Source organism: Lingula anatina, chromosome 8, assembly GCF_051362555.1.
Source record: "Lingula anatina isolate TDL-2025a chromosome 8, LinAna3.0, whole genome shotgun sequence".
Taxonomy (NCBI): Eukaryota; Metazoa; Brachiopoda; class Lingulata; order Lingulida; family Lingulidae; genus Lingula; species Lingula anatina.
In genome coordinates this window covers 16,842,818-16,968,226 of record NC_141774.1, presented here as the reverse complement: position 1 = coordinate 16,968,226, position 125,409 = coordinate 16,842,818, and the positions used below count along the sequence as shown (strand labels likewise).

The 125,409-nt window shown below is 38.0% G+C and overlaps 8 protein-coding genes across 9 annotated transcripts; 6 read left to right on the top strand and 2 right to left on the bottom strand.

Annotated features, from left to right (window-relative positions):
• Window positions 1-4,776: 4,776 nt before the first annotated feature.
• Window positions 4,777-55,427, bottom strand: LOC106159946 (ficolin-1). Of its 2 annotated transcripts, none has more exons than XM_086994327.1 (4): window positions 55,318-55,427; window positions 8,924-9,066; window positions 5,849-5,945; window positions 4,777-5,699 (listed from the first exon to the last, which is right to left on the bottom strand). In XM_086994327.1, the coding sequence occupies exons 2-4, from the start codon at window positions 8,948-8,950 to the stop codon at window positions 5,284-5,286; spliced, it is 540 nt and encodes a 179-aa protein (XP_086850453.1). In that variant the 5' UTR covers window positions 8,951-9,066; window positions 55,318-55,427; the 3' UTR covers window positions 4,777-5,283. The 2 variants fall into 2 exon arrangements, with proteins under 2 accessions (XP_086850453.1, XP_013391856.2); XM_013536402.2 differs by lacking the exon at window positions 55,318-55,427 and adding an exon at window positions 10,321-10,519.
• Window positions 11,200-19,253, bottom strand: LOC147760488 (uncharacterized). The gene is made up of 3 exons (XM_087018745.1): window positions 14,433-19,253; window positions 14,159-14,224; window positions 11,200-13,787 (listed from the first exon to the last, which is right to left on the bottom strand). Exons 1-3 carry the CDS (start codon window positions 19,229-19,231, stop codon window positions 12,806-12,808), a joined length of 5,847 nt encoding a protein of 1,948 aa, XP_086874871.1. The 5' UTR covers window positions 19,232-19,253; the 3' UTR covers window positions 11,200-12,805.
• A 4,646-nt stretch (window positions 55,428-60,073) lies between the features above and the next one.
• LOC106176132 (fibrinogen C domain-containing protein 1) lies at window positions 60,074-62,303 on the top strand. Its single transcript, XM_013558371.2, has 4 exons — window positions 60,074-60,267; window positions 60,898-61,040; window positions 61,331-61,427; window positions 61,653-62,303. The coding sequence occupies exons 1-4, from the start codon at window positions 60,177-60,179 to the stop codon at window positions 62,066-62,068; spliced, it is 747 nt and encodes a 248-aa protein (XP_013413825.2). The 5' UTR covers window positions 60,074-60,176; the 3' UTR covers window positions 62,069-62,303.
• A 981-nt stretch (window positions 62,304-63,284) lies between these two features.
• Window positions 63,285-69,577, top strand: LOC112041562 (uncharacterized). Its single transcript, XM_087018794.1, has 7 exons — window positions 63,285-63,306; window positions 65,849-65,923; window positions 66,393-66,451; window positions 66,760-66,880; window positions 67,225-67,354; window positions 68,751-68,942; window positions 69,511-69,577. The coding sequence occupies exons 1-7, from the start codon at window positions 63,285-63,287 to the stop codon at window positions 69,575-69,577; spliced, it is 666 nt and encodes a 221-aa protein (XP_086874920.1).
• A 5,706-nt stretch (window positions 69,578-75,283) lies between these two features.
• LOC147760487 (acid-sensing ion channel 1C-like) lies at window positions 75,284-87,119 on the top strand. The gene is made up of 6 exons (XM_086994755.1): window positions 75,284-76,346; window positions 83,073-83,157; window positions 83,700-83,806; window positions 84,388-84,483; window positions 85,216-85,310; window positions 85,766-87,119. Exons 1-6 carry the CDS (start codon window positions 75,843-75,845, stop codon window positions 86,238-86,240), a joined length of 1,362 nt encoding a protein of 453 aa, XP_086850881.1. The 5' UTR covers window positions 75,284-75,842; the 3' UTR covers window positions 86,241-87,119.
• A 375-nt stretch (window positions 87,120-87,494) lies between these two features.
• LOC147760486 (pancreatic secretory granule membrane major glycoprotein GP2-like) lies at window positions 87,495-89,530 on the top strand. Its single transcript, XM_086994301.1, has 4 exons — window positions 87,495-87,567; window positions 87,912-88,009; window positions 88,663-88,838; window positions 89,133-89,530. The coding sequence occupies exons 2-4, from the start codon at window positions 87,931-87,933 to the stop codon at window positions 89,358-89,360; spliced, it is 483 nt and encodes a 160-aa protein (XP_086850427.1). The 5' UTR covers window positions 87,495-87,567; window positions 87,912-87,930; the 3' UTR covers window positions 89,361-89,530.
• Window positions 89,531-114,513: 24,983 nt separating this feature from the next.
• Window positions 114,514-120,687, top strand: LOC147760485 (acid-sensing ion channel 1C-like). Its single transcript, XM_087018793.1, has 6 exons — window positions 114,514-115,017; window positions 116,324-116,408; window positions 116,898-117,010; window positions 118,419-118,514; window positions 119,245-119,339; window positions 119,778-120,687. Exons 1-6 carry the CDS (start codon window positions 114,514-114,516, stop codon window positions 120,250-120,252), a joined length of 1,368 nt encoding a protein of 455 aa, XP_086874919.1. The 3' UTR covers window positions 120,253-120,687.
• Window positions 120,688-121,942: 1,255 nt separating this feature from the next.
• Window positions 121,943-124,229, top strand: LOC106178109 (pancreatic secretory granule membrane major glycoprotein GP2). The gene is made up of 4 exons (XM_087018849.1): window positions 121,943-122,082; window positions 122,416-122,513; window positions 123,312-123,487; window positions 123,761-124,229. The coding sequence occupies exons 2-4, from the start codon at window positions 122,435-122,437 to the stop codon at window positions 123,986-123,988; spliced, it is 483 nt and encodes a 160-aa protein (XP_086874975.1). The 5' UTR covers window positions 121,943-122,082; window positions 122,416-122,434; the 3' UTR covers window positions 123,989-124,229.
• Window positions 124,230-125,409: the final 1,180 nt, after the last annotated feature.

Sequence of the window (125,409 nt, the reverse complement as noted above, 5' to 3'; positions counted from 1 at the left end):
AGTTAAACTAATCAATAAACTTCAAAAACAAACTTTGTTTGTGTTTTGGCTGATTTTTTATTGTTGATAAACGATCGTTCTCGGCCGAAAGAGGCCATGAAACGTCATGTCTTGTGAAACTTTTGGAATTTTACACCTCCTTTTCTTGAAGAGTTTCTCATGAGCGTCGACTACGGTAAGCACTCCAAGCTAAGACGTTAGATTCTTTGTGAAACACTCCTAGTCGACTGCAGCGTAGTCGACCTAGCTAGGTCATCCAGCTCGAGCTAGTCAACTACGGATTTAAGATTTTGTGAAACGGGTCATTGTTAATGATATATTGACATTTTATTATCGATGTATTTCCCAGTCCATGTCATTCCCTCCAAAAATTAAAGCTATCTATCCTTGCAACGTGAAAGATGTCGATACCCTTACCCCAACCATATTTATTTCTGATCACTATGTTTAAACAAATATATCTCTTTTTCTAACAAAAAAAAAAAAGACTTAACAGCTATTTCCAACAGACCCCTGTACCACATTTTCCTCTTCCTTTTATTTCCTTTTATTCGGTACCCCTTCATAAAGATAATACCCTGATCAGTGTTCTTGGAAGAGTGGTATAATCAAACCTATCGCTCTTCGCATATACTACATGTAGCTGTATTTTTTTTCAAAAGTATAATTTGACATCGCATGGTGCTAAAAGATCCCTGTCTAGTTCAGTTGATTGTAGTTTTCATGTAAGACTTCGGAGGTTCTACAGTAGATCTTCCTGTTGCAACAATCCTCAGACCATTTAAAATCTGCTTCTCCCCCCCCCCCCCCACCCCCAGTGTTCTTTCAGTGGAAGTGTGTTGCCAACCTTATTGCGCAATTTTTCACTGTCGCTGGAGAAACAGCCGTCAGCTCGATAACAGCTAAAAAATAACCCCGTGACACATCAGACCCACAACAAAGCAGTTGAGTAAATACCTGCAGCTCGATTCTATTTTTCCTTTGCAGAATACATAGAAACGAGCATGTTTTGCGCTTACGTTAACACCATTTGTATCCATAGATACCCAGTCTAACAAAAAGCGCCCCTCTGCAGTTTCTTTTCATACAGCGGTTGTCGCGCTTAATAGATCTCACAAGGAGCAGCTTATAACAATAATGGTGAAATAGAAATGGGACTGGTCGTGCATCTTTTTTTTTTTTCAATCAATAATTCACAATCACAGTGTGTAAACACGGTAGATACACTCATTTTCGCTGAGCTTATCACGTCCCAAACTTTATCGACAGTGAGTTTACGCATGTTCAGAACACTGTGGATTAGAATGTAATAAGTAGATTTGATTTAAAATGAGGTCGTGATTATGTACACGGTATATTGTTTTCAGTATCATTCACAAAGACGCAAAAGTGTATTACTTATTGCACAAGTCACGCGCTGTATTTTGATCCTTGTTAGTACTAGAGGGATTTTTTTCTAGTTCATAGTAAAAAGAGCATTAAAAAGATTTTAAATGTAATTGATCTCATAAGAAAAGCAAATGCAGATTGTACTTAAGACCAGAAAATATTCAAAAATATATATATATTCGAAATTAAATTGGTCTCCTAGCAAAATTAAATGCAGATCGTACTTAAAGAAAAATAAGAAAATAAAATATACATGTACAAGCACATAAATGTAATTAAAGAAATTCTGGCAAGATATTTATCAATGTAATGGCTTATCTCGCGGTTCACAACGCCATGACTGAAATCTCGATATGCAATAACAAATAGTATGATATCAAATCTAAACTGCAGTTGATGTCATATCCTTGTTCAATGTGCACTCTTTTTTCTCAACCTGACCTCCATGGGTCAGTGCGGTAGTTGTGCCGTCCACTGATTTACAATGCTGCCGATTGTGATAGGTGAGATGCATACTGATTCACCTTGTAATCAATTTCGTAGAACTTCATAGCAATCAATCCAATAAAATGAATACATGTGTACATTGGTTAAATTTAAAGTGCACAAGAAAGATTGTACTGTAATAGAAACGATGACCATGGGGACGGAGGGGGCCCGCACAAAAATGCAGTAGTATCGAAGTAGCAAAGAAGCATTAACGCAGTAGTGGTGTGGAGCATATTTGCAGTAGAAATGCAGTATAGCCTACTGCAATTCTACTTCAAAAATTACATAGGGTTGTACAGAGGAGGAGCATTAATGCAGTAGATTAGCAGCATGATAGAAGCATGTTTCAAATATGCTAATTAGCTCCCACATCGAAGCAGATTTGAAGCATGTTTGCAGTATGATTGCAGTAGTCTACTGCGCTGGAGTATCTACTTCGTTTTCGTGCGGGGGATAACTTTGTTTTGCTTGTTACACTGGTTTAATTGGGAGGGAAAATGAGTAGGAAAAGTGGGTGTTTGAATACATTGATATTTACCAATCATATATGAGGTTATAATCTCACTAATATTTGGATTATCTATTGGCTTGTGTACATGATTATAGCTACTCGCCCCTCCGTTTTCAATCAGTCATCAACGCATTGAATTATTTTGTCATTTACCAACATTTGTAACAGGATATTGTTTCATTGTGCGACCTTAAATTTAATTTATAAAGGCTGATTTAATTTAAAATTACTGGCCAGTCATTATAACCATCAACCATCTTAAACTCCTACTGAAATATTAACATCAGGTACGCTTCAAAATATATTCCATGTGTTAAATCGCTTTCAAGATGTATGCAAGGTTTTATTATAAGCTGTGGATGGCAAAAAAATTAGCATTTGGGGGAATTTTCAAATGCATGGGGTGCACCTTTACTCATATTACACTCGCGCTGTAGTGTGCTATGCACCTGTACATACCAGTACTTGCACATATACACTTTATATGTAAGTGCGGTATGGGGCAGTAATTGTATCTATCACCAAAATCATCAAGATCTCCCCGGCCGCCCCCCTGTGGCGCTAGATTGAGGGTGGTGTGAAAAGCTGCATGTTTAGTAGGTAGTTAGTAGGCGCACTGCATACATGGCCGACTACATTATTACTGAATGACGTTGTGGTATTACAGGTATGTTTAACAATGGAATGCTACTGAACGGTATGACGAGATGGACTACGCACAGTGACACAGTGTCCATCTTCACCTGCACCAAATGTCACTGTAGTGTTGTGTTTAAAACCACTGCTGGGATTGAGGTCTTTATTTTGCTGTGGAGGGGAGAGTGGTAAAAAGAGGTTGTCAAAAGGATGATAAGAATTTGATACCGCAGACATGGACAATTTTAATTTTTTTTTAATTCAGCGAGCACGGTTTACGGGTGTACATGTACGTGATGACGTACCGGGTCAGCTACATGTACTAACATAATTTAATTCAAGCGTGATGGATAGGTTGTATTGTCGAAATTAAAAGGGTTTATTTACTTTTTAATATCTATTTTATGTTAAGTTTCTTGATTAATGTATGAGAATTTTCATATATCAGGATTTCCTATAATGATCAGCAATGCGTTATTTTCAAAACGATGCAACGCCAGTCTCCAAATGTGATCTATCAATTAACGATGAAGTTCAAGACGTACATTGTATACGAGGCTTTGTTTTATATAAGCCTACACATTAAGTATTAAGAAAGGCACTACTTCCAGCATGCAGGCCTGTAGCCGGGGGGAGGGGGAATGGGGAGGGGGGTTCGCAAAAAAACTCCCCTTTTCGCTGGGAAAGGTCCCCTCTACGTAAAATTATATCTAGGTACACAAAGGTTTCATGGAAAAAGGCACACTTTTTCAAATAAAATACCCCCCCTTTTGAAATTGTTGGTTACAGATCTGACGACGGATGTTTTTATTATCATTACACCGAGATTAAGTTTAGAAGAGCAAATGGTGAGATTCATTGCAGTTTACACCTGGGTGGTTTTAATTTTGAGTAGCCTTTGCTACCACGAGCTATGGGCACCAAATGAGTATATGAAGTCTTCATAAGCAGGATCCCAAGAGGAGGATACCGTTAAAACGCAACAAGATGAATGAAAACGGGGGTGCTTTCCGTCTAGAAAAGTAACAGCGTTGACGTGACTGTTGAGAATTTTCATTATTTATTTATTTATTTATTCTGCAGATGGCTTTTTATGCGGAATGCAGTTTATGTGTAGTAAATTCATTCAAATTTGATTGTTAGTTTCAAGTGTGAACGACCAGGAAAATGTATCTAATATATAATGTATCTAGTGTGAGCAGTGTGCGAGTAGTATGGAAGTGTGAGCACGTTCAACATTAAGCAACCCATCAACATTTTTGCATTCCCTCTCCAATCTAACACTGGCTGCTGATTCATTTTATCCACACAATTTAAATGTTTTAAGGAAGTAACAGAATAGATTAAGATCCGCCGCTCCACCCCTCTCAATAAATAAATAAATAAAGAAAACTTGTCGGCTACAATTCCAACATTCTTCGCTAGGCCCTTTGTTTAATATCTGTGTCGTAGACACATGAAGTCGAAGTTTTTAAGACCTTATTTACTTTTCTAGACCACTTTGTCGTCTGCAGGGTAGTTCACCTTATTTAGAAAACATTTAAAGACACAAAAGTGCCTTATTTTTCAAATCAGAGATAGATTCAATCTGAAGTTGACATAAGATAGGGGGGCCTACTATCTCTTTTCTCTTTTTGTAACCCTATCAATGAGTTTCTGTAATTGCAGAAAATGTGCAGCAGCAACTAGTGCAGAGTGTTTGCAAGATGGAGATGGATTAAGCATGAAAGGAACACGAAGACCGGTGTAAATCATGTGCAATTCTTTACACAACTTTATTTCAAGAATAAAATAATAATATTTGTCTGGGTTAAAACAAATTTGAACTCCAAAAAAGGCCACAAAATCGTACCAGTATCTTGCTAGTATCTGACCAAATACCAAATCATTTTTGTAATTTTATCGTTAGGGATTCTGCAGAAGTGAAGAGACTGGACGCATACGGTACCGGTGTACTGGTACAAGTACTGTGGCTTACATAGGAGCTTTCAAGATATATCTTCTCCTCTGGTCGCAGTGATTCTTAAGCGCCACATGGTGTTGACATTCAGCTGACAGGCTGGGGATGGTTTTTAGCAGAATTTAATATAAAACAATATCAGGTTTGAAAACAACACAACTGGATATTTATGATAAACTATAGGCCTTAGGTCATTTTCCAGTACGGGACAGTGTGATCATGTTTCTGTTTATTGCTAAAACGTTTATTTAACTTCTCGTATTAAAAGTCACCAGTACAAACATGTAACATAATCTTTTTAAAAATCAACTGGGCGTATCTTCATCTCAGTGAATGGAAGCGAGTAATGGTATCCTCTAAACTGCTGATAATTCACACCATCAGCATAGGAGTCGTGCGGTCCGTTGTAGTAGCGCCCATTCAGGTTAGTAGCATGGCATTTTGTGTACCACCACGCTCCTTTGTACATCGTAGCACAGTTCCCAGCGTGATCGTCGTTGTCCCGGTCCTTCGTAGTGAAAGGTTTTCCGTTACCAGTCATGGGACCGCCGGCCGTTCCCGAGTAGTCCCCCAAAGTAAGCTTGTACTTCTCAGCCTCATCGCTGATTTTAAAGAGGGAGGACTTGGAGTAGGCTTCGGTGCCGTTACCGTCTCTCAAGTCTACTCTCAAAGCGTACAGCCTCTGTCCCGTCAAGCGGTGGAGGAACTCGTTCCCTGGAAATAACCATGGGTGACATGACCAAAATGTGCCTGTGTTAATAAAAAATTTATCAAGCTTTAAATTTTGCCTTGCACTCCCTAGTGCCATAATAAAGTAACCAAGAGTTCTCAAAGCCGATTCTATTTTGATCACAAAGCCTTACCAAGCCAGTGTTCACTATTGGGATATCCAAACCCTTCTTTGTATTCCTCCCAGCCACGGTAAAAATCAACGGAACCATCTTTGCGTCTCTGGAACACCTGTTGATAAGTAAACTCTCTTGCATAAACCCAATCTCTTTTTAGGTTTATGCTTTCAGATCGACAATATCCAAAAATGATGAGTTAATGATACATTGTACACTGTAAAAACAGTGTTTAGCATTTAAATACATACAACACACGTTCGGCACCTATACGCATTTAGAAATATGTGTAAAAGCTAAGCACGTAAAGTTTTTCAAGCGTTTCACAGAAGAAAAAACTAGACACGTTGGCAGTGTTACACGTTAAGCTATGTGTTTAACTTCACAGGTGTCACGTGTACGGTCCGTTCTGCGTGAACCATCCGTCCTGACCGATTGTACACGCAACAGCAGCGTGTATGAGCCGTTCCGTGAATGATCCGTTGTTATTCACCTGTACTGTTACAGGTATATTCGGCTAGTTCATTTCCTACCTCATTATACATTAACTATGATGGGGAAAAAATTCATGTTTTAATTGATAATTTTGATAGAGAATCAGCATCAAATTACATTTCGACGCATAGATGAAACTACCGTGGACGGGCCGTCGTTATTCAGCTGCTCGCTACTATTTTAGTATTGATTTTACTAGGCTAGTGTGTTGATATTGCCACCTGAGAGAAATAGCAGTAGAGGTGAACGTCTATAAGATATGAATACTTCTGAAGATTATGTTTGAATTTGCAGTATGTTCTCAACAGCGCGTGTTTATTAAAGGCTAAGAATGTATTGACGACTCTATAGAGACGGTCTGTACACGCCGGAACTCCCTCAGATTTGCCTGCGCTTAGTGCGCATGTGCAGAACGGATGGTTCACGCTCCCGGCGGTACACGCCACACCGGCATTCTATAACAAGTCTATCACAAGCTAAGCACATTGGCTAAGTACTTTCCCTGCTAGGCGCGTGAGGCTGCTAAACATATGGAGCTGCTATAGGTGTGGAACTCCTAAACGCGTGGAGCTGCTGAACAACACGTTTTTAGCTTTTCAAGCTTGTCACAGAAAAAAATTCTTCACAATCCCATGTATACGATCCCATAACAAGATTATTACAAGACTCAACAATTTGGCTTAACACTTCCCCTTGTAGACGTATGGAGCTGTAGGAGGCGTGGAGCAGCTTGCTCGAACGCGTTGTGTCCTTCCTTGCAGTAATGTGTGATTATTTAAAATAGGCATATTAAGTAATAATCCAATTAAGAAATCCACGACGTTATCAGCTGATTACATGACGGTGATGGTATAGAATAACGTTATGGTTACGTTATGGGTGTTTTTAACTCCATGCAAAATGATGCCCCTGCGGTTTTATAAGCGTTTTATAACATTCTGGAAAAACAATATTTAATGTTTTGAAAACCTTTTTTATAGATAACCAAAACACGTCTTATGCTGTACTAAGATCGTATTTATCCGTTTATTACATCTTGGTGCTGGATGAACTAGTTAGCGGTTTATTCTAAATTGGGCTTGGGGTTAGTAGGCGACTATAGCGGTGCGATTTGTTAAATATTCGGACTATCGTTACCAAAATAACCAGCATGCGATAAATGCTTTAATAAACCATTATTATGAATACCCCATCATCATCCAGGTGTTCTATTGTTCTATTGTCCGGAAAAAATAAATAGACATCAATACTGTAACGCATTTTATCAAAATATGAAAAAAATGTTTTAAAGTAAAAGTGTTAGCTTTTTTGTGTTTTTTAGTAAACTAGTGTTGTGAACCGTCTAAAATGACTTTAACTTTAATTTATAACTGTACTGAATTCCAGTGTATCAATTTCCATTAACGAATTAACTAATCTATGGGCTCCGACATGACTCCAGATTCGACTCAGTCTTTCACTTTACGTGCACAGAGAAGCATAACAGAACAACCTCACATCTTCAGTCTCAGATCAAAAGTCTTTATTATGGACAAGTTTCAAGTTATATACATATCATCTACAGGGAATCTATGCGTACATGTGGCTGCTTCTTATTTACATACGTGTACATGTGGCTGCTACTTATTTACATACTAATTGTTGTGCAATATTAACAGGTGATATGCATCTGTCTCAAGCATAGGCCTACCTATGGGCCTTTACAGAAAATAATATTTAAATGTATACAGGACAGACGCAAATTAGATAATAACATGTTGATTAACTATGACTACACAATGTGGAATTTATGCAGGATTCCACACTAGTGAATTTTCCTAACTTGATTTTCAGAAATCTATTCCAATAAACTTCCTCGCAAGATCAGCTAACACAAGGATGAATAAGTTCCGCTGCAAATGTGCAAATGTGTTAAGTGAGTGAACTATGCTGATAGTTCACCGTACCCTTTTATAGACAGAGATAACTATAGCAGTTACAGGTGACCGTAAATTCGAGTGTGTGTGTGTGCGCGCGCGCGTGTGACTAAAACAGTTGAAGCCCTTACCACCTAAAAGTTAAGGGCCCCTTTACACTGGACGGCGTCCTTTCTGCGTCCAGCAGTACGGCCCCATTTGAGAGTTAAAAATTATGATACTTTACGTGCCGACAACTGGCCGATCATTAAGCATTCATTCTGATACAAAATCAATGCTCGTGCCTCCTTATTAACACCACAACGATGCCAAATTTCATGGTCGCAGAAAGGACGCAGAAAGAACGCCGTCCAGTGTAAAGGGGGTATAAGCAAATACACCCTACATTTAAAAGGCGTCAAACACGTCAAAGCGTGTAACATGTAAAGGATCTTAACGTGCAAAGGAGCTAAACGCGTCGAAAAAATGAGACAAAACAGGCGCTTAGAAATGTGTTTACGTGCTAAACACTGTTTTTACAGTGTACTATAAAAGTTACATGTGTTAAAGGAGAAGACAATTTAAGATGAATACAAACTGTAGCAAATATCATAAGAAAAGTGAAATATATAATTTATTGTGCCAGCATGCGTGTGTGTGTGTGTGTGTGAGAGAGAGAGAGAGAGAGGGGGGAGATTCTTACCGTCCATCCGCCCCCGTCAGTCAACATGTCAGAATACGCCCAGAACCCTCCTTTGTTATCATACGGTCTGAGCCAGTAAACACCGCTCTGATGTACGCCCGACCGATAGATGGAGCCACAGTCTGGATGTGGACAACAGCAATCTGTGGAATATCAAGTACATGTATAGTGCAGAGCGTTTGTCGCCATGCACTTTTTTGTCTACAATATGCATGTATAATATTAGGATTACACTATCTTACAGCCTTGGATTTTCTTAAAAAGACTGAACACTATCCCATTTATAAATAACCCATTAATCTCACGTGTATAAATATGTAATGGAACTACAGTGTATGAAACCCGAATTGATAGGTTGTGAGTTGTGACCTGCACATCTGTCATGATAGATTCGGTATTCAGGAGGTGATTGCAATTTCATCTCAATCTGGGTCTGCTAATATAATATTACAGGTTAAACTCTATTTTACCTTGGCGATTATCCGCCCACTACCCCCCCCCCCCCCCCCTTTCACAACAATATCAAATAGGGTTCCCTGACTTAGAGCTTGGTTAACAACGTAAGTCCGTGAGTCACTAAGTCGCGTTTCACGAAAAATATAAAAGATCGCTCGCTTTTGGTTTTCTTAACTACTGGTCTACAAAGCTTAGCCTCTATGGGAGGTGCCTTAAGTCCAAGTTAGGCCCCATTCAGAATAGATGATCCAAGTACTAACTGATCCGCCCGACTAAATATGGCCGACCACACTTCAAAGAGATGTTCCTGACTCCTGATGGCTTCCCCGCCTCCACACGCGCCATTAAATGGATTAAATCTCGGTTCCGAGATTTATTGCTAGGCCCCTGCAGCGACGGCATCTCTTTTGAAATGTGGAATTTTCGAAAGTACATTCCTTCTTTAAGATATTGTGCTATAATATCTTTGAATTTTACTGAAATTTATTGACTTTTAAATAAAAAACAAAATGCAACATCACCCAGCTGACCGCAGTTTGTTTATACTGTTCACCGCTAGATGTCCGATTGGCAGCATTCTAAGACGAACTGACGTTTCACGTTTTTTTAATCATGTATTTAAGTTAAACTAATCAAAAAGTTTGAAAAAAAAAACATTGCTATATTTCGTCCGATTTTGTTGTTCATCAACTCATTCGGTCGTGGTGCCATGAAACGTCATGTCTTGTAAAAAAAAACTTTTGGATTTTCCACCTCCTATTGTGAATAGTTTCTCGACCGTTGACTATGAGCTAAGACAAGATTCTTTAGAACAGAAACACTTCGAGTTGGCTACAGGGTAGTCGACCCAGCTGGGTCACTTCTCCCAAGATTATTTGTGAAAAAGGGGCCCCTGACGATGATCTGCGGTCTTGGATTGTTTTCTAGTTATTTCATCTTACCTGCTCTTTCAACTTTTTGACATGTACATGTAACTGCCTCTTTTGTCACCGCTAACCAAACCAGAATTGGTATCCAAATATACGTTCTCATTTTACGCAGACTTGATGGTTATTCCCCTCTGGTAGAAGTAGAATATGGCCGTCGAAGGAAGCGCCTAGTCTTGTTGACTCTTTCAAGTCCTGTTTTTGAATGGATTGAAATGACAAATAGTAGAACTAAAAAGCCTCAGATCCTGGAAAGTTGATGTTTAAGTCATTCAATGTGCTTATATCTGGTGGGAAACAGAAGAAGAGGTGGTTAACCATCTACAGTGTGCTTATCTGTCGTAAAAAAATAAACCATCTGAATAAAGACAGATAAGAAACACCCTTAACAAGGCTGTCATTTTTAATAAAAAAGAAAAAAAATTAAAGATGACCCACAGAGTGCAAATGTACGAAACGAAGCGGCACAAGGACATAGCGTGGTTAAATATGACTGATGAGAAAAATAATCCATATGAGCACAGCCAGCTTAAAAATGCCACAAACAACGTTTTTGTGAAGATAAGAAAAAAATCTAAAGGTGTCCAAAATTCTTCGGTCTTTTAGAACATACGGGTAGTCTGGAAGTCAAGAGAATATCCCCGAATTTTTATTAGCTAAATTATTCTGGGTCTGAATTATGATAGGTGCCTATCTGTCGTGACTCACAGAATGGTAGTAAAATTTTGTAATTTCACCTTTGTCGATCATACAAACGTGGTTCGGTCTGTGTAAGTCCGAAACATTTTCTCTTTAACAAGATATTAGCCCATTTATCAAGTAATCCCTACAGTTATGACATAACGATCCACCAACTTCATAAGTCCAAATGCTCTGCGACTCACATCGCCAAAATATGAATGTCTTATTGAGAGGGAATGGAGAAAAATGTTTAAATCTTTATTACAATAGTAATTTAACAGTTCAAAAAAGGGAAAAGAAAGAAGGAAATAGAGACAGAAAAAACTTTATGTAATGTTTTAATTTTGTAGGCAAAGTACACATGTACATGTTTGATTCCTCAAATCTGAGAGACATTAATCTTTTAGCTAATAAGCATTTATTACCCAAATGAGCACTGATTTAAAGCGACAACACATCTTACATCTTGATTGGCAATCAAATATCGTTCCATTTAAGACAACTACTAAAACTTCGACGCATTCTATATCCAGATTGATTTTTGATAGATATTTATCCTCATATTTACTGGTATTGGCCTACAAATTAAATACGCATGTCAATTATCATAAAACCAGGTTTTACGTCAGTTTTTATTATATTTCCAGACCGCCCATTTTAGGTCTCCAAAATCCTGTCATGTCACCATAATATTATTTGTGGATATTTTTCCAAAGTTGCAATCTCAATCCAATCTAAGTGCCCGCAGCATAATAGCTATTCATGTATCTGTTCCAAAATTTATTGAAGTACAGTGTGATTTCATCAGGCGCATTTCGTGGACACACAAAATGTATTTACTTATGAAAATAATACTAAAAACAGCAATAACTTCAAAGAAATTATCACGTTAATACACGTCTGATAGCTCATACAACGTATAACATAGACGTCTTCTAGTGCTATACTGTTAACAAAGTGATCACGTTTAAATACACGTCACATAATCCATTCACTGGCACCCACACCCCCACTTTACAAATTAACACTTGTGATTTGTAAAATATGTCATCACCCGTGATTTGTAAAATACATCTTAGGATGATACTTTTAAAGATGTTTAATGTTTAAAGAAAAAGGCGTGTATACTGGTTTAGTAACATTAACCAAAGAAATGTTAAATTAAAGGTGGACTGCCATTTGTTAGTGTGTTATTTTAATTATCTAGATTTCATCTCTTTTAAAGATGGTTTTGATCAGCCTGATCACAGTCAATGCAACTTGTTGTCTACCTGAGTTTTTCACAGCTGATTGATTAAAATTTGCTTGATTAATGAAGATCACAAGGTTTACGTGGAAAAGTCTCATAATACAGGTATGTGCTTTGATCTAAGAAATCCCCTACACAATCCATACAAACTGGCAGCTTGACCAATTAATTTGATCAATTAACTTGCCCATTATACCGTTAACAATGCAAAGACACCATTAAAACTTGGCCCAGCCAGGACCTAATTAAGATGGGGTCAGGGCTTCTTAGGCATAGGAATATATATATATATATATATATATATATATATATATATATATATATATATATATATATATATATAACATTTTTCCAGTCAACTTTTCAAATTTATATAAAAATAAATTTTAATGGAAGGAAACATTTGTGAAACGGTAAGTACCCATTCAGCATGATACTCTATGCATGCCGATTTTCAGCTATATCAGTACACCTATTTCTGAGTTAATTAATCCTTTTTGTGCACATGTCCTCTGACTCTTGGATTGGTGGTTTCATCTGTGCCGGGACTTCATCATTTCCATTACTCCATTACGAATTTGCTGCTTCAAAAAGCGATCCCGATGCTGGGCATTCTCTATTCATGCCACATTCGAATGCCGTGGGGCTGAAAATTGACCACTGTCTATTTTCTCTTTTCGAAGCTGCCATTAACCCCTCGTAAATCGAAAACGAGGTTGTCAAACTTGGGCCACCCTTTATTAGTTTGGGGGGTTCACAGCGATTATCATAATAATCAAAATTTTGAAGTTCACCAGTAACCATAGAAGCCAAGTTTTCATTGTCTTTCAAATGTACAACAGATCCACTGTCACCTCCTCTTGAAAATCTCGTAGATGTGCACGCTGGATCTGGAAGGATTAAAATAAGTTTTTCGCTTGCTTCTTGTTCGTCCAATAAAAAGTAATCGGTACCAATGATTGTGCCGGTTGTTTTCTTCGTCGTAGCACCCACTTTAAACACTTCTTTACCAATGAGCGAATTAACGTCATGAATTGTTTGCAAGGCAGTCGCATCCTGCTGTTTCTTTTTGATGTCATTAAACTTTATAATCGACAGATCGATTTTGCTTCCTATAGGATCTCCAGGCTCGATAGGCAAAACGCACTTTCCTTTGATGCAATTTGCAGGTGCTGCAGCTGTTCCAGTGTCCTCTGGCCCATTAGTTGCCAAGTAAAATTCTTTGCAATTTTGTGTAACGTGCCAGCATGTCAAAACATAGCCACTTTTCAAATCATCCGAGGGACTGGCATAAGCTCCAAGAGTACCATATTTTGGGTGATCCATGCTGTTCCTGTGAATTTTAGATCCAGGGGCAGGGGCAGCGCTGAACAAAACATGTTGTGGTCGTTGGGATTGGCGGACGATTAGAATTTTGTCTTCACGAATCCTGTGTTTCTTTAATATCTTTACTAAATCGTCATCAGAAATAGTATTCTTTGGTGCACCGTCATCATGCACATGAATCTGCAAATAGTCACCCCATCTACCCACTGCTACTACGCCTTTTGTACTAAAATTGACAATTTTGACTTTAAGTTCGTTAATTTTTCATTTAGAAATAAATGCTATTAAGTTCAAAATGGTTGAAAAAATCACAAAGAACGTCTAAAGAAATAACGTTAAGTAAATATTGTCACCTTCTATGATTATCTGATTTTTTAGGTCAGTATTTACGTTGATTAACGACGGGAGCTCTAAAGTGCACCCGTCATAAAAACAAATAATTACTGGCCCAAATTGCGCCATTTGTACCTTATTTAATGAAAAACAAGATAAATTATTGTTCATTTTCTGTGGCAATGTTTGCGAATATTTTATTATTGATAATGTAAACATCTTTGATTCTAACCATTTAAACAAACTGAGTAAAAATTTAAGTACCTCTTCATTTCGTTTACAAGTTCTTTGGTTACATGGATTTTAGATTCGTCTTGCGTCTCTCGTGTACTGAAACAGAGTAGATATGTATGATAATGTGTATTTAATTATGTTATGCACCTCATATTAATTTTCATCTATACAATTAACATGCAAATCAGACATTGGGACTGTGAAACTTAAGATACACTTTAATGTCTTACTTTTATCATAACTTTGGAACTTACATCAAAGTTGGAAAATATTTTTAATAACCTTTTCTGAATTGCATACTTACTAATATAATTTCTCATTCAAAGCTGTTTTCAGGCCATCCACTGCATCGTCTACAGTGCCATCTTCTTCCATTGAATGTTCATTGGGAAGTTCATATGTCGTAGTTGTGCCACGACCCAGGTAGTGTTCCTTTATCCGTCGAGCACTTTGGGGTTTACGTGGTAAATGTGCGTGGCTTCCCTGTATAAATGAAGCACGTAGCAACTCAAATTTTGTGGCAACTGTTTGATAATTGGATTTTCCCAGTATCTTTTCCCTCATAGCCAGAGCTTTCTCGAGTACATTCACAGCATCGGTTGCTTCGCCTATCTCTATCTTTTCATGGCCTATGCCGTGAAGTGCAGATGCGGTACTTTGGCTTTCCCCCAGCACTTGTTCCATTATACGAAAAGCTCTCTGGTATTTGCTGAGGGCCTCCCTATGGTTCCCCTGTGCAGACTTGCAAAATGCCAGTTCATGTAACGTTTCTGCTGTGTCTTTATGATGTTCTCCGAGTATTTTCTCCTGCATAGCCAGGGCTCTTCTGAGAGCACCTTCAGCACTGTTTACATTGCTTAGCACCACCAATTCGTGACCTATGGAGTAAAGAGTAGACGCTGTAAGTTGACTTTCGCCAAGCACTCGTTCCCTTATTTCTAGAGCCCTTTGGAATGTTCTAAGGGCCTCTTTGTTGTGTCCCTGTGCTGACATGGCACGTGCCAACTCATGTATCGTTGTTGCTGTATCTTCATGACATTCTCCCTGTACCCTTTCTTTCATAGCCAGAGCTCTCTTGAGGTCTGCCACTGCGCCGTCTAAATCACCAAGATACATCTTTTCCTGACCTATACCGTGTAGTGTGGATGCGGTTTTTTGACTTTTTCCCAGCTCTTTTTCCCTTATACGTAGAGCTCTTTGGTATGTACTGAGGGCCTCTGGGTGATTTCCCTGCGCAGATAGAGCAGTAGCGAGCATATGTACTGTGACTGCTGTATTTCCGTGATACTCTCCAAATATCTTCTCCTTCATAGTAAGAGCTGCCCTAAGGACACCCACGGCACCGTCTAAATTGCCCATCTGTTTCAATCCATAACCTATGTTGTGTAGTCTCGTTGCCGTTTTTTCGCTGTTACCTAGTTCATTCTCCTTTATCCTTTGGGCTGGGCTGTGGGTATCTCCTTGGTTTCCCAGTGTAGAAATAGCACGAACCAGTTCACGTATTGTGGTAACTGTCTGTTCGTGATCTTCTCCCAATATCTTGTTTTCCATAGCCAAAGCCCTAATGAGGGCATCCACAGCACCAGCTGCATCACCCAACTCTATCATTTCATGCCCGATGCCATGAAGCGCACATGCTGTATTTTGACTTTCACCTAACTTTTGCTCAAATACACGGTGAGCCCTTCGGTATGTACTCAGGGCCTCGGTATGGTTTCCCTGTGCAGATATGCACAATGCAAGTTGATGTAATGTGGCTGCCGTCTGTTCATGATATTCCCCAAGCATCCTCTCTCTCATAAGCAGTGCTCTTCTAAACATGCCTTTAGCACCGTCTACATCTATCATTGCTATCAATTCCTGGCCTATGCAGTGTAGGGTACACGCCGTGCTTTCACTCTCACCAAGCACATGCTTCCTTATTTCTAGAGCCCTTTGATATGTTCTAAGGGCCTCTTTGTGGTGTCCCTGTGCTGACATGGCACGTGCCAACTCATGTATTGTTGTTGCTGTATCTTCATGACATTCTCCCTGTACCCTTTCCTTCATTGATAAAGCTCTCTTGAGTTCAGCTACTGCAACGTCTAAGTTACCAAGATACATTTTTTCCTGCCCTATACCGTGTAGTGTAGATGCTGTTCTTTGACTTTCTCCCAGCTCTATCTCCCTTATACGTAGAGCTCTTTGGTATGTACTGAGGGCCTCTGGGTGGTTTCCCTGCGCAGATAGAGCAGTAGCGAGCATATGTACTGTGACCGCTGTATTTTCGTGATACTCTCCAAATATCTTCTCCTTCATAGTAAGAGCTGCCCTAAGGACACCCACGGCACCATCTAAATTGCCCATCTGTTTCAATCCATAACCTATGTTGTGAAGTATCGTTGCCGTTTTTTCGCTGTTACCTAGTTCATTCTCCTTTATCCTTTGGGCTGGGCTGTGGGTATCTCCTTGGTTTCCCAGTGTAGAAATAGCACGAACCAGTTCACGTATTGTGGTAACTGTCTGTTCGTGATCTTCTCCCAATATCTTGTTTTCCATAGCCAAAGCCCTAATAAGGACATCCACAGCACCAGCTGCATCACCCAACTCTATCATTTCATACCCGATGCCGTGAAGCGCACATGCTGTATTTTGACTTTCACCTAACTTTTGCTCAAATACACGGTGAGCCCTTCGGTATGTACTCAGGGCCTCGGTATGGTTTCCCTGTGCAGATATGCACAATGCAAGTTGATGTAATGTGGCTGCCGTCTGTTCATGATATTCCCCAAGTATCTTCTCCTTCATATCCAGGGCCCTTCTGAGGATATCTTCAGCACCGCCTACATCTCTTAGCGCTATAATTTCACAGCCTATGCAGTACAATGTATCCGCCGTGCTTTGACTCGCGCCAAGTAAAAGTTCCCGTATTCCCAGAGCCCTTTGAAATGTGCCGAGGGCCTCTGCATGGTTTCCCTGTGCTGACATGGCACGTGCCAGCTCATGCATTGTTGTTGCTGTATCTTCATGGAATTCTCCCTGCACCTTTTCCTTCATGGAGAGGGCTGTCCTGAGTTTAGCTAGTGCTTCTTCTAAATTACCCAGATACATCTCTTCTTGGCCTATACCGTGCATTGTGCATGCTGTTTTTTGACTTTCTCCCAGCTCTATCTCCCTTATACGTAGAGCTCTTTGGTATGTACTGAGGGCTTGTTCATGGTTTCCCTGCGCAGATAGAGCAGTAGCGAGCATATGTACTGTGACTGCTGTGTTTTCGTGATACTCTCCAAATATCTTCTCCTTCATAGTAAGAGCTGCCCTAAGGACACCCACGGCACCGTCTAAATTGCCCATCTGTTTCAATCCATAACCTATGTTGTGAAGTCTCGTTGCCGTTTTTTCGCTGTTACCTAGTTCATTCTCCTTTATCCTTTGGGCTGGGCTGTGGGTATCTCCTTGGTTTCCCAGTGTAGAAATAGCACGAACCAGTTCACGTATTGTGGTAACTGTCTGTTCGTGATCTTCTCCCAATATCTTGCTTTCCATAGCCAAAGCCCTAATGAGGACATCCACAGCACCAGCTGCATCACCCAACTCTATCATTTCATGCCCGATGCCATGAAGCGCACATGCTGTATTTTTACTTTCACCTAACTTTTGCTCAAATACACGGAGAGCCCTTCGGTATGTACTCAGGGCCTCGGTATGGTTTCCCTGTGCAGAAATGCACAATGCAAGTTGATGTAATGTGGCTGCCGTCTGTTCATGATATTCCCCAAGTATCTTCTCTCTCATAGGCAGGGCTCTTCTAAACACAGCTTCAGCACCGTTGACATCTCTCAGCGCCATCAATTCTTTGCCTATGCAGTGTAGTGTAGACGCTGTATCACGACTTTCACCCAGCAGTTCTTTTCTTATCTGTAGAGCCCTTTGGAATGTATTGAGGGCCTCTGTGTGGTGTCCCTTTGCAGATAAAGCACATGCCAGCTCATGTAACGTGGCTGCTGTTTGTTCGTCATTTTCTGCGTGCATATTCTTCCGTAAAGTAAGGGCTCTGTTGAAGGTATCCACAGCAGCGTTTACTTTTCCCAGCTTTAACATTATGCCACCTATTTTGCCTAATGTTACTGCGTTGAATGAATGGTTGTTAAATACACTTAGAGCTCTTTGGAATGTAATGAGGGCGTCGGTGAACTTTCCCTGTTCAAAAAGGGCATTGGCTAGCTCATATATGGTTTTTGCTGTCTTTGTGTGGGATTCTCCCAATGTTTTCTCTTCTATGACTAGAGCTCTTCTGAAAACATTCTCCGCATTGTCTGCTTTACCCAGCAACATAATTTCTTGACCTATGCGGTTTAGTGCAGCAGCTTTGACTAGAGTTTCACCTGCATCTTTCTCCAGTATATGTAGAGCTAGTTGGTATGCACTGAAGGCCTCTGCGTGGTGTCCCTCTGCTGCTGTCTGTTGTGCTAGATCATACAGCAGGGCAGGTGTCTCTTTGCAGTATTCTCCCGGTGTATTTTTTATCATAACTACAGCTTTCTTTAAGGCATTCACAGCATTCTCTGCGTTGCCAAGCTCGATCATCTCATTACCTGTGCGTATTAGTGTTTTGGCTGTACTTCGGGACTCACCCAGCACTTGCTCCTTTATACTTAAAGCTCTCTGGAATATACTAAGGGCCTCAGAGTGGTTTCCCTGTGCAGATATGGCATCAGCTAATCGATGCATTGAGGCTGCTGTATGTTCATGGTAAAATCCCAGTGTATTTTCTCTCATTGCCACCGCTTTCCTGAGATATTTTATGGCACCATCTACATCACCGGTCTCCACCATGAAAGAACCTATCTTATCGAGGACAATAGCAGTTGTAGGGTGTTTTCCGTAGAAGTTTTCTGCTACAAAAACTGCCCGTCTATATAATGACAAAGCTTCCACCTTTTGGCCAATATGATTCAAAGCAATGGCCGCATCATTCAAAGCATCCATACCCACTCCGTTTTTCTTACCATCCATGTCTGGATCTGCCTTCAGTATATCATGCAAATCGGCCATAACGGCCTTCTCATCGTCTCCTTGTCTGGCTTTGATTTCTGCTATTCCGGCCATTGCAAGATATTGCATAGTTAAATCGTGATGAGCAACGGCTTTATCAAAACATTTTTTCAGTATTTGGAGACAGCGAGCATGGTTTTCTTTTGTTTCATTTAGCCTCAATGTTAGGTAATAACAGCATTTACAATAATCCTTGTAATTACAGTTATTCTCTTGTTTCTCATACTCCAATATTGCATAGGACAAATTTTCAACAGCAGCATCTGTATCACCAAGTTCACCTTGTAGATAACCTATGTTATAATAGAAAGTGGCTAGATCGGGATATTCATTTTGTTGTTCTTTTACGGTTTCTAATGCTAGCCTGAAGCATCTGAGAGAATCGGAGAACCTGCCTATTTGTCTAAGACTAAAAGCCAATTTTTGCGCTATGCTGTAGGTCGTTTTCTTTGAGCCTGGTTGCATTGACTCAAAAATACAGATAGACGCCAAAAGACTATTTTTGTCTTTTTCAAAGAGCGTGGATGCCTCGCAAACTTTTTCTGCTGAAGCCAGAGTGTATATGTGATCAATCTTATCCTCCATTAATGTCATGAACATCTCTTTGAAACGATTCTCATTTTTGTATGAAGTCTGATTATGTGCAAATGCCTGTATAACACCATGCATGGAATACGACTCACTTGCTGCATCATACTGCACAAACGAAGCTTCACAAAGTGTTTGTAGACAAGTGCTGCAATCAAACATACTCAGACTGCTTTGGTGCTTACTTAAGAGATAAAATGCATCCTCTGCATTAAAACTTGTTGGAAAAAGAGAAAGCATTTGGACTGCATCTTGCATTTCCTGGCCCAACCGTTCATAAGATAGGTTAATGCAAGCTGTGGCATTGAGACCTTTGGGCATTGATGGTGAAAGATTCAATCCAAATACTGTTTTTGAAGTTAGTTCGGTTATTATGTCTATTGCTCTGTGACCTTGCTGCAGTAACTTGCCAAGGATATGAAGCAGCAGAGCAACGAAGCCACATTTTTCAGCCAAGTGATTGCTGTTTTCACGGCTCACTCTTTGTGAGTAGGACTGCAACACAACAAAAGAGCTATCCTCTGTCAGAGCCCCAAGTTCGTGATTAAGCACCTCCTCGTTTGGAATCTGTATAGTTTGCCGAGTTGTACATAAAATATAGACATTGTTACTGGAAAGCAATTGTTTTAGTAAGGAATAGAAGTGGTTGTGTGTACTTTCCTTCAGAGCACTCTCACAATTGTCTAGAACAATGAGCTGCTTTTTGCCATATGAAGATACTTCTTGGCAAGCCTTTCTTATGAGACGAGCAGCGTTGGTTTGTCCACTGTTTAATCCTGGTGAACATTTCATAGCAAAAAGAAGGGACAAAGGAATGTCGTCGTCGAGTGACACCCCCTTCATGTCAGCCATGACCGAACGTATTCCCCATTTTGACACACAGGTGTGGCCTATTGCGGTTGCCAAAGTGGTCTTACCTTGCCCGCCAAAGGCTTTTATTACTGCGAGACGACGTCCTTCAGTGAATAATGTGTTGATTATCTTTTGGACATCATTTTTACGCCCAACAAAACACTTTGGTAGCTGTGGTAAAGAACAGTTTTCCAGAATGGAACCTGAAAATATAAATCAACCAGCTAATGAAATGTGGCAATGCAAAGTACTCATAGAGTGATATTTGGTTTGCAAAAATTGTGCAGCTAATTAGACTTAAATACATTGTTCAAGGGTTCTACTGCAAGGGTTCATTATGTTGACTTAACACTAAAGTAATCATTCCGTTAGCTATTATGCAATGTGTCTCTCCTTCTGCTGTTTTTTTTTTTTTTTTTTTTCATAATCAATATTAAGCATACAAAATCACCCTAGGTAGGCACTGCGTTGTTGAGATGTATACACCTGTTGCGGGAGATTTCAATTAATAGCTGACACTTGACAAAATGTTTTGCATGGCATTTACCTGTAAAGATCTCTAAGCTCTTGGTTCCTATAACTCTCCTATCCCTTTGTTTTATTTTACCAAAGGGAACTGAGCTACCTACATTTATCACAATGCATTGGAGTATTTGAGAAATTTAGGATATTTCTATGGTCTTGATTTTTCAAAATTTGATAAGGAACCACAAAGTACCATTTCCTTCGAGCTCTTTTGTTGAATGTTCAATTTGAATGTAACTGCAACGTATGCTAGTACAGAATACAGCAGCTTTACAATTGTTGTAACGATAGTTAAATGGAAGTATTATGGATTCTTATTCTATTCTCGTAAACCTGTGTAACTTCTTGATTATCTAAATGTAATATTCAGTGTACAACTGCTGACCTAATTCTGAAAAGAACTTCTATTCAGCCTTTGAAAAACCAAGATGGTGGCTTTCCATGAGGCATTAATTGAACTCAAAACAATAGTTTCAAATTTTGAACACCAATTTCTTATTAATGGTATGTGCAAACTATATGATTAGCTGATTCAAAAAAAGTATAAATATGAATTTCACAGAAGGATAATTGTTGTTGCTGAAGCTGTTAAATCCTTAATGATCACATTTCAATATAAATTTTCCTAGCAATCCCCATCGATTCCTACAGACTTTATATCTTATATCAAATAGTTTACGTTCAAGGGTATGCGTATGTAAAAATGCGATCTTTAAGAAAAACTAAGATTTCATATAAGATTTGTGAAAGGAGGAATATGTCGCCAGATGTGTCGCTACTAATAAACTGACTACCCAGCATGCATAGTCGCGTTAGATTAACGTTGAAAACAGGTTGATATGTTGAATTGCCGATGATCTACCTAAATTCAACGTAAAATTACCGTTGATCCAGCCACGTCAAAACACCGTCATAGATCGCATTCACAACGAGTTGAGCCAGGCTTTACAAATCCTGGAACTAAATATGGCGGACATACATGAAAGAAAAACCGCCTAATCTTGTAGTAGTCTCTCAGCCTCTCACACGCCTCCCCACGCGTCGTCCCTGCGGGGGTACAGTCATTAAATCTCGGCTCCATTCGCCATGCGGAAGCTACCTGAGAAATACTAAGTGCGCAAATTCATAGGGATCTAAATCGTGAAACCCCCCCCCCCTTCCGATAAATAAATTAACCGACGATAAGTTTTCACAACAGCATAAGATGGATGTGAAAAGCCATTCATTTGCGTTGGTAGGCCCTACTCCATAGTAAAATTTCACGTACAGTAATTGAATAGTGTATCTCCGTGCTTATCTCTGGTGACATTATCTCCGTAGATAGCTGCCAGGTCTACGGGCCAATTCATTCCTTTTTCGTCTCTGTTTTGTAATATAATGGCTTTTTTCCTTCGATCGCCTCCAGCCGCCATGCTTTCTTCACCTCGAGTTTAATTGATGAGCGTGCGCACCTAATATTTCTCAGGTAGCTTCCGCATGGCGAATGGAGCCGAGATTTAATGACTGTACCCCCGCAGGGACGACGCGTGGGGAGGCGTGTGAGAGACGGAGAGACTATTAACAGATTAGGCGGTTTTTCTTTCATGTACGTCCGCCATATTTAGTTCCAGGATTTGTAAAGCCTGGCTCAACTCGTTGTGAATGCGATCATAATGTGACGTTGACTGAATGTTGTATTTGGTCATTGACACAAACTTGCAGACATGGATTGTAATTTAAAATATTAATTATTGAAAACGTGATACTTTGTTTATCAATATTGTAACTAACTTTATCAAAATAATAAAAAAAAAGTGTTTTAAAGTAAAAGTGACAGTTGTATTGTGTATTTAGTGAACTAGTGAATTGTCTTGTTATTCATAAATATATTCCAATAAACTGAATTCCTTGCAAGGTCAGCTAACACTAGGATGAATAAGTTGCTGTAAATGTGATGGAGTGAAGTTAATAAAGTTGACAGTTCTCGGTACCCTGTTATAGATAAACAGGTTGAGGTGACTGTGACTCTGTTATGTATTATCCAATATGGTGGATAAGGCGGTCCATGCTAGTAAAAATGGTAGCGGGTCAGAACCGTGTCCCTGGACACTACCATAACGAAATGGCGTAAGCTGACAGACTTTGTAGCCGATCCGGTTGAAAACATCTCGCCTTGCTTAGACTATGGAAATAATGAAAAATACAATAACAGGCCTACCCAACTACCAGACTCGGCACCTACGGATCCAGAATAAACCGGTATATCAGACCACAATACCCGTTTTCAAGGTGTGTCAGATCGCATTACAGAGTACATTGTGTATCATACCCCATCACAAATTTTGTAGGCCTACCTGTCATCCGGGTATCACGCCTCGTTTTCGTCAAGTAGGAGTCGTATGAATACAACAACATGGCGACAGACGGTAGTCGGTGAAAAAATCGCATAATTTTATTTAACCCCCGACAGAATATGCTTCCGCTATCAAAATTAGGTATACTTTTCTAAATTAATATATAAGTTTGCAAGTTCTTATTTACAAAACATCATTGGCTATGTTTGAACCTAAATTTTATGTTTATAAATTGCGGTATTGTCAGATTTTTAGCATAAACAGGGAAAATTGCAGCAGCGCATGAATCTAGATGAGATGCACTACTTTCCAACCCCGCTTAGGATCATGGCTATCACATAGCGCACCAGGCAAAATCGGTGTGGTGGCTGATACTCTGTAATGCGATCTGACACACACCTTGAAAACGGGTAGTGTGGTCTGATATACTGCTTTACTCTGGATCAAAGTTCAGGTAGCAAAAGCTGAAAGAAAACCAACGTACAACGATAGACCTGGTGTTGTCATCGCCAGTTTTCACACAAACGAAGACAAAAAATGTGTTATGCAAGTAAAAAGCCGTTTGAAGGATTCTCGTGTATATTCAAATATCTCAATAAATCACGACAAGCCTAAGCATGTACGTGATATGGAAACAAGTATGCGGACCCTTGTTAATAGCATTCCTGGTGCGCGGGATCACGTAATATTTGCTGGTAACCGCATTGTGAATGCCCGCCATTATGATAGGTCCAGTAACCTCAGATCAGACGCTAATGATTGTTACCACAACGCTGGCTGGACTTCTGTTCATTCAGGACGGCGTGGAGGTATTCACAGGGAAGGGTCAGTTGACGCAGGAAATTGCTCTGCGGGGAGAAATCATCATGTCGCACTCGAAAACTTTCATGGAAACAAGCAATAGATGGGCGCAACTACTCATGCTGAATCTCACAGGCATGCATGAGATAAAGTGACCGGCAAATCTTTCTCCAAACTCTCTATGTTACAGCTGAATGCACGTAGCGTAAAAACTGTTGACAATTCTAAAAATAAGTTGGTTGATCTCCAAAGCATAGTTATATGTAATGATATTGACTGTGTAGCGGTGACTGAAACGTGGTTAACTTTGCAAATTACTGACGGTGAAATCTTACCTGATGGGTACGTTTTGTTTCGTAGGGACAGGCCAAACGACGATAGGGGAGGGGGTGTTTTATTGGCTTTGAAAAATGACATTCATTAGAACTCGACAGTCTCGAATGTGTTGTTGTCGAGGTAATGGGACACGGTAACCAAAACATGGCATAGTAGTGTGTTACCGTCCTCCTGCTTATGACGCTGTATCAACTCGTGGATTTATTAGTCAATTCAGAACTATTTTGAAAAACTGTGAGAGAACCTTCAATGATTTATGCGTTATGGGTGATTTTAACTTTCCAAGTATTGACTGGTCAATCATTTCATGTCAATCAAGTATTGACTGGTCAATCATTTCATGTCAATCAGTATACGATGTAGCACAAGAGTTCTGTGATCTATTTGTTAAGTTTAAATGTAGATTGCATTAGTTGCGCCCTGCAGAAACAATCTTGCTGACGAAACAGGGTCAAGGTCAAGGTCGCAAGGAAAATATGGCTGACTTACGATGCAACGTTGAATGTGTTTTTCACGACAAGGAACAAGTTTAAGGTTTTCAAAGAGAACTAACGAAGCGACACGTACAGAATCACGGTGGACACGCGACACCTCATATGTACATGTATAAAAAAAAGTAGAAAAAAGACAAAAGTCCACGTCAGCAGTCAAAGTTATTTATGTCATGTTTTACAAGTGTGCTGTATGAGACTGCAAGTTCATATTTTGTATTTATACTTTACCGCTTGGTGCAAACCTTAAACATTTTCGTTAAACATTTATACTTTACCGCTTGGTGCAAACCTTAAACGTTTTCATGAGACGGGTTATCACATTTATGCTGATGACACTCAGCTTTTCACATCCTGCAATATTAGAAACCCTGAATCATCAATTACTAAAATAGGCAACTCTATTTCTGATATAAGGGGGTGGATGATCAGAAACAAACTCAAGATCAACGACGAGAAAACTGAATTCCTAGTAATATCACAACCACACAATAAGAACATTGCCCGCAGTCTTAGCATGTCAATAGGTGCCAGCGTGGTACAAGTCTCATCTCACGCCAAAAATCTGGGAGTTTATTTTGACAGTACATTGTCCATGAACAGGCAAATTTCTAACGTATCTAAAACATGTATGTCCAATATTAGAAACATTGGTTCCTTACGAAAACATTTAACCGACTCTGTTACAGCAACAGTTATACATGCCCTGGTTACATCGAGACTTGATTTCTGCAATTCCCTTCTTTATGGATCTTCAGAGGAACAAATCAAACGGCTACAGCGTGTACAGAATATATCTGCTCGCCTACTGACCCGCACTCCAAAAGACAACCACATTACTCCTGTTTTAAAGATGTTGCACTGGCTCCCTGTCCGAGCACGCATTTTATTCAAACTTTTAACATTTGCACATGCAGCATTTTATAAACTTGCACCTTCTTATTTAAATGAGTTTGTTTTACACTACGTGCCATCAAGAAATCTCAGATCAGGTGATCACCTTCTTCTTAATGCTTATAAGACAAGATTAGTATCATACGGTGATAAAGATTTAAATTTGGAGCACCAAAAGAATGGATTATTTTACCCATCAGCCTTAGACAAATTGTGGACCCTGGACATTTTAAAAAGGAACTAAAAACCCACCTTTTTAAACAATATTATCTTTAAATTCTTGAAAAAACACTTCTTAATAAAAACTGTTCTTAGTCATAGTTTTAAATTTCCCCCTTTTTATCCATTTTATATATCCTTTCATCTTATAACCATTAGCAATATTTTTCTTTTAATTTGAATTTTATAATTTTTGTAAAGTCTACTGAACACATGTTGGATTTTAGACTATAAATAAATATTATTATTATTATTATTATTATTAAGCTGTTACAAGTTCAAGAGGTTATACAAGTCTAGTAAGATGCTAGCTTATGTATATTATAGCTTATTTCTTAAGTTAAATTTTGTTCTTTTAAGCTTTGTAATGCATGTATGAAAATTAAATTTATAAGAGTGATATTCAATCATATACCCCTGTAAAGCCTAGGTCCCAACTACGTTTTGGGCGCACGGTTTTTAGGTTCCTTGCGTCCCTCTAGGACGTAGCTAGATCGCAGGGAAGGAATCGGGAAGGAGTCCGTGCGTGAGGAGCACGTCTATCGTGCGACTTTTGGAGGACGCAAACAGCACGTAGAGACTTTTCGACATGATCAACAGCCGCTACGTGCGATCTAACTACGTCCTAGCCGGACGCAAGGAACAAAAAAAAAAAAAAAAAAACGTGCGTCCAAAACGTAGTTGGGACCTAGGCTTAACTTTTCGACATGATCAACAGCCGCTACGTGCGATCTAACTACGTCCTAGCCGGACGCAAGGGACCTAAAAACCGTGCGTGCAAAACGTAGTTGGGACCTAGGCTAAGTATGCATGCCCGTAGGTCATGTAAAGAAAGTAAAGCATAGATGTTTAAGTATCTCATAAGTTACAAGATAAGAACATGTCTATTTTAAACTTTATCTGTGTAGTTATAGTTAACATTGTTTTCATTGTTATTATTTCAGAACGTATTCATTGTGGTGATTCAATAAAAGTCTCAAGAAAAGATTAAGGTGTTTGTCAAGATATTGGACACTACACTATTGTTTGATTTTACACTGACGCAGATGGTACATGAGCCTACGCATAGGTCAGGGAATATCCTTGATCTAGTTTTGTCAATTAGACCTGAACAAATCTGTGATTTAGATGTCTGGCCTGACGGTTTTTGCTCGGATCATTATCCAGTAGTGTTTATGTTTGAAATGAATATGAGTAGGGTGAATCAGAAGTCGAGGTCAATTTTAGATTGGAAGCATGCAGATGTACAAGGGTTGAGGAATTTCCTTTGTGAGAGGCTTGGTCATGGTTCTGAATTTAGGGCACGTAATGCCAACAATGATGTTGAACATGTGTGGAATGATTGGCTGTATGTGGTAAATGAGGGAATAGATTGCTTTGTACCTAAGCGCATGTTAAAGGTCTCAAGTAGGCCTTGATGGTAACATCTTGGAATAAGTATAGATTTTTGAGAAACAGGTTAAGGGATAAGCCTGTGCTAGTTACAAAACATATATCGAAGCACTAGGTAGGGAGTCAAGGTCCAATCCGAAGCGCTTTTGGTCGTTTTACCACAATAAAGTAAATGCTAATAGGATACCGAAATCTATCAGTTACAATGGTGTGAAGGGGGTTGATTGCGGTGATAAAGCCAAATTGTTTAATGCTTACTTTACTGCCGTTTTTTCTAATGACAATATAGTTTTGCCAGATATTGACATGGTGGTCGCACCTTCGTTAGAATGTTTTGATTTTACGACCGAAGAGGTGTTAAATCAGGGGCGGATTCAGAGATATTTTCTGACGGTCAACTTTGTTGACCCGTCCTCCATTTTTGACCGTCTTCCGACAGAAAAAATCGATACCCGTCAATGTAAACTTGAAAATCTGACCGTCTTCTGGAAGACCCAGAAGACGGCCAAAATCCGCCCCTGTAAATTGTTTTTCAGGTCTTGATGTAAACAAAGCTAACGGTCCTGATGGAATTCCGCCAAAACTATTGAAGGAATGTGCCGCATCATTAAGTGACTCTTGTGCGTTCTTATTTAATTGTAGTATGTTGACTGGTGAGCTGCCTAATATTTGGAAGTTGGCAAATGTCACGCCTGTGATCAAAAAGGGTAACAAGGGTATAAGGTTAAAACCTACAGGTCAGTATCTCTGTTACTATTTCCAAGGTTATGGAGAGACTGATCCACACTAAACTGACCGAACTAATCCTACCTACCCTTAATGATGCTCATCGTGGTTTTCGTGCACAGCGTTCAACTAGCACCCAATTAGTACAAGCATTACATTCAATAGGGGAGAATTTGGATAGAGGTGAGCAGATTGATGTCATTTATCTAGATTTTAGTAAGGCGTTCGACGTCGTGCCTCATCAACTTTTGGTTCATAAATTGCGTAGTTTTGGGATAAATGGTAGATTATTAAACTGGTTTAGCGGATATCTAACCGGAAGACAGCAAAGAGTATGCTTAAATGGTGAAAACTCATATACTAGTGATGTAACTTCTGGAGTTCCACAAGGATCAATCTTGGCGCCACTGATGTTTTTACTCTATGTCAATGACATACCTGAGGTTGTTGACCGGTTCACAACTATGTCTCTTTTTGCTGATGACTCAAAAATGCATAGATTAATTAGTTCTTTGGCTGATTGTTTGGCCCTCCAGGAGGATATTGAGAAGGTAGTAGAGTGGTGTAAAAGGTGGGGAATGAAATTGAATGCTTAAAAAAATGTATGCTGTTAAATGTCACACGGAAGGTCAATCCAACTGTATTTTATTATAACATCTTTGGACATGTGTTGACAAAGGTACATGAAGCAAGGGATTTAGGAGTTACCGTTAGCAGCGAGCTGACTTTTAATTCACATATAAATAGCATTGTTAAGAGTGCAAATCAGACATGGACAACTATTAGGCGAGTGTTTGACAGAAAGAGGAACCCAAGGTTAATGCAGCATTTTTTTTATTCGTGAGTACGTTCAAAGCTTGAGTTTAATTCTATATCTTGGGATTACATTACAAAAGAAAATTTAATAAAACTAGGAAGGGTGTAGCAATCTGCCACAAGACATATTCTGGGTAACCAAATGAATTATAAAGACAGACTGATTGCTTTAAACTTGCTGCCTTTAGCTTATAGAAGAGAAATTTTAGACGTTACCTTCCTACATAGTTGTTTTATTGGCAGGGCTGACCTTGACCATACGACGTATTCGTATTTTAGAGAAAGAAGGGGAGATCATTTTATCATCCACAGTGCCAACTTCTGTAGAACCGAAACGCTTTGCCGGTCTTTTTTCAATTGTGTTGTTCCCATCTGGAACGCCCTTCCAATTTGAACACGTTCAGGCGCTGGCAGATCAATGTTTAGACTATCCGTTAGAGCGCACTATGGTACTCTTCTGGTGGAGCGCTTTGACCCCGAGATCGTTTGCACTTGGGTGGCTCGTTGCAGATGTACACATTGTCGTTTTTAGATGTACTCATTGTCGTTTTTAGTACTAAAGTAGAGTTTTTATTATTTGTATATTTTTGGGGGGTCCATTCATGGGTCAATGACCCTTTAGGCAAACCCTTTTGAGTACAATCTTATTTTTGCATTATTTTAAAGTGATGTCGTACTATTAGTTGTTAGTTGTTTTATTATGCTCTTTTAAAGTTCTTGTATATAATCTTGTACTCAATTAAGTCATTCAAATCATTGTGTTATTCCACCTAAGCTATTGTGTTTGTGCGTTCGAATTTTGAAGGGATTTATACGGCCCTCCATTGTTTGTCCGCCCCCTTCTATTCACAAGATAGGGATTAAAACATTTCGAACGTTGTTAAACCGGTGTACAACAGAAACAAAATTATTACTACCACTGTACATGAAGATTGTGTATGTGGTTCAAATCTGGCGGCCTAGGTAGCTGCTCATTCCCTTGGTTGTGTATGTTAACAATGTCCTGTGTAGAAAGGGGATTTTTCAACGTGAATCTAAAATTAGGTGCAAAACCCCATGACGCCGATTTCTGCTGTAACTAGGTGTAATTAACAGCAGGATACATCAGCCAGAAGGTCCCCATTGTTTGTTGCGGCGATAGGATTATAGCTTTAAGAGGCTAGAACCCATGCTAACGCGTGCCACGCGTAGCGAACTGTCCTTTTGCTCACTAGTTTGGCACGCGCAGCTGAATATGTTTTTAGTGTTGCTTACAAACTGCTAGTTAAATTTGTTATCAGTTATTTCATCCAATATGAAATTTCCGCAGTCAAAAATTGAACTAAGTATTGTTTATTTGATTGACATGCATGAGCGTCAGCATCAATCTGTCTCAAAAAATTCTTATTGCATTAATTTATAAATGTATAATTTATTTATAAACGTACTGCATTCAAGTATTTATAAAACATGAATGTTAATGAATGAGGAATAAGGAAAGAATATATGACTTATACTGCACTTATATTATAATATTAAAATTAAATGAGGTGCATTGACAGAGGCGCAAGGACAATCTAACTCCAACGTGCAACCGGGGAAAGTCTGACTGTGTGATCATACAATATATGAAAGTACGGTCAATTAACAGTGTAAATCATCAGTTAAAGAGGAGGGGGTCTTACTATTAACCTTTTTCATCTTTTGCGGAAATACGAAGTGCGCATGAGAGGAACCACGCGCCACAGGGGTCATGGTAGTCCTCTGCTGTTTCCAGCATGACAATGCTAGGTGTAGATGATGTACAAGGTGCGCATATAAAAAGGTCGTTTTGAAGCGTGCACTGCTTTCTGTCAAACTAAAAAGGTGGCTGAAGCACAGAAATGCGTAAACTGTAGGCAAGCAAACCGCTATTTGGACAGATAATCAGGCAATTTAATGTTTTCTTCTTCAGTTTACCCTAAGCGTCCGAGCTTGGCTGCACTTTCAATAGTGATGAACTAAAGCTTCAGAGTTCTTTTAAATGCTTCCGATAATAAAGATATGCGAAAGAGACTCGTTATTTTTATATATATATATATAAAATCAAAATAGCCAGTAGACTCGTACACAGCTTTCAAGAGTGTGGACAGGTGCGTAGGCCTACGACTTTTCAATATTACATGTATATATATATGCAAGCTGTGGCGATATCACCTCATTTACCGCAGTATCAATTCATTACGATTTTTTGTCTTGTTTGAAGGATGTCTTATGATTTTTGAAATGATAAAATGAAAAGATTCCCTGCATTGTTTGACTCGTACCTACTGTGTATACAGGTAAAACTGACACGCAGATCCTTCGTCGGTGAACTGATTAAATCGTTTTGTACCTGATAAGGCATCAGGTGTTACTTGTTCAATTGTTCGGTAAGGGTGGCGGCCACAACTACGACCTTTCCTCTGTAATTAAAACCTTCTAATTTTAAGTGTTAAATAGGTGAGACAGGAATTCTCGACTCTTTCCCAGACGATAATTAAAGTTTACCGTGTCTTACTCTAGTATATGTACAAAATTTACGACAGGTAAAAAATGTCAGACTTTCGGTCTGACAAGTATGAAAATTTTGTCAAACTGAAACAAAACCGTCATGCAAAAACAAAATTATAGCAAGGGGCCAAATTATTTGATTTTTAAACTTTTTCATGCGTATTTTCATCGTTTTCAATCAAAGACAATAAAATCATTCAAATAAAGTGTTTTCCACACAATTCATACTTTTCAACTATCTAATACTAAGCATATTTGTAGGCCTATTACTTTACAAATACGTTGTTAGATTATTTTTATTATCCATTTTGTCTTTACCATACATGTATTATGCACGTGTAGCTTACAGAAAGGCTTTTCTGCATTTTTTGTAAATAACAATATATGCCCATTGAATATTCCAATTCTCTTGTCATTGAGTTCAGAAATAAATAACCTTTTATTTTGCCGATAACGCGTTCAACAAGAGCCGATGTACTTTCTTCTTCGTATGTCTCTAGATGTTGATCTTGATAATATGAGCCCCGTTTGTATAAATCAGTAATACGTATACGGGACTGGATACATAATAATAAAAATTTTATTAACGTCTCACGTTAAAAAAATAGAACCTACCCTACTAAGGGTTATGAGAGACTAAAACCTAGCTGTGATAGGCTTACAGTACTACATTAAAAATGATCACTTATCAATTAAACACAGGATATTACATACAAAACTTTTCAAACCTTCTCTTTGTTGTTACACAAAAATTCGTGAAAGTTCTTGAATTTTTTGTAAGTAGAATCCCCGTTTACAACTTTACAGCTTTTACTTTCCTTTTTAACTAATCTCATGCTTAAAGTCTTTTCTTTCTTTTTAGGCCCCCTATTCTTCATTTTTTCTTCAGATCTTTATAATGTTTTTTCTCGCATTGTTTACTCCCGAGTTTTATTTGCCGATAGTTCGTTATATCCGTTGATTAACTAAACATTTCTGTTTTTTATTAAAACACCGTTGATCTCCTAATTTATAGTTTTTCTTCCCGCCTTCGAAATGTTCAGCGCAAACGCGGTGCCCTGCTTTTGATCCAAACTGCCATACTTTCCTTTCTTTCTACCATATTTTTTATTTTAACGGGTTTGTTGGGAACTTATTAAACCTCATGTGTCGATCTCGCTTACTGTTATTGTAGCAGCGGGACAAAAAGCACGTAAACCCAGCCATGGTTTTAACACCGCTGTAAGTGTTTCGACATAGCAGGGCTCCCCTACCCACAATGCAATATCCATTTCCGGAAAAGATGAAAAAGGTTAATAGCTCGCTACCTGTATCTATTGTTAAACGCGACTGTTATTATCTCTCGAACAAGCTTAAACCATGCCTATACAATTACTGTGATCATCGTCACTGTTTAGCTACTCGCCTATAATGCGTGCTGAACGACAGACAACTTATAAATATTATCTGTGTTACTGTGTAAATGAACATTTAGCTAAATTATAACGAAGTCGGTGATTTAATCCATCCAACATATTTATATTTGTTCTTTCAAAACCAGTGTCAGGTTAACGCCAAATCAAAGCAAGCCTTGCAGACTGGTTTTGTTTAAACTGTCGTATATTAAGTAAAGCTAAGTAAAGCCTGTTTCTACTTCGCAGTGTTCATCCCAGCTATAAAACTCCATGAAGGATAACAAGACTCCGTAACGAATTAACTTCCACAATGCCCTGTGCTTCAGGTTTCCAGGAGTCCCGTGTAACACAATAATATCGAAGAGTATGGCCTGAGAGTAATACAAATATGAGGCCGTGTATGAAAGATTTTAAAAATTAGAAATTCAAGAATTTAAACATTTCACAAAAATCGCATCTAATTGTTTAGATTAACCTCTACTTTTATCGATTTCATCGCCTTGTCTCAACCACCTAAAAGAAATATAGTGCACATGAGAAAAAGTTACACGTTTACATGCAGGCGAAGGAGGTATACTTCAATATTAATCGCGAACAATATCAACAGCGGCTCAAGACCGTTGCCTGTCTTTCACACTTTTACACAAACACACGAAGGTTTATTAAAGGGAGTCGCGGCGCGATATCTATCTCTTTCCTTCGAACAAGCAAAGGGGTGACCCAAAGTAAGCTTTCTAAACTAATTTCCTTTTTATTGTATATTGTAATTATTCCGCTTGCTCGCCTCCATTGTCTTGTAAAAGCGACAAAGAATGTGTTGTATTCACACACAAGTTGAAAGAACTTTGCATAACTCCTTTGCCTTGTTGCATAATGTCTTTCTCAAGGTTATAATCAGTGTGAAGAGGGTGTCTTGCCTCATTTAAAAAGGGAGTTGTTCTTCATACTGGTTGTTGCTTAACTTATGCTAACCTACTCTGTACAAATATGGTTTCAATAAATCGCCAAAATTATGACATTAATGAACATTGTGTATCAAACGTTAAATTATCGCTATCTCGGCTCCTTTTTCTTTGACAGCAACAGCAAGGGAGAAAGTCACACAAAGACCCGACGTTGTTTTGTCTTCAGCATTTCCTCTTCCTTGTTTACTGTAATTACTATCGTCAATTAATGAAATCGAGAAAGCAAAAAAGTGACGGCACATTGAATATAGTCACTAGGTGCATTTCGCTGAGTGTTTACAAGATCTAGCAATACATTTTTATCGCCACGCGTTCTAGATAGTCTGATTGTTTAGGAGGGGGGCAGTTAGTGGTATTTGCATGTGTAGTTGGATAAAATAAAATAGTCCAGAATGGTGTACGTACAGGTTTGAGAAGTTAAACATGAAAATGTTTTCGACTGATAATAAAAAAACATTAGGAAAAAACGAAATTTGGAAATTTAAACAGTTACTCTGGCGGCTTTGCGTCATGGCTATGAATCTGACATCGAATTTAGGCCAAAATATTAGTAAATTCAAAATTATTAGCTAAAATGTAAATTGCCCTAATTTGTCAGATAACCAAAAATGCCAGTGATCCAAGCGTAGGGTACGCTTTCCTGAAGGTAACGGCGACGAACGGCGACGATATTTTTCTGAACAGTGAACCTGTATTAGTTACGAAAAGCCCCCTTTTCAACAGGCGTACTTCATGTCACAAAGTAAATTTATACAGGAAAAACTTTATTCAAGGAAATAGTTTCACGACATGAGCGAGAGTAAAATATAAGTCGGCACAAATATAAGTCATACAACAATGAGTCTGTATTTAAAGTATAATCCCTCCTGTTATGGGGCATGTCGGATTATAATGGCATACCTTGATGCAAAACAGTCTATCGTTTCTTCCACCGCGAGTCCCTATGTATTGTATTACTCATTACCCATTTCATTTGACACTCTCTCTCTTTCTCTCCCTTCCCCTTTCTCTTGTTAAAAGGAGTGTAAATAATTAAGCACTCAAAATCTTCATCACCAATCTTCAGAAAAAAATAAGTCAACGAACCAGTGGGCTGATCCACAACATCCGACCCAGCAGAATGAATCAAATAACAGCTAGCACAAATTTATATGCAGATAGCTATAGTGTCACTACATACATAATCAGCTGCTCGCGCGAAGCTGTTGAACAAAAGGATAGTTCGCTACGGGAGGCCGTTTGTTTACATAAGTACTCTAAAGGGGCGTGGTTACCCAGGCGACCAGGGGATTAGGCTAGTTACTATATGCCGTCAACAATCGTTTAGCGACCCTATCATTATACACTCCCTCTATTGTATTTTCCACCGCATTAATCGCAGTGTAATCTTCAAATGGTCCACGGGGTAAATATACACATTCTTAATACTAGGACGGTATGTCATATCAACGACCTACTTGTCCTACAACAAAACTGAACCAAACTGGACATGTTTTGACATATGCCTGGAATGTTATTCTAAAGTAAACTTTAATAACCTATCCCGAGGAATGCATTGCTGCTAAAGAGCCCTGACAGCAGTCAAATGAGGTCAGACGCACCATCGACCATTGATGTGCCTAGAGCCTGACATGAGATACTTGTGTGAGGCATGTACATTTTTAGAGATGCTAATTTGCCAAAAAAAGGAAGGTCCAGAATATCGCATTTAATAGCTGTCTAATGTCTGAGAATCAGCAATGTATTTCTGTTTGGTTCTATTGCAAAATCAATTAGAGAACTGATGTCACAATGACATCAAGGGGATTTTTAAAAGTTATTACAACAAGATTTTAATCCTTATTTTCATTTATCAGTCAGAAAAATGATAAAATGATTTGTAGAAAATATTTATATTTGTAGGTAAAATAAAAAAACATAATTCTACGACCAAACAAATTACCAAGACAGTTCTCGCACATTTTAATAGGAACAATATATTACCCTACTACATCATCTAAAAATACCGTATCACACCATGATATGAATAATCACATAATATCGACTTTAGACTCTATCAAACAAAAGCATCCGTACTGTGTGATTTTTGTCCTTGGTGATTTCAACTCCTTGAAAGACAATAGGATCGGAAACTTCCCATTGAGGCGGATTGTTAAATGCCCAACTAGAGGCAAACGGATTCTAGACAAAGTTTTCACCAATATGTAAGAGCTGTATAAAGAACCCCACTATCTTGGGTCTATTGGCAGGTCAGATCACAACACATTCATATGCTCTCCTGGGCCAGGTAGCTCCTTCTCCACAGGGCACAAAGTTACAATCTTCATAAGGAAAAAGAGCCAAAACGCATTGGCCTTTTTGGCGCGTGACATTGAGAATACCTTATGGAGAGAGCTCTATCAAATGAAGACATGTCAAGAGCAGTTTGAGTTTTTCACCAGACAGGTCGCAACACTCATTGACACTCATCTCCCTCTCTGCAAAGTCACTAGACACTCCAATGATAAACCATGGGTTAATGATGACTTCCGAAATACCATCAGAATGAAGTCCAAAGCTTGGCAATCCGGTGACCATGAACGACACAAAATATACCAAAAGAAAGTAAACAGAATGTCAAGAAACCTAAATAGAAAGCACTACAAAAGCAAAGAGGAACAGGTTAAATCTGGTGATTCAAGAAAATGGTGACAAGCTACAAAGCAGATGATTGGTCTGAACGCAAACTCAAATAATCTTCAGGGATTAGCCAATGACAAATTTAATGGCAGTCTCCATGCTTTAGCTGAACTCATCAATGGTTTCTTTCAGTCTGTGTCTGCTGACTTAAACCCGTTGGATAGTACTATCATACCTCCTCCTCCTGAACATATCCCTGACAAATACATCATCTCAGTAGCTCAAGTGGAGAAAAAACATAAGAGCACAATGGTTCATAAGGCCAGTGGCCCGGATGAAATACTTAGCTGGCTTGTACGCGATTTCGCACCTTTTTTTACCAAAACCAGTATGTGCCATTTATAACAGTTCACTGAGAGAAGGGCATGTCCCAGAAGTGTGGCGATCAGCTGATGTTGTCCCCATACCAAAAGTCCACCCCCCCCCCCCAAATCAGTTGAGGATGATCTCAGGCCCATCTCCTTGACACCAGTGCTAGCCAAGCATATGGAGTCCATTGTAGGTGAATGGACACTTGAAACTGTGGAACCATTATTGGACAAGTTCCAGTTTGGTGGGATCAAAAGATCTGCTCATGCTTTGATAGATATTATGCACCTCTGGTTTATGGCAACTGAAGCTGGCAACGTCGTTAGAGTTCTGTTGATTAATTATTCCAAGGCTTTCGATCACGTTGATCATTCCCTGCTCATCAATAAACTTAAAGCCATGGGCTTACATAATGTGATTGTTCGCTGGATTGCTGCTTTCCTCACTAAAAGACAACAGCGAGTCAAGCTTGGTCAAGTCAGATCGGAGTGGCAGTGCATAAATGGCTCGGTGCCTCAAGGATCATGGCTGGGCCCGTTGCCCTTTGTCCTGATGATAAACGATTTACATCTACCTCCTGGTGATTTATTATGCCATAATTATATGGATGGCACAACAGTTTCTGAGATCCTTAGACAATTCGATGAAAGCAAATTACATGTAATCGCTGACTCAACATTGGACTGGTCTAGGACAAACAACATGCGATTAAACAGAAAAAAAAAACAAACAAATGGCCATATCATTTAAACGCAAGAATGCAGATATCCCTAAGCTCGTTATTGACAAAACATAGATTGAATTTGTAGAATCATTTAAATTACTTGGAGTGTATATCTCTAATGACCTCACATGGAAGGTACATGTAGACAAAATCACTAAAAAAGCAAGCAAAAGGTTTATTTCCCACAGCATCTTAAGCGTGCAGGCCTTACAACTGATGACCTTGTAACTTATTACCAGACTGTCATAAGGCCAGTTTTGGAATATGCTGCCCCTGTCTGGCACTTTGGGTTAACGAATGAATTGACTGCCCTAGTAGAAAAGTCTCAAGAAAGAGCTCTTAAGATAATTTATCCTATTCTTGAATATGACGCTGCTTGTGAACATAGTAAACTTGAACTACTGAGTGAAATACGGCTCAATGCATGTAAAAAATGTTTATTAGTATATCAAATGAACCGGATCATAGACTGCATTACCTTTTACAACCAAAACAAAATGTCAAATATTCATTAAGAGAACAGGAAACTTTCAAAAGACCTAAAATTAAAACAAACGATCAATGAGTGAGTTTTTAACTAGTGCCATATACAAGTTTCAGAATTAACTGATAGACTTTTATTTTTTTAACCTTGCATTTTAGATATTTTGTTTTAAACTTGCTTACATATTTCTTTTAATATTCCTTTATTCTTACTGACTAATGGTTTTATCCAACTGTGATGCAATGATTGTAATTATCCAACCCTCGGGTTGCAAGTTTGGTAATAATAATAATAATAAATAGTTTCGTGTTCAAGCAGCCCTGTCTCAAAAAACAAAGTATATATATATGCAAAAATCCCCTTATAACGCAATGTTATGAACATGACGTTGTCGGGACGTTACCTCTCGAAAACAAGCTGGATTACCCCCATCTTTTACTCATACGGTGAGTAGATTTTGTCTTACATTTTTTATAAAAAGATGTTAAGGCAGAAATGAGGTTTCTGAAATATGAGAGGGCCTCCTTAAATAAGTACATGTATAACAACGGGGTAAACCAGCTACAAGGCCTACCGCTAGATGGAGTGGAAGCACTCTAATTTATATACTCTAATTTCGAGCAATCTCACTCGCGCTTTCACGTCATAGTTAAACATGGATAGAAAACGCCTCGTTGACTGCCAAACTAACATTTAAACGCATGTTATCTGCATGTGGTTCTTTGCAAACGAGAAAAGACATTTTGATTTGGTTGAAAATAACCTTCTTTCTTTTCATATAGCTCTTAAAAACACTGCTGCTTGCTATTTTTCTCGAAAAAGATAATATCAGTGGTGAGACATGTGCATTTAAGCTGACAAATTTTATGATCATGTATGAGCGAGATCACATTTTGGACTAATATGTTTTTGCAAATGTTATGATCATGTATGAGCGAGATCACATTTTGGACTAATATGTACTTGCAATATGTGATGTCGTCCCCGTATGGTCATCTATGGAATAAAAGATCGATATACCAGTAGTTATATAAATGGAGTGTTGATTGATTTGTATATTTTTTGTTTTTGTTTTTGTTTTTTGTTTCTTGTTTATGTCTCAAATAACGACATGGACGATTTCACTAACTTTTTCATTTTTATCACTAATCAATTAATGGATCAACACCGAAATCTTATCACCTTAAGTTAATCCTCTGACATATGTCCATAATTTCATCAAATTCTGCTCATAACTTTTCGCATGGTTTTGCTTACAGACGGGCAAACTACAACAGTAACGGAACCAAATAATTAACCTACTTGGCGCAGGTTATGGAATTTGTTAGGAAATTAGATCAAATGACATCAACTATATTTTACTTTATGAGGTTTTACTAGAAAATAGTTTGAACTGTCGAAGGAAAGTACATACAAAAAGTAAATGTCAATTAAGATAATTAAGGCAATGTAAGTGATCAATAACCATCTGAGCTGTCTACTAAACGAAGAGCTAATATTATTGGGCGCCCGTTTAAAACTGGTCTCAGACATATTTGGCTTTTTCGCCAGGGTTACTTTCCTTAAATTTCTTATTATGACTCCGGTACTTTGATACATTTAGTACTTTTCTCCGTGTAATACACGTATGCTAATAATTATTTTCGCCAAGATTTTAATATTACCTATGTAAGCCTCTTGGTCTTCCACTGTGACCTTATAATCTTCCAGGCCCTTTGCCAGCCAGTTGTAGTCTTCAAGCAAACATTCTCTGAACCTTTCAAAATGTTTGTTGTCTTTGGCTAACAAAAGTGACAGCAGCTTTCTAGATTGTTTCAAGCACGTTTTCTCCTTTAGCAGGTCGTCGCGTTCATCAGGGGTGATGACACCACTTGTGATGAGTGCAGGAATAATGTAAGTTACTTTAAGGTCATCGCAAATGGCTTCCCAGTTTTTGTTGAGCTTTATTTGGTTCTCTATGGTTATAGGACCGTCCATGACTCCGGTTTACTGCAATAAAATAAAAAAGCATGTTTCCCGAATTTTGGCTGAGGGTTATTCTCCCAATCCTCCCCTTAATTTTTAAAGGCACTACACATATATGCATCATGCTTCCCCCACCCTTTCCTTCTCGACATCAATCCATAAAGATATCATACCAAGAAGAAAGACGGAGGAAATACTACTATATGTATCATTAATGGAGACTTTGAGAGGAAAAAGAGGATGAAGAAGGGGAAAGTAAAAAAGCTTATGTGTGCAATATCCCTCATCAGGCGGAGGGTGACACAAAATCGGTCTTCGTAAAACAATATTTGGCCTTTGTCATTTGGGGCCGCGGATTTGTGATTGCTATCGCTGGTTTAATGACTTATTCCACGATTTTATGGCCCGATCGTTAACATATTTTTTTATTTTATAATAATACTTTTTGTCATAGGAAAAAGAAAAAAATCCATTTTTGTAGGGTTTCGGCACCACAAATAATAGCGTGCTGTTCTTGTACTATTGTGATACATTCCCACCTGTAAACCATAACACACAGCCGGGATTTAGCAACCCCCTGGACTTTTGATGTACCCTCCCCCCTTCGAAAAGACGCAATCATCAATAATAAAATCAACTCCATTCTGTTTCCCCACAACTTTGTGAAACAACTCCATATAGTAAATTTCTGAAAGAATCAAACTGGAGTGGCCACAGCTCGAAAATAGATTTCTATCCTTTTTGACCACTGATTACTGAATTCTTCTAAAGTAACACTCTAACTTAATAATGTCATTTGTTATGTTTGCCTAAATATACGGATATTAATCAAATACGTGAAAACATATATCAAGAAGGCAATTACACCAATATTATGCATGCAAAACGCCATTTTTTTTCGACTTTCTAACGAAAGAACACTGTCAAGTTTATGTTTTTTTATCGGACAAATCTTACAAACAAACTCGAAACTCGCCACCCCACTATGTCAAAAACATCGTGTCCAATTCTATCGATTATAATATAAATGTATAATTGTCCTCGATGTACTTACCAGTTATTCACCCTTTATCATGAAATCTTTGATGGCTTGGAATCTACGATTTTTTCATACTTGACTCTCTGGGACCCGAGGAAGTTGTCGACCCTACTGCGCAATTCGACTTCGCGGCACTGAAATAAGGGAAAGCGAAAAATAGTCACGTGATCCGAAAGTCCCATAACAAAGCAGTTGAATGAATAAGTTGGTGTCTTACCTCCCCCCCCCCACTCAACCTCAAACAGAAAGGAAGGAGTATCATGCATTCTTAGAGTTGTACCTTTTGAAAAAATATTATAATTTATCCCAATAATTTATTGTTCATGGATAATGTTTGGATCACAGGTCTTCAGAATACAATACAGTGCAATTTCAACACTTGTAGAGATTAGAAAGGGTACAAAATCAGTTTACATCACGTGATCAAGGTGCATTCGATTTTCTTTAACTTTAAGGTGGGTAATAGGGTTAACTATTAAAATCATGTTTTTGAGTTTTTTGTGTGTTTCTATTAATCAAAAAAGTATCTAACGGAGGATGTAATATTTTTTTTTTGAATTTGCACAGCAAAATGTGTTTTTTGATGAGTTTTTCAACCGGCACGCGCCCAGTCAGGCTGACAACTCTGTTGCTAAGGGCCGTTGCCATGAGGGGGGCGGAGCATAGTTAATGAGTTATAAGCCGATTACGTGTGCGGTGATACATGTAGGTCATAAGTCTTACATCAGCTAAGCAGTGAAGAAGTCGAGTACGCTATGGGGAAGAGAAAAGTTCGTGTTAAAAGTCCATTTCCAAAGGAAAGAAAGAAAATTTTGAGAGTATGTGGGCCGTTGGAGGAAAACCGGTATTTGTTCAGTCGGATGACGAGAGAGAGAATCTACCTGGAATTAGCGCTAGTAAGATTTTGAAGGACTTTGAACAGCCCTCGAAGTCTTCTGACAGTGATCGTGAGGAAGAAACAGTAGTTACTGGGTACAGGCTTTGGCACAGTGGACAGTTGTTAGAAACACAAGTCGTGTGTTTGTCGTGTGTGTGGCAGCGACGTTGTGTTGGTCGAAAGACAGTTACAGCCATTGGCGCATGTACAGCTCAAATAAAAGCATCATGAAATGTTTAATATTATTTGTCTTTCTTTTTTCTTTATGTATACCTAATAAATGGGTGAAAGAGTAATTCGAATCGTCTTAATCAATTGAGAAAGGTATTTGTACGAAATGTTTATTACTAAAAAAAAAGCTAGAAACGATTCTTTTAGCCTAGCTCTTAATTTTGGCGATATATATCGGCGAGCGTATCTGCGACACGTTACGAAACTGGAAATGATTGTTGGACGCCGTTTGTAGAAGGTAAAAACTAATGTTGACAAAATATTTATTCTCCAATAAATTAAATCAAGGAGCTTTAGAGACACGCAAAAAAATGATGTGAATGGCCAAACGAGAGAAATCCAAGAAAGGGTTGACAGCATGATTAAAAAAAATAACAATGAAAATAAAAACGCATGTTAACTTGCATTTTGCGATGTTTGGAGAAAAACTCAAAATCACAGATAAAGCGGGAAGAAAGAGTTCAAAATTTACCCAAAATAAAAATCACAAAAAGACTTCTTGAAAAAAATAATACCCCCCCACCCCCGAGTTCACAGTTACCAGGATAATCAGTTAAGAACTACTACTGTCACCCAGTTTTATCTGATCACTTTGCCGATAACAGAAAAGGAATCTCTCAGGTAAAATTAATCGACTGCCGAGGGATACCCATTGAAACGTTCAAATGCAACTTCACATCTCTTAATTGCGGCTAAACGTAATCGCCTTTGTTAGCGCTTCCTTCTACATATCCTTGACACCCTACTGGGCATCACTAGGCTAGGGCCCTCTCCAGAGCTGTCAATCAAAATGGCGGCACGCTTACAAGCCTAACGAATGGTCAGAAAATGTAACAAAAGCACGATGTTCTGCCCTTTCAAAGCACCCAAACAAAATATTTTTAGATGACAATGAGCAATGGTTCCATCTGATCGTATGACCGATAACAGGTAAATTTCCCAGATAAGCATTTGACTAATAAGCTCTGTTAACCAACCTGTGAACGTTTTTGGCTGTTTTTACAGCTTTCTACAGACTTGACATTTAATATGGAATATTTTTTCCAAATCATTTTTCATCAGTTTTTTCCTATTTTACTGACTGATAAATGAAAATAAGGATTAAAATCGTGTTCTAATAACTTTTAATTATCTCTTTGATGTCATTGTGACATCAGTTCATTAATGGAATTCGCCAGAGAAGCAAACAAAAACACATTGCCTTTTCTACTTCATACGGCAACCATTAAATGAGATATTTTAGATCTCCATATTTTCCAAATTATTGTCTGTAAAAGAGTTACACGCTCCACAAAGGACCCTCATGTCAGTGTCTAGTCACAGTAACAGTCGCTGTTACGCCTGACCTCTTCTGGCTGCTACCAGCGCTCTCAAGCGGCAAGGCATTCCTTGGGATATGTTTTTAGAGTTCAATCTGGAATAACATTCCAGGCATCGGTCGAAATCTGTCCAATTTGGCCCAGTTTTGTTGTAGGACATGTAGGCCATTCATTTGGCGAGTAATGGCCTACCCAATTATTGTCTACGTGGTTCAAATATGGCGGTTTTGATGACCAAGGTAGCTGTTCATTCCCTTGGTTCTCTAAGTTATCTGTTATTAAAAGTGCTCTGTGTGAACCTACAATCCCATCCTACAACCTAAAATTGTTCTTAAGGTGCCCCCTATCAAATGATAGTCAAGTGGTTCCCAGATTATTCCTTTATTTAATCTGGTTCAGGTTTTCGTCGATGACTGCCATTGGTGTTTTGGCACCAATGTGGTATCCACTTCAAATACTGACGCTGTTAATGACCTAAGTCACTTTAGAGGCTGCACACACTTCGTCGTTGGCCTCTTCTGGATGTCTGTAAACTCTGTTTTGACTAGTTGAGCGGTACAGGTGAAATCTGACCTCAATAAAGAAAGCCACGAGGTTTCAGTGTTCAACCCAGAAACGGTCATGGTCCCTAATTCATTAGAGAAACATACAACGATGTTTTGCTGTTTACAGTGGGTTCGTCGGAGGTCGTCTGGTATTCTAACCTGCAAAAACCAGTTTGGTGTTCGCTAAGGGCTTTGAAAAATGCGTTTTGGTGGCAATTTAACCCTTATTCTGAACGGACTGGGTGGTTTTTGTTTAGTTGCAACGGCATATCCTGAAAGACAGTGGGTCCTGTACTCTGGTGGTAAGATTTTAATACATTGGGTGTGGCCTCTATGTAGGTACATCAGTCAGGGCATTACTCTATAAAACTGTGCGGACCGTTTCGTTTGGCGCAATTAACTGTCTGGCAATGTCTGACTTTTTCGCGCCATTTTGCCACAGATTAACAAACTTGCAAAGCACTGCATAGCTCATTTTACACACTGCAAAACCGACCACTTGCATGCAAAATTTCAAATTCTTCAATGCAGTAGTTGCCGACGTATGGATACTTTTTTGACAGAACCGTGCTTTGCCAAAGCCAAGCTTTGACCTGCCCAAAGGAGCACTACCCAATTAAATTACTTCATATTACATAATGCAGCAACGTAACAAACCTGGTATTCAGTTAATTGGAAGCGACACACCTGACTACACACTTCTCCATTCACATATCTTATATGAGATATTAGTATTTTGAAAAAAGAACGCATTTCTACCTAGGCACACCTTCGAAACTGAAATATTCCATATTAAATGTCAAGTCTGTATATTGACGAGATAAGTGAATCGCTGCCAAGTATATCTCACTATCTGAGCAACCGATCGTTACAAAAGTTGCACCTATTGTTGTTGGGAATGTGGACTACATGTACAGCATGATGTCAGGGGTTTAAGAGGAAATTGTTTATTTGAAAGTTATCGTCTTTTGAAGTGAATAACCCATCGAAATATGGGCTCATTTAACGTAAAAGATGATAAAATCAAAAGTGAATAGTTTAAGACAATTCCCTGGTACCGCACTGAAGTGTTTTCACCCAGCTTTATGAGGCTTTTTGAATCACTTGAATAGCTGTATTGGTTATAGAGAAAATCCCAATTCCGAAAACGGCATTTTTCCCCTAAAATTGGCGCTATAGCGTCATCCGTTGGACACTGTACTTAATCTCCGTCTTTAATTGGCCTTTTGGGAAGTTTTTTTTAAATTTTTTATAAAAACTTATAAGCCCATGGCTTTGTTTCTATGCTTTTGGTCCTTTTACTATTAGTCACCTTAAAACTAAAGTTTGCCTAACGAAACCATGGATTTAAGCTGTTTTCGTTCTTGCTTTTGTGGGACTTAAGCCAATTGTAAGCCTAGCTACGACATTTCTTTTCACAACACTTGAAAAAATTGTGTAGCGAAACCCCACAAACCTCCCACGGCATACAGTTGATTAAATAAGCTAAAGTTTCATATCCCTTCGTAAAGCACTAAGAAATAAGTATGCTTTATGCTTAACTTTTGAGAGCCCTCTGTCTTTTTAAAGGTCTTTTTAGAAGAGGGCTTTCTTCCAATGTTTTCTGTTATTCATTGAGCTGCTGTAGCATGTAATGCAATACTGTTTATCCCGAATCGCCGCTTTATAATACAATATAATGTAATCTCAGCAGAGGCAAAAACGACGCAAAATACAAGAAAAAAGCGTACATTCTTTAGATTAAAGAAAGGCATATTTGGTATTTGTTGCCTGCATTTTCCCAAATTAATATAATCATATTCAGAGAGCAAGGATAGTCCAGTTTAACATTACAACTCCTTAACAGAAATTGGACTTAACCTTCTAGTTGAAATTCATCTATGTAGTCTAATGAAAATGATAATATGTTTAAACCTTTCACTTTCTACACAATATTGAATGTATAGCTTTCAAAACTTGAGGTCATATCGTGGCCTTCCACAGTAAATATTATTATAGGACTTATTTGATAATATTATTATGATAAAATCCCAAAATTCTTAAGGGTGTGGCAGCCATTTTTACCAACAGTGTATATGTAAAATGTCATACCGCATACGGAAGGCACACATAAATGCCGATATTCAAACAGACAATACTATTTGTCAGTCACCTCATGCCAATTTTACCCATTTATCCATGTAATACATCTTTCATTGTGAACAGTGTTCCTTGATCATTTCCAAATCCATCACATCTCAAAGTCTCAGCAACATTGTCACCATGCTGCAAGGGTCCTTGCTTATTCAGTTGAAGGTAAAATTGATTTACAAATGGCCGCACGGACTTACCAGACATCACCCATTGTTGTGATGAAAACTCAGATAATTTACAATGTATGCCTTCCTCCCTCTACAGTGGTCGGAATAATTTTGTTTCCGTTGTACACCGGTGTAACAACGTCGGAAATGTTTTAATCCCTATCTTTTGAATAGAAGGGGGCGGACAAACAATGGAGGGCCGTATAAATCCCTTCAAAATTCGAACGCACAAACACAATAGCTTAGGTGGAATAACACAATACTTAATACGAGTGAACCCCATGACGCCGGTTTCTGTGGTGCAGTGCGAGTGCGACAATCCGCTGTAACTAGGTGTAATTAACAGCAGGATACATCAGCCAGAAGGTCCCTATTGTTTGTTGCGGCGATAGGATTATAGCTTGAAGAGGCTAAACCCATACTAAGGCGTGCCACGCGAAGCGAATTGTCCTTTTGTTCACTAGTTTGGCACACGCAGCTGGTTTTTAGTGTTGCTAACAAACTGTTAGTTAAATTTGTTATCAGTTATTTCATCCTATATGAAATTTCCGCAGTCAAAAATTGAACTAATTATTGTTTGTTTGGTTGAAATGCATGAGCGTCAGCATCAATCTGTCTCGAAAAAATTCCTATTGCATTAATTTATAAATGTATAATTTATTTATGTACTTACGTTTTAATTTGAAATATCTGCATTCAAGCGTTCAAGTATTTAAAAAACATGAATGATAATGAAAGAGGAATAAGGAAATAACATATTTCTTATATTATGCTTATATTATAATATTGAAATTAAATGAGGTGCATTGACATAGGCGCAATGACAATCCAACTACAACTTGCAACAGGGGGAAGTCTGGCTGTATGATCATACAATATACGAAAGTACGGTCAATTAAAAGTGTAAATCATCAGTTAAAGAGGAGGGGGTCTTACTATAGCTCGCTATCTATTGTTAAACGACTGTTATTATCTCTCGAACAAGCTTAAAGCATGCCTATACAATTACTGTGTCTCCGGCTGCCGTTCAGAAACACCATGTCGAACATATTTTGCTACAGTGAGAAACATGGTACACTAGCGACTTGTTTTAGATCACTCAAGAAAGGATGCATACGTGCGACACCAGAGGAAAAACAATCAAGTATGCATCTGATCCATTAATAGTAATTGCACAGTGCATGTTACTAGACCTTTGTCCTAACTCAGTAGTTAGGAATAGGATGTTTGGATAAAAAGCTTCTATTCAACTCGCTTAGACCTAGGGCGTGATGCTATCATCCGATGAAACACGTAACTGAACCCTCTACCTGAACCTGAAGTCCCTTTAGCTGAAACAAAAACTGCCCCTTGAACATGTCCATTTTTTAATCGTCAAATGATTTGTGATTTCATTGAACGTCTTTGATCGAAAGCTTTCAAGTGACAATAACCGAACCGTGTGTTGATTATTTATTAAAGCGTAATTAAGTTTATTCAACATGATCTATTTTGTAAACGATACTTGCCAAGATTGAGCTTGGATTGATCACCGTCACTATTTAGCTACTCGCCTATAATGCGTGCTGAACGACAGACAACTTAAAAATATTATCTGTGTAACTGTGCAAATGAACGCATTTAGTTAAAATATAACGAAGCCGGCATTTAATCCATCGAACATATTTATATTTGTTCTTTTAAAACCAGTGTAAGGTTAACGCCAAATCAAAGCAAACCTTGCAGACTGGTTTTGTTTAAACTGTCGTGCATCAAGTAAAGCTAAGTAAAGCCTGTTTCTATTTCACAGTGTTCATCCCAGCCATAAAACTGCATGAAGGCTAACAAGACTCCGTAGACCTGTGCTTCAGGTTCCCAGGTGTCCCGTGTAACACAATAATATCGAAGGCCTGAGAGTAATACATATATGAGGCCGTGTATGAAAGATTTAACAAATTAGAAATTCAAGAATTTAAACATGCTAGGTACATGCACATCACTTAATAAGTCATTTCACAAAAATCGCATCTAATTGTTTAGATTAACCTTTACTTTTATCGATCTCATCCAATTGTCTCAACCACCTAAAAGAAATATAGAGAACATGAGGAAAAGTAACACGTTTACATGCAGGCGAAGGAGTTATGCTTCAATATTAATCGCGAACAATATCAACAGCGACTAAAGACCGTTGCCTGTCTTTCACACTTTTACACAAACACCCAAGGTTTAATAAAGGGAGTCGCGGCGCGATATCTATCTCTTTCATTCGAACAAGCAAAGGGCTGACCCGAAGTAAGCTTTCTATACTAATGTCCTTTTTATTGTATATTGTAATTACTCTACTTGCTCGCCTCCATTGTCTTGTAAAAGTGAATGTGTTGTATTCACACACGAGTTGAAAGAACTTTGCATAACTCCTTTGCCTTAAGTTGCATAATGTCTTTCTCAAGGTTATAATCAGTGTGAAGAGGGTGTCTTGCCTCATTTAAAAAGGGTGTTGTTCTTCATACTGGTGGTTGCTTAACTTATGCTAATCTTAAACTTTTATGTACCAATATGGTTTTAATAAATCGCCAAAATTATGAATTTAATGAACATTGTGTATCAAACGTTTTGATACGATTTAAATAAATGGACGAGGAGGATTACGGTATTAGGTTCTATTTACCTCTGGCTTTAACTTCGCCCTGCTATACAAATGAACAAATGTTGCAGATCGTAACAAAAAACTTTCTTATAGTGTTTTATGACATATATGATTTACACATTTGATAGTGAAACACTCCTCGACTTTAACGAATCACCTGACGTAAACTGTCTACCCGCGCTCCCCGAAAAAACTGTTTCTTTTAATTTTGAAATGAATTGCTTTTAAGGCAAAGAAGTCCATTAAACCCTTTCGTCTCAATATCATTGTACAGCATGTTGTAATCGATATTTAAAAAAGTTAATTTTTGTACTCCGCTTTCATCGAGGATATCTCAAGTTGAGGTTACAATTACGTTGCTCGCCTATGCTACTGGAATATATATTTAAGGACAAATTAAGCTTTGTAAAGTCCCTATTGTCACACACCATAGATACTTTATTTTGTCTTGAATGAAAAAATAGCCTCAAATTATCGTTTTGTGCTTAAACCTTTCATTACTTGAACCAAGATCTGTACTATAGCTACCAAGACGTGCATGCATCAAGTTGGGTCTGCTGGGGGAGGGGAGCATTTAAATGATAAACGAGGAAGTCTACCTGCAAAAGCAGCAGCAGTGGTTTAAATAATCGCTATCTAGACTCCTTTTTCTTTGACAGCAACATAAAAAGTGTTTAGGGAGAAAGTTACACAAAGACCCGACGTTGTTTTGTCTTCAGCATTTCCTCTTCCTTGTTATCTGCAATTACTATCGTCAATTAATGAAATCGAGAAAGCAATTTAGTGACGGCACATTGAATATAGTCACTACCTGTAGGTGCATTTCGCTAAGTGTTTACAAGATCTAGCGACACATTTTATCGCCACGCGTTCTAGCTTGATTAGTTTAGAAAATTAAACAGTTACTCTGTCGGCTCTCCGTCATTGCTATGAATCTGACATCGAATTTAGTCCAAAATATTAGTAAATTCAGAATTATTAGCTAAAACGTAAATTGCCCTAATTTGTCAGATAATCAAAAATGCCGGTGATCCACGCGGAGGGTACGCTTTCCTGAAGGTAGCGGCGACGAACGGCGACGATATTTTTCTGAATAGTGAACCTTTATTAGTTACGAAAAGCCCCTTTTTCAACAGGCGCGTTTTATTAATTACTTAATGTCACAAAGTTAATTTATACAGGCAAAACTTTATTCAAGGAAATAGTTTCACGAAATGAACGAGAGTAAAATATAAGTCGGCACAAATATAAGGCATACAACAATAAGTCATGTTATGGATCATGTTATGGGCCATGTCGGATTATAATGGCATACCTTGATGCAAAACAGTCTATCGTTTCTTCCACCGCGAGTCCCTTTATTTAATGTAATGTATTACTCATTACCCGTTTCATTTGACACTCTCTCTTTTTATCTCCCTTCCCCTTTCTCTTGTTAGAAGGGGGGTAAATAATTAAGCACTCAAAATCTGCACCACCAATCTTCAGAAAAACATAAGTCAACGAACCAGTGGGCTGATCCACAACATCCGACACAGCAGAATGAATCAAATAACAGCTAGCACAAATTTATATGCAGTTAGCTATAGTGTCACTACATACATAATCAGCTGCACGCGCGAAGCTGTTGAACAAAAGGATAGTTCGCTACGGGAGACCGTTTGTTTACATAAGTACTCTAAGGGGGCGTGGCTACCCAGGCGACCAGGGGTTTAGGCTAGTTACTATATGCCGTCAACAATCGTTTAGCGACCCTATCATTATACACTCTCTCTATTGTATTTTCCACCGCATTAATCGCAGTGTAATCTTCAAATGGTCCACGGGGTAAATGTACACATTCTTAATCCGAGTACGGTATGTTTGTCTCTCTAAGACCTTGCTACGCTGAAATCCGCCTTCTAGTGACAGCAAAAAAATTGTCCCGCGACAAAAAAAAGTGCAAGGGCCTAGCATTAGATTGAATATCAATTGCGTCATTTCCACTTCGTTAAACACAAAGAAACTAGTAAACATTGCGTTTCGAGAACGTGATCGGAATACCACTTATGCGTCAATACGGAATACTGACGAAACGGTGTTCGCAGCATTGACTAGTCTATTCACTAAGCCTTGGGCATAATTTTGCCCATGACTTATCTACTGCGACGCTTATTGATTTGCCCTTAGCATGAATACCTCATAACTGATAAAACAGAAACTGAATTTAGTTTTAAAAACTAACGCATGGCTACCAAATATCATCAAATCTGACTCATTTATCAGGTTAAAAGTGCACTTTCTGTGAACACGAAATATCCCCTTGCCTTTTTTTACTGTAATCAAGTCACACAAACAAACAATCAGAAAAACATTCCGTACAATACCGGTAGACAATATCGGAGCATCGATAGGCTAATTGAGAGTGTACTTGTCACTGATAGACATGAATTTACCCGTGATATATATACCTAGACACGTAATAGATACCTTTATTCAAACCGGTAATCATTTTTTATTGTGAGCAGCGTTCCTTCAAAGGATTTAGAATCGAATCCACCACACTTCAAAGTCTCATGAACCTTGAAAAATAAATCTGCCATCATGCAGCGGTTATATTAAAGGCTCCTCTGATATCTGTTATCTCTGATATCTGTTACGTCACGAAATGCATACCCTTTCCCCGCTTACCTCTTTTTACAAAAAAAAATATATATATATATATCCTGAACAGTGTTCTGCTATGTAGATATTTATAATAGGTACAAAGAAGTTGAAATTTTGGGATTGATAGACCAACCATTAAAGATACAGATGTTCCCGTTGGAAGTTTAGTTTGACTGAGGGTTAGACTGTCCTTCAGACGTGAATGATTGTAAATATTTATTATTACACATTGTAATTTCTGCTAACTCCTCCCAGACCATTTGAGTGAGGAAGTTGAAACCTTTGTTATGTACAGACCTATGGTCAGAGTTTAGTTTTCTACAACATAATTTTAGCTTTCTACTCCTAAACCATAACAGTGAGGAACTTAAAACTTTTGGGATTGATTGATTGTAGATGGACCCTTCAAATTTATGTTCCCGTGGGGATTGGGCTGTCTTTGGGGGTGGATGATTCTTCCTTCTTACATTAAGCATTTTTTGTTTCATCAATATTTTTAATGTTGTAATTATAATTAATATTTTCAAAAATCATACGTAAAAGACACAGGTATTGCTACAGATCTTAAGGGAATGGGGGCCCCAATGGTGATTCCTTTTTACAAGGTTGAGAAGTGCGGGGATATGCGATGACTATCCATCAACACCACCTAGTTTTGTCAGTGGATAAATCGAGTTATATAAACTGGGGATTTTCACCAATCTACTGTAATGTATGTGTCATATTTGTAATAAGATAAATTGTGTTTGGGGTACATGTATATGGACAAAATAGCCTTTGTATGATATTTCAAGGATCTATATTTTGCTGCGCCATGTAAACTGGCAAAATTCCAACTCACCATTCCTCCTTGATGTGCTCGGTGTTTCTCGTCAGCCGGACTTTTCTCCCCTCAAGTTCCTACTCATATGCATAGTGTCACAAGCAAACGCTCTTATAATTGCCCCTGCGAACTTGTGGGGGATCAACTCTATTTAAACAAGAAGCAACTTCTTGATTTAAAATAGGTTATGACGATCCCTCAGACAATAAAGAATCTTATTTCTTCACTCCCTAATGTCGTCTCGCTGTGACTCATTAGTTGTAAATCTAACTGCGCAATTCCATGTCACCGAATTGGAAAAAACGGTCTCAGTCAATAAAAGCCCCATAACAAACAAACGTAGTATTGATTTTAGCTATAGTGCTTGGAAGTTTTCCTCCTCAAAGCACACACACAAATAATGCCGTGCACAGGACGCATTATAGAATCAATACAGCACCTCTATAATGTGTTGTAATATTGAAGTTGGCGCACTTTGTAAATGCAAAGAATGATTTTTAAGACGCACAATGAGCGCCTGACTTTAGAGGATCAAGAGATGAAAATGCGTGCAACGACGTTTTCCTATTTATCCTGAAAATTCCACTCATGACATCTTTTGAAAAGGGTTTATAAGCACAAGATAGAAAAGATTGTGCATGCGTGAAAAGCCGTGGTCGGCCTATTGACATTTCATTATTGATTTATTTCCAAGTTCAAGTCATTCCCTCCAAAAATTAACAGTTATCTATCCTTGTAACGTGAAAGATGTCGATAACCTTACCACAAATATATTTATTTCTGATCACCATTTTTAAATAATTATAGCTTTTTTCTAACAAAAAAAACAACCTTAACAGAAACAGCGATTTCCAACAGACCCCTATACCACATTTTCCTCTTCCTTTTATTGCCTTTATTTGGTACCCCTTCAAAAATATATTATCCTGATCAGTGTTCTTGGAAGAGTAGTATAATCAAACCTACCGCTCTTTACATTTACTACATATGTAGCTGTATTTTTTCAAAAGTAAATATAATTTGACATCGCATGGTCCCTGTCTAGTTCATTTGATTGTACAGACTTGACATTTAATATGGAATATTTTTTTCCAAGTAATTTTTTACCAGTTTTTTCCTATTTTGCTGACTGATAAATGAAAATAAGGATTAAAATCGTGTTTTAATAACTTTAAATTATCTCTTTGATGTCATTGTGATATCAATTCATTAATGGAATTTGCCAGAGAAGCAAACAAAAACACATTGCCTATTCTATACCATACGACTTCCATTAAAAGAGATATTTTGGATCTCCATATTTTCCAAATTATCGTCTGTAAAAGAGTTAAACGCTCCACAAAAGACCCTCATGTCAGTTGCTATAGTCACAGTAATGGTCGCTGTTACGCCTGGCCTCTTCTGGCTGTTGCCAGCGCTCTCAAGCGGCAAAGCATTGCTTGGGGTAGGTTTTTAGAGTTCAATCTGGAATAACATTCCAGGCATCGATCTAAAAGTGTCCAATCTGGTCCAGTTTTGTTGTAGGACATGTAGGCAGTTGATTCGTCGAGTAATGGCCTACCGAAATATTGTCTATGTGGTTCAAATGTGGCGATTTTGATGACCAGGGTAGCTGCTCATTCCCTTGTTTCTGTAAGTTATCTGTTATTAAAAGTGCTCTGTGTGAACCTGCAACCTCACCGTGCAACCTAAAATTGTTCCTAAGGTGCCCCCTATCAAATGATAGTCAAGTGGTTCCGAGATTATTCCTTAATTTGATCTGGTTCAGGTTTTCGTCGATGACTACCATTGGTGTTTTGGCACCAATGTGGTATCCACTCCCAATACTGACGCTGTCAATCACCCTTTTCACTTAAGACCCGGCATATGCTTCGTCGTAGGCCTCTTCTGGATATCTGTAAACTCTGTTTTGACTAATTGGGCGGTACAGGTGAAATCTGACCTCAATAAAGAAAGCCATGCAGTTTCAGTGTTCTACCCAGAAACGGTCATGGCCCCCAATTCATTAGAGAAACAGACGACGATGTTTTGCTGTTTACAGTGGGTGCCTAGGAGGTCGTTTGGTGTTTTTACCTGCTTAACCCAGTTTGGTGTTCGCTAAGGGCTTTGAAAAACGCATTTTGGTGGCAATTCAACCCTCGTTCTGAACGGACTAAGTGTTTTTTGTTTGGTTGCAGCAGCGAATCCCGAAAGACAGTGGGTCCTGTACCCTGTAGGTAAGATTTTGATACACTGGGGGTGACCTCTGTGTAGGTACATCAGTCTGGGCATTACTCTATAAAACTGTGGGGACCGTTCTGTTTGGCGCTATGATCTGTCTGGTAATGTCTGTCTTTTTTGCGCCATTCTGCCATAGATTAAAAATGTGTAATGCACTACTTGACTCATCTTCCGCACTGCAAAACTGACCGCTTGCATGCAAAATTTCAAATTATTCTATGCAGTAGTTGTCGACATATGGATACTTTTTTGACAGAACCAAGCTTTGCCTAAGCCAAGCTTTGACCAGCCCAAAGGAACACTACCCAATTAAATCACTGCATATTACATAATGTAGCAGCGCAACAGACATGAAAGTCAGTTAATTGGTAGCGACACACCTGACTACACAGTTCTCCATTCACAAATCTTATATGAGATCGGAGTTTTTTGAAAACAGAACGCATTATTACCTAGGTATACCTTCGAAACTGAAATATTCCATATTAAATGTCAAGTCTGTAGAATTCATGTAAGACTTACCGAAGGCTCTGCCAGTAGATCTTCCTGTTGCATAAGCCTCAGATCATTTAGAATTTGCTTCTTCTCCCCCTAGTGTTCTTCCAGTGGAGGTGTGTTGCCAACCTTATTGCGCAATTTTTCACCGTCGCGCTGGAGAAACAGCCGTCATCTCGCGATCGATAACAGCTAAAAAAAACCCTGTGGCACATCAGACCCACGACAAAGCAGTTGAGTAAATAGGGCCTACCTGTAGCTCAGTTTTACTTTTCCTTTGCAGAATACATAGAAACGAGCATGTTTTGCGCTTACGCAAACACCTTTTTATGTACAGACACAGATGTGTCTGTACATATAGCCATCATCTGCGTCTGTCGTCGCCGTGCACTTTTACCGATAACACGATAAGTGGAAAACTGTTTTTTCTTTTGGCTTGAAACTTACAGAACTGATGAATATTCATAATACGCAGGTCAAGTTCGAAAATCAGCATGATCGGGTCACTTATAGGGAATTTATGCTGTTTTTTCACTTTTTTCAGCACATATGCAGCACCGATAACACGATAAGTGGAAAACCATTTTACCTTTTGGCTTGAAACTTACAGAACTGATGAATATTCATAATACGCAGGTCAAGTTCGAAAATCAGCATGATCGGGTCACTTATAGGGAATTTATGCTGTTTTTTCACTTTTTTCAGCACATATGCAGCACCGATAACACGATAAGTGGAAAACCATTTTACCTTTTGGCTTGAAACTTACAGAACTGATGAATATTCATAATACGCAGGTCAAGTTCGAAAATCAGCATGATCGGGTCACTTATAGGGAATTTATGCTGTTTTTTCACTTTTTTCAGCATATATACAGCACCGATAACATGATAAGTGGAAAACCATTTTACCTTTTGGCTTGAAACTTACAGAACTGATAAATATTTATAATACGCAGGTCAAGTTCGAAAATCAGCATGATCGGGTCACTTTTAGGGAATTTATGCTGTTTTTTTTCACTTTTTTCAGCATTTATGCAGCACCGATAACACAATAAGTGGAAAACCATTTTACCTTTTGGCTTGAAACTTACAGAACTGATGAAAATTCATAATACGCAGGTCAAGTTCGAAAAGCAGCATGATTGGGCCATTTTTAAGGAATTTATGCTGTTTTATCACTTTTTTCAGCATTTATGCAACACCGATAACACGATATTTGAAAAACTGTTTAACCTTTTGGCTTGAAACTTACAAAACTGATAAATATTCATAATACGCAAGTCAAGTTCGAAAATCAGCATGATCGGGCCATTTTTAGGGAAGTTATGCTGTTTTTTCACTTTTTTCAGCATTTATGCAACACCTATAACACATTTTAAGGAAAATCGATTGGCCAATTGTCTTGAAAGTCACAGTAGTGATCAGTGTTACTGAAATACAGATAAAGTTTTCAAAATAAGCTTGATCAGTTAAAGTTTGGTGAAGTTATACCTTTTTTTTTTTTTTGTATATAAGAGTTTTTTCCTCAAATTTAATTGTCAGGCATGTTAACAGTCTCATTTTTTAACTAATTAGATATTTTAAGTTGTTCTTTTGACATTTTCTGCATCTTAACAACCTTGTTAGTCAATTATATAAAAATGATGGCAAACCTGATATTGTGTATTGTGTAATAAGTGTCAAAAATGAAAAAAAACTCATATCTTTACAGTTTGTCACATTCAACCTTTCACTATGTTCAGAATCTCAGAATGGAGCAAGTTGGACATTTATAATTGTTCTATTGATATTTTTGCTTTGTCAACATATTTTTTTTTGATTGATCATATAAAAGTGACAGTAAATTGATTATTTTGTTTTATGTAAAAAAGGTGTTGAAAATGGAAATAAACTCTTTCAATACAGTTTTCTCTTGTTTACATTTTGGGATTTTCAAAGTATGACTCTGAACTCTATGGGCTAGTCACATTTTCTGAATATCCATGATACTTTTATTTTATTATTAAAAAATTTATGGTTATTATGCTGTTGAGCATTGTGTTATATTGCATCAAAATTGAACAAAACCCTATTCTGGGCACTGCCTCCGTAGTGGCGGTGAAAGGAAAACCATGTGACTTGCTCTTCTCACACTTACAGGAAAGAAACATACGATTGAAATACAGCTTCAGTTGCAAAATTGTCTCATTAGTTTATTGTTTGGAAGTCATACAGGTTTTTTGTGAAAAAATTTTGTGCATAATTAAAATTTGATGTTGACTGTGCATCAAATTTTAATTATGCATAACAGGTAACACTGATGAAAGTAAAAGCATAAGGCTTCAGGCCCATCGAAGTTCAAGTTTACAATTAGAAAGTGCCAGAATGAGAAAAATGAAAATTTCACAAAAAAATGCATAAATTTAATAAACAGTTAAACATAATGTATTATTGCATCAGAATTGTCAGTCTCCTGTTTTTGTGCATTATTGTTTTCTGCTTTTCTTAAGGTGTGACTTATGGGCCTGAAGACCTTTGATAGACAAATTTGTGTGGTCAGTCTTTAAATTCCCCTTGGGTATTCACTAGGCCAAGTTTACTGCTATAAACTTATTTGCCTAATTAAGTGGCCATTAAATTAGATTACATAAAGCACACTTGTTGATATTTCCCTGTAAACTCCCAAAGGTTAAGCTCTCTGCTAGATAACATAGTGGCCATAATAAGGAAGCAGTGAATAACAGCTTCATTAGATAATATTTTTGTTTTCTTTTTAATTTTTTCTCCAACACTGGCATTTATAAGATGTGACTTTTAACTCACATCCACCTGAGGCTCCGCACATTTTCTGTATTTCCACATAAGCAGTTGTATTGCTATTCATGTCTTTAAACACTATTTAATATTATCTTATGCACTGTCATCATTTTTCATATATTGGGACTTTCATCATGTGAATTTTAACTCTCATGGTGCTGAAACTGTAATCTTATTGAAGGGGTGGATTGAGACCATCTTCTGGGTCTCCTGGAAGACAGTCAGATTTTAAAGTTTATATTGATGGGTATCTATTTTTTTCTGTTGGAAGACCATCAAAATGGAGGATGGATCAACAAAAATACTTTAGAATACTGTCAGAAAATATTTCTGGATCTGCTCCTGTTATTGACCATGTTACCTGTTGTGCATGATGAAAAATCAGTGTTGACTGACTGTGCTATTATAAGCATTATTTATTATTAATCAAAATTGACAAAATGACCTCTTTTGCATCTTTTTTTTCTGTTTTTTTTTTTTGTCTGTACATTTGACAGCTTTGCTGCCTTGTGTATTTATAGAGTCTCCCTCTGTAGTTTCTTTTCATGCAGCGGCTGTCGCGCTAAATATATCACACAATTGAGAATGGTAGCCCTGAACCACCTTATAACAATAATGGTGAAGTAGAAATGGGACTTGTCATGCACCTTTTTTTTTTTCAATCAATCATTCACAGTCTGAAAACACGGTAGATACATTCGGTTTCGCTGGGCTATCCCAAAACGACCGCCAGCAACTTTACCCATGCTAATAACTCTATAGATTTGAATGTAATAAGTACATTTGATTTAATATGAGGTCATGATTATGTATATTGATTTCAGTGTCATTCACAAAGACGCAAAACCGTATTACTCATTGCTCAAGTCACGATGCATTTTGACCCTTGTTAGTACTAGAGGGATTTTTTTCTATTGAACAAAAGCAAATGCAGATTGTACTCAAGACCAGAAAAATATTTACAATTATATATTTGAAATTAAATTGGTCTCCTAGCAAAATTAAATGCAGATTGTACTAACGGTAAGATAAGAAAATAAAATACACAAGTACATAAATATAATTGAAGAAATATTGGAAAGATATTTATCAGTGTGATGGCTTATCTCGCGGTTCACGACGCCATGATTGAAATTTCGATCTGCAATAACAAATAGTATGATATCAAATCTAAACAGCAGTTGATGTCCTGTCCTTGTTCAATGTGCACGCTTTTTCTCAACCTGACCTCCCTGGGTCAGTGCGGTAGTTGTGCCGTCCACTGAATTACAATGCTGTTGATTGTGATAGGTGAGATGTATACTGGTTCAACTCGTTTCCAGCACGAAAACGAAGTAGATACTCCAGCGCAGTAGACTACTGCAATCATACTGCAAACATGCTTCAAATCTGCTTCGATTGGGGAGCTAATAAGCATATTTGAAACATGCTTCTATCATGCTGCTAATCTACTGCATTAATGCTCCTCCTCTGTATAACCCTACATGTATGTAATTTTTGAAGTAGAATTGCAGTAGGCTCTACTGCATTTCTACTGCAAATATGCTCCACACCACTACTGCGTTAATGCTTCTTTACTACTTCGATACTACTGCATTTTCATGCGGGTTTACTCAATTTCATAGAATTTCATAGTAATCAATCCAATAAAATGAATACCATATGTACATTTGATTAAATAAAGATACACAAGAAAGTTTGTACTGTAACAAAAAGGGAAGGTTACGTGGACGGTAGGTTTAATTACTTTGTTTTGCTTGTTACACTGGTTTGGGAGGGGAAATGAGTGGGAAAAGTAGGTGTTTGAATCTAAAGATATTTGCCCAGCATATCTGCGGTTATAATCTCATTAATATTTGGCTCACTACGGTTACAGCTACGTGCTCTTCCTCCTGTGTTTCCAATCAGACATCTACGCATTCAATTATTTTGTCATTAACCTATATGTGTAACAGGATGTTATGTTTCAATGTTCGACCTACAATCCACTCATAAACAGGATTTGAAAGAGTTAACTAGTCACATTGCTTCACCTGGCGGCCATACTCTATTTTTACTAGAGAGGAACAACCACCAAGTGTGCGTAAAATGAGAACATACATGTATATTTGGATGCCCATACTGGTCTGGATAGCGGTGACGAAAGAGGCAGTTGCATGTCAAAAAGTTGAGAGACCGGGTAAGATAGAGAACAAAAGTAATCTGAGAGCACGGGCAAAGCAATATACATGTAGATAGCCATGATATCTAATTTGCAAACCCGGATTTAGGTAAGATTGCAGTCACCCCATGCCTATCACGCAAAGTGTGTAGGTTAAAAAATCACTACTTTAAGATATTCCTCTTAGACTGGGTTCCCATACCTAGATACACAAGGGGTTTCTCGCTAAATTGTTATCAGCTTAAGCAGCTTAGATGTCTGGCACGCCTACTGAAGCTGCTAAACGATGTATAATTACCCCCTAGCAGATTCAGTAGGCGTGACAGACATCTAAGCCGCTTAACAGACATCTAAACAGACATCTAAGACATCTAAGCCCTTGGAGATGGATCGATCTGTATGGAGGGAAGAGCTTTGTTTCTCTCGAAATTTACTACTTAATTATAACAGTTACTGTAGATAGCCTGTTCTTACATGAATGTCATAAATACAATATGGGTTACCGCTAGAGTGTATGCATGAAGCCGTGACAAGACGTTTTGACAGGAAGGAGAGAAAATCCACATGTCATATATTGCTGCAATAAACGACATATGTATCGGCAGATACACTGCATTATAAATATAGCAATTCCTTGATATCCCCCAGATTGCTGCTGTCCACATCCAGACTGTGCCTCCATCTATCGGTCGGGCGTACATCAGAGCGGCGTTTACTGGCTCAGACCGTATGATAACAAAGGAGGGTTCTGGGCGTATTGTGACATGCTGACTGACGGGGGCGGATGGACGGTAAGACTCTCTCTCTCTCTCTCTCTCTCTCTCTCTCTCTCTCTTTTACACGCGCACGCACACTTACACACACGCACACACACACATCTGAATATAAAACCAGTTAATGATAATGGTTACAGTGGTTCAGTAGTTTTACAAATTACATATTGAATTTTCATTTGCTTTTTCCTTATAGAACTTCTTATAGCATCATTAATATGTCTTTATTTTGCGGGGTGGCAATTGAGATCATCCCACAAAAATAGTAAAGATGTTATCGAAATGCTCTCTTTTTAACTATAACGTAGGTTTTCCAGAGACGCAAAGATGGTTCAGTTGACTTTTTCCGTGGCTGGAAGGCATACAAAGAAGGGTTTGGATACCCCAATGGTGAACACTGGCTTGGTGAGAATTTGTGATCAAAATGGAAACGGTTTTGAGAAATAAAGATCTTTTGCGCTCACAAATGACAATGATTGTATTTGTGTGACACAGACTTGATAATAAATCTACAATATGAAGTAAAAGTTTAAGAGTTATTCATATAGTTTTGTTTTATTTTATGAGTAACCATTGTCATGCCTTTTAATTAAAAAATATATATATATTTGCCATTTATTGTTTTTACAGGCAACGAGTTCCTCCATCGCTTGACGGGACAGATGGTGTACGCTTTGAGAGTAGACTTGAGAGACGGTAACGGCACCGAAGCCTACTCAAAAACATCCCTCTTTAAAATCAGCGATGAGGCTGGGAAGTACACGCTTACCCTGGGGGACTACTCGGGAACGGCCGGCGGCACCTTGACCGGTAACGGGACCCCTTTCAGTACGAAGGACCGGGACAACGACGGTTCTCCCGTTAACTGTGCGTCCACCTACAAAGGTGCCTGGTGGTACACCGACTGTCATTCTACCAACCTGAATGGGCACTACTACAACGGACCGCACGACTCCTATGCTGATGGTGTTAATTATCGTACATTCAAAGGGTACCATTACTCACTTCCTTTCACTGAGATGAAGATACGTCCAGCCGATTTTTAAAATTATTGTGTTACGGATTGGAGCTTTTCATTACAAAAAATCAAAGACGCTTTAAATAATGAACAGCAATGCAGATATGCCAAAGTTTTATTATTTTTTAAATAATAAAAACAAATGTTCTAAAACTTTGATTTTGCTCTATAAGGTAATCATATAGAGGTTCAGTGTTGAGGCGAAATGGTCATTTGTTGCAAAATGGCGAATTTAGAAAATATAGGTAACTGTGCATGGTTAATACTGGTCTTTGTGTTCCTTGCATGCTTTATCTATCTCCATTTTACAAACACAATGTGCTAGTTGGTACGAAATTTTCTTAAGTCTGCAATCACAGACATTTATACAGCGGGTAAAATAAACGAAACGTGATGACGCACTGGAGAATTCGTCAATCCAGGTTGAATCAGCTACCGGTCTAAAACAGAAGACACTTATATTGCCTGTAAAACAAGTTCAATGTTTTTGTTTAAGTGCACCACTCTGAAAATTCAGACGGTAAAGTTGTCTACAAAAGTCTGTCTTGAAGACTGCAATAATATCATGTGTCTGCTCCACGAAAGTTGAAGATTGATACTATGAAAGGTTGTTAAGAATAAAAGCCGGCGAGGTTTCTTATTTATCTATTTATTTATTCATTTATTTATTTATGGTGGGTTCCCAGTGGGGATTGGGGTCGCGGGGTACACCTCACTAAGCGTCACTTATCTAAATCTTTTAATAATTATTTTTAGATTAAGGTTCCATCTAACGCTCGTGCTAGGGAGTCATGTTATTTTAATTACATGTAGGTCACTAACCGACCAATCAGATGCAGGTCCGGAAGTCGTAATTGTATAGCATATCGATCCCCGACACATCTTGCTGTAGTATGAGTGCTATATACTGATAAGTTTTTGTGAAAATTGTAAATGGGTGTTCGTAAAAAATAAGCCCTTTTTGATAATTGCAAAAAATGCAAGCCAAATGTGGCTTCGAAAAATCGGCATCATTATTTGTTTTCTCTACCGGGATTGGGGACTTCCAATTTCATGTCTTCGACTGATTATAGATAGCCTATCTTAAATACAGGATACAACCATATCTTAATCAATACAATTTAGGTACATGCGACATGGTAGATGGTAGTTCCACAAAAAAGATAAAAAGGACTGATACCGTCAGTGTGTGAGGCAAGACAGCAAGCGTTGAGCTTTTCCCTCAGGTTCCCTTAGGTTGCCAGATGAAGCTCAGTGCCGACGAAGGTGAGTCGTTGCATCTTAGCAAGATTTGCATTGCAGGTTTGAATGAATGTCTCAATATTGTACGCAGTAAGTGAATGAATGATCCAGTCCATCGTTAAATAAGAGCTCTTCTTTTCAAGATATGTTCGCTATGCTTCGAAAAGCCCCCTTTGCACTTGCCGGCGTCATTTGTTCGACCATGAATCTGGTATTGCTGTGTTCGTAGAGAGGAGGCACAAGCATCGATTTGGTTGCAACATGAATGCTCAATGAAAGGCCAGTTGTCGGCACATAAAGTATTTTTTATCTCAGACGGGGCCGAATTACGGGACACAGAAAAGACACCGACCAGTGTAAGGGGGGCTTTAGTATACATACAGGCAAAAGAATTAGCACAGTTTCAAAAAAATGTTTTTGTTTATATTTGTACTTGCAAAACGGGAAAGAGTAAGTAGGCTTAGTACTGTGTATTTGGTGTTAGGATCTTCTCAGGGTTAGACTGTACAGTTAACTGTATGTGGCTAACGCTGGTTTACTCGTTGAGAAGATACTGTCGGCTTATGGAAACTCATCTATCTAGGCGGTTTTTATTCCGTATTATAGTCTTTCCAATTAACGACCGAAAACAACCTCATACCAGTTATTATCTGAAATCCTAACCTTGTTAATGCTTATATAATAATGCTTATTAAATAATGCTTGAATAATGCCCTTAACACTGATACTTCATGTATTTTTTCTCATTTTACAATTGTGCAAATTTATAGCACCCGTTTGTACATACGGTGAAATTGCTAAAATTAAAGATTTAAGTGATGATAATTATTATCTGTAAATTAGTTAATTAGCGCAAGCACCCGGTATATATTGCGAAAAGCACAGCTGATGTTAGAGACCGTTTACAGTGAATTTTGTCGACGTAGCTGTTATGCCCTAAAACTACGGGGACTCTTGCTGAATACAATCAGATCAACAAGTTGGTCAAATGGAACATATGATATTTCTACGTTAATTGTGGAATTCAAATCTCACACCAAGAATTATTATCTTTGTTTTCAATTACGCCAGGAGGAAGCATTAGCTCAGTATCTTGCCCACTATACGGCCTTGCTAGGAGAGATTTAGAAGACAATGTTGCAACTATTGGTAATTGATTAGCAGCAGTAACTTGGCTTAAACACGTCTTTAGTCAGTAAGGAGCCGTCATATATGTTTATATTATAATTGGTTATACAGGTATAGCATATTCATTTATAATCGCATTATTTTCATCTTCCTAGGTAGATGCATTCGTTACAATGAAAAACATTGTCGTAAAACAACTATTAGGAACCAGGCCGTGTCATAGATAGTTTCTACACCTTTCCTCACCAGCCGGAGACTATCATCACTCAAGTGCGATTAAATGGTTCACTCGTCTAGACATGCATGCTTGGTATATTATACAGTACAACATATCCAATTTGAATAGTATTTTATCTACAAGCTGGTTTTTCTTCAACGCGATTAATTATCCGGTAGAGGGCCACAATTAGGAGTTACGGCGTTTAAAGGGTAGCAATCTGATGTTGAAATAGGCAAACCTACCTTTTATCAAACCAGGTCATCTTGTCGAACAGTAAGCCAACCATCAGAGCAAATGCACTCGATGGCCTTGAATGTTTCGCCCTTTCACTGACGACTGTGCGTAATTAACCAATTAATGTAATTTGTAAATCCAGGGCTTGATTATTTCTAGGTTAATTTATTACTATCTAGTTTTTGGAATAATAATAAACATAAAAACAGCTATTGAGGAAATTGACCCAGCATCATTTATGGTTAAAAATTGTTAAAAGTGCCCTTATGCTGGTTTATCGTGTACAGCATATGGACATTGCTTTTCTTCAAATAAAGTATGGTTATTTTACTTATGACATATCAGCAAAAGGATGATTATCTTTTCTTCACATCGTGAGCAGATTTTAACAATTCCGCTTAGAAGTTATGATGAATTTATATCAGTCTCGTTACACTGTCCTCTGTTACAGTATGAACGTTTTGAAATCTTTCACTTGCACATTTGTTTCCTCGTCCCCTGCCTGCTCGCTGCCCGGTCGAGTAAGTGAACCACCTTTTTTCTGCAGTACTGTCATAGATACACGTGCATGTGCTCTCTACAAAGGGTGTAAATTGTTGGTTCAAAATTGTCTAAAGACGATCAAAAACTTACGAAAAGCATGTTAAACAAAACTGTCAGTTTCTAAATTATTTCTAGGTTAATTTATTACTATCTAGTTTTTGGATCACTTCCGTGATGGAGGTAGAGCTTAACTGATAAATTGCACTCGTTACGGTAAAAAATTGGTAATTTTCAGTTTAAGATAGGTTTATAGATCATTATTGCATCAACATTTGTAAATAAGGTATACATAAGCGATAAATAGAACATTGCTGAAATTTCTAGGAAGATTGTTATCATTTTTTCCAAAAATCTAACTAAATTGCTTTGTTCAGTACATCTTTAAAGTTGCTAGTTACAAATGTATGAATAATTGCCAAATTGCCCTATCTTATGTTACAGATTTAATTCGATCAGTGATGTGGCCACTGTATACAGTTCTCATCACAATGTTAATGTTGTACAGACCGGTGACAGGTAGGTATATCATAATGAAAATATTTCCCTTTAAATAATACCACACTTCTGCTGATAAATTACTTGTAGCATTGTTTGGCCACTTGTTATTTTTGTTTTTCCAAGCACGGTGCAGTTCTCGACTTAAATTAACTAATCTATATTTATAGGCCTACCTTTAATCTAAACAAGTAGATTTTTTTATCCCTAATCGGTCCCTTTTATGTAAATTGGTGGAAGCACATTTCTTCATCTTATATCTGTTATGTAAAACGATATCCCCTTTGTCTTGTGTGTGAATTAACAATGATAATTACTTCCGTAAAAAACCTAGTACGAAATGTATCGCTCTGCACCATAAAACAGTTATGTTTCAATGGCTCATAGTAATCCAAGTGCCTCCTTATGACAAAACATCTCCCTCGAACACAGTCTGCACCCTGTGCCGTCTTGGAAAGAGGTTAAATATCTAACATTTATATCATTTCAGGATCGCACTTCAGATTCGCCACAATCAGCTGTGCACCATCTCTGGGTAATGCACTGCAGGTCAGTTGTGCTCTTTCCCTTTGCTCTTCGTTGTGCTGTGACTTAGATCCGCGGATCACATATATCCGACCAACTTAAAACCAGTGCCGCCTAACGTCCTTTAAGTTTTATATATTTTGAGGAGAAAATACAACGAGAACCCAGTTTTATAGGGATATCCCATGGCAGCCACCATTCTGGAGCACTAAAGTGCTACGAGTGAATTAAAGACAATTAAAGACAAAGACAAAATAAGATTATTCGACCAACAACACGAAGTGCTCATTTTGCTATTTACTAACGTGTTTTCATTGCTTGCTTGTATCTAGGCGCGCTGTTCTTGGCGGTCGTCTTGGAGATTAAATGACGGTCCTTGTGGCAACCCATGCACGGAAGCTGACATAGGGCAACTGTCCAATAGGGTACTGGGAAATTGGCGGTGCTTCATAGGTAAATAACTAAGACAACTGGTGAGGACATGTTAACATAGATAGATTCAGCATTGGCAAACATACAGTTAGATTTTTATTCACTGTAACATATGCATCTACATGTATCTGGGTAGGTGAAAGTGACAATATAAATGTAATTTTCAACGAGTATGCTATTAACCAATTATAAAATGTATGACTGCTTCTTACTTACTAAAGACATTTGTTAAAGCCAAGTAACTACAACTACATCATACAGAGTACGGGTGAGTGACGCTACTCAATATAATCTTAATCGATTACCACTGATGATCGATGTACTCGCGCATGCAGTGATTTTCTTTTTTTAATCTTTTACTTTAGGCTGCGGACCAGTAACAAACGTTGCCCCACATCGATACTTCCTCACTGCCATAGACAGGAGCGACTTTTGGCAACAGGGATACAATGACTTTACATTTAATCTGCCAAATGCCAGGGTGTTCACGGTTGGGTAAGTCTTTTTCTGTTCATCAATGCCATTGGACGTCATATCCAGCAAACAGGTCACGTTCGGATCACGTGGCTAGCACGTTTCTATGACGTTAGAATGTGGTAGTAACGTGCTAGCCACGTGATCCGAACTTGAGGTGTTTGCTGGGTATCCTAACTCAAGTACATCTTTTCACCTCTGCCAAGTGGAAACGCATCGATATATATATATATATATATATATATATATATATATATATATATATATATATATATATCGGATAAATACATTTTTCTCCTTTTATTCGGATTACGGGGTCATCCTTATATCCTTTTATGAATATGCTATTACTTGGAAGATTTATAAATGGTCCCATTGGGTGTTTTCGTTTCCTGCAGAAGCCACTTTTTATTTTCCGAATTGGCTTCAGTGCGCTTCGTGAAACGAAGTCATTATAACAGCTTATTCGTGATTTTCTGGATATTCGACTGGCATTATCAGTGAGATATAAAAATAATTTTATTTACTGTGATTTGTGAATTGATGAATTTATTTCCCGTGAACTGTGATCTTTACAGTAGGTTCGAAAGTACCCGCGTGGAATACGCAATCAAGATATTTATCCCAACTAACGCAACTAACTACGCATCGGGTGAAAATTCACATTCACCAAGCGGGACGTAGTGTAGCGCTTTTTTCAAGTTATCATATCTCTTGACCCTTTTTTGTTTTGACCCGTTCCAGTCATTTTGTGTTTGAAAAGGAAATGCAGTGTGGTTGGATGTTTGTTGTAATATTAATCATCGCATGCCTTTTTTTATTATTATTATTATTATTATTTTTTTTTTTGAACCTATGCTTTGTTACATTTCATACCGAAGACCATATGTTTTTCTTGAATTTCAGGCGATAACTAGTGTGATATGCAGTTTCAATGATCGCTACACCGTAGATGTCACGCCCGTCTACTATTGCAACGCTGGCAGCTGCGTCGAATTCGACACGAGTGAGTTTTAGACGTATACTCTAATTTTCCCTAGGTACTCCTGCTTACGCGAGTTGGGCGTTAGTTTTAGTAACTCATCAAAGTCAACATCATTAACATTTAAATCTCAGCATAATGAAGGAAAATGTAATGAAAATTCACATCACAACACAGTGCGTCGAATACTTTAGTGGTATAAATAGAATGGACGGGTTTTGACTCGAGGAGCAGTATAGAAAAGCGATCGTAATTCTTTCATGTCGATCTTTTAGTGGAATGACCATGTAAATAGTAGTAGTGGTAGTAGTAGCATTCTTTCATGTGGATCTTTTAGTGGTATTCACCATGTTAATTTTATTATTATTATTATTATTATTATTATTATCAAGTTTCAATAGTGTATTCGCTATAGTAGTTTGACATACATTGTAGGTTCCAGGTGTACAATCATCACCCTTGCTCCCTGTATATGTCAACTGTCTACTTTGCAGGTCCTCCGCAGAACACTCCCCTTGTGAACGGGACTATTCTGTTCTACCAAGGTCTGGTTCGGGATTTCTTCCCATCTTTATTCGTCCTGTACCCCAACGTGGTGCCAGACCCAGACAGCGGCAACCGGCGGACGTATCTCGCTCAAAATATCTATGGGGCGGTTCTTCAGGGAACTGTTTCCCTCATTGCCTATTTCATAGTGCATGGTTGCACGGATCCCAAAGTTGACTTAACGTGCTATATTGGATATATTTCATTTCTTAATGATAAATTCAATATGTTGGATTACTTTCAATATCTGTATAATAATTGTCTCTTGTTACATGTACTTGATGTTTCATTTCGCTTTCCCATTTAGTATTTGTCTTGTCTTCTTTCCATTTACTTTGTCTTCTTCTAGTAGTCATATCTTGAAGTTAAAGTGCCGCATATAGTTTCATATCTGATGACAATAAGCATTCTTTTTAGCCCCGAATATCTGTAATCTTTCACCATACTGTAATTTTATACCGCAGACATTTCCCATATACAGAGTAATTGGTAACTTGGTAACTAATGCATTATATCGATCTCCAAATCGATCACCAACACTAGATGATTCGTCCCAGCAAAGTCAACAGTGCTTCAGACCACAGAAAAGTTGTCCAATGCCAATATCCATGAAAATGATACTAAGGGGATTCCACTGATCCTCTTACAGTTACGGTGAAAGGAGGCAACCCCGTTCTTTGCTCATTGAATACCATCATACGGCACTGGACGAGTAAAAGCCATTACACCAAGAAAGTTTGATTACCGTTGCCTTTGTTTTCCGAAAACGAATCCCCTGCTTTCGAGCTTCCTGTCTTGTTTAAGCAGTATCCATTTCCTGTGATAAGCACTAGTATTATGGACGCATCTATTCTTCGTCTCACAAAGCAAACACTTACCTGAGAAACCAACTGCAATTTTTTGTAGACAATAGAATATTATTTGTTGCTATATAACGAATGGGAGAATGTAATAATAACGTAATTATTTTTACTTGTGTAGTTCAGAAAGTGCCTTGAAAAAAGTACCAGACATTCGTCTAATCATTTTTATGTAACTTAACCAAATATAAGCTTAGAATGACTGATAGTGGAATTAATTTTGACGAAGGCAAGCAGCGCCACGGACAATGTTACGACGGTTCAGATAACCGTAAAGAGAACCAAAATAATGATACCGTGAAAGACCCACAAAAGGTTATCGACTCCAATATTAACGTAACGGTACAGAACGAAATAACCAACTTTGCAAAGGAAGTGAGTATCTTAGGACTGAAACAATCCGTCGACCCAAAGTTTTCGTACGTAAGACGTAGCGTTTGGCTGTGCATCGTTTTGGTTGGATTTGGATTTCTGATCCATCATCTACAAAACCGATTTGATTATTATCTCTCCAATCCGACAACCGCGAAGTTCAATATTACCAACAATGACACCTTATTATTTCCTACGGTCACAGTCTGTAATAGTAGTCCATTTAAGGCCACCAGTTTGGCACGAAATAATGAGACAGAAATCGGTGCTCTGTTTCATGCCTACTTTGGGGCACCCAACTGGTCGGCGTATGATCTCAATCACATCAACTGGACTGAATTTTACTTGAGAAATGGATTCCAAAAGTCAGATTTGTTTATGTTCGTAAGTAGCATTTGTTTGAGTTTTTTTATGTCGTTGATGTTGTTGTTGTTTAGTTGTTTGTTTTTATTTTCATTTCTGAGATAATGCTTTCATAAATTGGCTGATTACATTATCTGTATCATATCTTTAATTGAAAAGTACACCGTCAGCAATGTTGAAAGAAATTATGCACTTGAAACATTTAACGTTTAACATTCTAAATATACAGTGCCAATGGAAGACGAAGAATTGCAAGAGAAACGCATTTAGGCCAGTCCTCACCGAGTTTGGATTATGCCATCAGTTCAATGGAGGTATCATGATTATATTATATTATATTATATTATATTATATTATATTATATTATATTATAAGGTATAAATTGATATTGTATCGTAAAATTACACACACTGGACAAAAGAAGTGTCACCCCTGCTGAGCCAATACTATGGGGAAGATAAATGACTGTGGAATGATATGCTCCTGGTATCATTTTATTAACATCAAATTTCACAAAAAAATCACAAAATGAGAACAACATATACATTCTACCAAAATATGCAGTTTCAAGTCCAAAATTAGTACTTAGTGGCATAGCCACGTGACCTAATAATAGCTGCCAGTCTACGAAGCAAGGATCCATATAATTGTCTGATAGGTTCAGGGCTTATGCTTATGCTTATGAAACACTGAAAATAACAGAGTTTCTCTGCTGGTTAGACGGGCATTTGTCAAAAGTTATATTTCTAGTGATTCATGTTTTCATCAACCACAATCAATTCGCCCACGCCGTGGATGCCGATGCAGCCCCACACCATGATGAATATGCTGCTCCGGGTTCGAAAATTCAGTACATGTGGTTCAAATGCTTTACCAGCAGTTCGCCAGCATCGTACCCGTCTGTCATCAGAGGTCAGACCAAAGCGACACTCATCAGAAAAAAAATAAATATAGGACCAATTGTCATGGGCTGTCCAGTTCCAGATCCTGTTGACCCTAGTTCACTCTACGTTGCCTGGACGACTCTTGGACGACCCATCAGAGGGAATTTGTCTCTTGATCCAGTGTTTCTATACCGAGACCAGACCCTCTGCACGGTTCTGACTAAACAATTCCATTGTATCGATATACTGACATTGCTTATATTCCGCCTCTTCAGGTTAATAACTTGCACCTATAACCGTTAGATAATTGTCTGTATCTTGCCATATTGGAGGAAGACAGGAATAACATTTGCTGTACATGTACAAGACCAACAATACAATCTCTGCTGGTTAGACGGGCATTTGTCAAAAGTTATATTTCTAGTGATTCATGTTTTCATCAACCACAATCAATTCGCCCACGCCGTGGATGCCGATGCAGCCCCACACCATGATGAATATGCTGCTCCGGGTTCGAAAATTCAGTACATGTGGTTCAAATGCTTTACCAGCAGTTCGCCAGCATCGTACCCGTCTGTCATCAGAGGTCAGACCAAAGCGACACTCATCAGAAAAAAAAATAAATATAGGACCAATTGTCATGGGCTGTCCAGTTCCAGATCCTGTTGACCCTAGTTCACTCTACGTTGCCTGTTTTGTAACGATATAAGAGGTTTCAGTCTTGCTACCTGCTGTACACTCTATGAGCATGTAACCGACGCCTAGCAATTTTCACAGACACATTCTTATGTGTGAAATTTTTCCACTGTGTTGTCAACTGACAAGCAGTGTCGAACTTTGACAACCTGGACATCCAAATCAGTCGTCGGTGTTCACGGCAGGTGGTCTTTCTTGGACGACCCATCAGAGGGAATTTGTCTCTTGATCCAGTGTTTCTATACCGAGACCAGACCCTCTGCACGGTTCTGACTAAACAATTCAATTGTATCGATATACTGACATTGCTTATATTCCGCCTCTTCAGGTTAATAACTTGCACCTATAACCGTTAGATAATTGTCTGTATCTTGCCATATTGGAGGAAGACAGGAATAACATTTGCTGTACATGTACAAGACCAACAATACAATCCCATGGTACAGCGGTTTTATACTAATTAGTCACATTATAAGTAGACCAGGCATTATAATTACCCAAGATCTTCCTACTTTTATTACTCTGAGTTAGGGGGTGACACTTCTTTTGTCCAGTGTGTGTAGGTGAAGGCAATACAAAGTATATCTGTGCCACTCAAACACTTTTTTTGGACAAATTATGATGAGTTACTTTGAAAAAAAACGTAGAGAGAGTCACAGCATAAGGTTAGCAATAATAATAATAATAATGATAATAATATTTCACATAATTTCTTTCACATCAAATATTATTTTTTATGTTCCCAATTTCACAGAAGTTTTCTATCCAGTGTTTACAAATTATTACAAATTATTACAAGCCTATCCTTGCATGTGCATTACACTCCGTTTCAGTATCTGCGGTTTTTATTAAATGTATCTGTAGGTGAAGAGATTCATCAGGTTGATATGGAAGGTTCTAGAAATGGACTTGAGCTCTATCTGGACATACAACAACAGAATGAATATACTCAAAATGTTTTGAGCAACGGAGCACTGGTAAAATATCGTACATATATATTAGCTTCATCCCAGATTTAAACTTTGATTAAATATTGAAACGAAAAATTTGTGTGACTGTAGATTAGATAAATATGAAAAGGTATTATTTGACCTAAAATTAAAAACTAAGGAGAGAGCACTGACGCACATTAAAGATTAAAAATTTGATTGCTTGTTTATATTTCTCTTCTTATTTTTTTGTTTTAATTATTCTTTTTTTTATGATTATTGTATGTATTTTTAAGTTGAATGTCGCTATGTATTTGTGTATTATTTGTGTATTATTTTAGATACTATTACATGACCGACACGACCATCCAGACATGCTGAGTTTTGCCATCCATACCGTCCCTGGAGAAAGCGCCTTTATTGCCCTTAAACTGAAAAAGGTACATGTAAATACACTAAATTAGTACAATAAAAGAAGACAATACCGCCATAGAAAAACAAAGCAGATTTTGATTGATTCAGTTATCAAATGACTGCAATCTGACGGTACCGAAAATATACGGTTATTAGGGCTGACTGCTACTAAATAAATGTTATCACATTTGTGTCTACTTCTTTAGCTATGACTATTTCTCTTTAAATCACAACTTTGCTTTAGTAAAAATAAGATATAAAATTATTCTGCATACGATTTTAGGTCTTGTCAGATGATTGAGAACAAACTTCTATTTATTTGACATAAGTTCACTGTCATTGTAACCAACATGTTCCGTATATCCTGCAATAAGTGTGTTCGATAATAAGAACTTTTTTCAGTCGGTAAACCTCCCTGCTCCCCATGGCAACTGTGGCGAGAGAAAATTGGCTTACTACAAAAAGTACAGCAAAGTAAACTGCCGTGCGGAATGCCTGTATGTATCTATGGTGTAAGCAAAACGATAACAGTCATAAATTCTGTTGAGTCAACAATATTAGTTTAGACATTCATTATTATAAGTAAAAATGTATTTGTATGCACATGGTTGGGTCGTAGAATGAATATAGCTTGAACTTTGCCAAACAGACGTCAATATTTAGTATTTGAATGGGCACACATTTTAAATCAAAATTTTGTTTTGAGACAAGTTAATATAAGTCAATATAAGCTTTACGCACTGTGGTTGTGTCTAAATATCTGAAATATCAGAATTGTATAACATATGCATTAAGAATATACAACACACGCTTTGCGCCCTCTCTTTCTCTCTCTCTTTCTCTTTCTCTCTCTTTGGTGTGATGCATAATTAGCTTTGAATACCATTTCAGACACAATATGACTTTGAAAACGTGTGGCTGCCGGATGGTATACTATCCAGAGGTCAAAGGTTACAGAGACTGTTCCCCACGTGACATCATCACGTGTTATTTCCCGCTGTCAGAAAACACGACCCAGATAAAGCGACAGTGTGACTGTATAGTACCGTGCGAGATTTTGTCTTTTGACTACAGCATCTCCAGTTCTAAAATATCGGCAAAACCAGTATCGTTGGAATTCAACAGAACAGCAGAATCCGTTGAAAAAGACTTCGTCAGCGTAGCGTTATACTACACAGATATGACATACGAGGAGGTGGTACAACAAGAAGCCTACAGCACGCTGACTTTGTTTGCTGACGTAGGAGGAGCTCTTGGCCTCGTTCTGGGAAGTACCTTAATCACCTTTGCCGAGATAATTGATTTCATTATTAGCTTATGTATTTGGAAATTTCTTAGGGTTAAAGTCTAATCACATTCACGTAAAATATAATGATCAATCGATGTTTGACCATTTGTGCACTAATTTTAAACAATTATGTCGTTTGAAATATGTCGATATTTATGTCGATTGGGATTACCACGGGTTGCCTGGATGTGTATATAACCTACTCTTTTTACTTTATGTTAAGTGCTTGGTTGCGATGTTGTATCACGAAAGAGAGATCATTCACTTCTATTAAAATACATTTCTCTCTGAGTTGACAAAGTGATAGTGTATATCGAATTTTATAGTCTGAAAGCCATACTTTGTTTTTAGAACGGTGCATGGCATGGTTTGCATAATTCCAATTCCTATGTAACGCATTTAGCAAAAAATGTTAACCCTAGAAATCAATAGTAAGTGCACATCTACGTGTTCATGGTAAACACATTAAACGCTGTGTGTATGTTTGAATAGCGAGGGTTTATTTCGATCCACCTGAAACGTACGTATCACTCTCATTTCAGAACCATAAGTAATCAATAGGAAGTGTGGGTCTTCGAGTTTTTGGTTTTGTTACATGGTACGTGTACATGTGGAAATTTAACTCTGGTGTTAGTATTTAAACAACCAACTGGAAAATTGGATCATTATCACCAATACAATAACTTCTTAGCAATTATGTGAAACATTGATTTTGTGGGCCTTAAATTGAGATACATAAATAACGGCGTGAAAGGCTATTCCTGTTTCTTTTATCATCAAATATTTGAAAACCTGGATAAATCAATCGTCCAACTATTGAAGATACGTTTTAATACTGTGGACTTATGTCATCCTTTGCCTAATGGGGTTGTGCTTCATTATGGCGGTATTTTAAAAGTTTCTCACAGCAATCGCGACATGGTTATACTAAGTGTCCTTATTGGCCAATTGTATAGTACTAAAATGGTTTATGCTTTATTGACACTTGTCTATTATCTACAGCTTAAATACTGCAGTAGAAATCAAGCTTTAGTACAGTGTACGAGGTGTGCGACGCAAAGCACACTAAACTTTATTTGATCGGTTGAACTGGTGTTAACTATGATTTGGAATGCCTTGAAATACATTTCATCTAGGTAAAGAGACATGATCTGTTTGAACCAAAGTCTTAAAAAATGAACCCCAATCGTGTAACTCCGACAGACATACCAAAGGGGAAAATTGGTGACGAAGCAACTAAAGATTCTGAAATTGACCAGACGTCTTCGACGCAAGAGAAATTAGCCACATTTGCAGGCGAGGTTAGTATTCTGGGATTAAAACAATCCACCAACCCCAAGTATTCTCCAATAAGACGTTTGATCTGGCTGTGCTTCGTTTTAATAGGATTTGGTTTCTTAATCTTCCACCTGAAGAACCGATTTGACTACTACCTCTCTAACCCGGCAACCTTAAACATGGAGGTTGTTCCAAACGACACTCTGGTGTTTCCTGCGATCACCATCTGTAACAGCAGTCCGTTAAAGGCTAGCAACTTGGCTGCCAATAACGAGAGTGAGTTAGGAAATATTTTCAGTCCATTTGTAAACGTTGACTGGTCGCAGTATAACCTTAGCCATATCAATTGGACCGATTTCCACATGAGAAATGGTTTCCAACTTGAGGAATTATTATTTTGGGTAAGTTAATAACATTCTACGTGAACCGGTGTGACAGGAATGGTAGACCGCTAGGAAACGTAGTCCGTTCCTCATTACTTTAATCAGGTGACATTCCTTCCATAGTTGAACCCCAATACTTCGACTTTCACAAACCTGTACTAATCACATGTACTGTAAGTGAGACCAGACTTTCAACCCTAGGGTTATCATTCGTGTTACACCGCACTATTCCGCGTAGGTTTTGATTTATATATATATATATATAAAGCTCTATTTATAGCTGCGCTACATTGTACGTTCGCTCCTACCATTATAATGCTACTGTATTCTAAAATTGTATACATTTATAGTATATTATTATCACTTTAATCAACTTTAAAAGCAAACAAAGTGATTTTAACTCAAAGTTGCACAAAACAACATAATTAATGATAACAATGTCAATGTGAAATGTCAAATCATTATATAGTTCATTTTTCATCCATGCAACAAAGTAAATTCCATCCGCCGATACCAATGACTACTGAGTTCACGATCCTCTGATGAAAGTTTTTTTAACAGATGATACAAAGTTCTCCAGTGAAACAAAGAATTCAGAACCTCAGTCTTAGGCTCCATACCATTTCCATAAATGTATATTTTCACAAAGTTAATGTCCTCATTGGAACAGTTATCTGGCAACATTATTAGTCCTTCATTTTGCACATAGTCCATCAGTTCCCATATATTTCTCATATTTAATGTCAATATCAGGAAATGTATAAATCCATTCACCAACTGGATCCACAGTTTTTTCTCGAATTCACCAGTTCCACACGAATGAACATCACCATGACATTTACGTAAAAGCGAATTGTCCTTTTCCATCGATCTGCAATACCAGCACACCAATCCTGGAGTCATATACCACGGCAAATGAACAAATTTCACATGACGTCCAAGATGTCTACTCAGGTCAGCCCTGGACACTAGACACAAACCACACTGGACTTCTTTCCTCTGTTTCTTCCTTCTGCACTTTGAGTGGGTAGCTTTCTCCCCTCTTCACCAATTAGGACAGTAGGATCTTCCACCAAATCAGTGTCATCATAATCCGGGACAAAACAAGCTTCATCTAGTATGTCTAAATCCATATCTGAATAAACTTATACAATGGTTTATTTTCTTGAATGTTACTAACATGATAATGAGCTTTTCTTTCAAATGATTATTAACATAATATATTATTAACATAGTATTCCATTAATAACATAGTATTACAGCATTGCCGCATTTACTACATTTGTACGTACACATATTACTTCAATATAAAGCTCATTCAAATAAAGAAAAACAAAACTTCATTGACCAAATCTTCTGGTACAATTAAACACGTCTATTTTCTTTCTTTTCCCATATAACTCAGTTATATATATATATATATATATATATATATATATATATATATATATATATATATATATATATATATATATATATATATCAGTTGCTCTTTGTAATTCCACAATTCTTTCATAGCCATACTACACAATACAACTGACTCTTTCGGTTCATTTTCTAACCAACACCTTCTCTACTGAAAGACTTTCCTAGGAATTCACACTTTGTTTGGAAAAGAAAACACTTCTTAGGCTTTAACTTCAAGTTGTAAGAACGCAATCTCTCCAAAATCTCTTTCAAATTCTTAAGATGATCTTCAAAATTCTTTCCTAACACAGCCATATCAATCAAATTCAAAAATTGATTTCCAGTCAGACAATCTAAACAATCACCAATGTTTGGAATAGGATAAGAATCTTTGACAGTTTTCTTATTTAATTTTCTATAATCCACACACCATCTAACACTTCCATCTTTCTTTCTTATCAATACTGGTGGGGATGCCCATTCAGAATTTGACGGCTGAATAACATCAGAAGTTAACAACTTTTCAAGCATCTTTCTCTCTTCTCCTTCCATTCCCAATGGAGTTCTACGCAATTTCTGTTTCACAGGAGCTGCAATACCAGTGTTAATAGTATGCTTAACACCTTTCATGCATCCTAAATCAAGATCATGCTTTGCAAATACATCCTCATAATCTCTCAAAGTCTCACACAATGCAACCATTTCATTTGAATCAAGCTCCTCACTTGATCTTTCAAATAAATCTTGCAAATGTTCAGGCAAATCTCTTTTCAAACTTCTCATCACTTCTTTATCCATATTTTCATCTATTTTCAACTTCATTTCAGCTTTTTTCACAGCAGACACCCTAGCTTTTCCATCTACATCTTTACATCTCACTTCAGAATCAACTGTCTCAACTTCCTTAATAACACCTAACACACTACCTGCTTTCAAAACAGCATTTCTTTCTCCATCATTCACTATTTCTATAGGAACAACATCATCACCTTTAACTAATGCACAAGATACCAACACTTGTCTATCAACACAAGGTTCTATCACATACTCTTTCTTTTTCTCTAACTCATAATATGCACAAACAGAAATTCTCATCACCGTCAATGGAGGAACTACTATTCTCTTTTTCGTTCTCACCACATTTTCACAAATTTCAACTCTTTTCTCTAATTCATCAACACATTTCTCATCACTCTTAGCTTCCGTCTCACCATTCACTTTACTCAAATCAGAGTCACCTTCAACTTCTATGCTTCCCTGTACACATTTTTCTCCAATGATCAAAATATGATCAACTAAATTCACCACACAATTTCTCTCCTTCAAAAACTTCAATCCCAACAACATATCAATTCCTTCTTGCAAATCTGCAACATATACATTTTCCTTATATTCTATCCCATCAATCTCAATACTCAAATTTTCTACTCTACGACCCATCATAAATGCATTTTTTCCAGCAAGCATTAATTTCAAAGTCTCACAAAACTCAGGCACACCCTGCAATTTACTATAAAATCTTTTATTTACTATAGTAAATTGAGCTGCCGTATCCACAACTGCTAATGTTTTCACACCACCTACACTAACAGGAATCACAAAATTTTCTCCCACTAATTCTCCAACATTCATCATTTTCACATTTCCACTATCCATAATCCGACCTTCAACATGAAGTAAGGGATCCGAAATCCGGTCGGTCAATTCGTCCCGTTCTAGTTTACCGAATTTCTTGCACCGGGAGGAGGATTTTTTGGCATTTCTCTATTTTGAGGGCAATTTGTTTGAATGTGACCTCTCTGTCCACATTTATGACAAATCAAAATAGAAATTGGGCTGGCATTTTTACTAACATTGGGATTAGGTGGATGTTCTACAATTTCATTTTTACAATCCCTTTGAACATGACCTCTTTCTCCACATTTAAAACATTGTGGTGGACCCCCTCTACTTTGATTTATGTTTCCATTCTGTGGTGACTTTATCATTCTACTAGGATTTCTTTGAGAATTTGACGGTGACACCCATGTGTCATTCATTCTTTTCATCTGATCACACATAGCAGACATGGTTCTTTGTATGTTGTAGAGTAATTGATTTCCACTTCCATTCTCCACACACTGATCAGACATTCCAACTTGTCTAATATGCACATTTCTCCCACCTGTACCATACACTGCTTTGAAGTTATTGTTTGCAACTTTCACAAACTCTAAAGCTTCAAATAAATCTTTAGGCTCTTTATCCATAGCCAATTTTGCAGATTCTTTGTCACGACACCCTCTCAAAAATGAATCCACAGCTATTCCTTCACCACCTTCTGCATATCCCTCTCTAGATGCCATGAACACACGATGAGCAAAATCTTGCAAAGATTCACTTTCACCCTGTCTCATTGATTGAAGTGCTCTACGCGAAGATGAAGCAGACTCTTTCATACTAAAACGTTTTGACATCACTTCTTTCAAACGTTTATATTTGCAGTTTCCAAACTCCACCGCATACTCAAGAGCTCTGTCTTCCAAACATTCAATCATTCTGCTAGTTTTTCTTTTATCATTCCAACCATATCTTTCTGCCATTCCTTCAAACTTAAATACAAAAGCTTCCCAATTTTCTCTTCCATTTCCACTAAAACTAGGCATTTTATGAACAGGTCCTTTTTCTCTTTCAACTAAAGGAACTTTTTTCTGTTCAAATTCAGATTCACTTTCACTATCACTTTCACTCTCTTCTACTTTCAGTATTGGCTTTTTCACAGGGGTTTCCAAACTTTTCTTTTTACTACTTCTAGGTGCAGGTGTGGGTCTACTTTCAATATTTCTAGGAGTTGGCCTTGGGATTTTTTCTAAATCCTGTTGTAAATGCATTCTTTCATACTGAGTTTGCAAATGATCATGATGCGCTGTCATTTCATCCAATTGCAATTTCAAATCCATTTTTTCAATTTCACACTTCTGCAAACTTTCTACTCGTTTTTTCAACAATTCATTCTGTGTTTCAACCTGTGTATGTAACATCATTTCTTTTGTGGAATACTCTCGACACTCTTCTTCCATTTCCATTTCTTTTTTCATCAACACTTGTTTAGTTTTTCCCAACTCACTCTGAATTTTCACATTTCTTTCTTTCAACATATCATTTTCATTTTTCAAATCACACTTCTCACTCTCTAAACTATACTTTTCACTTTTCAAAGCATATTTCTCTTTTTCTAATGCACTCTTTTCATTTTCCAACACAGATTTCTCATCTTCCAATGCATTCCTCTCTTGTTTCAACTTTTTGTAATCAATTGCCATTTCTGAATTTTCAACTTCCAACTTTTTCACTTTAGCATCATTCATCTCCAATTCGCTAGATAAAAATTCTATCTTTTCTCCTGCTTCTTCTACCTCATCTCGAAGATTTATTATCATTTCATTTTGTACCTTCAATCGCTCCATCAACTTTCTATACTTTTCTTCCCAATTCACACTCTCTTCCTTTTTCTCATCTCCAACTTTTGAACCTTCATCTTTTTCTTCCATTACACCCAGAATCACATTACCCTTCTTTTCCCATTTCTGCCATTCTGCTACACTAATACCAGTAATTTCTTCCAAATCACTCAACAGCAATTTTCCTTTTTGATTTCTCAAAGACACCAATCTATGAGCTTTCACTGGACCAATTCCTTTCAAATTTTTCAATTCTGTCTCAGATGCTATCTGCACATTCAACACAACACTACTTTCTACATTACCCGAAGCCATTTTCACTTCCAGTTTCCCCACAACCTATTACACAATTTTATTGATAATAGCAATGCAGCTGTGCCACAAAAACTACACAATAAAATACTTTCACCACTACCACACTTTACTGTTTGAAGAAAGTTTCAGCAAAAAGCCACTACTAAACTTCACAGTAAATACAAACAAATCTCTCTCACTATTCAACCTACTCACATGTACACCTATGATGAAACACTTTCAACACAGACGAACAAGGTAGAATAGTACTCTATCAATATATGCTATTGCAATATTGATAAAAATATACAATAAACAATTCACACTCACTCCTTCATTCAGCAAGTCAGTAAAAAACACAAATTTGAAACCTTTATTTTAAATAAATGCTTTTCTTTGTAAATAAACTCACTAAATAATGTTCTGTATTCTAATTACAACATAAGGCTCTACACGCACGGGCCTGTAATTACACGTGGTCTGTCTGACTACTACTCAGTACACGTGGTCTGTCCGACTACTACTCACTACACGTGGTCTTTCCGACTACTACTCACTACACGTGGTCCGCAATGTCTCCAATTGTAGTATTACAACAGAAAAGTAATACAAAATATCTCTATTAAAATGAATTCTAAACTGAAAATATTTACTGAATTGCCGCGAGTAATAAACAACAATGAAAATGAAATATCACTGCAATATATTCCGACTAATTCGCGTCTTGCAACAAGTCCCGACTAACACGTGTCACTATCTTTCCAACTCTCACTCAGTCATACACAAAGCTTTTCAAAAATTCTAATATCACTAATAACTACCAATTCTATCCTCTAACTACACAAGCTACACAAATTCTATCCCGTAAATTGACAACGTTAGCTACACAAATTGAATTCTGTCAATTTAACAACATATGCTACACAAATTGTATCCTCTAACAACGTTAGCTACACAAAATTCAATCCTGTCGACTGCGCCAATTGTTACGCCTTCGCGGCCGAGTGCCTTATGAAGGTACAAATAACAATGTACTTACTGGTATCTCAGAGTTAAACACAGAGAGAGTCAAGAACATAAAGCCAAATAACCAAAGAGATAAGCCCCAAGAGACGAGACCGATTTATTTCAAGTCGGACCTTATAAAGTTCAGATAGTACACATTTACCAATCAGAACCAACTATACAGTGAACAGTTTTACCTTTAGGTTACCAATCACGGGAGAGATTCAAACTTGCACACCGGACAACACTTTACTTATAGAGACATCTACCGGTAGCAATGTAAAATAATCTCATCTAACACACTACATCGTCACAGTTGACTTTGAATCCGTAATATGAAATTTAAAAAAACTTTCCATTAATATGTTCTTTATGGGTCTTGTATCAAACAATAGGAAGGTTTTCTGTAGCGAGATCTTTATTTTATTACACATGTATAAAAGCATGTTTATGTCTGCCAAAGTCGTGTTCCAAACTTGTCCCTGTCGTGCACATGCAGGGAGTGCGCATGCGTAGAAATTATTTGTCCTTTATTTTGTTTGAGGCTGAAAAGTGATTGAATGTATGTTTCATTTATCAGTGTTCTCACTCCTTCCAGTGTACTTGGAAGAAAACTAATTGTACGAAGCATGATTTCACACCGATCATTACAGAAATTGGATTGTGCTATCAGTTTAATGCAGGTAATTAACAATACTAAAGCTGCAGCTTATCACTTCATTGTTTTCCCCTGTATCGCATTGGGTGTTCTACAATATCTAGTATTACATTTGTGTTCCGCTTCCGACGGTGTCCCCTTGTGCAGTCAAAATGTCAAATGAAATGTATATTTTATTTACGCGTATTGAGTTTTACAATGCTCTTGACGTCAGATTGTTTGAGCACATTCTGCAGGCTTGCACAGCTTAAACAAGAACTTACTCATCACAACCATTACACTTACTTGTAATTAATGTAATGTGGTTTATTTGGTCGTCCTTGAAACATATGCACACATACACATGCGTATAGAGTTGTACTGAGAGCCAGAAAAATTTACCTGCATTTTAGTGTTCACAAAACAGTTATTAGTAGTAGTAGTAGTAGTAGTAGTAGTAGTAGTAGTAGTAGTATTGTTGTTGTTGTCGTTGTTATTATGGTTGTTGCTGCTGTTGTTATTATTTTTAATTATAAAATAAACTAAAAAACTATTTGAATGTACAGTTTGGGGATAACTGTATTCCAGGAGGAGAGGAAAATCTTGAAACCCAAGGTTCAGGATACGGATTTGGCATGACCCTCTTGGCCAAACAAAGAGATTATGTGTCCTATGCGTACCCAGCCGGCTTTTTGGTAAGGGTTAGCTGTATTGTGGATGAGTTAGAAGTCCAAAAGCATCAAGTAATGCCTCAGAAAAAATTGCGGTCATGTGCATTATTGCACCACATAATATCAAATTTATGCGATAAATATAAGACAGTTAGTTAAAATAACAACTGTGCATTATTATTCCCCATGCCCGGGGGTTGAAAGAACCGCCCCTTTTGCTAGGAAAAGGTTCACTCTGGGGAAAATTTGATCTAGGTACATGAAGTTTTTATGGGAAAAGGTCCACTTTTTCAAAAAAAAACCTTTTGAAATTTGAAATTTAAGACAATGCCCTTTGGGATTTCTTTAAGTTACGCTTTCTGAAACTTGTGATGACGTTTCATAAACTATTATGCAATTATGATAATGATCTGCCTAATAATGATAAGCCATTATCTGTTGCTATCTGAATTGACGATTTTCTTCCCGTGGTAGGGCTACATGTATAAATTTGCTTGATGTTTTTGATGTGATTTCGGGAGAGAACTAGCAGCTGAAACCCTCGATAACTGAAACCTACTCCTTACCATTGAAAGTTTTTTACATTGTTATAATTTTTTTTTCAGATTATCGTTCATAGTCCTGGTGACCATCCCGACATTAATCTTGGCACTCTGATTTCATCCGGGGGATTTACCGGTGTTTCCCTCAAACTAAAGCGCGTACGTTTCTTTCTTTAGTTTTTCTTATTTATATTATTAGTTCGTTTATTAATTCATTGCCAATTAAATCTTCAGCGAATTTTACTACTGTAATGCACCTCAGTCTTGTCTGTAACCTACAAATATGAAGTGAGTAGTTGCCGTTGCTCACTGTCACTCAATCAGCCATGCAGTCAGCCTGAAGACCTTCGACAAAGTTGGCTGTAGGCTAACAGTTAGAAAGAATCGTTCAGCTTGTGTTAAATAATCATCATCTAAGGTGTAATTTACAAGATTATGTACAATTTTGCGCAACTGTAAATCAATTTGAAACCAAAAAGGCATAAAGAGAGCGCAGACCTGTTCCGAGGTGAAATGTGATAGTTGAGAACACACCTATTGCACAGCGGGTCGGGGTCATTAACCTTATCTCGTGATAGTGTAGAATCCCATCTAGATATAGAAATTGGGTGAAGGATAACCCAGATCACCACCAAAATTTTATCAGCTTCGAAGTAGCCCATTTCAGACCCATGCTAAAAATGTCATCCAAGCCCATCCATAATTTTGAGTTATGCTGGTGACGAACAGAAAGATAGAGTGACACACGGAGGTAAAAACATTGTCTCCTTGGCGTCAGTAATTATTCCTTTCAGTAACTTATATAGTTCATGGAATCTATACTGCTGCCAAATTGCTGTATATGAACGAACTACTTTATGATAATCATACATCTTACACATTATTTTCCAGTTGATAAACCTTCCTCCGCCACACGGGAAGTGTGGTGAGAAACCCCTGGTTTACTACAACAAGTACAGCAAAGCCAATTGTCATGCAGAGTGCTTGTATGTATGGTTCTTATCCCCACTTTACTTCAAACAAACTTTAAAGATTAAGGACATACCGGCAGGCCCGTAGCCAGAAATTTCAAAATGGGGGAGGGAGGGTGTGTCTGAAGAATTGAACCCCTTACCATAAAATCTTTGTGTACCTATAGATAACATTTTACACAGATGGGACCTTTTTCCGTCAAAAAAGAGGGTCTTTGGAACCCCACGAACCCCCATTGGCTACAGGTGTGTACTGAAGAATTCCATTAATTAAAATTCAGGCTAAAAACGTGTTCACGTCATATAATACTGGTTGTTTCAATATAACCATATAAAGTTCATGGACTTTGTTTGTCTTCAGATAAAATGCGGTCATTTCACTGACGTTGACATGACAATGGTTCTCAGGATGAAATGTATATTGTACATGTGTGGACTTTCGATTTAATGCTAAACGTACGGTATTTCAGTCACAATTTTACACTGACGAAGTGCGGCTGCCGCCTGACCCAATTTCCCAGAGTTCCCGGATACAGGGAGTGTTCCCCGGAAGACAGCAGAGTCTGCGTCGATAATTTAAAGTTGATTATAACGGAAAGCGTCTACCTGCGAGAGTGTGGCTGTAAAACGCCATGTGACTCCTTCAAATACGACGTCAGTCTATCTTCAGCAAGGCTATCGGAGACAGCAATGAGGACAACCGCAGCTATTTTGCGGACGACACAGGAAGCAGTATCACAGAATTTTCTCTCCGTGTTTATCTACTATTCCGAAATGTCCTACGAGGAGGTTGTACAACAAAAAGCCTACAGCGCGTTGGCGTTATTGGCCGACATTGGCGGAGCACTTGGCCTCGTTTTGGGTAGCACTTTGATGACCTTGGCTGAAGTTGTGGATTTCTTCTTCGGTTTATTTGTTTGGAAACTGTTTGGCGTCGAAATGTAACAACATTAGGCGTGAAAGTTGATATGGACATGGTCATTCGTTAATTTCATCTTTACGAACAAATTAAGCGATTTGCGCCAAAACAAATACATAAATGGAATATAAAGACAAAACTTTTTTCACCAAAATTAACGGTGAATGCATTGGCGATCTTGTTTATCTTCTCAATCTAAAACCACAAGTGCAATTAGGCAGACCAATGACTTAATGAAGCTGTATTAGTTAAAAGTTGCTGTGTGTGTGTGTGTGTGTGTGTTTGTGTGTGTGTGTGTTGTTATTGGTGGTATTGATGTTGTTGTGTTTGTATGCGTGTTACTGTTGTTGTTGTTGATGGTGTTGCTGTATGTATGCCTACCAATCGATGCGATGCGATCAGATGCGAACCTCGAGAAACAACTACTTCACCGTAATGTGACTTTTTTAAAGGCATGTGGCTTTGCATATTTATGAACGCATACTTCACCTCAAAATAATTCAAAACTTTTTGAGCTATTCGATATTTAATTCACCTTGGAATAATGTGACTGTTATTCATCCATGTGTTATCGTACATATATTATAATCTAGGAACGGTTTGTTTGTCTTAAGGAAATAAAGACTGTAAAATTGTTTTACAGCTACGTGATAGCGTTTTTTGATAAATGCAAACTCACTCTTAGGATTACATATGTCAGTTTGATAGTCATTTTATAAAGATAATCTTAAAATCAACACATACTATTATTTTACTTCGGAGTGACATAATTTAAGATAAGTCGGCTCACCCGACGTGGCCAGGCTGCCAGAGTTTTTAATTCATGCTTGGACAAACCCAATTTGCACTTCATTTATCACAACCCACTAGATAAAATGACTGACGGAAATGAGCGCCATTTTGAAATCGTATTCAATCATTCGTTAATCAGGGCCGTAGCCTACGGGGGGGGCAGGGGGGGCAGCTGCCCCCCCCTGGAATTTGAAATTTTACACACCACACCCTCCCCCCTCGGTAGCTTCGCCCCCTCGTGTCCGCTTACTGCCCCCCCTGGCATATTGCTCAGGCTACGGCCCTGTTAATAGATTTCATTTTACAACTTAATTACTGCCTAAGTGGTTTGATCACCGGCGATAAAGCAAAAACTGCCTCTCACCACGATATTTTTGGGTTTCATATACATTTAAGATACCCCCGTTTGTTAAAGTTTCTATAACTGCCATAATGTTAATAGACTGCAAGGGTAAGCTTCCCTGCGTTCCGATAGGACAACTGCTGGCATCAGGAAAAACAGAAAGTCATTTGCTCCCGTGGCCAAATACTCTTTACTGTACGGAAAGGGAATTTACACGAGTAAGTGAAATTCTATATTTTCATCAATGGCTTTATCTGAAAATAGTATTCTATGCACGATCATTTGTTCATAGATCGACAGTGTACACATGTATATGAACATTTACTAGGCCATAAATATTAGGCCATAAATTGGTGGAAAATTGCTCTTACTCTCTTTATATATACAGTATCAGACCACAGAGCATATGGGGCAGGTCAAGTCATCCATCTTTTGAATACCGAGGTGCGCTATTATGTTTGCTTCCTTTTAGGAATAAAAATCTTACAGCGTTTTAAAAGCGTTAATCAGATTTCTATGGTACGGCAGATGCCATTGACGCCAAATAATGTTCTTTTTTAAGGTGTTAAAGGATATAGAGAATGAGTTCCGCAGCTTCTCTGGTGTACCTTATATTTGGGGCTTGGTTGATAGTCGGGCTATACGCTGCACCCGATGACGGTAGGAGACTGCGCCATCTTCTCTCTCTCTCTCTCTCTCTCTCTCTCTCTCTTTCTTTTTCTCTCTCTCTCTCCTACACACACACACACACACACACACACACACACACACACGCTCTAACAATACTCGCTAAAATTAGAATAGATTGCAAGCTTATATCTGTGAATTTGAAATCGTTCCAGTGTTCAGTATTTCGCAAAAAATTATGAACACAAAGATACGAGCAATTACTTGCAATAATGATAAACATTTCTTAAGCCCCCTTTACACCGGGCGGCGTCCTTTCGGCGTCTCGTAGTATTGTCCCATTTGATAGTAAAATAAATATTTCACGCGTCGACAAATGGCCGATCATTGAGCATTCATTCTGCAACCAGAGGCATGCTTGTGTCTCCTTTCTATATGTACGATCGAAGTGATGTCAGTTTCATGGTCCACAATGAAGGCAAAAAAAACGCCGTCCAGTGTAAAGGGTTTTTTAAAAACATGTCACACTTGCAACTCATTGCTGCGTACAAAATATGAAAAATAATTTAAGCACAACAACAATACTAATTGAGATGACAAAGTTAGTGACAAAAATCATAAGTAAAAAACTGACTGAAAAAATGTTTGTTTATCAGTTATCGAAATTCATATTTTCTTTATTGTAGTCGAGGACCCCTGTCGGCCAGACAGCCACGCTCTACTCAGCTCGGCCAGTAGAAACGTGGCCCGCGGGTCAAGGTATCGCTCTATGTCGAGTGCAAGATGCGACCAACTCCTACACGGGTGGAAGGAGCAGTGGTATAGGTTCACTGGAGAGGCCGGGAGCAGAATGGCGACCGAGGTGAGCGAAGTGGCGTAACGCACTCTTAATGTAACAAGGCTTCTCAACGAAAGAAAAGAAGATTTGTGAAAATATGCCAAGGTGAAAACACAATTGCAAAAGAGCGCACGTTGGCTTTACAAAACATGCTCTCTTTCTCTCTGTCTGCCTCTCTCTCTTTTCCTCTCTCTCTCTCTCTCTCTCTCTCTCTCTCTCTCTCACACACACACACACACACACACACACACACACACACACAAAGAGAGAGTGAGAGAGAGAGAGAGAGTTCGTAAACCATTTTCCTTGTTTCCGTAGTGTCCCAAAGGATACTCCTGCGGCACCTGGGCCTCGCTGTGGATGAAGGGAACCTTGCCAACCGTGGAAGAAGGCGTGGTGGAACGCAACATATGCAGCTCATACAGGGGCAACTGCTGCATGCAGAAAGACCCTATCATCAGCGTCAAGAACTGCGGGGACTTCTACGTGTATTACCTTCGCTCCACCTACTTTTGCTCCGCCTACTGTGGGACTGATGACGTGTGAGCACCTGACTGGCTAGCGCAACGCCTCGTCCCTTATTAGGCATAAAACGTGGCGTCATCAATTAGGGGAAACTAGCAGTAATCGGTCAAATGCGCTGTGTGTAATATTGTTACTTTGGTGATTGAAAAACTACTGTTTGATGTCAAATGAGGACATGACGTCATGTTTTGTTGTGGAAAAAAGTTCCACCAACCTTTATGTTTTGCATCAAATAGTGTTCAAATTATAAAATAAAATTCCATTATTTTGTATATTTTGATATCCCCCATGGCACATAAAAATTAAACTAATAAATTGTACATGTAAGAACAAACACCACATAACCCACGAGAAAAGAAAAACAGATAATTGCCTCTTGTCTTAGCTCGTATATGTAATGTGCTTATTTGAATATTGTGGCAATGGCAGGGCATATATAGTGGACGAAAGAATATAATGCAGACACGTAGAAAAATTATTTAGCTCTTAGAAACTTGATGCAACTGATTAAACTTTATATATGGTCGCTGTGACCCCATAGGAATTTTTGCCTCAATGGCACACCCGATGATACTGGAGTGACATACCCCTGACACTCGCTCTTAACAGAATTGTGTCAATCAAATAAAATGCAGCAAACAAAGAATACAATTAAAGGGGAAAAACGTAATCAATAAAACTTAAAGGAAAAAACAAATAGGAAAATACAGATTTTTTTTCTTTTCACTGGAAAGATTATTTGTTGCCAAACTTATGTCATTCACGTAAGATAACATCCGTGAGCATAATTGATATAGGTCTAATTCCTTCCTCTCGATTCCAAAACTATGTCCAATAAATATGTACGAAGATGTAAGGTTTTGTTATGTCTAAACATGTAACTGTATCCCAAAAACGAAAGGGATGCTTGATCGTATCGATGGTTTTGAAAACTGGATCCAACGGGAGAGATACAATTTTCGTGTAAAGCACAATTTGCCCATAGAACCAGTATTTCATAGATAGATATCCCCTTGTCTAAGCCAGCCGTTTAAACCCCCTTGATCGACTGTTTTCCTCATAAAATATAATATAGTACTTTTTCACTGATGTACAAAGACCTCTCAGGGAGTTTTTAAACATAAACAAGCCGGCCTCTAAAGAATTGTAAAGAGTCAGCAAAATATTTATGCATTCTATCAACTAAAGATTTTTTGGTGTATCTTTAATTATATAAATATAGTTCTGGATAACTTTCTTATAGTGATATAAAGCTCTATGTGACACGGGGGGGGGGGGGGGGGGGGGCGTCAGTTCAACGTTTTTTCGGTTTATTTCTCGATTTACCAGTGATGAGCTATACTATAAAGGGTGCCCTGAAGGTAAGCCATAGCTGTCATGTTGCCATCATGGTGAAGGGACGGGAGCTCACAAATGGAGAAAGAAATGGCATTGTTTCTCTGAGGGAGGAGGGCATCAGTGTTACCCAGATAGCTGCAAGATATGGTGTATCTCGTCAGACTGTGTATAGGGTTTGCAGAATGATGGAGAAAACTGGTGATGCCCATAAGTTACAACAAGTGGCCGCCTAAGGAAGACTAAAACCAGAGACGACAGGTGCCTTTTTATACTGTCAATGCTTAGGATGTTTGAGCCGTGCAGGATATAAACTTTGCAGTGGTCGCGCACTTTGCAGGTTGATGTTAGCAAAAGAACTGTACAATGGCTCAATGTTTCAGGTATGCACAGCAGGGTTGCCGAGAGGAAGCCACTAATCACCTTGGTAAACAGACGCAGAAGAGTGTCATGGGCTGCAAGAAACATTGCCTGGACAGTGGGTCAGAATTGGCGCCATTTTGTTTTTTTCTGACTGGTCCATATTCACAGTTCACAACGTGGCTGGGCAAGTGAGGGTTTGGACAGCATTACTCACTTGTCATCTGCCAGAGAATATGCATTTCCTCGCTAGACAATCCACTTCAATAATGGTTTGAGTGCACTGGTTTCTACGGTATTGATGAGCTTGTGTTGATAAATGGAAACTTGAATGACCAGCGATACACTGAAATTCTCGACCAGCACCTTTTAGCATTGGTAGAAAATATATTTGGGGACAGGAACCGTCGGACAATAATTCAAGATGATAACGCTACACCACACAGGGCAAGGGCAGTGCAAGAGAGGCGTTACCAGCACGGTTTCAACAGGGTGAAATGGCCTGCCCAACCGCCAGACGCAAGCCCTATTGAAAACATATGGCAAGATATTGGAAATGAGATGGCAAAGGATTTAACAGAAACGCCCTAATCCAAAGTGTATTCAGGGCCTGGGCCAACATAGCCCCCAGAAGATTAATGAACCTTTATCAGTCTATACCTAGAAGGATGGTGGCCATATTGAGGTCACGTGGCTATCCTACAAAATATCAATTCTGATATAATAGCATGTGCTATGTAAGGGCAATGCACTGTTCTGTACACTTAAGATAAAGATACTCACTTGACGCAATCAGTTTTCAATAAAATAGCAATTGAAAAAAAAAATATATATACATCTGTTGTTCCCCTTGAAGAAAAATTGTGCAATACTTTTGTCCCCATATATATATATATATATATATTTAAATTGAAAATAGGCCCTTGATAAGTGTCTAGCGTAGGAAAGCAAGTATTGTAAAAAGCCAATACATTTGTAATATTGAACCTCTGGGAGTGTATCCATCTTAAAGAATTGCTTTAAAACTCATCTCACCAAGATTACATCATATAAAATGTTTCCAATATTTTCCCCACTAGAATGATCATGTTGATCCAGTTACGTTATCCACGAAATATTACATCCCTGTGCATAATTTATATAGGCTCGATTGTGTCCTCTAGGTGGATTAACAATATCTAATAAATATGTACGAAGATGTAAGGTTTTGTTATGTCTAAACATGTAACTGTATCCCAACAAAGAAAGGGCTGTTTGATCGTTTCTGTTGTTTCCCAAACTGGATCCAACTGGAGAGATACAATTTTCGTGTAACGCACAATTTGCCCATGGAACCAGTATTTCCTCATAGATATCCCCTTGTCTAAGCCAGCCGTTTAGATTTCCACTGATAGACCCCTTTCCATAGGGTCCTATTGTGATGTTAAAATATGTGAACATTCCAGGATGAGCTAATTTTGTCACCGCACCATTTCCACGTAAGCCGGAATAAACATAACCATCTTTTTGAAAAAGAGAAATTATTATTTCTTTCATTCTTCCACTAATGTGGCTGCCGGCGTCCACCCAAAGCACTGCCCCGAGTTCATCGACCATTTGTTTAATAATGACCGGTTTGAAGGCGTACGTGTGCAGGTTGCGAAAGTGAGGGGGGTACCTTTCAAAGGGGAACCTCCTATACGTCACGCTGGACCAGCCTTTCACAGTCTCCGCCTCTTTGGCTGTCAAACCGAGGTCCCACACCACGATTTTGAGAGTTGGTTCCCAGAAACAGAATGATCCGACGTGGTTAACGAGAGCCGGGGAAAAATACCTGTGATTGGCGCCTGTGACGATTGTAAAGTTGTTGATTTCAATAAGTTTACCCCTTGCAACAGGTCCTTTAGGCTTTGTCTCTGTCTGCAAGTCTGAAAAAATCCACATGGGTACCTTATTTCTCATGACGTATATGTGCCAACTGTTACCTCTAAACAGATTATTAGATTTGCCTAAGTTGCGTGTACACAATAGCTATACGTTGGTATTAGAGAAACAAAAAGTATCTCGTATGTACCGGCTAATTTGCAGATCACCAAATGGGGGAAAGTGAATATACAGTACAACATTGGTCAAAAAGGTTGTCCCACCCCCATTTCCATTTACTTTTATTTACAAATGTTATATGTAAATTGTTAGAAAAAGTGCTTTGTATTCCAGATACCGTGTCTAACACGATTAAGGGTTCAAAAAATATAAAATAGTGGTGAAAGTATACAAATTTTATACCACTAAGTAAATTTTATAACAGGTACCCCTTCAAATCCAATATTTCACTGTGATTTCAACAGATGTAAAGAAATGTCTATTAAATTCAAAAGACGCCATCAAATGTCACCCAATTTACACACAATTAGCATAGGGTGTGCTCGTTAAAAGTCACGTGCCTAATAGTGAGTGCGGCTACATGTACCACGTACTGCAATTATCTCCTGTAGATGGCGCGCCAAGCCTTCAGCACGGGTAACAGTTCTGTTTTGTGAGATATTGTCCCATTCTTCTTAAACAATTTGGGGGAAATGGTCCACGCTTTTATGGAATTGGGTCTCCTCTGCAATTCACACTTTAATTAATGTCACAGTTGATTAGTAAGGTTAATATCAGGGATCAAAGATGGTGGGTACATCCTTAAAGCATTGTGTTTCTACAACAAATCACTTGCCAGGCGAGAAGTGTGAGCAAGTTTGCCGTCATGATGAAGCCTTGAGTTTACCCATAAGTCAGTTCTTGAAGATGGAGTGAGATATCTGCTAAGAATGCTACGTTCATTGATCCCACAAGCATCTGATCGTAGAAATCCATCACTTGATGCAGAATCAAGTTATTTCTTGTATCTCATCGATGGTCAAATGAGGGTCCACAGACATGTTGAAAAATGCCTCTTGGAAAGGTGTGTGCAGGATAATATTGCCTGAGGTGTTAGATCAGTCCGCATCTGGAGAACATTACAAGCCCATGGTATTACTACATTGTTCCTTTTGGAACAAAACGTAACTTTGGCATTTTACTGTAACATTCTCAACAGATAGCTAACTACATTTGCAAGAGGTGACTTCAGGGATGCTGCAGGCTTCATTGTAACAACGCACAAGCTCAAAGTTCTCGTCTGGCAAGCGATTTGTTGCAGAAACACAAGGCTCTGAGGATGGGACAACAGTCTTTGAGTCCTAATATTTATCCTATTGAGCACCTGTGGCATTAATTGGAATGATCATTGCAGAGGAGAACCAATTCCCAACTAATCTGAACCAATTCCGTCTCGCTTTTTAATATGAATAGGACAATATCCCACCAAACAGAATGGTTACCCGTGTTGAAGGCTTGTCGCGCTTATCTACAGGAGATAATTGCAGTACACGGTAGTCGCACTCGCTATTAGGCACGTGACCTTTAATGAGCACACCCTAATGCTAATTGCTTGTAAATTTGGTGACATTTGGTGGCGTCTTTTCAATTTAATAGACATTTCTTTACATCTGTACAAATCACAGTGAAACATTGGATTTGAGGGGGTACCTGTTATAAATTTGACTAAATGGTACAAATGTACATATTTTCACCACTGTTTTGTATTTGTTTAAACTATTAATCGTGTTAGAAATGGTATCTGGAATAAAAGGAACCTTTATAACAAATTACATCTGTGAGGTGATCATTTGTAAATAAAAGTACATGGAAATGGGGGTGAGACAACCTTTTTGACCAATGTTGTATATTACACCACTGCATGGCGATAGGGGAGAGAGGGAGGGGTGGCATTATCATCATCGTCATTATTATTTTTGTTTTTGTTTGTTGTTATTGCTATTATTCGCAATGGGTAGAGTAGGCTTACCTTTATCTAATACCTTTTTCTTCACACCTATCACCCCGTTGTGCACAATCCACGGCACACCTACCACAATCAGGAGAACCCACTGACACCGCATCCTTATGATTCAGTTGGTTTTGTTCCGTTTCAGCTAATCTTTGTAACCTTGAAATAAAAGGAAGACATAATGCAAGTAAGCATATAGCCTATAACCTGAGTACATGGAAAAATGTCCGGTGGCACCTCTTTTGGGACTAGGATTTGTTGCTTGATACTTTGTCATGTCCGACATAACACCTCTGTTGACTTAAATATGACCAAGACATGATGGATTGCTACGCATATGAGACAGCACTGCTTCACACAATATCTCTAATCAATATTTACTGGTATTTGCTGGTATTTGCTCGGTCGTAGCAGCACTAATCTGACATAACATCCAAACCCAATATAGAGGTGCATTTCACATGCTCGAATTAGCTCGAACATGTTCGAAAAGGAAAATTGAATTAATCCGAAGTTGTATACGTTTTTAAAACATACATGTATAGGTGAATAGAACAAAAAAACTACGGCTGTCTCAATTTTACATCTACATTAAATTTTTACCGTATCTATACATTTTGTAAGGAACCTAAATTGTAAAGTATGTGTATTTTCAGGCCCACCCCCACCCCTTTTTTAATATTCAGTGACAAAGTCGATCAAAAAAAACTACATACATACACGCCTCATATATGATTTTTCCTTCTTCAAATTTCTCGCAAATTACATAAAAACATAAATGATATATAATTTAATGAAAAGAAAAAAAAAACATTGCACCATGTAATTACCTCCAGAACGGCAGTGTGCATGTTGCTACGAAAAAACATGTTAAAGATAATGATATACGAGAAAGATATGGCAATCTTACCTTGATCTTCCAATGATTACAAGTATGTTTGTGATTGCTGTTTGATTTTAAATATGATGCGGGTAAGATTGGAGCTTGGGGCATGCGCAGTCCTGCAAAAACGACACTGTTTCTGTGCCAAGAAAGGTAATCTATTAAATGAAATATAATATAGCACTTTTTCACTGATATGAAAAGACATCTCGGTGAGTTTTTAAACATAAACAAGCCGGCCTCTTAAGAATTCTAAAGAGTCAGCAAAAGATTTATGCATTCTATCAACTAAAGATCTTTTGGTGTATTTTAAATTATATATAGTTCTGGTTAACTTGCTTATATTAATATAAAGCTCATACTTGAAGATGATTCACGATTTGTGCAAAGACCCAGCCTTAGCGTCGCGTCCGGCAGGTCTTCAGTATTTTATAATGCAGTCAGGTTTAATATCGTTCACGACACCTGGAGGCCCCCATGTGTATCTCTTTTAAGAGATTAAATGAATTAAATTTAAAAATAATTGACCATCTACCCGGTAATTAAGAGCGATTAACAAGACTGTGAGTTCCACAAAATAGCTTGACAAATACCTACTAATCTATTTATAAGAAGACTGTATAGAAGTTTACATTAGAGGATGGAGAAGACGGAGTTGCGAGATTGGGGACTTCAGAATATGTGGAAACGGTTTGTGACCAATAAAACGATGGCCGGTCGACATAATAACCTACAGTGGAGTGCTTGTCTCTGTGCTTTCTGCTCTCTGCTTTTCTCTGTGCAATACAATGTTGTCAAGTCTGAGAGATCAAGTCTTGGAATCATCGGGTCGCGTTTAGGTACAGCAAGATTAAAGTGTCTAATGTCATTGCCTATTTTGTAGCCTAGCTTAACTTGTTTTTTTTTTCTCTTAAGAGGGAATTTCATATACAAGTTCGGCACACATGGCAGTGTTGAGAAGACCCGTTCCCTATTACTTAATTCTTACTGTGAAACCAGTCTATATATTCATGTATGTTTTATTATCTTAATACAGTGAACACATTAGACTTACATAATATGCGGGTTGTATGATTGGCACTCCCAAAACACACCCTTGGCATCTGTCGTATCGGATTTACATAATGAAAAGCCGTTCATACATTTAAATATTCAAGTAAGATGAAATTGATATATAGTACATGTTCCATTCGAAAGGTTCATTTCGTAATCACTATGTGTTCTTTGGTAATAATTTGTATCTTTTCGAAAAAGACGAAATATGTTATAAACAAAACCCTATCCCATGTAACATTAGTGATTGACAGCCATGAGTGAATAAGGAGCGTCTTGTAGAGGAACTGAGTGGATTGACATGTAAACGAAGGAGAAGGCCGCTAGAGATAGAATAAGGTAGAGATAGAACTGGAAACAAAGCGGCGAGAATATAAAGGCAGAATATAAAGGCAACAACTTAGTCACACACAGATTTTTCATTTAATGACATGTACATTTTGTGTGTCTGTAAGTTAAAATGATGTCTCGCTACCCCATTTTTCTCTGTGTGTGTGTGTGTGTGTGTGTGTGTGTGTGTTGTAAATTGTAGCATTCAAAACTTGGATGTGTTTCAGCCCAATAGTATTTTAATATTTTATGTAAATATTTGACTGGAGTGGAATATAAGGGAATGAGTATGGATATAAAGGTTGTCACATCTTTCACAATCCCAATCCCAGGTGAGGTATTGTTGTAAAGGGACTGTATATTGATTTATTAAGCAAATTCTAACACTTAAATTGTCTTTGTTCTTTTTAGGTTAATCTTTTCTACCTGGAAATAAAAAGAAAGGTAGCTATATAGAACTATTTTTCTCTCTTTTCCCTCCTTCCCTCTCTCTCTCTCTCTCTCTCTCTCTCTCTCTCTCTCTCATTCTCACACACACACACACACACACATAAAACGAGAGAGTTGTGAGAAAGAAAGGCAGAGAGAGAGAGAGACAACATTTTCTATATCTTCCCTAGTACTAAATGATAATCCTGCGGCACCTGAACCTCAATATATACATCTGTGCAGTCCATACAGGGGCAACTGGTGCATGTAGAAATGCACTGTCATTAGCGTAAAGAACTGCAGGGTTTTCTACATGCATTACCTTCGCTCAACCTACTTTTGGGGGACTGATGACGTGTGAGCACGTGATTGGCTACCGCGACGCTTCGTCCCTTATTTGACATAAAACGTGAGGTAATCAACTAGGGAATCTGGCAATAATCTGTCATATGTGAGACGGATAATACTGGTACGTTGGTGATTGAACAAACCTACTGTGCTGTCAAAAGAGAACATTACGTTAGACCCAGAAGGTTGCCTCCATCCGACCCTAGATTTATTGTGGATAAAAATGTCACCAACTTTTACATTGTTTCGAATCAAAAAGTTTTCATTAAAATTCAATAAAGTTATACTTTCTTGTACATGTTGCTATCGCCCATAGCACCTTAGGTTAAAACTAAAATGTTATAAGAACAAACTTTTTGAGATGTGTGTAAGGTAACAAGTTATTATCACATTAAAAACAAAACAAAACTCAAAACGAAATTCACAGTTGATCTTTCTTTATTGAAACGTAACCATTTTTTTTTTTCAAATCTAGGCGTGCATAACAAATATTCAAAGTACACGACTGGTGAAGCCGTTTAGTAAAAATGATCCTTCAAGAAGTGTTTGCAGGCGTGGCATATTAGTCATGATCAATATTTCAAATTTCATCATTGGTGGTAATCTTGATCTTGTGAAACTGCTGTAATTTTGTTTATATATATTTTACGATTGGAGATCTAGAATCTTCCCGAGGAACACTGTATAACCTCCTGTAAAATACATCCTTGCACTATCGGTTTTCATATCCAAGTTATTTTGTTAGTAATGGTATGATACACCTTTCGTTAACACTGTACATGAAAACTTTTTTCTTTTGCAAAATGATCGATGACCTGTACTTTTCTCACGTCCTTTTTCCCTGTGTGTGTACAAGATATTTTTTCGCTGACACTACACGTGGCCATGAAAGCAGTCGATTATATCTGTGTTCTTTTTTTTTTTTTTTTTTTTTTTTTTTTTTTTTTTTTTTTTTTTTTTTTTTTTTTTTGCTTCCTTCGAACCATAAGTAGCGTAGAACAAAAGAAAATAATTTTTTGACTTCACCAAATTCAGGTCGGTGCCTCGATTCATCTTTCTTTATTCGCATGCGCGGTAGATAAATACATTTTAAAAACCAAAAGTATCCAGTGCCAGAAAATATGCGCTACATAATGAGTTTTTAAAACAGAGAATTGTTAATCACATAGCATAACACTGTGTTTAATCCCCAAATAGCAGTTTCATAGGTAGTAAAGACAACTCACTTTATTCACCCAGTAAGTGAAGAAATAGATTATTCAATTTTTCAAAATAGACGATAAAAGCATTTTCTTCAAATAAATGCCAGCGTCACTATATGTAGCCCCGCCTTACCCAGGAGATTTGAAAAAGACCATTCCTTTGTGTCAAGGCTCGTACAAGCTATGCTGATTGAGTGTCGTGGGCAATAGCAGGCCATATATAGTGAAAGAAGGAATTTAATGCAGACACAACAAAAATTATCAACGTTCTTAAAAACAACATGCCTGCATTGGCTTTACATATAACCCATAACACCTTCATTAAAATTATTCCAAAAATTATATTATATTATATTATATTATATTATATTATATTATATTATATTATATTATATTATATTGAAAATTGGCCCTCAATAAATGTCTAGCGTAGCATACCAAAAATAATTTAAAGGCGATACATTTGCAAAATGGAACTTCTGCACGTGTATCCGCCTTAAAGAATTGCTTAAAAATTGATATCACCAATATTATGTCATATAAAATTATCATTTTTTATGTTCCCACAAGAATGATTATGTTGACCCAGTTATGTTATCTAATGTTTTAAAAATGTTATTAAAAAACTCCCAATTGTAGTCAAGTTGACTCCAATGGAGTCACGCCATCCCCTACTCTATTTGATGTAACTGATTTAACTTTACACATGGTCACTGTGACCCCATAGGAATTTTTGCTTCAGTGGCACACCCGATGATATTGGAGTGACATACCCCTGACACTTGCCCTTAACAGAATTGTGTCAATCAAATGAAATGAAGCTAACAAAAAATTCGATTGAGGGAAAAAATCCGTAATTAATAAAACATAAAGGAAAAAAACAAACAGGAAAATACAGATTTTTTTCGTTTCACTAGAAGAATTATATGTTGCCATACTTATGTCTTTCACGTAAGATAACATCCGTGTGCATAATTGATATAGGTGCGATTCCTTCCTCTCGATTCCAAAACTATGTCCAATAAATATGTACGAAGATGTAAGGTTTTATTATGTCTAAACATGTAACTGTATCCCAACAACGAAAGGGCTGCTTGATCGTATCTATGGTTTTGCAAACTTGATCCAACGGGAGAGATACAATTTTCGTGTAACGCGCAATTTGCCCATGGAATCAGTATTTCCTCATAGATATCCCCTTGTCTAAGCCAGCCGTTTAAATTTCCAGTGATCGACTGTTTTCCAACATAGGGTTCTTTGGTAATATTGAAATATGCAAACATTCCGTGATGTGTCCATTTTGTCACTTCACCATTTCCCCACACGCCAGCATAAATATAACCATCATTTTGAAAGACAGAAGTCATAATTTCTTTCATTCTTCCACTAATGTGGCTGCCGGCGTCCACCCAAAGCACTGCCCCGAGTTCATCGACCATTTGTTTAATAATGACCGGTTTGAAGGCGTACTTTTTCAGGTTGCGAAAGTGAGGGGGGTACCTTTCAAAGGGGAACCTCCTATACGTCACGCTGGACCAGCTTTTCACAGTCTCCGCCTCTTTGGCGGTCAAACCGAGGTCCCACACCACGATTTTGAGAGTTGGTTCCCAGAAACAGAATGACCCGACGTGGTTAACGAGAGCCGGGGAAAAATACTTGTGATCCGCGCCTGTGACGATTGTAAAGTTGTTGATTTCAATAAGTTTACCCCTTGCAACAGGTCCTTTAGGCTTTGTCTCTGTCTGCAAGTCTGAAAAAATCCATATAGAAAACTTTATATGCACGAACTGTTTCCTGTTAATAGATTATTACATTTGCCTAAGTTACCATGTACATTGTAGCCATGAGTAAATTGACATTTGTATTAGACACCATCATTATAATTGCTGTTGTTGTTATTGCTATTATTCACAGTGGCTAGAGTAGTCATACCTTTATCTAATATTTTTTTCTTCACACCTATCAACACGTTGATCAGAATCCACAGCACACCTACCACAATCAGGAGAACCCACCGACAAAGCATTCTTATGATTCAGTTGTTTTTGTTCTATTTTCAGGTAACCTTCGTAACCTTGAAATAAAAGGAAGACGGAATACTAGTAAGCATACATAGTCTATAACCTGAGCGCATGGGAAACATGTCCGGTGTCACCTCTTTTGGGACTAGATTTTGTTGCTTGATGCCTTGCCCTGCCCGACATAATATCTGTATCGACTTAAAGGGATAACAACTGTTCGTATAGTATCTATATTTCACAATTAGTGGACTGTAAACAACTCATTAATATATAATAAATTATATTTTGCCACCAAAACCGGAGTTCACGCAATTATTCTAGAATTTGTGCTTGCCATCACATCACGTGACCTCCATAGATGGCTACACTCTGTAATAATCTCTTTAGAGAATATAAAAAACTTTTTAGAAAAAAAAACAGGGAAGAACTTTGAATGTGGGAATGGATTCAATTACCATTTGGAAGTATGGGAAAATTGTCCTTTACCCCAGGAAGATTGCTTATTTTTCTTTTTTTGCCAAAATGAACAGTTGTTATCCCTTTTGCCCTGACCAAGACATGATGAATTGCGTAGCATATGAAACACTGCTTCACTTTTCCGTTCATCATAAACCATGGCCGGGGACTGTGGATGCGTGGGATGAAATACGGCACCTGGATTATTGATTGGGATAACAGATATATATACATGTACATCCAATCTGGCCTTCCCAGTGACAAGGTTATAAATTACCAACCAAGCTGCAGTGGCTGCGTGGTAACTTTACTGTTTTAGATAAAGGCAGACATTCGTACGCTGGTTCGAGGCCCAGCAAATATTTTGTCAATTTTCTGGAAGAATTATTTTTTAAAAATTCCGATTGGTTACTATAAGAGGAAACTCGCACGTACGGAGGGTGGGCTGGTCAGTCACGGAGCAGTCGGTAGCGTGCATGGATGCAAGTGAGGCATCCAAAGCGTCATCAACCTTGGTAACGCAAAATAACGACCGGGCCCCTGAATCAGGATGTCACGAAAACGAATGTGGGCTCTCGTGGGTTTTAGCAAAATACCTTTTGCATTAAAATATGGTATATTTTAGAAAGTTTACATTAAGTGATCGATTTAAAACGTCATTAGCATAAAGTCTGCGTCGTTAATGATATTTCCTTTCTCTTCAGTTAAAAGTCCTTATATTGCTGCTGACATGGGAATTGTCTACCCTCTACCAGGGCCACAGAATGATTTTTCACTGGACATTAACAGTTATGTCTCTAGTTAGATAGATGGCTAATATCTGCATTGGGAAAAAGTCCACAATAATAAAACGGGCACAATTTTTTTTCGTTTCATGCACCCCCTTTCCTATCTTCCCTTGCTCCTCAGGACTGTTCATATGTTCATACAATACCCGGGGCAAGTCTGCAGTCGACATTTGAAAGAGTAAAGACTACTCAATACTAACACCGCCGAAGTGTGAACGGCTGTGGACCTCATCTTGCTACATAACGCCAAAGGTGAAACCAAACGTTATCTCAGTGCAAAACAAAACAAAATGAAAATAAAAGCATCTGAGATTGTCTAACTAGGAACGTTCCGAGCAGTATTATACACGGCTCAGGGCCCAAATACAAAATACCCCGCCATTTTCTTTTGTAAAAACGAGGCAAAGTGCGTGATGGTAGATGTCGTCATAATGCCTAGTCAGTAACTATAAACTAAATTATCAATTAAAATGAAATAAAACATCAAATCTAAGTGCCAAACAACTATTTTTGGGTTGGGGAAAAGTGCCTTTACCCCAGGAAAATTCAATTTGGCGGGGAAATCCCATGGACTTTGCCTTTCATATACACCTTTAGTTCAGTTATTTAATTTCAGCTTTCCTAAATTCATTGAGGTTGTTATTTGCAGTGTTCATAACAGCATTTGCAGGAAAACTCAGAACTTCCTGATGCACCGTGTAGCTATTTGATGTCCTTCTCATTCTTTTTTCGACTATTATTGATATACAGAGGCAACTACACTAGCTTGGCCTATTTTATAAAGATATCATCCTCATTTGCATTGAAGCCTCGGTCACAACCGGACGCGCGAATTTCAGGATCGTACGTCTCCTCCGATTTTTGGGTGTTGCGGAGGCCTTGGAGGTCGTTGAGGTAGAGTAAAGTCTGCCTTGCGAGTGGCAAGGGCCACGTGAGATGTCCTTTCAAGCAGGGACGCTAACTGCAAGGTGCGATGGCCGTGGAAATTGTACTCATTTCTTGAGTTTGTCTTGCTTCCTGTGTACGTGGCACACACTCACCACTTACGGAGGGAATGCAACGCACGGAGAAAGCAGTGCCCTACTGCGTCAGTTTTGCTTCACACTTGCCTCACATGTTTGTGGTGAAGTATTGACGGCGTACGTCAGTTTTGCTTCCTGTTCTCCTCTTCTTTCTTCTCCCTCCTCCCTTTTTTCTACTATGTAAGCTTCTTTCTCTTGCCTTTTGGAGGCATATCAGAAACTAAATTGAGCAAAAATTTGAAAATTTTGAAAATTGTTATACACGTTACACAGTCGACGTTCATTGTAAACACACGAGCGTGCGTCGTAAGCACGCCTTTTATACGCCAGGCGTGGGGGTGACGCACGTGCGACGCATTCCCGGTTTGCTCTCGACTTTGTTCGTTAGTTGTGAGGTCGTACGCCTTATTCAACACGCAAAGGGCACTTGCTCCCTCATAGTTTGCGACATGCGTCTTGCAACAACGCGCGTCTCTCTTGTTAACTCAAGTTACGCTTGCGGCCTCGCTGGCTATTCGTAGAATCTTTTGGACATGTCCAACATCCTCCGTACGTGCTTACGGGCTGTCTGCGAACTCGAAATTGCGTAAGAATGACTTGCGTGGGACGTGAGATTCTGCACAAAATTTGGACGCAAATAGCCCGTTAGAGCCCGTACGGCCGGTTGTGACCGAGGCTTAAGGTAGTCACGTGACGCAATGTACCATGAGACCTTTTCCATTCAAAATAAATGCACGATGAGTTTTGTATCCAAAGACGGAGGTATACAAGTACATGTATGAATTACCGTCTCTAAATTTCTGACAACTTACATTATAACATAAATGTTAAAAAATATACAGCTAAATGAAACAGGTAAAAACATTCCACCATTTCATTACCTCCACAACGGCAACGCGCATGTTGCTATAAAAATATGTTAACCATACTTGTTTAATACAGGCATAGTTATAATACACAACGCACTTCAGTTATATTAAAAAAAGACATAACAAGATGATGGTTTAACAGAAAGATATGGCAATCTTACCGTCACTGTGATCTTCCAATGAATAATTTTGGTGGTCGTTTGATTTAATATATGATGCGGGTGAGATTGGAGCTTGGAGCATGCGCAGTCATACAAAAAAAAAACTCTGTTTCTGTGCCCAGAAAGGTAATCTTTAAAATGGAATACAATGTAGCCCATTTTGGCTCCTTTGTGTAATTCTCATTAAAAGTAATTAACAATGTTATTTAGAGCGATTAACGACATTGTATGTACGGCCAAATAGCGCGACAAATACATATTAACCTGTATATAAGAGGATTGTGTGAAATTTTACGTTAGAGAATTAAGGTGATGGAGTTGCGAGGTTGGGGAATTCAGAATATGTAGAAGACGGCTTGTAACCAATAAAAGTATGACGATCATTCGGTGTGCTTGGCTTTTCTCTATACATGTGCGATACAATGGTCAGTGGTGAGAAATCGAGTAGTGGAATCTGTGGGTCGCGTTTAGGTACGGCAAGTTTAAATGTCATATGTCATTGCCTTTTTGTGTACAAGTTTAATTTATTCTTTCCTAAATTTAGAGGACATTGGGAGAGAAAATCATGTGCAAGTTCGCTACACATGGCAGTGCTGAGAAGTCCAGTTCATTATTGCTTAATTGTTTCCGTAAAACCAGTTCATATACACGCAAGCTTGATTATCTTAATATGACGAACACATTTCGTATTATATGAACTTTTGCGGGCTTTATAACCTGCTTTTCCCCAAAACACAGTCTACTAGATCTGCCTTTGGCATCTGTTGTACCAGAGTAAATGAATAATTAAAAGCCATTCATACATTTAAATATTCAGGTAAGATGAAGTAGATATATAGTGCATGTTCCATTCGAAAGGTGCGGGGATCAGGTTGTCGTTACGTTTTGCAACCACTATGTGTGCTTTGGTAATAATTTGTATCTTTTCAAAAAAGAGGAAATATGTTATAAACAAAACCTATCACAAGTAACCTTAGTGATTGAGAGCCATGAGTGAATAAGGAGCGAGGAGCGTCTTGAAGAGGAACTGAGTTGATTGACATGTAAACGAAGGAGAAGGCCGCTAGAGATAGCATAAGATATAGAGACAGAACTGGAAACAAAGCGGCGCGGGAAACAACTACGATGTAGTTAATAAATAATATGAAAGATTATAATGGTGTCGTATTTACTAACGACAAAACACAAAGGCAACAACTTAGTCACACACAGATTTTTCATTTAATGACATGTACATTTTGTGTGTCTGTAAGTTAAAATGATGTCTCACTACCCCCTCCCTCTCTTTGTGTGTGTGTGTGTGTGTGTGTGTGTGTGTGTTGTAAATTGTAGCCTCCAAAACTTGGACGTATTTCAGCCCAATAGTATTTTAATATTTTATGTAAATAGTTATTTGACTGAAGTGAAATATAAGGGAATGAGTATGGATAAAAAGTTTGTCACATCTTTCACAATCCCAATCCCAGGTGAGGTCTTGTTGTAAAGAGACTTTATAATGGTTTATTAAGCAAATTCTAACGCTTAAATTTTCTTAGTTCTTTTTAGGTTAATCTTTTCTACCTGGAAATAAAAGGAAAGGTAGAACTCTTTCTCTCTCTTTTTCCCCTCTCTCTCTCACACACATACACACACACACACATACACACACACACACAAACACACACACACACATAAAACGAGAGAGCTGTGAGAAAGAAAGGCAGAGAGAGAGAGAGAGACAACATTTCCTATATCTTCCCTAGTACTAAAGGATAATATTGCGGCAACCGAACCTCGGTATATACATGAGTGCAGTCCATACAGGGGCAACTGGTGCATGTAGAAATGCACTGTCATTAGCGTAAAGAACTGCAGGGTTTTCTACATGCATTACCTTCGCTCCACCTACTTTTGGGGGACTGATGACGTGTGAGCACGTGATTGGCTACCATGACGCTTCGTCCCTTATTTGACATAAAACATGAGGTAATCAACTAGGGAATCTGGCAATAATCGGTCAAATGCGAGACGGATAATACTGGTACGTTGGTGATTGAACAAACCTACTGTGATGTCAAATGAGGATGTTACGTTAGAACCAGAAGTCGGCCTCCATCCGCCCCTGGTTTTATTGTGGATAGAAATGTCACCAACTTTAACATTGTTATGAATCAAAAAAGTTTTCATTAAAATTCAATAAAGTTCCTCTTTCTTGTACATGTTGCTATCGCCCATAGCGCCTTAGGTTAAAACTAAAATGTTATAAAAACAAACTTTTTGAGATGTGTGTAAGGTAACAAGTTATTATCACATTAAAAACAAAACAAAACTCAAAACGAAATTCACAGTTTATCTTTCTTTATTGAAACGTAAGTATTTTTTTTTTTTTCAAATCTAGGCGTGCATAACAAATATTCAAAGTGCACGACTGGTGAAGCCATTTAGTAAAAAATGTCCTTCAAGAAGTGTTTGCAGGCGTGGCATATTAGTCGTGATCAGTATTTCAAATTTCATCATTGGTGGTAATCTTGATCTTGTCAAACTGCTGTGTTTTTGTTTATATATATTTTACGACTTGAGCTCTAGAATCCTCCTGGGGAACACTGTATGACCTCCTGTAAAATACATTCTTGCACTAGTGGTTTTCATATCCAAATTATTTTGTTAGTAATGGTATGATACACCTTTCGTTGACACTGTACATGAAAACTTTTTTCTTTTGCAAAATGACCGATGACCTGTACAAAGTACTTTTGTCACGTCCTTTTTCCCTGTGTGTGTGTGTAGAAGATATATTTTCGCTGACACTACACGTGGCCATGAAAGCAGTCGATTATATGTGTTCTACTTTTTTTTCATTTTTTTTTTTTTTTTTGGCTTCCTTCGAAGCATCAGTAGCGAAGAACAGAAGAAAATAATGTTTTGACTTCCCAGGGACCAGCAAATTCAGGTCGGTGCCTCGATTCATCTTTTTTTTTTTTTTTTTTTTTTTTTTTTTTGGGGGGGGGGGGGGATAAAATTTCACCAACTTTTATGTTTTGAACCAAATAGTGTTCAAACAATAAAATAAAATTCTATTTTCTTGTATATCGTGATATCCCACATGGTACATAAAAGTGAAACTAATAACTTGTACATGTAAGGACTAGAAAGAATAGAAAGAAAGGTAATTGCCTTGTGTCTTAGCTCGTATATGTACAGTGCTTATTTGAGTATTTGATAGAAAGAAAACTAGAATATTGCACGGCAATATGGGGGAATTGTACATATATTGATATAGAACACCACTGGTGATAAGGAAGAGAGGGAGGGGGGGCATTCTCATTATCATCATAATAATTTTTGTTGTTGTTGTTACTGCTATTATTCACAATGAGTAGAGTAGGCATACCTTTATCTAATACTTCTTTCTTCACACATATTAACACATTGATCACAATCCACAGCACACCTACCACAATCAGGAGAACCCACCGCATTCTTATGATTCAGTTGCTTTAGTTCTGGACGTTAGTTTGAGTTAAACATCAAAGTCAACAACATTTACATTTGACTCTGACAATAATAAAGTAAGTTGTAATGAATATTCACATCACAGCAGAGTCTGATATTTTAGTGATATAAATAGAATACATGGGTTTCGACTCGAGGAGCAGTATAGAAAAGCGATCGTAATTCTTCATGTCGATCTTTTAGTGAAATGTACCATGTAAGTAGTAGTAGTAGTAGTAGCAGTAGTAGCAATCTTTCAGGTGAATTTTTTAGTGGTATTTACCATGTTTATTTATAATTATTATTATTATAACAAAGATCCAATAGTGTATTCGCTATAGTAGTTTAACATACATTGTAGGTTCCAGGTGTCCTCCGCAGAACACGCCCCTTGTGAACGGGACTATTCTGTTCTACCAAGGTCTGGTTCGGGATTTCTTCCCATCTTTATTCGTGCTGTACCCCAACGTGGTGCCAGACCCAGACAGCGGCAACCGGCGGACGTATCTCGCTCAAAATCTCTATAGGGCGACCTTCAGAGAACTGTTCCCATCCTTGCCTTGGTTGCACGAAGTTGACTTTTAAGTTAAAACGTGCTATATTGGATATGTTTCTTAATGTTAAATTCAATATGTTGTGTTACTTTGATTATCTGTATAGTAATTGTCTCAGTGAATATAGTGAATATCTTGTTATATGCACTTGATGTTTCATCTCGCTTTCCCATTTAGTATTTGTCTTGTCTTCTTAATTTTTATTTAATTCGTCTTCCTCTAGTAATCAGTTCTTGAAGTTTAAGTGTTGCAGATAGTTTCATATATAATGGCAGTTTGAATTACTTTTTAGCCCCAAATATCTGTAATATATATTTCACCAAACTAATTTTTACCGCAGACCATTTGTTATTCACGCACGAATTATGTTCAAAGGTTCCGTTGGTAACTTGGTAACCAATGTATGATATCGATCTCTAAATCGATCACCAACACTAGTTGATTCATCACAGCAAAGTCAACAGTGCTTCAGACCATAGAGAAGTTGTCCAATGCCAATATCCATGAAAATGATACTAAGGGGATTCCACTGATCCTCTTACAGTTACTGTGAGAGGAGGCATCCCCGTTCTTTGCTCATTGAATATCATCATACGGCACTGGACGAGTAAAAGCCATTACACCAAGAAAGTTTGATTACCGTTGCCTCTGTTTTTCCGAAAACGAATCCCCTGCTTTCGAGCTCCCTGTCTTGTTTAAGCAGTATCAATTTCCTGTGATAAGCGCTAGTATTATGGACGCATCTGTTCTTTGTCTCACAAAGCAAACACTTACCTGGGAAACCAACTGCAATTTTTTGTAGACAATAGAATATCATTTGTTGCTATATAACGAATGGGATAATGTAATAATAACGTAATTATTTTTACTTGTGTAGTTCAGAAAAAAGTACCAGACATTCGTCTAATCATTTTCATGTAACTTGACCAAATATAAGCTTACAATGCCTGATGGTGGAATTAATTTTGACGAAGGCAAGCAGCGCCACGGAGAATGTTACGACGGTTCAGATAACCGAAATGAGAACCAAAATAATGACACCGTTAAAGACCCACTAAAGGTTAACGTCTCCAATATTAACGTAACGGTACGGAACGAAATAACCAACTTTGCAAAGGAAATGAGTATCTTAGGACTGAAACAATCCGTCGACCCAAAGTTTTAGTACGTTAGACGTAGCGTTTGGCTGTGCATCGTTTTGGTTGGATTTGGATTTTTGATTCACCATCTACAAAACCGATTTGATTATTATCTCTCCAATCCGACAACCGCGAAGTTCAACATTACCAACAATGACACCTTATTATTTCCCACGGTCACAGTCTGTAATAGTAGTCCATTTAAGGCCACCAGTTTGGTGCGACATAATGAGACAGAAATCGGTGCTCTGTTTCATGCCTACTTTGGGGCACCCAATTAGTCGGCCTATGACCTCAATCACATTAACTGGGCTGAATTTTACTTGAGGGATGGATTTCAAAAGTCCGACCTTTTTATGTTTGTAAGTAGCATTTGTTTGATTTTTTTATGTTGATGATGTTTATTTATTTTTATTTTGGGGAAAAGGCTTACATAAATTGACTGATTACATTATATATATATATCATATCTTTAATTTAAAAGTACAGCAATGTTAAAACAAATTATACACTTGAAACATTTAACATTCCAAATATTCAGTGCCAATGGAAGACGAAGATATGCAAGAGAAACGCATTTAGGCCAGTCTTCACCGAGTTTGGATTGTGCCATCAGTTCAATGGAGGTATCCTCAAGATTATATTATATTATATTATATTATATTATATTATATTATATTATATTATGTTATGTTATGTTATATTATATTATATAAGTTTGCAAGATACAAGTTGACATTGTATCTTAAAATAAAGTGAATGCAACAGAAAGCATATCTGTGCAACTCATCCCATTACATTTTATGGAAAACTTATAATGAGTAACTTGGAAAAAATGCAGAATAAGGATTAGCAATAATAATAATAATAACATTTCACACTCACATCATTTCTTTTACATCAAATATTATCTTTTGTGTTACCAATTTCATAGATGTTTTCTATCCAGTGTTCACGAATTTTTTCGAATTATTACGAATTATCACAAACCCATTCTTGCATATGCAAAACACTTCGCTTCAGTATCTGTGGTTTTCTTTAAATTTAGGTGAAGAGATTCATCAGGTTGATATGGAAGGTTCTAGAAATGGACTTGAGCTCTATCTGGACACACAACAACAGCACGAATATACTTAAAATGTTTTGAGCAACGGAGCACTGGTAAAATATTGTACATATATATTAGCTTCATCCCAAAATATTTTAACTTTGATTAAATATTGAGACGAATTACTTGTATGAATGTAGATTAGATACAACAGCAAGATTTGGGAAGCTATAGTTTGACCTAAGAATTAAAAACTAAGGAGAGAAGAGAACACTGACGCACATAAAAGATCAATAATTTGATTGCTTGTTTTTTTTTTTTCTTATATTTCATTATATGTACTTTTTTAAGTTGAACGTCACAATATAATTTTGTATTATGATTTCAGATACTATTACATGACCGACACGACCATCCAGACATGCTGAGTTTTGCCATCCATACCGTCCCAGGAGAAAGCGCCTTCATTGCCCTTAAACTGAAAAAGGTACTTGTAAATACACTAAATTAGTACAATTAAAGAAGACAACACCGCTATAGGAAAACAAAGCACATTTTAATTGATCCAATTATAAATTATAAATTGATTGCAATCTGACGTACCGAAAATATGCGGAAATTAGGGCTGACTGCCACTAAGTAAATGTTATCACAATTGAGTCTTCTTCTTTAGCTATGATTATTTCTCTTTAAATCACAAATTTGATTGAGTACAAAAAGATATAAAATTATTTTGCATAAGATTTTAGGTCTTGTCAGATGATTGAGAACAAACTTCTATTTATTTGACATAAGTTCACTGTCATTGTAACCAACATATTTCGTATATCCTGCAATAAGTGTGTTCGATAATAAGAACTTTTTTTCAGTCGGTAAACCTCCCTGCTCCCTATGGCAACTGTGGCGAGAGAAAACTGGCTTACTACAAAAAGTACAGCAAAGTAAACTGCCGTGCAGAATGCCTGTATGTATCTTTGGTGTAAGCAAAACAATGACAGTCATAAATTCTGCTGAGTCAAGAGTAGTAGATTAGACATTCATTATTATAAGTAAAATAGTATTTGCATGCACGTGGTAAGGTCGTCGAATAAATATCTTGAACAACATGAAACAGATGTCAATATTTAGTATTTGAATGGGCACACATTTTAAATCAAAATTTTGTTTTAAGACAAGTTAATATAAGTCAATATATGCTTTACGCACTGTGGTTGTGTCTAAATATCTGAAATATCAGAATTGTATAAAATATGCATAAAGAATATACAACACACGCTTTGCGCCCTCTCTTCCTCTCTCTCTTTCTCTCTCTCTCTGTCTCTCTCTCTTTGGTGTGATGCATAATTAGCTTTGAATACCATTTCAGACACAATATGACTTTGAAAACGTGTGGCTGCCGGATGGTATACTATCCAGAGGTTAAAGGTTACAGAGACTGTTCCCCACGTGACATCATCACGTGTTATTTCCCGCTATCAGAAAACACGACCCAGATAAAGCGACAGTGTGACTGTATAGTACCATGCGAGATTTTATCTTTCGACTACAGCATCTCAAGTTCTAAAATGTCTGCAAAACCAATATCGTTGGAATTCAACAGAACAGCAGAATCCGTTGAAAAAGATTTCGTCAGCGTGGCGTTATACTACACGGACATGACGTACGAGGAGGTGGTACAACAAGAAGCCTACAGCACGCTGACTTTGTTTGCTGACATAGGAGGTGCTCTTGGCCTCGTTCTGGGAAGCACCTTAATCACCTTTGCCGAGATAATGGATTTTGTTATTAGCTTATGTATTTGGAAATTTCTTAGGATTAAAGTCTAGTCAAATTCACGTAAAATATAATGAACAATTGATGTTTGAACATTTGTGCACTAATTTTAAACAATTAGGTCGTTTGAAATATGTCGATATTTATGTCGATTGGGATTACCATAGGTTGCCTGGATGTGTACATAACCTACTCTTTTTATTTTATGTTAAGTGCATGGTTGCAATGTTGTATCACGAAAGAGAGATCACTCACTTCTATTAAAAGACATTTCTCTCTGAGTTGACAACGTGATAGTGCATATCGAATTTTATAGTCTGAAAGCCATACTTTGTTTTTTAGAACGGTGCATGACATGGTTTGCATAATTCCAATTCCTATGTAACGCATTTAACAAAAAATGTTAACCCTAGAAATCAATGGTAAGAGTACATCTACATGTGCCTGGTTAATACATTAAACGTTTAGTGTATGTTTGATAAGCGAGGTTTATTTCGATCCACTGTAACCTGAAACATACGTACCACTCTCATTTCAGGGGCCGGCTTCACAAAGCAGTAGTTAGTTAGAACAACTAAAAGACAGTTAGAACAACTAACTACTGAACTACCTTGCTAACGTGCAAACTTAGCGATTTTCGAGGGGTGTTTCACGAAGCAGTAGTTAACTTATCGCTAAGTTCGGTCGTAAAGTTCGGTCGTTAGTTCTCTCGTTACTCACTACACTCTCGAAACCGTCTGCCGGAAGTGGAACTCTTGCGTAAAAGTGTCACGAAAGCACTAACTCTCCAATTTTTGGTGGCTGAAAATGCATAAGAACGTCTGCTTTGAGGTCGTCGTAAAGGATCTCCACCACCTTTTTGCCGCTCTTTTTGTCACAGCTAGGCGCAACCTCTCGTAAATTGCATCATCGTGTGTATATTCTAATAGATTCTGCCTTTCATGAAAACGTCGTAGTCTACGTTGCCGTATGGCGGTACGGATAGCAAGAAAAGTAGCCGCCATATTGGATACAAAGACAAACGATAGACAACGGTAACTAAGCAACCTTTTTATTTCACTCATTACGCATGCGTACGATGAAACTCTAGAGTTAGCGACTGGTCTTACCAGTCGTTAAATATCCAAGGCAACAACGAGACAATAACGAGCGAGAGAACTAGCGACTGCTTCGTGAAACGGCACTATAACTAGCGAGAGGCTAACTACCGATCGCTAACTAACTACTGCTTTGTGAAACCAGCCCCAGAACCATAAGTAACCAATAGGAAGTGTGGGCCTTCAAGATTTTGGTTCTGTTACACGGTATGTGCACACTGTTTCCCAAAAATGTTCACACTTTTTGGGGGCAGTTGTGATATATATATGTGAATAAAGACAGCTTACCGGTAGTTAGCTTTGAACACCGCAAATTTAAACAGATACAACAATAAAAAGTTATAAAAGACCAGTACAACCAACACGTTTTAAAAGGTTATGCTTTGGGTAAATGTGGACATTTAACTCTGGTGTTAGTATTTAAACAACCAACTGGAAAATTGGACCATTATCACCAATACAATAACTTCCCAGCAATTATGTGAAACATTGATTTTGTGGGCCTTAAATTGAGATACATAAATAACGGCGTGAAAGGTTATTCCTGTTTCTGTTACTGTTAAATATTTGAAAACCTGTATAAATCGATCATCCAACTGTTACATGTACGTGATAATACTGTGGTCGAATGTTCTCATTTGCCTAATGGGGTGATGCTTCTTTATAGCAGTATTTTAAAAGTTTCTCACAGCAGTCGCGACTTGGCTACACTAAGTGTTCTTATTGACTAATTGTATAGTACTGAAAGGGTTTACTCTTTATTGTCACTGGTGTATTATCGACAGCTTAAATACTGTAGTAGAGATCAAGATTTAGTACAGCGTACGTGGTGTGTGTTTAACGCAAAGCACACTTAACTTTATTTGATCGGTTAAACTGGTGTTAATGGGAACTGTGGTTTGGAATGTCTTGGACACAGTCAGAATACATTTAAGCTAGGTAAAGAGACAGGATCCGTCTGTGTGAACCAAAGTCTTAAAAAATGAACCCCAATCGTGTTACTCCGACAGATATACCGAAGGGGAAATTTGGTGACGAAGCAACTAAAGATTCTGAAATTGACCAGACGTCTTCGACGCAGGAGAAATTAGCTACATTTGCAGGCGAGGTCAGTATACTGGGATTAAAACAATCCACCAACCCCAATTATTCTCCAATAAGACGTTTGGTCTGGCTGTGCTTCGTTTTAATAGGATTTGGCTTCTTAATCTTCCACCTGAAGAACCGATTTGACTACTACCGCTCTAACCCGGCAACCTTAAATATGGAGGTTGTTCCAAACGACACTCTGGTGTTTCCTGCGATCACCATCTGTAACAGCAGTCCGTTTAAGGCTAGCAACTTGGCTGCCAATAACGAGAGTGAGTTAGGAAATATTTTCGGTCCATTTGCAAACGTTGACTGGTCGCAGTATAACCTTAGCCATATCAATTGGACCGATTTCCACATGAGAAATGGTTTCCAACTTGAGGAATTATTATTCTGGGTAAGTAAATGAATTTCTACGGGAACCGGTGTGACAGGAATGGTAGACCGCTAGAAAACGTAGTCCGTTCCTCATAACTTTATTCAGGTGACATTCCCCCCATAGCTGAACCCCAATACTTCGACTTACACTAACCTGTACTATAATCACATGCAAGTGAGACCAGACATTTAACCCTAGGATTACCATTCGTGTTACACCGGCACTATTCCGCGTAGGCTTTGATTTTATATATGTCACAGGCAAGATTGAAATCTAGGCGAGATTCAAATCCAGGTCACAGCTACATAAATCACATCCCAAATATAGCCATATATATATATATATATATATATATATATATATATATATATATATATATAAACCAAACAAATGTATATTATACATGTACATCTCTAAAATACCTCCCATTTCTGTCAACCCTATGGATATATTCAAGCACTCCTTAACGGACATAAGTCAATATGTTCCCTCTGACAGTTCCATTATAGTATTTGTGTTCAGCCTCAAACCAAAGTCGACAATAGAAAGGCATGTATTTTTCTACGGGTTCGCATGCCGCTGATATTACTTTAACTTCTCTGCCTCTTACTGAATCTGACAAAAATTTTCCTGTCTCTGTCAACTGAATTGCCCTCAGTTTTGAACGTTCATCTTTCCCGAGAGAAGCGTTCTTGGAACCGAACACGCCGTGTCCAACAGCTTCGTTATATCTTGTTAGTTTTTTCTACCTGTTTGCTGTGCTTGAGAAGTATTTAATAAAAGAAGTTCTAAGCCATAGGTTCTATAAAGTACATGTAAATGGCTATATTTGGGATGTGATTTATGTAGCTGTGACCTGGATTTGAATCTCGCCTGGATTTCAATCTTGCCTGTGACATATATATATATATATATATATATATATATATATATGTGTGTGTGTGTGTGTGTGTGTGTGTGTGTGTGTGTGTGCTACATTGTACGTTCGCTCCTACCATTATAATGTTACTGTATTCTAACATTGTATACATTAATTGTGTTGACTTTGAATCCGTAATAGGAAATTTAAAAAAAAAACTTTCCATTAATATGTTCTATATGGGTCTTGTATCGAAAAATAGGAAGACTTTCTGTAGCGAGATCTTTATCTGATTATACACTTATAAAAGCATGTTTATGTCAGCCAAAGTCGTGTTCCAAACTTGTCCCTGTCGTGCACATGCAGGAAGTGCGCATGCGTAGAAATTATTTGTCCTTTATTTTGTTTGAGGCTGAAAAGTGATTGAATGTATGTTTCATTTATCAGTGTTCTCACTCCTTCCAGTGTACTTGGAAGAAAACTATTTGTACGAAGCATGATTTCACACCGATCATTACAGAAACTGGATTGTGCTATCAGTTTAATGCAGGTAATTAAGAATACTAAAGCTGCAGTTTATCACTTCATTGTTTTCCCCTGTATCGCATTTTTCTACAATATCTAGTATTACATTTGTGTTCCGCTTCCGAGGGTGTCCCCTTGTGCAATCAAAATGTCATCGTTTTACAATGCTCTTGACGTCAGATTGTTTGAGCATATTCTGCAGGCTTGCACAGCTAAAACAAGAACTTACTCATCACAACCATCACACTTACTTGTACTTAATGTAATGTGGTTTATTTGTCGTCCTTGAAACATATGCACACACACACACATGCGTATAGAGTTCTACTGAGAGCCAGAAAAATTTACCTACATTTTAGTGTTCACAAAACTGTTATGATTATTATTATTATTATTATTGTTGTTGTTGTTGTTGTTGTCGTTATGGCTGTTGCTGCTGCTGTTATTATTTTTAATAATAAAAGAAACTAAAAAAACTATTTGAATGTACAGTTTGTGGATAACTGTATTCCAGGAGGAGAGGAACATCTTCACCTTGAAACCCAAGGTTCAAGATATGGATTTGGCATGACCCTCTTAGCCAAACAACGAGATTATGTGTCCTATGCGTACCCAGCCGGTTTTTTGGTAAGGGTAAGCTGTAGTGTGGATGAGTTAGAAGTGTCAAGAGCATCAAGTAATGCTTTAGAAAAATATGCGGTCATGTGCATTATTGCACCACATAATATCAAATTTGTGCGATAAATATAAGACAGTTAGTTAAAATAACTGTGAATTATTATTCCCCATGCCCGTGGCCAGGGGGGGTTCGGGGGATCGAAAGAACCGCCCTTTTGCTGGGAAAAGGTCCACTCTGGGGAAATTTTGATTTAGGTACATGAAGTTTTTATGGGAAAAGGTCCACTTTAAAAAAAAAAAGAACCCCCCTTTTGAAATTGCTGGCTACGGGCCTGTTCCCCATATAACACTGATTAGAACGACCTGAAATGAGTTATGTTTTAGGGTTAACAGCTACAGCTATAACTCCCCATAAAATTGGATTTGAATTAAAAATTAAAATTACATTATCGCTGGTTCTTTCCACAAAATAGTGAATATTTGATTTCTGCCTGTCACTACACGTTTGCTAAAATGTTTGCATAAATTTCACTATCTCCTTTTATGCTGTATTGCCCTTCAATTTGAAAAAGAAAACATGAAACCAGCGTAGATCCCCTGTAATGCATGTAAACCACTTCTATCAGTTTTTATACGACTCAGTTTCTATACGTCCACATGCCAAAAGATGACCCAAATCAATCACTCGCTCAAACAAAAAAAGTGCTCTAGAATTGCTCCTCCTTCAAATTTTCGGTCGGAAAGTTGGCCTATTTATCCATCCCTACAGTTGGTAGAAGTCCGGTAAAGAGGAGTTTGGCTTAGTCAAACGGCATTTTAATCCATAGCTTATTTACGCATATGCGCATTTTGCACATGCTCAATTCTCCTTAGATGTATGGTCTTAATTGAGGTTCATGTTGCTACTTAAATCGGGGGGGGGGGGGGGGGGGGCGTCACTGCCTGAACCCGCCTTTTTGGGCTCGATTCATTCTGTTAACGCGCACGATGTATGGCGAATAGCTGTTTCGCAACAAAAGCATACATTTTCAAATGAGTGGTGGAAACGACCAAGGGTTTATATATATATATATATAGAGAGAGAGAGAGAGAGAGAGAGAGAGAGCATATAGAAAGAAAAAAAATATCTGCTGAATAATTTAAGACGATGCCCTTTGGTATTTCTTTAAGTTACGCTACCTGAATGACGTTTCATAAATTATTTTGTAATGATGATAATGATCTGTCTAATAATAATGAGCCATTATCTGTTGTTATCTGAATTGACGATTTTCTTCATGTGGTAGGGGTACATGTATATATGTGCTTGATGTTTTTGGTGTGTTTTTGGCAGAGAACTAGCAGATAAAACTCTCTATAACTGAAACATACTCCATACCATTGAACGTTTTTTACATTGTTATAATATTTTTTTCAGATCATCATCCATAGTCCTGGTGACCATCCCGACATTAATCTTGGCACTCTGATTTCATCCGGGGGATTTACCGGTGTTTCCCTAAAACTAAAGCGCGTACGTTTCTTTATTTGTTTTTTTCTGATTTATTTTATAAGTTCCTTTATTCATTCATTGACAATTAAATATTCAGCGGATTTTACTACTGTAATGCACCTCAGTCTTGTCTGTAACCTACAAATATGAAGAGAGTAGTTGCTGTCCCCATTGTCACTCAATCAGCCATGCAGTCAGCCTGAAGAAGACCTTCGACCAAGTTGGTCGTAGTCTAACAGCTGGAAAGAATCGTTCAGCTTGAGTTAAATAACCATCTATGATGTAAGTGACAAGCCAATGAACAACTTTGCTCAATTGTAAAACAAATCGAAACTAGACAGGCACAAAGAAAGCTCAGACCTCCTCCGAGGTAAATTGTGGTAGGTGGGAGGACACTCATTGCACAACGGGTCGGAGTCATTAGCCTCATCTTGTGATGGTGAAGAATGCTTTTTTTTAATATTGAGGGATGTAAATAGGGTGGAGGGTAACCCGGATCACCACCAAAATTTGATCACCCTCGAAGTAGCCCATTTCTGACCTTTGCTGAAAATTTTATCCAAGTCCACCCATAACTTTGAGTTAAGCTGGCGACATAAAACAGAAAAAGTGACGGTTAAAACAAGGCCTCCTTAGCGTCGGTAATTATTTCAGTAACTTATTCAGTTCATGGATTCTATACTACTGCCACATTGCTGTGTATGAAGAAAGATCTTTATGATAATCATACATCTTACATATTATTTTCCAGTTGATAAACCTTCCTCCACCACACGGGAAATGTGGTGAAAAACCTCTGGTTTACTACAACAAGTACAGCAAAGCCAATTGTCATGCAGAGTGCTTGTATGTATGGCTCTTATCCCCACGTTATTTCAAACAAACTTTAAAGATTAAGGACTTACAGGCAGGCCCGTAGCCAGAAATTCAAAATGGGAAGGGGGGGTTGAAAAAGTGAACCCTTTACCATGAAACCTTTGTATACCTAGATAAAGTTTTACCCAGAGGGGACCTTTTCCCGGCAAAAAGGAGGGTTCTTTCGAACCCCCCGAACCCCCACTGTATGAAACCCCCGCAGGCATGTACTGGAAAATCTCTTTAGTTAAAATTCAGACTAAAATAGTTTACATGGTACTGGTTGTTTCAATATAAGCATATAATGATCGTGGACTTTGTCATTTAGCATTCATTTTACTAACGTTGACATGACAATGGTTCTCAGGGTGAAAATGTATATTGTACATGTGTGGACTTCGATTTAATGCTAAATGTACGGTATTTCAGTCACAATTTCACACTGAAAAAATGCGGTTGCCGCCTGACCCATTTTCCCAGAGTTCCCGGATACAGGGAGTGTTCACCGGAAGACAGCAGAGTCTGCGTCGATAATCTGAAGCTGAATATAACTGAAACCGTCTACCTGCGAGAATGTGGCTGTAAAACGCCATGTGACTCGTTCAAATACGATATCAGTCTATCTTCGGCAAAGATTTCGGAGGCAGCAATGAGGACAACCGCAGCTATTTTGCGGACGACACAGGAAGAAATATCACAGGATTTTCTCTCCGTGTTTATCTACTATTCCGAAATGTCCTACGAGGAGGTGGTGCAACAAAAGGCCTACAGCGCGTTGGCGTTACTGGCGGACATTGGTGGAGCACTTGGCCTCGTTTTGGGTAGCACTTTGATGACCTTGGCTGAAGTTGTGGATTTCTTCTTTGGTTTATGTGTTTGGAAACTGTTTGGCGTCGAAATGTAACAACATTAGGCGTGGAAGTTGATATCGGCATTATCCGTCGGTATCATCGTCGTTATGAACATATTAACCGTCGCGATTTGCATCAAAATATATACATAAATGGAATAAAAAGATAAAACCTTTTCACCAAACTTAACGGTGAAGCAGACCAATGACATATTGTAATAGGAAGCTGTATCAGTTATAAGTTGCTGTGTGTGTGTGTAGACTATAGAAACAACTACATGTACTTCAACGTAGTGTGACTTTTTTAAAGGCATTTGACTTCGTATATTTATGAACGCCTATTTTACCTCAAAATAATTCAAAATGCCTTTAGCTATTCGATGTTCAATTCACCTTGGAATAATATGACTGTTATCTGCCCATGTGTTAATTTATCGTATATTTTAAAAACTCTTTGCTTGTCTTAAGATAATAAAGACTGTAAAATTATTTTATAGCCATGTGGCATCGTATACTTGATAAATGCAAACTAATCCTGAGGGTTATACATGTCTGTTTAATGGTCATGTTATAATGATACACTAAAAATCAACACATGGTTTACCTTGGAGTGATATAAAGCTGTTTTATGTTATGCATCTGAGAATTTGGAATTTATGCACTGTACATCGTTAACATACGACAGGTCGGCTCACCCGACGTGGCCAGGCTGCCAGTGTTTTTAATTCATGCTTGGACAAATCCAATTTGCACTCCATTAATCACAACCCACTAGATAGAATGACTGACGGAAATGAGTGCCATTTTGAAATCGTATTCAATCATTCGTTAATAGATTTCATTTTACAAACAAATGACTGCCTAAGTGGTTCGATCACTGAAGATAAAGCCAATGCTGCCTTCCACCACGACATATTTTGGTCTCTTATATACCTAAAATATTCCCGTTTTGTTAAAATTTCTAACAGCCATAATGTCAATGTAAACTGAATATAGGCTAAGCAGGGCCATGGGACCAGAAATTGTTTCAAGACAAGATGCAGGTATGCGTGAAAGGCCAATTATCCATGCAAGCATTTGTTCTACCAACATTGGGACACACTGCGCTACATGTTGTGTAAAGGGGAAGTAAAGGACTCTTGATATACTGGGAGGAAAAATAAGACAATTATGAAAATATCAAAATATATTTTTCAAAGATCTTTCAGCCCCCCTGCTGCCCCCCCCCCCCTCCCTTCGGTGCAGCCTGGGTTCTAATATACAGGTATATTGGCGAACAAAGTGGGCAGATTTCTTAAAACACGAATTATCTAACTTACAGGCTGAGACAGCAGAAAACAGTAAAACCTATAGCTCGGCTCTCTCGTTTTTTTACCTGAGTCTGAAATAGTTAATTATTTCATTTCCGATTCCAAATTGGCTATCACTCTGGAAACAGACGGATATTAATTTCAAAATTAAATTTAAGTCACTGCTAAGCCGTATTATCTAAGTGATTAACGTTGTCCAATAAGGGGAAATGATAAAATGTTACTTCTTTTAGAAACAACTTTGCCCGAAACCGTAAATATTTTAATGTCTAAAGCTTCATTCTAACATTTATTGGTTAAAAAAAAAAAAGTAAAAATGTTTTCTACTCCTATCCCTATAACATGCATTACCCATCTGTCGATGAGTACAGTCGTCTATAGTGAATAACTTTTCACGTTTAATACAAGTATGGCGTGCATTTAGCGACATTTACAGTACATAGAATCCACTCGCTATAAAAGGGCCTTCCCTGAGTTCCTACGGATAGCAGCTGGCAATAGGAAAAGTAGTGAAGAAAGTCATTTGCTCCCGTGGCGAAATATCCTTTACTGTACAGAACAGGATTTTACACGAGTAAGTGAAATTATATCTTTTCATCAATGATTTTGTCTGTAATATAGTATTCTACGCACGATCATTTGTTCATAGGTCGACAGTGTACACATGTATATGAATATTTACTAGGCCATAAATTAATAGAAAACTGCGCTTACTCTTTTTATATATACAATATAAGAGAACAGAGCATATGGTGCAAGTCAAATCAACCAGCTTTTGAATATCAAGATGCACTATTATGTTTGCTTCCTTTTAGGAATAAAAATTTCACAGCGCTTCAAAGGCGTTTATCAGTTTTCTATGGTAAGACAGTTACCGTTGACGCCGTATAATGTTCTTTTCTTTAAGGTGCCAAAGGATAAAGAAAATGAGTTCCACGGCTTCTTTGGTGTGTCTTATTTTTGGGGCTTGGTTGATAGTCGGGCTATACGCTGCACCTGATGACGGTAGGTGACTGCGCCATCTTCTCTCTCTCTCTCTCTCTCTCTCTCTCTCTCCCCCTCTCTCTCTTACACACACACACACACACACACACACACACACACACACACACGTGCGCTTACACTACTGAAAATTAACATAGTTTGCGATCTTATATCAGTGACTTTGAAATCTGATTAAATATGATATTCAACGATGACGCTATCACGGTGACGTAATCAGAAAAAAGATTACATATCCTCGATCAGACAACAACGAGGAAAGAAGAAAGCAACGTTGCAACTTTTGGTGTCAGCCGATGCCGCTTTTTGGGGCCTGCAAAACATATTCACCTCAGCTAAAGTCGGTAATCATATTTGAATTTATTTAATGCAGTGTTCAATATTTCGCAAAAGGATGAACACAAAGATCAGAGCAATCACCTGCAATAATGTTAATCATTTCTTAAGCCCCCTTTACACCGAACGGCGTCCTTTCTGCGTCCCGTAGTATGGTCTCATTTCAAATAAAAAAAAAAATACTTCACGCGCCGACAAGCATTCATACTGCAACCAAAGCGATGCTTGTGCCTCTTTTCTACGACCACAGCAATGCCAGTTTCATGGTCTAACAAAGAACGCAAAAAAAAACCCCGTCCAGTGTAAAGGGGTTTTTAAAAAGTGCCACACTTGCAACTCATGGCTACGTACAATATGACAAAAATTAAGACACAACAACAGTACTAATGCCGAATATTTTAGAAGAAAAATGCCGTTAAAATTGTTTGTTGTCAGTTATCAAAATTCATATTTTCTTTATTCAAGTTGAGGACCCCTGTCGGCCAGACAGCCACGCTCTACTCAGCTCAGCCAGTAGAAACGTGGCCCGCGGGTCAAGGTATCGCTCTATGTCGAGTGCAAGATGCGACCAACTCCTACACGGGTGGAAGGAGCAGTGGTATAGGTTCACCGGGGAAGCGGGGAGCAGAATGGCGACCGAGGTGAGCGAAGTGGCTTTGCTTTTCGTCACACCTAACGCACTATTAATGTCATAGGTCTTCTCAACGACATTGAAAAAGAGCACAGAATTGTGAAAATATGCCAATGTGAAAAAATACAATCGCAGCGAGCGCACGTTGACTTTACAAAATAGGCTCTCTCTCTCTCTCTCTCTTTCTCTCACACGCACACACACACACACACACACACACAGAGAGAGAGAGAGAGAGAGAGAGAGAGATAGTTGGTAAACCATCATTTTCCTTGTCTCTTAGTGTCCCAAAGGATACTCCTGCGGCACCTGGGCCTCGCTGTGGATGAAGGGAACCTTGCCAACCGTGGAAGAAGGCGTGGTGGAACGCAACATATGCGGCTCATACAGGGGCAACTGCTGCATGCAGAAAGACCCTATCATCAGCGTCAAGAACTGCGGGGACTTCTACGTGTATTACCTTCGCTCCACCTACTTTTGCTCCGCCTACTGTGGGACTGATGACGTGTGAGCACCTGACTGGCTAGCGCAACGCCTCGTCCCTTATTAGGCATAAAACGTGACGTCATCAATTAGGGGAAACTAGCAGTAATCGGTCAAATGCGCTGTGTGTAATATTGTTACTTTGGTGATTGAAAAACTACTGTTTGATGTCAAATGAGGACATGACGTCATGTTTTGTTGTGGAAAAAAGTACCACCAACCTTTATGTTTTGCATCAAATAGTGTTCAAATAATAAAATAAAATTCCATTTTCTTGTATATTTTGATATCCCCCATGGCACATAAAAATTAAACTAATAAATTGTACATGTAAGAACAAACACCACATTACCCACGAGAAAAGAAAAACAGATAATTGCCTCTTGTCTTAGCTCGTATATGTAATGTGCTTATTTGAATATTGTGGCAATGGCAGGGCATATATAGTGGACGAAAGAATATAATGCAGACACGTAGAAAAATTATTTAGCTCTTAGAAACTTGATGCAACTGATTAAACTTTATATATGGTCGCTGTGACCCCATAGGAATTTTTGCCTCAATGGCACACCCGATGATACTGGAGTGACATACCCCTGACACTCGCTCTTAACAGAATTGTGTCAATCAAATAAAATGCAGCAAACAAAGAATACAATTAAAGGGGAAAAACGTAATCAATAAAACATAAAGGAAAAAACAAATAGGAAAATACAGATTTTTTTTCTTTTCACTGGAAAGATTATTTGTTGCCAAACTTATGTCATTCACGTAAATCCGTGAGCATAATTGATATAGGTCTGATTCCTTCCTCTCGATTCCAAAACTATGTCCAATAAATATGTACGAAGATGTAAGGTTTTGTTATGTCTAAACATGTAACTGTATCCCAAAAACGAAAGGGATGCTTGATCGTATCGATGGTTTTGAAAACTGGATCCAACGGGAGAGATACAATTTTCGTGTAAAGCACAATTTGCCCATAGAACCAGTATTTCATAGATAGATATCCCCTTGTCTAAGCCAGCCGTTTAAACCCCCTTGATCGACTGTTTTCCTCATAAAATATAATATAGTACTTTTTCACTGATGTACAAAGACCTCTCAGGGAGTTTTTAAACATAAACAAGCCGGCCTCTAAAGAATTGTAAAGAGTCAGCAAAAGATTTATGCATTCTATCAACTAAAGATCTTTTGGTGTATCTTTAATTACATATATAGTTCTGGATAACTTTCTTATAGTGATATAAAGCTCTATGTGACACGGGGGGGGGGGGGTGCGTCAGTTCAACGTTTTTTCGGTTTATTTCTCGATTTACCAGTGATGAGCTATACTATAAAGGGTACCCCTGAAGGTAAGCCATAGCTGTCATGTTGCCATCATGGTGAAGGGACGGGAGCTCACAAATGGAGAAAGAAATGACATTGTTTCTCTGAGGGAGGAGGGCA

Bases quoted from the DNA above. Each gene is read 5' to 3' on its own strand.
- LOC106159946 (XM_013536402.2), bottom strand. From the start codon at position 10,411: ATGAGAACGTATATTTGGATACCAATTCTGGTTTGGTTAGCGGTGACA. The intron at 5,946-8,923 runs GTAAGAATCTCC...ACTTATCAACAG, and splicing joins CTGACGGGGGCGGATGGACG to GTGTTCCAGAGACGCAAAGA. The intron at 5,700-5,848 runs GTAAGGCTTTGT...GGTTATTTCCAG, and splicing joins CAATAGTGAACACTGGCTTG to GGAACGAGTTCCTCCACCGC.
- LOC106178109 (XM_087018849.1), top strand. From the start codon at position 122,435: ATGAGTTCCACGGCTTCTTTGGTGTGTCTTATTTTTGGGGCTTGGTTG. The intron at 122,514-123,311 runs GTAGGTGACTGC...TCTTTATTCAAG, and splicing joins ATACGCTGCACCTGATGACG to TTGAGGACCCCTGTCGGCCA. The intron at 123,488-123,760 runs GTGAGCGAAGTG...CTTGTCTCTTAG, and splicing joins GGAGCAGAATGGCGACCGAG to TGTCCCAAAGGATACTCCTG.
- LOC112041562 (XM_087018794.1), top strand. From the start codon at position 63,285: ATGAAGCTCAGTGCCGACGAAG. The intron at 67,355-68,750 runs GTAAGTCTTTTT...CATACATTGTAG, and splicing joins GCCAGGGTGTTCACGGTTGG to GTTCCAGGTGTACAATCATC. The intron at 68,943-69,510 runs GTATCTCGCTCA...ATCCTCTTACAG, and splicing joins GACAGCGGCAACCGGCGGAC to TTACGGTGAAAGGAGGCAAC.
- LOC147760485 (XM_087018793.1), top strand. From the start codon at position 114,514: ATGAACCCCAATCGTGTTACTCCGACAGATATACCGAAGGGGAAATTT. The intron at 115,018-116,323 runs GTAAGTAAATGA...CACTCCTTCCAG, and splicing joins TTGAGGAATTATTATTCTGG to TGTACTTGGAAGAAAACTAT. The intron at 119,340-119,777 runs GTATGTATGGCT...ACGGTATTTCAG, and splicing joins AATTGTCATGCAGAGTGCTT to TCACAATTTCACACTGAAAA.
- LOC106176132 (XM_013558371.2), top strand. From the start codon at position 60,177: ATGAGAACATACATGTATATTTGGATGCCCATACTGGTCTGGATAGCG. The intron at 60,268-60,897 runs GTAAGATAGAGA...GATATCCCCCAG, and splicing joins TCAAAAAGTTGAGAGACCGG to ATTGCTGCTGTCCACATCCA. The intron at 61,428-61,652 runs GTGAGAATTTGT...TTGTTTTTACAG, and splicing joins CAATGGTGAACACTGGCTTG to GCAACGAGTTCCTCCATCGC.
- LOC147760486 (XM_086994301.1), top strand. From the start codon at position 87,931: ATGAGTTCCGCAGCTTCTCTGGTGTACCTTATATTTGGGGCTTGGTTG. The intron at 88,010-88,662 runs GTAGGAGACTGC...TCTTTATTGTAG, and splicing joins ATACGCTGCACCCGATGACG to TCGAGGACCCCTGTCGGCCA. The intron at 88,839-89,132 runs GTGAGCGAAGTG...TTGTTTCCGTAG, and splicing joins GGAGCAGAATGGCGACCGAG to TGTCCCAAAGGATACTCCTG.
- LOC147760488 (XM_087018745.1), bottom strand. From the start codon at position 19,231: ATGCAATATCTTGCAATGGCCGGAATAGCAGAAATCAAAGCCAGACAA. The intron at 14,225-14,432 runs GTAAGTATGCAA...ACTCTGTTTCAG, and splicing joins TTGAATGAGAAATTATATTA to TACACGAGAGACGCAAGACG. The intron at 13,788-14,158 runs GTACTTAAATTT...TGTCAATTTTAG, and splicing joins CTTGTAAACGAAATGAAGAG to TACAAAAGGCGTAGTAGCAG.
- LOC147760487 (XM_086994755.1), top strand. From the start codon at position 75,843: ATGAACCCCAATCGTGTAACTCCGACAGACATACCAAAGGGGAAAATT. The intron at 83,158-83,699 runs GTAATTAACAAT...ACTGTATTCCAG, and splicing joins GTGCTATCAGTTTAATGCAG to GAGGAGAGGAAAATCTTGAA. The intron at 83,807-84,387 runs GTAAGGGTTAGC...TTTTTTTTTCAG, and splicing joins CGTACCCAGCCGGCTTTTTG to ATTATCGTTCATAGTCCTGG.